The following is a 140,290-nucleotide window of genomic DNA, read 5'->3' on the forward strand; positions in this document are numbered from 1 at the left end:
CCCCAAACCCCCGTCTTTTTTCAGACTTTTTAAATATTTTTCATTCTCATCCCTGATTACTGTAAGTGTCCAGAGTGTCTTCCAAGTGTGACTTTCAACTGTCCATATGGGGCCGTCCTCCACAGGAGTGATGTGATGAGACTCCAACCAGACATAGGGCATCAGGATGGATCAAGCAGTTTCCGAGGAGCAGAAGAGGTTCAGCATCTCGATCTCAGGATTGACGTAAGTCAGAGGGACAGATTTTGGGGACATAATGAAGTTTGCTGGGTTTTACTGCAAAAATAAGAAGCAATTGTAACAAAATGTCCAGAAGACACCATCTGTGGCTGGTTCTGGAAGATCTTGAGAAGGTTCTACAGCTCATTTCCTTATAAAACTGCACTAACTGTAGCAAAAATTAGTATTTTTATAAGTAAAAGGGTCCTCACACCAAAAAGTGATTTTGCTCTTTGTGGGTTTTTTTTTAATGTAGAAACATTTAATTTCATTATTTTTGAAGGCATACTTGATCTACAATTTGTCTTATTTCATTTAAGCACATCCATAGGTCTACTATTAAAGGAGTAAATCATTAAAGCTATAGCTTTAACCAGGTGGCACGGTGGTGTAAGTGATTAGCACGGTCAACTTACAGCAAGCAGGTTCTAGGTTCAAGCCCAGTGGCTGGCAGGGGCTTTGTATGTGGAGTTTTCATGTTCTCCCCGTGTCTGCGTGGGTTTCCTCTGGGTGCTCTGGTTTCCCCCAAAGACATGGGGTTAGGTTAATATGGGACGGGCTTGAGTAAGGCTCCTAACTGCTCCCCGGGTGCTGTTAGCATGGCTGCTCTGGGTATGTGTGTGTGCTCATTGCTCACGTGTGTGTGTGTTCACTGCTTCAGATGGTTTAAATGCAGAGAGGAATTTCACAAGTGTGTGATGGATAAAGTTGTGCTTTCTTTCTAAAGGGTCATCACACCAAATAGTGACTTTGCTCTTTTGTGGTATTTTTTTTTTTTAACATAGAAACATTTAACTTCATTACTTTTGATGGTATACTTGCTCAACAATTTGTCTTATTTCATTTAAGCACATCCATAGTTCAGAATTCTACTATTAAAGGATTAAATCGTTAAAGCAATAGCTTTAACCGGACGGCACAGGAAGAAGGTTCTGGGTTCGAGCCCAGGGGCCGGCAGGGGCTTTCTGTGTGGAGTTTGCATGTTCTCCCCATGTCTGCGTGGGTTTCCTCCGGGTGCTCTGGTTTCCCCCACAGTCCAAAGACATGCAGGTTAGGTTAATATGGGACGGCCTTGGGCTGAGGTGCCCTTGAGTGAGGCACCTAACTCTTAACTGCTCCCCGGGCGCTGTTAGCATGACTGCTCTGGATATATGTGTGTGTTCACTGCTTCAGATGGGTTAAATGCAGAGAGGAATTTCACAAGTGTGTGATGAATAAAGTTGTGCTTTCTTTCTAAAGGGTCATCACACCAAATAGTGATGCTCTTTGTGTGTGGTTTTTTTTACGTAGAAACATTTAATTTCATTATTTTTGAAGGCTCAACAATTTTTGTCTTATTTCATTTAAGCACATCCATAGTTCAGAATTCTACTATTAAAGGATTAAATCGTTAAAGCTATAGCTTTAACCGGGCGGCACAGCAAGAAGGTTCTGGGTTCGAGCCCAGGGACCAGCAGGGGCTTTCTGTGTGGAGTTTGCATGTTCTCCCCGTGTCTGCATGGGTTTCCTCCGGGTGCTCTGGTTTCCCCCACAGTCCAAAGACATGCAGGTTAGGTTAATATGGGACGGCCTTGGGCTGAGGTGCCCTTGAGTGAGGCTCCTAACTCTTAACTGCTCCCCGGGCGCTGTTAGCATGACTGCTCTGGGTATGTATGTGTTCACTGCTTCAGATGGGTTAAATGCAGAGAGGAATTTCACAAGTGTGTGATGAATAAAGTTGTGCTTTCTTTCTAAAGGCTCATCACACCAAATAGTGATGCTCTTTGTGGTATTTATTTTTTTTAACGTAGAAACATTTAATTTCATTATTTTTGAAGGCTCAACAATTTTTGTCTTATTTCATTTAAGCACATCCATAGTTCAAAATTCTACTATTAAAGGATTAAATCGTTAAAGCTATAGCTTAAAAAAGAAACCAAACCAAAACACTACAGAATTTACGGTAGAGTCATAGCAACTGTTTTTACGCATTGTTCATATATTACCGTCATTACGGTACTGCCTGTTTTGATAATAAGCACTGGGGCAGTAGCTAATCATATAAAGCGGGTTTAACGTTGCCTCTGGGTATATTTATTGTTTAAAAATAGTCTTTATTATTTTTTTAAGTCATGACAGAAATATTTTCAACTCTTTTTGGCCAAAGCGACGCTCAGGCACCTCCGAGTTCCGCGTCTCTGGGTTTTGGACCGGGAAAACCGCCGCCTCCGCTCCCGCAGAGTGCAGCCCCAGTGCCGGGTCAGCTCTCAGGACAGCTCGGGGATGAAGGGCCTACAGCCCGGAAACAAGGAGTTATCAATGAACCGTTCTATTTGCTGCGAGAACTGCCTGGTAAAGTGGATGATGGTGATCTCCTGGTGTGTGAAAACATGCCGTGTTACTGTCACAGTGTACATGATTGTGCTTGTGTGTGTTTTATTTCATTCAGTTGGGAACGATTTAACTGGAAACACAAACCTGATCACACACTACAATCTGGAACATGCCTACAATAAGTTCTGTGGGAAGAAGGTGAAGGAGAAACTCAGTAACTTCTTGCCGGAATTACCAGGTGAGATGAACAAGCATGGGAAGGTGCAATGGTATAGTAGTACAGTACTTTAATTATAAGTACAGCATGCAAAGTGGCCAATTGAAGCCAGGAATAAATCTGCACTACTAATTCTTGTCGTGGTACATTAGTATATAGTGATCACTGTTACACAACTGCACAACATTATCTCTAGTATTCAAGGCCACCTTTATCGAATCCCAGACTGAGATGGGTTTTTAAAAAAATCCTTTTCAAACCACTTACAGAAGTAGTTCAGAAAAGGAAACTTTCACTTACAGAAACCACTCAGCAAGAAGGTTCTGGGTTCGAACCCAGCAGCCGGCGAGGGCCTTTCTGTGTGGAGTTTGCATGTTCTCCCCGTGTCTGCGTGGGTTTCCCCCACAGTCCAAAAGACATGCAGGTTAGGTTAATATGGGACGGCCTTGAGCGAGGCACCTAACTCCCAACTGCTCCCCGGGCGCTGTTAGCATGGCTGCCCACTGCTCTGGGTATGTGTGTGTGTTCACTGCTTCAGATGGGTTAAATGCAGAGAAGAAATTTCACAAGTGTGTGATGAATGAAGTTGTGCTTTCTTTCTTTCTTTCTTGATGATCGAAACATAGCTGCTGCTTCTTTATGTTCGGGGGTCACCACAGTGGATCTGTTCCGTGTATTCGATTTGGCATCAGTTTTACACTGGGTGCCGTTCCTGATGCAACCCACCCCAGTCCATCCAGGCTTGGGACCGGCGCTAAGTATGCACCGACTGGGTATTTTACCAAACCTGTATGTCTTTGAACACTTCACTTATTTGGGATCCAAAATGAGCAGGAATGGCGATGCAGAGGAGGAGATCAGAGCAAGAATTTCCAAAGCCAGCCAGGCCTTTGCAGCACTGAGAAGCACTCGGAGAACGAAGAACATCAGGACCACCACCAAGATCAGGCTCTTCAAAAGTAACATCCTGAGCACTCTCCTGTATGATCCTGAGCACTCTCCTGTATGGTTCAGAATCATGGAAAATGACCAAGACCATCAGCCGCAAATTGGAAGTCTTCCAGAACTGCTGCCTCAGAAGAGTTCTGAAAATCTTTTGGCCAAACACTATTTCCAACGCTGAACTGTACCGAAAAACTTTGACAAAATCCATCACACAAGAAGATCAACTGCGCTGATGGAGATGGATTGGACACGTGCTGCGCATGCTACCAGCGTCACTACAGAGAGTAGCCCTCAGATGGACTCCAGACGGCTGGCGAAACGGGGGCAGACCAAAAGCGACCTGGAGGAGGACTGTGGAAAAGGAGATGAAGGAACAGAGATGGACCTGGGGTTACTTAGAGAAGTGTGCTTCTGACAGACCATGGTGGCGAGCTCTGGTGGTGGCCTTATGCGCATCCTTGCGCAAAGAGGATTGATTAAGTAAGTAGGTCTTTGAACTGTAGGAGAAACCAGAGCACCCAAAGGAAACCCACCCAGACACAAGGAGAACATGCAAACTCCGCACAGAAAGGCCCCCGTCAGCTGTGGGATTTGTCGTGGAAAAATGACAAACTCCAACGCCAGTCTCATCCTTTTGCAAGCGAAAGAAGGTTTATTGCAGAAATGGGCACAGAGCGATGAGGGTTTGGCACACCACTCGTACCATCTCTTTGTTCTCAAAAAGGAGACACCTATTGCATTACGTGCCTGGTCACTCTCCGGGAGCGTGATCAGCTCTAAAGCTGACTGGATCTTCTCTAATCGCTGGCTTGTACGCATGTAATGAGCATGATAAGATGAGCATGTTTTGGTGCAGAATGTTCTAAGTTGTTAGTCCTTGAAGAGGCAACACTCAGGGAAAAGGAAGATTACAAAACAGTATGACACTAAAATTTATTCTACAGATTTGAACCCGGAACCTAGAAACATAGTATATCTTTTCTTTTGAGATGATAATTTTGTGCTCGTATTTGTACGATTGGTTATCATTGTCATTGTACAGTTTGGAGACAGTGGCACTGACAAAAAGACGGGACGCTGAACTGGAGGTAGCGGAGTTGAAGATACTGAGATTCTTATTGGGAGTGACAAAGTTGGACAGGATTAGAAACGAGAATATTAGGAGGACAGGACCTGTAGGATGGCTTGGAGACAAAGTAAGAGAGGTGAGATTGAGATGGTTTGGATACAAACTGAGGAGAGATCCAGGGTATATTGGGGGGAAAAATGCTGGAGATGGAGTTGCCAGGTAGAAGGAAAAGAGGAAGACCAAAGATGAGATTTATGGATGTGGTGAAGGAGGACGTGATGGTTGGTGTTACAGGAAAAAGATGCGAAGGACAGGAGGAGAGGGAGTGACCCTTAACGGGAACAGACGGAAGAAGTAGTTACCATTGCCCTTGCCCATCCTAGATGGATTTTGATATAATTAAATCAGTACCCGTTTTCTGAACAAGCTTGCTTAATCATTGATTTTGTTTTGATTGAAGTTGCTTCAGAAAAGCAAACACGTACAGTATTGTTTTGAAAGGAAGCTCGACCCGGTTGAGACCAACTAGAATGTTTGGTGAAACCATTGGCCAAGTCTTGAGTCTGGATTTCAAGTACTACAACTCTGATCTGCACTATGACAATGGTAACATTTGCACACTTTTCTTCTGCTAGTGTTGTAGTCGAGTCACTAAACGTAGAGTCTGAGGCTACATCCACACGACAACGGCAACGAGATGTTATTTAAAAATATATCGCGTCCAAATGGGCAACGATCAGTAAAATATCAGGTCCATATGGCAACGCAACGCTTGCTGAAAACGATGCAATACACATGCCACACCTCTACGGGCGCTGTAAGACGGTCCCTTCGGAGACACCAGAACAATAGAAGTAGTAAGGACGCATGCGCATAAACTATTATGCGCGAGACTTCATATTAGCCACAAAGTCAGGAAAATCTGTTCGTAAAATTACATTATAATGACCAAATACAATGAAAAGTATTTTTCCAGTCTCACCTGTGAAAGGTAATCCCATGTGATCTCGTTTGGACGGCAAACCTGTTGGTACAGTTAAACGCAGCTAATCTTTATTCTCCGCTTTGACCTATCCAATATGGCGGCGAGGATGACGTATGATTCTACGCGGAAGGCGGCGTCTTTAATGGTCCGGAATAAATTGAATGCTACACGTTGATGGATTAATTTGTTGTTTCTCACCTGTGAAAGGTAATCCCATGTGATCTCGTTTGGACGGTAAACCTGTTGGTACAGTTAAACGCAGCACATGAATCTTTATTCTCCGCTTTGACCTATCCAATATGGCGGCGAGGATGACGTATGATTCTACGCGGAAGGCGGCGTCTTTAATGGTCCAGAATAAATTGAATGCTACACGTTGATGGATTAATTTGCTCTTCTACGCCCTTTTTGAGGAATGTATTGTAGGACTAAAACCAACATCTGAAGAGGTGAGATCGCTCCTTTTTTTTCCCTATTTTTGCTGGCGGGATTGACTCTGCCCTAAGGGCAGAGTGTCTCTCTCTGTCTCACTTTGCACCATTACACAATAAATATTCACAGTGAAAATATTTTGTAAGCGCGTTTCATGAACCAAGTTATAGGATTTGTTGACAACTCGCATCGAGTTTGTTACACTTCTACCCGGCGTGAAGCACTCACAGTCATGTGGTTGTGACTTCATCGTAAACAAATCCGTTCTACTCATCCAGACGACTTCACAACGGCAACGTTGCCAGATCTTTCCACTCTGGAACCCGTTCTCAAAAAGATTGCGTTTTGGGCACCCAAAACGCCGGTGCCGTGTGGACGCCAGGCCTAAACGATAAGCAATTGTATCGGAGTCACCTGAATCCGTTGCCGTGTGGACAGGGCCTGAGTCCAGTCTCAAGTCCCCAGTGTTCAAGTCCGAGTTGTTAAAGAAAATTTCGAGTCGAGTTCGAGAACAAGGCTCCATCCACACCATTTGACAGTGGCTGTTGCTGCCTTTATGTGAAACCGTCTCTGCTACTGTGTTGGATGAACATTACTGCTTGACTGCCCCATTTTAGTTAATAGGCTACAGATTAAAAAGCTTGTTGATTGCTCAGCAAGCCCCTCCCACTATCAACAGGGCAAATAACATGAGAGGGTTAACACTAGCTAGTTCATCGCTCAGCAAGCAAGCCCCGCTATCAACAGGGCAATGAACATAGCGTGTCACTTCCTTCTCTGGATGGAGTCTTACCAAATGACAATTGAAGTTCGAGGTCGTCCCCGTCGTCTCCTCAATAGTTTTTCTACATATCTGTTTAAGCAAAGCGGACAGTCCTGGGGCGTTCTGTCCAGGCATTTTAGCACCATTAACGTTAGTTTGTTCCTGAACATGACGTATGAACAGGTGAATGTGCATTCTCTTGCACGAAATTTGGTATAAAAATTAATGTAGATATAAATATTTTGGGCCAAATTAGTATGTTATGTTACAAAAAAATAAAGAAAAAAAATCAGAGTCCTAGTCTCTGACTTACGAGTCCGAATGCAGTTAATGCACGAGTTCAAGTCCCAAGTCGAGTCACATGTCCTTAAAATTAGGGCATGAGTCGGACTCTAGTACTACAAGCCTGTCTTCTGCTAATGCGTCTCCTGTGGTGTTTTGCAGGCAGTCCTGCACTTTTTATTATTTAGTTTGTTGTTGAATGTTAAGCTGCACCAGTGAACCCGTTTACCATCAGCACTCTTTTATGTGGTGATAAAAATAAAAACTCTTGAATGTGATTGTCTGTCTTTAGGCATGATCGACAGTCCGGGAGTTCAGGATGGCAGTTCGTTGCGCTCCCTCATAGAGAAACCTCCAGTTTGTGGAAACTCATTCAGCCCACTAACTGGAGCACTGTTGACTGGTTTCAGACTACACACTGGACCGGTAAATGCACCACACACACACAGTGCCTTATGCACGATAAGATGCACAAAGAGGTCACATCCTCCGTGTGTGCACGAGTGTGTGCTGGAGTGGCACTTTTTTCCAATAGACTGTGATCACAAGTCTTTGTTTGCTTTTCAGCTCCCAGAGCAGTACAGACTGATGCACATTCAGCCTCCGAAGAAGAAAAGCAAACACAAACACAGACATCATCGACCTCAGGATCCCATACCACCAGGTGACCCACACAAACACGTACTATGTCTACACCGCAATTGATTAATATGATTAATGAGTTTACATTGGCTTTAGTAATACTGATAACGAGAGCTCCTGATTCAGTCAACAGTCTGATTTCGTTCTGCTCTACACTTGTTTGGTGACCGTTTAGTAAATCCACCAAAGAAAATTTACCAAATGTCGAATTTACGAATAATTTGAGAAACGTATTTTTAGTAAATTGCACGTAATTCTGTTCCCCTGTAAACTGTGGTGTGTACTGCACCTGATGCACCGCCAACCGGTTACATTTGTGCTAGGGCTGTCAGTCGATTTAAAGCCTAGGTCACAACCGGCCATATGTGCTCCTACGGCCGGTCTACGTGCAAAAAACGCAAGAAACGCACACAGGGCGCACATGAAACGCACGGAGGGCGCGTGTGTGACGTACTGATTTTCGAGCTGTAGACTGGCCGCAGACTGGCCACAGAGGTTCTTTGTCATGTCAAACAAACCCCAACACGTCGTCTCTTCTCCCCTCTGGACCATCAAAAAGCATGTAAAAAAAAAAAAAACACATTTTCTGTAAACAGTCACAATGCAACAATATAAGTTGATTCTGTACATAAGTGCGCTTTATCACGACTTATGCCGAACAGCTACTCACTCCGTCACTTCCTGATTTCCCAAACTCCCGTGTCCAAAAAAAAATTTGTGGCATTAAAAGGAATTTGTTTTAACCTTTTTTTTAATTAATTAATTTTTTTTTTTTTTTAAAATTGCATTAACTTCGACAGCCCTGTTTTGTGCATATATATATATATATATATATATATATATATATATATATATATATATATATATATATATAAAAAAATCAGAAGCTTGTTCTGATTTCGCGGAATATCTAATTTATTAGATAGGACCGGATCAAAATCGGACAGCAGCCTTAAGCTGATCCAAGACGTATTAATGTGCTGCTTAGATAATCTGATAACACGCACAAGGAAAATTTGTGGTTTTCTCTGAGCAGAAACGCCGTCAGACTCTGACCCCAAGAAGAAGAAGAAAAAGCGAGATGATGATCCTGAGCGCAAAAAGAAAAAGAAGGACAAGAAGAAGAAAAAGGTGGGTGGAGTTACTCAGCATGTTGGGGAAAGACTGGGAAGGGTTAATACTTTTAAAGTGTTATCGTTATTACACATGGGATTGGTTCGAATCAAAACGCCAGGGATAAAACGACGGGGCGTACTATGATTGGGGGGGAATTAGGAATGTAATCCAGCGCAGAGTTATTATTTATTACAACCCCAATTCCAAAAAAGTTGGGACGAAGTACAAATTGTAAATAAAAACGGAATGTAATAATTTACAAATCTCAGAAACTGATATTGTATTCACAATAGAACATAGACAACATATATCAAATGTCAAAAGTGAGACATTTTGACATTTCATGCCAAATATTGGCTCATTTGAAATTTCATGACAGCAACACATCTCAAAAAAGTTGGGACAGGGCCAATAAGAGGCTGGAAAAGTTAAAGGTACAAAAAAGGAACAGCTGGAGGACCAAATTGCAACTCATTAGGTCAATTGGCAATAGGTCATTAACATGACTGGGTATAAAAAGAGCATCTTGGAGTGGCAGCGGCTCTCAGAAGTAAAGATGGGAAGAGGATCACCAATCCCCCTAATTCTGCGCCGACAAATAGTGGAGCAATATCAGAAAGGAGTTCGACAGTGTAAAATTGCAAAGAGTTTGAACATATCATCTACAGTGCATAATATCATCAAAAGATTCAGAGAATCTGGAAGAATCTGTGCGTAAGGGTCAAGGCCGGAAAACCATACTGGGTGCCCGTGATCTTCGGGCCCTTAGATGACACTGCATCACATACAGGCATGCTTCTGTATTGGAAATCACAAAATGGGCTCAGGAATATTTCTAGAGAACATTATCTGTGAACACAATTCACCGTGCCATCCGCCGTTGCCAGCTAAAACTCTATAGTTCAAAGAAGAAGGCGTATCTAAACACGATCCAGAAGCGCAGACGTCTTCTCTGGGCCAAGGCTCATTTAAAATGGACTGTGGCAAAGTGGAAAACTGATCTGTGGTCAGACGAATCAAAATTTGAAGTTCTTTATGGAAATCAGGGACGCCGTGTCATTCGGACTAAAGAGGAGAAGGATGACCCAAGTTGTTATCAGCGCTCAGTTCAGAAGCCTGCATCTCTGATGGTGTGGGGTTGCATTAGTGCGTGTGGCATGGGCAGCTTACACATCTGGAAAGACACCATCAATGCTGAAAGGTATATCCAGGTTCTAGAGCAACATATGCTCCCATCCAGACGACGTCTCTTTCAGGGAAGACCTTGCATTTTCCAACATGACAATGCCAAACCACATACTGCATCAATTACAGCATCATGGCTGCGTAGAAGAAGGGTCTGGGTACTGAACTGGCCAGACTACAGTCCAGGTCTTTCACCCATAGAAAACATTTGGCGCATCATAAAATGGAAGATATGGCAAAAAAGACCCAAGACAGTTGAGCAACTAGAATCCTACATTAGACAAGAATGGGTTAACATTCCTATCCCTAAACTTGAGCAACTTGTCTCCTCAGTCCCCAGACGTTTACAGACTGTTGTAAAGAGAAAAGGGGATGTCTCACAGTGGTAAACATGGCCTTGTCCCAACTTTTTTGAGATGTGTTGTTGTCATGAAATTTAAAATCACCTAATTTTTCTCTTTAAATGATACATTTTCTCAGTTTAAACATTTGATATGTCATCTATGTTCTATTCTGAATAAAAGATGGAATTTTGAAACTTCCACATCATTGCATTCCGTTTTTATTTACAATTTGTACTTTGTCCCAACTTTTTTTTGGAATCGGGGTTATTTTTCCCATAACAGCCGGTCATGACGTTTTAATGCGACAGCAGTTTGACAACTAGGACAATTTGTGTTAATTACTGTAAATACTAATGTTGCGGGGTGTCTAAATCCATTTATCGTTACGTTTTACCTCTGTCTGTACATCCGTCCGTCTGAAACGCCCTTTTTTTTTTCAGCAACCACAAATCTTAACCACTTTGTATCAAACTTCAGCTTGGGGTTCTATATCATGTATACCGTTTTCAGGTCTGTCGCACATCAACTTCCTGTTTACCGACTGAATGTATTTACGAAACGTATAGGGTGGATTTTTGGCGCTATTTCAAGAAGCAAAATGCCAGTTTACCAGGATATTGTTTGAAATCCCTGGGGAGAGACACTGCTCTTTATTTACTTGTTTCAGGGTTAATTATTTCTTGAAGTCAACATTCATAAGTGTCCTATTCCTTTGATTGCTTGCATTCTGATCTAAACGAGAGCGTGGGCTATGTAAGTGAGCAGTAGCTCACAGTTGATCTTGTTAGTGTGTATGTTGTTCATCTGATAAGCCTTTGAAAATATTATATTTAACAATTATTCCATGAAATCAAGTCGTACGTGAGCTGATAACCGAGGAGGCACATATCTCCAAGTCAGCTACAGGGCTTTCCCCAGGAAAAAAAAAAACAGAGCAGTGCTACTGATGTGGAGCCCAGCCCATAAGGGCTGGCCTGGCCCAGAGGGCCCTGAAGGCTGCTAGGGGGTCCAGGGGCATGTTCACCTGGAAAATTTTTAACCTAGAGACTTCAAATGGTGCATTCTGGTGGCATCCAGAGCTGATTGAGGCCCAATTCAACATTATTAAATTTGCTGTTTTTATCTCGTCAATTATGCAAGGAGCAAAATTTTAAACAGCAAAATTAGATTTGAAATGAAAACACTGGAAACAGTCAATTCAGAGAAATATTTAATTTTATTGCACAAAAAAGCATAATATTGAACAATATAGGGAATTGAGGTCAAATCACGCAACAGCGCTATCTGGCAACCAGCGCCTAGAAAGTGATTGAGGGTTTTTTTTTTTTTTTTGTCTGGTTGTGAACGGCAGTCCATGCACGCAGAGAAACCCTTTATTTTCACTTCTGGGTTGAGTATCAGGATAGTATTCCAATATTTTCCTGTTTCTATAGTTATTACTCATTTTCAGAGGGGAATAGGAGATATTTTGGGTGCAGAAAGTACTCTGCATTGTTCATTTTATGGCATTTTTGGTGCTCAAGTGACTATGCGATGTTGCGCCGCGTAGCCATGCTTTGGTGAAAGCCCTGGGCTATAAGCCATGTACGACGAGATTGAGTGGAATAACTGTTTTATTCTATCCACATTCACTGAATTTTGAGAAACGGAGCATTTTGTTTTTTTGCAAATTCAATAAATAAAAACTTTACAAAACATCCAACAGTTTTCACTTGGGCAGACTTCTTTAAAAACCTATCGATGGCGGCACGAATTGACTTCAGTGTGGTGTGTGTTTTTTAAGAAAGTGCCGTCTTGTTGTCGTGCCGAGGTATAGAATAGCTTTAGACATTTTATCTAATTCTTCCTTGGACATTTCAGTTCTGTCATTTTCAAACTTTTTTGAGCTTTTGAACCAGTCTAAAAAAACAACAACAAATTTTAATGCTTAAAGATGAAGAATGTAAACAAACTGGCGAAATGAGAGTAGCAATTTGTGAAAAATGCTCTAATAATAATAATTCTTGAAAAATAAAAATGGATATGTTCTTACTTTTATTCCATGTTTTGTTGCTTTTTTTGGGGGGGGGTCTGAGGAGTTTTTTTAATTTATTTTTATTTTGTCCTTGATTGGTTCAGCAGCATACTCTGCCATTTTGTTTTTCTCTACTCACGGTATACGAGCTGGTAGCCTAGTAGTAGAGTAGCCAATCAGAGCGCACGATTGCTCCAGTGAATGTGGATAGAATGAGGATATGTTAAAGGATGTATTGCGAAACATGACTAAAACATCTGTAATGTAAATATTTCCCCCTTTTTCAAAATGAAAACGTTGTTGAGTCACGGAAGAAAAGATTAAATAGAAATTTGCAGGAATTAACAGATGCATTCGCGCCATCATCAGTCTGATGTACTATTCTGAATCACGCAAAAATGAATGATTGTCAATTAATAAAAATTTCAAGTCGTCTGCTAATTAGCATTTATTGATCTGTGTTGACATAATGTTCTCTCTCTCTCTCTCTCTCTCTCTCTCTCTCTCTGTCACAGAATCGCCACAGTCCTGATCATCCTGGTATCACTGGCTCTCAACCCAACAGCAATAGTCTAAGATAGAGACACTGTATTTTGTGTGTGTGTGTGTGTGTGTGTGAGAGAGAGAATGAATGAATGTGTGAACATGTGCTGTTTTGTAGCTGATGTTGACATGAATACTGATTACAGATCAGTTCTATTGCCAGTATTTTATTATTTTTTTGCTTCATCGTTTGATGACTTTCATAAATTTTTTGCTACTCTACTGCACAGCCTGCCTTTGTATACTTTTTTTTTTTAATTTATGGATGGATAAGAAGCGCTAGAATACTGAATGTCAGTTCTGTGATTCAATACAGCACTGATTCAAACGCAACACTAGAGGGCAGTGTGGGACAAGAAGAGGTTTGTTTCTTGGACTTGTTTGCAAAAAAAAAAAAGAACTGACTACACTTGTGCTGGTTTTCACTGTGTCCTGATAATTGTGGACAGGAAATGATGTGTTGAGTCTAATCACTCAGCACAGATGTGTTGTGTAAGCAGATTCTTCTTCTTTCAGCTGCTCCCATTTGGGGTCACCACAGTGGATCATCTGCTTCTATCTCATCCTGTCCTTGGCATCTTCCTCTGTCATGCCAACAACCTGCATGTCCTGTCTTGCCCCATCCATCATCCTCGTCTTTCTTTGGCCTTCCTCTCTCCTGGCAGCTCCACGTTCAGCATCCTTCTCCCAGTATACTCAGCATCTCTCCTCCACAAATATCCAAACCAACTCAATCTCTTCTCTCTTGCTTTGTCTCCAAACTGTCCAACTTAGGCTGTCCCAAGTACTATAACGCTTGTTCCAAATCCTGTCCATCTTCATCACTTCCAACGTAAATCTGAGCATCTTTAAAAGGTAGACTGCCTTTCAAATTTTTCAAGTGTAGGTCATTTAAAAAAAAATCCCCAACACTCCATGGTCTACTCCCTACTCTCAATGTTCTCTGTGAACATCATAGTCCATGGAGATTCCTGCCTGATCTTGTCCGTCAACTGGTCCATTGCAAACAAAAAAGGGGCTCAGAGCCGATCCTTGATGTAATCCCATCTCCACCTTGATCTCATTTCTACCACACTGCCGTCATACGTATCCTGCATCACTCATACATACACACATCTCCTCTCTTGGTATCCTGTCATATGCTTTCTTCAAGTTCACAAACACACCATGCAGCTCCTTCTGATCTTCGCGTTACTTCTCCATCAACCTTCTTCAAGCAAACGTTGCATCTGTAGTGCTCTATCCTGCTATGAAACCATACTGCTGCTCGCTAATCACCACCTCACTTCTTTAGATTCAACTTTATACCTCTGTAGTTATTACAGCTCTACACACCAGCCTTATTCATGAAATTCGGTCTCATTATACTGCTTCTCCACTCCTCAGGCATCCTCTCACTTTCCAAGAGTGTGTTAAATAATCTAGTTAAAAAGATTATTCCGTTTCTCTGAAATATCTCAATGGCAGCACACATACAGTACTGTGCAAAAGTCTTCTTTTTTTTTCTCCGTACAAACTTCGTTTTAGATTTCTATTTTATGATTTCTACATTATCAAGTTAGTACAAAAACATTTTAGAGTCCAAATGTTTGCCTTTTTTCCAGCGCAAAGTTACTTTTTATAGAAAAAAAAAGTCTGTATCTGAGCACCATATTCCATAAGAGATCACTTTTCAGATTAAAACAGAAAACATAATGAAGGCTCCTGGGTTTTGGTGCAAAATGAAGACGCGAGTGTGACAAAGTGTCCAGAAGAACTGTGGCTGGTTCTGGAAGATGCTCAGTAAAACCTACAGCTCATTTCCGCATAAAACTGCACTCTCTGTACCTGAGACTACTCTAATTTAAAAAAAATAATTTTATATATATATATATATATATATATATATATATATATATATATATATATATATATATATACACTTATGTGCAAAATAATAGCAGTCTAACATCACTAATGTGTTTTAATTTCTGATTTTGGCAGAAAAGATAATGCAACATGGGGGAAAAAAAAATAAGTGTAGCTGAGTAATGGGCAATCAACAGTCATGACATGCACTCTGCTAATTGGGTGTAATTGACTCATTTAATGAAAGAGGCGTGTTCAAATTAATAGCAGTGTGGAGTTCAATTAGTGAGGCCATTCATTCTGTGAAGAAACAGGTGTCAATTATGGCCCTTATTTAAAGAAGGAGGGCAGCTAGTTTTAGCCCTTGCTCAGTGAGTAAAATGGGTCGTTTCAGACATTGTACCGAAGGAGAAAGAACTTGGATCAAGAAGTTGATTGGAGAGGGGAAAATGTATAAAGAAGTGCAGAAAATAATTGGCTGCTCAGCTAAAATGATCTCAAATGCTTTAAGATGGTAAACAAAACCCAAAACACGTGGTAGGAAAAGAAATACTACCATCCACGTAGATCATAGAATAACAAGAATGGTAAAGAAGCATCCAATGATCAGCTCCAGAGAAATCAAAGAAGCTCTTGAGTTACCTGTGAGTACTGCAACAATCAGAAGATGCCTATGTGAAGCCAAACTATTTACAAGAAACCCTCGTAAAGTACCGTTGCTGAAAAAAAGGCGTATTGAAAAGGTTACAGTTTGCCAAAGAACACATTGACTGGCCTAAAGAGAAGTGGCGCAACATTCTATGGACAGATGACCGCAAGATTGTTCTTATTGGGTCTAAAGGCCAGAGACAATTTGTGAGACGACCCATAAATATTGAATTCAAGCCACAGTGCACTGTGAAGACTGTAAAATATGGAGGTGCAAGCATAATGGTTTGGGGATGTTTCTCATACTTTGGAGTCGGGCCCATTTATCGCATACCAGGCACCATGGACCAGTTTGAATCGATCAAAATACTGGAAGAGGTTATGTTGCCTTATGCTGAAGAAATGCCCTTCAAATGTGTGTTTCAGCAGGACAACGACCCCAAACACACCAGCAAGCGGGCAACATCCTGGTTCCAGACCAACAAGATTGACGTTATGAAGTGGCCAGCCCGATCTCCAGACCACAATCCGATTGAGAATTTGTGGAGTGACGACAAAAATGCTGTTTTTGATGCAAAACCCAAGAATGCAGAAGAACTGTGGAATGTCGTCCAGTCAGCTTGGGCTGGAATATCTCTTCGCAGGTGTCAGATGTTAGTTGACTCCATGCCACACAGATGTAAAGCACTTATCAGAAATAAAGGTTATACAACTAAATATTAGTTCAGTGATTAACAGAAAAGCTAAATCTGTAAACAAATTTCAGTTTATACTGTAAATATTTGCATTTGTAAATGAAAATGCAGACACTAATTTTTTTTTTTTGAACAGCCTATTCTTTTTTTTTTCTTCATTTTCAGTTTAAAATTGATATTTTGTTCATGTTTTCATTTGGAATTGAATGTGCAGTCCTCCCAGTGCCTTTGTGTATATGGAAATAAATGCTATTCTGAGGATTGAGCTTTTTCTCAGTTGTTTTAAACACACTGCTATTAGTTTGCACATAAGTGTATATACAGTGGTATGCAAAAGTTTGGGCACCCCTGGCCAAAATTGCTGTTACTGTGAACAGTTAAACAAGTTGAAGATGAAATGATCTCCAAAAGGCATAAAGTTAAAGATGACTCATTCCCTTTATATTTTAAGCAAAAATAATTTTTTATTTTCATCTTCTACATTTTCAAAATGACAAAAAAGGAAAAGGGCCTGATTTGGGCACCCTGCATGGTTAATACCCAGTAACACCCCCTTTGGCAAGTATCGCAGCTTGTAAAAACTTTTTGTAGCCAGCTAATAATCTTTCAGTTCTTACCTGGGGGATTTTCACACATTCGTCCTTGCAGAAGGCTTGCAGTTTTACAAGTTTTTTGGGCTGTCTTGCATGCACTGCTCTTTTTTTTTTTACAGATGGTGTGATGTTTGCTTCCAGAATTTGCTGGTATTTATTCGAATCCATGCTTCCCTCGACCAATGAAATGTGCCCTGTGCCACTGGCTGCAACACAACCCCAAAGCATGATCGATCCACACCCATGCTTCAGAGTTGGAGAGGTGTTCTTTTCCTGGAATTTGGCACCCTTTTTTCTCCAAACATACCTTTGCACATTGTGGCCAAAAAGTTCTGAGTTCATCAGTCCACAGGACTTGTTTCCAAAATGCATCAGGCTTATTTAGATGTTCATTTGCAAACTTCAGACGCTGAATTTTGTGGCTAGGACGCAGGAACGGTTTTCTTCTGATGACTCTTCCATGAAGGTCATATTTGTTCAGGTGTCGCTGCATAGTAGAACAGTGCACCACCACTCCAGGGTCTGCTAAATCTTTCTGAAGGTCTTTTGCAGTCAAACAGGGGTTTTTATTTGCCTTTCTAGCAATCCAATGAGCAGTTCTTCCAGAAAGTTTTCTTCATCTTCCAGACCTCACCTTGATCTCCACTCTTTCTGTTAACTGCCATTTCTTAACATTACAATCTGAGGAAACGGCTACCAGAAAACACTTTGCTATGTTCTTGTAGCCTTCTCCTGCTTTGTGAGCATCAATTATTTTATTATTCAGAATGCGAGGGAGTTGCTTAGAGGAGCCCATGGCTGTTGATTTTAGCGACAAGTTTGCGGAGTCAGAGAATTTATACAGCTTTGAAATCTGCATCTGACCTTTCCTAACGAAGAATTTGAACAAGCCACAGCTCAATAAGCTAATTAAGGTCTGGAACCTTGGTAAAAGTTACCTGAGAACTCAAATGTATTGGGGTGCCCAAACTTTCGCATGGTGTTCCTTTTCTTTTTTCACTCTCCAATTGTACAAAACAAAAATAATACAGAAATGTTGCAGAAAATGCTGAAAAGAAATGCCGTCTTTACCTTTATGCCTTTTGGTGATCAGTTCATCTTCTGCTCACTTAACTATTCACAGTAACAGACATTTTCAGTAAGGGTACCCAAACTTTTGCATGCCACTGTATGTCTATATTAAAGCAAAGGGAATTTTGTCTCACACCAAATATTGACTTTGTTTCATTTATTATGGCTTCCTGCTTATATATATATATATATTTTTTTTTAATTTAATGTTGAACCATTTCATTTTTTTAGCCATTTTTGGTCTACAGCATTTTATTTACTTTTACACAAACTTGTGGAGAATATTTAAGCTCGAGTGCACACTCATTAAAGCAAAAAAAAAAAAAGGGGGTGGGGGAAATACATATAGGATATTAAACGGTTATGCGAAGGAAGATATGAAGTTTATCTTCTCATATTGAAAATATTTTCACAAGTGAATGAATAAAATGTTCACTGCTTGAAGATAAACTTTATCTCTTCGCACAACTGTGTAATATCCTATATGTATTTCCCCCACCTTTTTTTTTGCTTTCATAACAGTCTGCACTCGAGCTTAACTATTCTCCACAAGTTTGTGTAAAAGTACTGATCTAGATCAAATCCATCAGCGTGTTGTATGAACACATGCTTCGGTAGAAGGAAAATCTGATCTTTTATTCAAAGGAGTTAACATGATCAATATCACAAGTTCGTTGACGTTTGAATAGTGACCAAGAAATTGTGCAAAATCTTGAGTATCGAATCATCAAAATATTGCAAATTTCCTTTATTGTTGGAGAATTTTCATGATTCTCAAACTTTAAGTGTAAGTTCATCTCCAATGAAACATCACTTCAGATCAATACGTTCCTTCAAACTGATCACCTTTATCCTACGAAGAACCATTCCTATCCTGATGGGTGTGGTCTCATTCAGGATGACTCCACCCCTGTTGACAGGGTAAGAGGACTCACTGAATGGCTCAATAAAGATAAATCATATGTTGTGACCATCACAGTGAGCTGATCTCAACCCTGTTGAACATCTCGTATTGGAGGTGTTGGTTTATCAAGATGATTTGATTTAATTCGTTGTTAGACAGCACACTCCACCAAAACACCAACTATGGGAATATCTTTTGAAAGAACAGTACAGTTCAGTTCCAGTGACTTGCAGAATCTATGTCGAAGCATTGAAGCTGCTCTCGTGGCCCAACACCTTTACCTTTCTTTTGTCTCATCTCATCTCATTATCTCTAGCCGCTTTATCCTTCTACAGGGTCGCAGGCAAGCTGGAGCCTATCCCAGCTGACTACGGGCGAAAGGCGGGGTACACCCTGGACAAGTCGCCAGGTCATCACAGGGCTGACACATAGACACAGACAACCATTCACACTCACATTCACACCTACGGTCAATTTAGAGTCACCAGTTAACCTAACCTGCATGTCTTTGGACTGTGGGGGAAACCGGAGCACCCGGAGGAAACCCACGCGGACACGGGGAGAACATGCAAACTCCACACAGAAAGGCCCTCGCCGGCCCCGGGGCTCGAACCCAGGACCTTCTTGCTGTGAGGCGACAGTGCTAACCACTACACCACCGTGCCGCCCCCTTTCTTTTGTAACGACTCAAAAAAAAAAAAAAAAGAAGCATGGAACACTGGGATGGGGAAACACTTTTTTTTATTTGGAAATTTTCCTCACATTTCTTAAAAACTACACTTACAGTATATCCCCCTTCCCATGGCTAAGCAACCGCCACAATGAGTCTAAAAAAGCTTTGCATCCATGAACCGTTCTGTACATTCAGAGACGTACAAGCAGATGATTTTATAAGGCACGTTTTCCACACAAACACTGTAGCAAAGTGAAAGTTGGCTGTAACAACAAAAGTGCTCTGAAAAGGGTAACGTCTTCATGTGACATGTCACTTTGAATTGTCCGTTGCTGATATCATACAAGGTTTACGAACAAGCGAAAGTTAAAACAAAGTATGAATATCGCCATTGCATTGCAGCACTAAAATATTAAGCATAAAATGATACAGTAGTAGCAAAGCATATGCAAAAAAAAAAAAAAATTCCCTTCCAATAGCTACAGAAATAAAAGCACAAGTTTTATTATTTCCATTCATGGGCATTCTAAATGAGAGTGAAAATATATCAGGGTATGTGCGTCACATTTTAAGCAAATCTGTGAAAATATATTTGAGATTCCTTATACTGTCTTTGGTGTTTGAAATGATAGCGTTAATTTTTTTCTTTTAATCAATTCATTTTCAATACATAAAGACAATATAATTGATGACAATATGTTGTGTATCTACAGTACACACACATATACACACACACACACACGCACGCACGCACTCACTCTTTGGTGAATCACAACACAGACAAACTGACCAAGTGGCCTATGGCTCGGTGTGACAGAGGCGACGATTGGCTGAGGTAGCTTGTCTACAGTCAAGTGAAGTAGGGGGTCTTCATGGGGGCTTTCAGCTGCTAACTTTCAAGCAACAGAATAAATACAAGGTTGTTTTTTTTTTAAGTATTGCATGATGACTAACCGTTGTTCAAAAACCGTGTAAGGGCCCGATCCTACACCACTGATAACTATAACTCCACCTCTGCCTGAATTTAGTTCCAGTCTGGAGCAGAAACACCACAACTATAATATCGCTTGGTCCTGACACTCAGGGAAATAAATACATGCAACTTAGGAATAGTCATGGAAGTTTTTTCCATGTAGTAGGATATTATTCCGGATCATACTGTCCAGCTCGGACTTCAAAACAACCCATGCGCACACTATAACACGGAGAGGTCACAGACTACGGAAATATAATAAAACGAGAAAACCTGGTCATCGCTATCCTCCACCACGAGCATTTTATGAAGACCTCTTAACACTTACGCCCTTATAAGCCCATTGCTTTAATACTGACTTATGATGTTGTAAGTGCTAGGACACGTTCATAAAACGCTACCCAGCTTTTTTCAGTAGTATGAGTGTGCAAAGTTTCATTGACGTAGTTTCTGAGAAAACCTGTTCAGGTTGAGTCCACTTCTACCAACTCCAATAACATAAATCAAGGGCCATAACTCTGAAAATAATAATTGATCGGAAATGATTTTCGAACTCAACTTCGATCATGAACGGGAATATGAGCACGCGAAGTTTCATGGATGTAGCTTCTGAGAAAACTTGTCCGGGTTGAAACGGAAGGACGGACGGACAGTCTCTACTCCGATATCCCCCTGCACACTTCACAAGTTTTCTCCGAAACTATATAAGCTACATCAGTGAAACCTTGCACGCTCATATTACTATTCGGATTGAAACGGACAGACTCCATTTCTGTATCGCCCTGTGCACTTTGTGGCAAGGGATAAAAAGGATACATAATACGGAGTAGTTACGGATTTTAACACGGATGCTAATAATTTACGGATCGGTCACGGACGCTTCAGTATATTACAGATTGGATACGGATTTCATCACGGATAAAAAATTAAGAAGTCTGGAAGTTCATAATTAAAATATCTCACCTGCATTTATATGTTTATGTTATCAATTTACTATTCACATATCCGTGAATAAAAGATCTGTGCTTTGTGTTAGATTTTTTTTTTTTTACTTTCCGTGAATCCGTATTCCGTGACTTCATGAGGCAACAAGGATGTATAAAGATGCCCAGGGAAAACAGCATGTGCTCAGAAAACGTCACATGTAAACAATTACCTGATCGATCAGATGTTTTATCGGATCAGGTCCAGGCCTGGAAAAATGGCTCCAGAAGCAATCTCACTGGTACGGATAAACCCAGGCCTGGGCTATAGGGATCGTTATCGGTCTGGTGTGAGCACCAAGCACATAACTTGTTGTAGTGATCTCATCTCATCTCATTATCTCTAGCCGCTTTATCCTGTTCTACAGGGTCGCAGGCAAGCTGGAGCCTATCCCAGCTGACTATGGGCGAAAGGCGGGGTACACCCTGGACAAGTCGCCAGGTCATCACAGGGCTGTTGTAGTGATAGTTATCGGTATTGTCAGACCGGGCCTTAAAGCTCTGAAGTCCTTATATGAAAGTTTATGGCTTTAATGAAACATTCAGCACCAACATACGGAGCCAATAACGACTAACACTAATCTGACACGCCATGTTTATGCTGAGTCTGGACTTTCTAGGCTGAAAGAAAAAAGCATTAACATTCCTGTGATTGTTCAGGCCTCCTGAGGCGCGTGTCCGTTAATGCCGTTGGCTTCTAATTGGTTGAGAGCCTGATTTTCCAAAGCAGCCTTGTCCCGTGATGCCTTCTCTCGTACCAGGTGTCGGCGGTGGTAGAACAGGTATCCCGGCAACAGAAAGCCGGCCAATGAAAAGATCAGCAGGCCGACGTTGATCTGATGGGTGGAGAAGGGAAATTTATTATTCGTTCATTTTAGTCACTTCAGGGTATCGGATTAAAAGGTTAGTAGGGTGGGCGATATAATTCTGACATCAAGGGAATGATAAACACTATATTAGCGCAATACGTTCTAGAGTTATTCATTAAAAAAATTTGTGATAATCCAGCTATCTAAAAAAAAAAAGGTCTGGATAAGCAGCAAACGTGACTGAATGGTGACCGCGTCTTTTCTTAAGATTAACCGTTCATAATCAACAATTATTCACAGATATTCACTGAGCCTGAGGTGGATAATTGTTTTAGTATAAATACACAGGTGATTATTAAAAAAAATCATATTTAAAAAAAAATTATTTCAATCTTAAATGTAATAACAGCGCAGCACAGACTTGTCACTTATCTACGCCGAGTCACGTAAAATACTTTTTGAACTCGATGAAACAAACCACAGTTCCACCTTACCTTTGAAAAGTTTTAGACCAAACTTCATAGCATCTTTAGTGCTTTTAGGAACAGCGTTTTCTTTCATCATTTCTAATTCTTCCTCACTTATTTTTTTAAAGATATTTTTTGGGGCTTTTTTCACCTTTATTATTGGATAAGACAGTGTAGAGACAGGAAATGAGTGGGAGAGAGAGAGACAGGGAGGGATCGGGAAACGACCTCAGGCTGGAATCGAACCCGGGTCCCCGGATTTATGGTGTGGCGCCTTATCCACCTGAGCCACGACGCCCCCGTTCTTCCTCACTTATGATGACAAAACGATTGGCCGCCATTTTTTCCCCGAGTCGCTCAAAGTGATTATTGAGAAATAATCCAAATTTCTTGACCAATCAGAGCGCGCAATTTCCTCTAATCACCTCCATATTGGCTAGCGTTGAGTGGTATATCAGATATATTCCATTCAGCTAGCATGATACTGAACGAGTCAAAGACAAGTAGCTGAATGGAATATATCTGATATACCACGAAAAAAGCCATTATTATTATTATTATTATTATCCAGACACATTCCTTTCAGGTGTTCAATGCATCGTTCTCTTTCAAAATTCTCTCAAAATCTTCCGTATTTGACGGAGCAAACCTTTGTTCGTTTGCAAATTGTCGAAGTGCGGAAGTTTTACATCTCCGATGTGTGACATCGTGTTGTCTTGACAACCATGCAATATCGTAAACCATATTCAACGCTCATTCTCCATTAGGTAGAGTGACGTAATACACGTAGGATAAGCGATATGCTAATGATATTGCATGCTATCGAACCAAATGAATGAAACCTGCTAGAAGGGAATAGAACACATGTTTTTATTCCATCGAAAAAGTGTCCTGTATGTATAATAATTAATAACAATTCATTGCTACTGAATAAGACGAGTTGTCGTGGTTATGGTTTATTTTGCTCTGATGCGTCGTTTTGAATAATACAGCGAGGATTCGGATCAGAGGTCTGTTTTGAACTTCTGAATAAACGAACACTTCTCTATCCAGATCAGATCCATTCGTATTTAAATATTATTTCTGGATGGTTGACTATTTTTTTCTTGACAGGGTAAATAAAATACTAAAATCAGTGAAGGTCTGCAGGATTTCCCCAGGTTTGACCACCATAAATTTAAGACTTTTTTAAGACCACTTAAATGAGAATTAAGACCTACATCGCACCCATTATGCGGTCGTAGAACACCAGATCAAATTCCCAATAATGACAAATGTTTCAAGTCAAAATACTTTTATTATAAAAGTTATATACTTAAGTCATTATGTGCATTGCTTGTCGAATCTTCACATTCAAGACAAGCAAGACCGAATTTTGTTATGCAAGATGTTTTGTTTTTTCCACAGGAGAATGTTGTAGCGACTTCCGAGTCTGGGAACACAGCCTTAAAGAGTTCGCTTATGCCCTCATTCGAGCTGTACGAATGGTGTTCCATAATTGTTTTTAAAATCCAGAGCACCTCTGCCCGAAGTGTCGGGGTTCCACCGACACCAATCATGCCACTGCTCGGCCCTTGTGTTGTTGCTAGCCTTGCCGATGATGTCTGGCTTGGCTGATGCTGCTGACGTTCGACAGTGGTGCTAGTGCCAACTCCAGGTGCATTCGGAGATTGAACCGTGCAGAACTGAGCGATGGGCTGGTGGCGGTGGAAGGCAGATGCAATGTGCTTTGAGCTCTTCATGTGAGACTCTAAAGCGAAATGACCTATAGTGGGCAACTTGAAGGTCTTTCGACAAACACAGCATCTTGCTTCAACGTCACTTCCAGGAACCTCCCTCACCCAATCACGATATCTTTCATCTGAAAGTCACTGCTGATTAAAACGACACTTCCCCATGCTGCGATTCGCAGAGTCTCCTCTCCACCACGGACTCCGACGATTGCGCCAGCACGAAAATGTACCAATATTGTTTCTTTCTTTGCGCATGCTCCAAGAAATTCACTGATGTTACGCAAAACCCACGTTTTCACATTGTAGAATAGTATGAGTAAATTTAAGACCTTTGTTTAAAAAATTAAGACTTGAGCAAAGCAATTTAAGACTTTTTAAGGCCTTAATTTTGGAATATTAAATTTAAGACTTTTTTAAGACCCCGCGGCTACCATGGTCTGACAGGTTTATATTCTAATTTATTATCATTCCCATGATAACAACTAACAGGAGACGTTTTCTGTCAAGAGACGTTTTTGGAAGGAGTTTCAACGTTTTTAACGTCAAGTGTCTTCGGAACAAAGCAGTTTACGCTTTATGGTTTCTAGGGAACATGTCAAGCTCTGTTTTTTTTTTGTCTTAATGATGGCAGGAAGAAGCTTGTTTTGTTCTTTAATTATTTTGCTGTGTATTATAAAGCATTCTCTGTGTTAGCGTCTTACCCAGTAGCCATTTCCCTTTAGTGGTCCCAACATCGCGATGAAGAGCGGCTGCTGCAACAAGGCAACCACAGCGCTGACCGTAGACTGCAGTCCAGTCAGAGTGCCAAAGTGGTTCGATGGATAGCTGAGAGAAAGAGAGCGAGAGAACGATATTATTAGCATTCTTTATTTTCCCTCACAGGTTTTTACACGCATCTAATCTCGGAATCTAATTGCTGACTGATCAGATAATCGTTAAACGTGGATGCTTTAAAAATCGTAACTTTTTCTCTCCAAGTTTGAACTATGAATTTGCAAACTGGAAATGTCCCATGTTCCCACCCCCTTCCTTTCAAGGACTGGTGTTGTCCTGCCTGTATCTGCATACTGCAATATGATTGGCTCTTAAAATTTATCATGAAATACCATCTGCCTGTTAGGTCTTAAATCGTAATTTCTAATCGTTTCCACTTGCACTTAAATAAATTCCTCAAAATGAGTTTCCTGTTACAGGATTGCACAAACTTTTCCTCAAGGCAACTTTTTTCTAAGTTTCCTCAATACATTTAACACCTAACACACACATCAGTCTGAAGGTCGGAGTCTATCTGGATACAAGTATTTAGATCAGAAATTTAAAGGTTATGCTGAGCAGAAAATATCAACAGCCATTTGATGTCATGATAAATAATGAAGGGCATATAACTGATGTACACGTGTCTCCGTTTTGTGAATGAATTCCCCCTACTATCATGGAGCATTCGTTAAATGTAGTATCAAACAAAAGCAAAACATGTCCTGGAGCGCATAAAAAGCCCGTATTAGACTGTGTGTGTGTACTTACACAGCAGCGTACAGTCCTCCACAGCAGGAATGGAAGAAACCTCGGACCATGGTATGCAAGATAAACGTCAAGATCTATACACAGAGTAAGTGACACAGCGGGAAGACAAATAGTCAGTAACTAAAACCAGATGAAGGTGAAAACAAGCAGTGCAGAGTGAGAGACAGCGGTTCTGCATCTCCTGCAAGCTCGCTCGAGAATTTCATACGTAAACAGGAAATGAGGAAACACTCCTCATCTGATGGTCTGAAGATAAGAAACTGGTGGTATTTCATTTTTCTGCTTTCATCCAGTTCCAGTGAAAGTGCAGATAGATAGATAGATAGATAGATAGATAGATAGAGCTACACACCACTGTTAAAATTGCAGGTTTTTGTGATGCAAAAAACAACCAAGATTAGACTGTACATGATCACGTCAGATATATTTCCAACTTTAATCTGATATAAACCGGTCCCAAGCCCGGATGAGAAAGGAGGAGGATTGGGCGTGGGGTTAGCTATCCCACCCCGTGTGTGTGTGTGTATTATTCTATCCACATTCACTGGATATGAGCAATCGAATGCTCTGATTGGCTACTCTACTACTAGGATATCAGCTCATATACCGTGAGTAGAGAAAAACAAAATGGCGGAGTGCATCAAGTCAGATATATCACTTTGTTATCAAGTATTTAAAAGAAACAGAAATAGATAAATAAAAGAATATAGGTCCCCCCCAATATCTCCTGTTCCACACTCCAGACCAGTCGGTGGCAGTAATGCACCTTTAAGTTGGTTTGCCAACCACCAAAAAAAGAAGAAAAGAAAATGGCAGACCGTTTTACTGAACCAACCGAGGGCGAAATAAAAACTCTACCTGAAAACAAAACCCCCCAAAATACAAAAAAGCAACAAAATATGGAATAAAAGTATTTGATGGTAAGAATTGTCTCCCTCATCTCATTATCTCTAGCCACTTTATCCTTCTACAGGGTCGCAGGCAAGCTGGAGCCTATCCCAGCTGACTATGGGCGAAAGGCGGGGTACACCCTGGACAAGTCGCCAGGTCATCACAGGGCTGACACATAGACACAGACAACCATTCACACTCACATTCACACCTACGGTCAATTTAGAGTCACCAGTTAACCTAACCTGCATGTCTTTGGACTGTGGGGGAAACCAGAACACCCGGAGGAAACCCACGCGGACACGGGGAGAACATGCAAACTCCACACAGAAAGGCCCTTGCCGGCCCCGGGGCTCGAACCCAGGACCTTCTTGCTGTGAGGCGACAGCGCTAACCACTACACCACCGTGCCGCCGGTAAGAATTGTATCTTTTTAAAAAATTTTTCAAGAATTATTATTATTATTATAGCATTTTTCACAAATTGCTCCTGTCATTTTGCCGGTTTGTTTACATTCTAAGCGGAAATGATTTTGTCGGACATTTTGCAAAAAGTCTTTTATTTACCGAATTTGTAAAAAAAAGCTCAGTTTCTCAAAATCCAGTGAATGTGGATAGAATAAAACAGTTATTCCGCTCAATTTTGCGGTGGATTTTGTCCACGTCAACTATCAGCTCACGTACAACTCGATTTCGTGGAATGGCTGTTATGGCCCGTTCTATAACTGCGGGTAGATTTCAAGTGTTGAAAGAAAACGAACAAAACAAAATTAGTCCCTGTCAACTCTGTTACCGTTAAACCGGGCGATCCATTAACAGAATCAAGGATAACGGAGTTGACACTTTCCACCATTTCTGTGCCTTGACTCCACGTGCTAACCTCAAACTAGCTACGGTACGGCATGTACAAAAACAATTTTATGGATTCTAATCGTATTATTGTTTTTTGAAAAACAAGTGAGAGATTCACTCCAATATCGCAGTAACAGATCTGACGAATAATTAATCTACTGTTGGTCAACATTTCGTTCAAATTCATGAGAGAAGAAGCCTCACATCCCTCACTGCCTTTCTGAAGTTTCCCACCAGAGGAAGTGACATCACTCGGTGCAGGTGTCATGCGTATTATTAAAAGTCTTTGTGCATTTTATACGGCTGGAGACGGATATAAAATATATTTTTTATTACCGAAATTTCACATAATACAGAAAACAGACTTTCTATGCAAGTGATTTTATAACAGGTAATAGAATAAGCTCCCAAAAAAACCTGTTCGACTGAATCACTTCATGTTTATTCAAGTTGAATGGATGAACCAGGAGTCGGAGACAGCCAATAATGTGGAGGGAGGGGTGGGAGTCATTTAGTTAATGTTTTATGGATAAATTGGGCCTAAAATGTACATTAAGCATTACTATTGGTGAAAGTTTGTCATAATTTGCATTACTGTTCAAAACTGATTCAATAAAGATTTAGTTTGTGGAAAATAGCAAAAGGTTTATCTCGGAGATGCGAAATGTACCCCGCATTCTAGAATAAGCCATATATATATATATATATATATATATATATATATATATATATATATACACAGTATATATATACACAGTGCAATGCAATAATGAGTACACCCCCCCTGAAAAACGACATTTTTCACAGTATTAAAATGAACACAAACAATATGTCCCAAACAGTTCCTTGATGATGTTTATTGCACTATGTTCTTACATTATAACTCAAGCAGAAAGGTGAAAAGATGCCTTAAATTACATATTTTTCTGTTTCCGTGAAAGTGGGGTGGAGCAAAAGTGAGTACACCCCACAACAAACTCAATTACATCCAGTACATTTAGTACTTTGTATGGCCTCCATTATTTGCAATGACAGCCCCAAGTCTCCTTGGCATGGAGTGCACAAGTTGACAACATTTGGCTACATCAATCTTTTTCCATTCTTCAAGGATGACATCTTTCAGAGCCTGGATGTTGGATGGAGAGTGATGCTCAACCTGCCTCTTCAGTATTCCCCAAAGATGCTCTATAGGGTTCAGATCAGGTGACATACTTGGCCATGGAATCACTCTCACCCTGTTCCTCTTCAGAAAGTCAGCAGTGGCCTTAGATGTGTGTTTTGGGTCATTGTCATGTTGAAAAATGGCACGACGACCAACGGCCCGAAGTGATGGAAGCATCTTAGCTTTCAGTATAGAGCAGTACATTTGAGAATTCATGATGCCATCAATGAAATGCAGTTCTCCAACACCCGCAGCACTCATGCAGCCCCACATAAGAACACTACCCCCTCCATGTTTCACTGTGGGCACCATGCATTTTTCCTTGTACTCCTCACCCTTGCGACGCCAGACTGTTTTGAAGCCATCAGTTCCAAAAAGATTGATTTTGGTCTCATCACTCCAGAGTATAGAGTCCCAGTAGCCTTCATCCTTTTCAGCATGTGCCCTGGCGAACTCTAGATGGGCTTTTTTGTGACTGGGCTTTAGGAGAGGCTTCCTTCGGGGACGACACCCATGCATGCCATTCCGCTGCACTGTACGGCATATTGTGTCACGTGACACATTCACTCCAATTTCAGTCTCTACTTCCTTAGATACCTGTTGTGCACTTGCATGCCGATTTTCCTCAACTTTTCTCATTACAAGCCGCTCCTGCCTGGGTGTTAATTTTCTTGGCCGGCCTGTACGTCTCTGTACTTTGGCTGCAGTTCCATCTGTCTTGAATTTTTGGATCACTTTTGCAACCGTGTTCTTACTGATAAGTAAGGCTTTACTGATCTTCTTGTAGCCCTCACCTCTCTTGTGTAAAGCAATAATCCGCTTTCTCAGATCCAGAGACATTTCCTGGCCATGAGGTGCCATTGCTGACAGCAGGAAATGGGAAAGGGTGGTTTGCTTTAGGTAACAGCCTTTTGTAGTCAACTGCCTAATTAACACCTGTGTAATGACTAATTAGACTCACCTGTGGTTAATCGTTTGTTCAGGTCCACATTGGTAGCCTAAAAAGTTGCTTTACTCAGAGCCCTTCAGTGGGGTGTACTCTTTTCTGCACCACACAAATTTCACTAAAACTGAAATAAAAATCATTTAAGTTATATTATTAGCCTTTGTTTTGAGTTCAAAAGCTCAACAGAACCTGTGTTTAACTTAGTCTGGGAACATTTTGGAAATATATCTTTGTGTTCCTTGTCATATTGTGTGAAATGTTACTTTTCAAAGAGGGTGTACTCATTATTGCATTGCACTGTATATATATATATATATATATATATATATATATATATATATATATATATATAAAACTTCTCAGCTACAGAAGCACCAACAAGAAAAACGTCGGACATCTCTACCCTGGGGAGAGGAGGTATGAGAGCACAGGACAGAGATGGCTGGAGAAACCTTGTCGATGGGTAAAAGGCATTAGTAAAACGTAATGTGATGATAACCACCACCAAGTGAAAAACAAATAGAACCAGAAGGGCACTTGATAGAGTGCCTACCTCCGCCAAGCCACATATTAGAATATCCACCAAAAAGAAAAAAAAAAATCCTGGATCCGCATACATACCTGGATTTGCATCAAAACCGAATCAAATGTTCTGAGCCCATGGCTCATCTTTCCTCCAAATTTCATCAAAATCCGTTCACTACTTTTTGAGTTATGTTGCGAACAAATAAACAAACAAACAAAAACATAACGTAAAAAAAAAAACTTTCAATGATCTGATTATGCAAATGCACACACCCTTTTCTAATGCCGCTTTTCCACTACAAACGCGGCTGAGTCGGGCTGAGCCGTGCCGTGCTGAGTCGGGCTGAGCGGGGCTGTTGGAGTTGCATTTCGACTACAACCGCGCTGAACCGTGCTGGCTGGAAGTGGGTGGACACATTGGGTGGAGTTAGCGAAAGTGGGTGGACGTCAGGTGATGTCGTTAGGCGGCGCAAACAGTGACATCAGTGATCTTTTAAGCGGTAGTCTCACAACCCGGAGAGTAAACAATAAACATGGAGGACATGGAGTCGTTAGTGTTGCTAGTCTTGGTGCTGTGGCTTGTTGTCACCGACAACGCCAACAGATACTGGCAAGAGCGTATAGATGAGGCGAGGCACATAAGGCTTCAGAAATTCTCGTAATTCGTAATTCTTCTTCCGGGTTTACGGTGTTTACAGATCCCAGCGTGCTCGCGGGGCGTGTGAGGACACTCCTCCTCACCAATCAGTGCACAGGGGAGTGTCTCCTCACGCCCCTAGCCTCACTCAGCTCGCTTTGGCTCTCTTCAGCCCCCCTCCAAAACCGTGCGAGTTTTGGGGGCTGAGCAGGGCTGAAGCGAGCTGAGTCGTGCTGTTCTTAGATAGTCGAAACGCGAGCCGTGTCGGGCTGAAGTGAGTTGAAGCAAGCTGAAGTGAGCTGAAAAAGGGTAGTGGAAAAGGGCCATAACAGGGCGTGTGACTGCTCAGAAATACCCATGTGATTTTTTAAATGGAATTCCAATCCATCTTCAAATGTAATTATTACTCATCTGTCCTCAATGAAACAATATTATAATTAACCTATAATTAACCTTTTAATTCAACGAAAAAAAGATCAGTCGTTTCTGTCGTATTTTCTTTACACCTTCTTGGTTTCATCTGACTGCTGAAGGCATGGACCGCAAAGAGCTTACAGAGCATGTACAAGATGCACTGTCAAAAGATCAAGGAGTTGCGGAAAACACACTTCTACTGAATCAGACGACAAAATCCGAGTCAGTGTGCAGCGTGATCTCTTTAACTACGACAGAATTTCTGATTTTATACAGTTCGGGAATATTATAGTTCACACCTATTCTGATATCATCAATAATCTCATTGGCTGACGGTTCACATCAGACGATATTTTCTATTATTCTATCCACATTCACTGGATATGAGCAATTGCGCGCTCTGATTGGCTACTCTACTACTAGAATATCAGCTCATATACCGTGAGTAGAGAAAAACTAAACGGCGGAGCGTGAACCAACCGAGGACGAAATAAAAACTCGATTCAAAAACAAAACCCCAAAAATGCAAAAAAAAAAAAAGCAAGAATGAAAGTATTTATTATCGCAATTTTCACAAATTTCTCTCGTCATTTCGCTGGTTTGTTTCCCTTCTTCATCTTTAAGCATTTTAATTTGTTGAATTTTTTTAGACTGGTTCAAAAGCTCAAAGAAGTTTGAAAATGACAGAACTGAAATGTCCGAGGAAGAATTAAATAAATGTCTAAAGATATTCTATACCTCGGTACGACAGCAAGACGACACTTTCTACAAAAAACAAACAAACAAATGTTTGGGAAGTTGCTGAAATCGCTTGAAAAGTCTGTCTTTTTTAAGCTGTAGGGGTCCAGTCGATCACATAAATATATTTTTTCTTGATATCTTGATTTTGGGGCGGCACGGTGGTGTAGTGGTTAGTGCTGTCGCCTCACAGCAAGAAGGTCCGGGTTCGAGCCCCGGGGCCGGCGAGGGCCTTTCTGTGCGGAGTTTGCATGTTCTCCCCGTGTCCGCGTGGGTTTCCTCCGGGTGCTCCGGTTTCCCCCACAGTCCAAAGACATGCAGGTTAGGTTAACTGGTGACTCTAAATTGACCGTAGGTGTGAATGGTTGTCTGTGTCAGCCCTGTGATGACCTGGCGACTTGTCCAGGGTGTACCCCGCCTTTCGCCCGTAGTCAGCTGGGATAGGCTCCAGCTTGCCTGCGACCCTGTAGAACAGGATAAAGCGGCTAGAGATAATGAGATGAGATCTTGATTTTGCTTTTGGTTCTAGTCCATTAGCAAAGTCAGATGGAGAATGTTTTCCATAACGTGACGACGGACGCTTTGATTGTTACACGTCATTTAGAAACCGGAAGTGAACCAGGAGGCAAAAAAATCACGTGATTGCAAACAAAGAAATTAGGAGCCTCTAAAGCTGTACAATTCAAGTCCTAAATCTAAATAATTATTTCTGGCCCCTGTCTCTGTGTCTGTGCTTACCTGAAGTGGCAGGTTGTCAATGAGCGATATAATGCCAAACAGGACGAGCAGCACGTTGGTAAAAGTGAAGGCTCTCATGGCATTAGTCAGTTTCTGGATCTTTCTGTCACGCTTCGGTTTGGAGGCAGAACTGCGACAGGACAAAACGATCACAAACATCTTCAAGTATACGCGTTTCATTTTCTTATTACAATTTCATATCCTTTCCCCCCTCACACTGTTCCGTCCATCCTTACAGAGTGTTTCTGTGACCATACCCATGCGTCTCACCTTTTCTCTTCCTTTGTTGGACTCTGCTCCTCCTCACACTCCTTCATCTTCCAGTCCATGATGTAGCCGATCAGAGGGCACGTGACCAGGCACAGGAGCTGCAGCGTGCCGAACAACGATGAATAAAAGGCCACTACAAAAAAACCCCCCAAAAAACCAACCACACATATCAGTACACAAATAATTCATGACAGAAAGCACAAACAGACAGGTGCATTAACTCTTTACCCCTTAAAGGAACAGTCCACCGTACTTCCATAATGAAATATGCTCTTATCTGAATTGAGACGAGCTGCTCCGTACCTCTCCGAGCTTTGCGCGGCCTCCCAGTCAGTCAGATGCAGTCAGACGCGCTGTCACTCCTGTTAGCAATGTAGCTAGGCTCAGTATGGCCAACGGTATTTTTTGGGGCTGTAGTTAGATGCGACCAAACTCTTCCACGTTTTTCCTGTTTACATAGGTTTATATGACCAGTGACATGAAACAAGTTCAGTTACACAAATTGAAAAGTAGCGATTTTCTATGCTATGGAAAGTCCGCACTATAATGACAGGCGTACTAACACCTTCTGCATTGATATCTGAGCTCCGTATCAATGCGCTGCCAAAGCGCGCAGAAGGTGTTAGTACGCCTGTCATTATAGTGCGGACTTTCCATAGCATAGAAAATCGCTACGTTTCAATTTGTGTAACTGAACTTGTTTCATATCACTGGTCATATAAACCTATGTAAACAGGAAAAACGTGGAAGAGTTTGGCCGCATCTAACTACAGCCCCAAAAAATACCATTGGCCATACTGAGCCTAGCTACATTGCTAACAGGAGTGACAGCGCGTCTGACTGCGTCTGACTGACTGGGAGGTCGCGCAAAGCTCGGAGAGGTACGGAGCAGCTCGTCTCAATTCAGATAAGAGCATATTTCATTATGGAAGTACGGTGGACTGTTCCTTTAATGACGACATATGACGACATATGACGACCCCATGTATATCCCATAATGATGACATATGATGCCTTGTCTAAAACCTTGTCAAAACCTTGTCTTTAGACTTTTTTCTTGTAAATATGTTCTCAGGGTGAATGGTATATACATATACAAGGGTGGCTGTAGCAACTGCTTTAAGGAGTAAAGAGTTAAAATGGTGTAACTACTTTACACAACCTGTCCATAAAGACTAAACAGAACAAAAATATACACGAGACTTTTCAGCATTCTGTCCTAAACGTGTACAGTAAATATGCGAGCATTCAGGAACTTGCAAGTGATCAATTAAAGGTTACAAGCACACTGTGTAATTATTATTTATGAATTTTTAATGTTGCATCTGCTAGATTTTACATTACTATTTTAAATCCTTTCTTAAACGAAGTCATAACCTTCATTTCGTCATCGGCTGTCCATCGCTAGCGATGATGACTGCTTCATTAGGATGCGCAAAAACGCCACAAGGCCTGCACCAGACTTATTCGCCTTTCCTAACAAAGTGCCTTGTGCAGTAAGGTAAGACAAACGATGTCGTGTCCCCATCGTGTTGTCTCTCTGGACCTCCAGACGTGATGCCAAGTGGTGCACAAAAGTGCCACAGACTTGACGGGTATGGAAGTTGCCCTGCAGTGACAACTGACTTGCCAAGTGACACCATCCGTTGGTCATTTGAGTGGCTCTTCTGCATACCATCAGGTGGTGTACCATTGACCCTGTTGGGTTCATCTGCCACATTGCACCAAAAAGCGCCCTGCTGCCAGCGCCTTATTGGTGATGTACAGTACTATTTAACCCACAGCCAGGTGCTACCACTCCGGGTCAGAGCGGACCTGGGAGCAATGGTGATTAAGAGGTAACTCCACTTTCCCCAATACTTAAGTCCTCCCGGACCTGAGACTCACTACCGGTTGCAGTTTAAAGTCATACCCAGGACGAACCTTCATTTAGAACTTGGATAATCAAATTGCGGACTGGGCAAACCCGATGTGGCAAAAACGCCATCGTTAGCTGTTAGACTCTAAACAAAGAGTGCTGTTACAAACACTGAAGCAATGATTGAGGTGGAAGCCATGGGCTGTTTGATACAGAAGCAGCTTTGGGACTAAAAGGTCACTGGTTCAATTCCCAGGACCAGCAGGAATGGCTGAAGTGCCCTTGAGCAAGGCACCTAACCTCCAACTGCTCCCCAGGCTGCTTTGGATATGTTGTACGTCGCTCTGGATAAGAGCGTCTGCTAAATGCCATTAATGTAATGTAATGATCGCTCTGCAATAATCTGGCCCCAAGTCCAATCCCCTGTAGAGACTGAAGTGCTGAAATCCCTATTTGAGGTCAAAATGCTGGCTTTGAAATCATGCCGTGACATCACAATACTAGCAGAACAGAGTCATCGCCTCACAGTTAAACACAGCCAAGCGAAAGTGAAAACCATCAGCTGGACTAAAATAACTGTGGTTGGAGAACATGCTCCGTTATGGTAGAGGTGAGACACCAACAACAACTAGCAACTGAAAAGTTTGTTTTGTTGTCATTAAGTTTTGCTGAGGGGCGGCACGGTGGTGTAGTGGTTAGCGCTGTCGCCTTACAGCAAGAAGGTCCGGGTTCGAGCCCCGTGGCCAGCGAGGGCCTTTCTGTGTGGAGTTTGCATGTTGTCCGTGTGGGTTTCCTCCGGGTGCTCCGGTTTCCCCCACAGTCCAAAGACATGCAGGTTAGGTTAACTGGCAACTCTAAATTGACCGTGAGTGTGAATGGTTGTCTGTGTCTATGTGTCAGCCCTGTGATGACCTGGAGACTTGTCCAGGGTGTACCCCGCCTTTCGCCCGTAGTCAGCTGGGATAGGCTCCAGCTTGCCTGCGACCCTGTAGAAGGATAAAGCGGCTAGAGATAATGAGATGAGATGAGATATTTACTATATATATTTCTATGTACTATTTTTACAATACACTATAATAATTTACTATTATAGTGCTGACCCACTCCTTACCTTGTTCTTCAGCTTCACGTTCCAGTTCCTCAGTAGCTGAAAGGGGCAAAGAAACAAATGTAAGCAATTCAACAAAACCGAGGAAATTCAACAAAATAATCAGGAGACACACTGAATCTAACCTGGAATGCAAATTTCCATTAAATCGTAGTGCGAGCATCACATTAAACAATGTCGCAACCAGATTTGTTAATTTTGATGTTTTTCTGGAAACTGTCCCCGGGTCAGTTATGTACCCTGGATGTTGTTTTGTATCCTGATGTGTGTACATATTGCATATGCATGCACACTCACGGTGAGGGTCTCCATGTGTGACCAAATACTCCAGCAATTTGTTCATGGCTCCCATATAAAAGATGACACGCAGCTGAGTCATCCCCATGGTAACCAGACTCCACAGGAAGATGGGAGAAAACACGGAGCGACGGAAAGGAACGGTGCCTGTAACAGAGAAAGAGAAAGATCACATCGACTCTATGGGCGTCTTCACAACCAGCAGTCCGGTCTGACATCATCAATAACTTTGGTTTGTTTGCTGTTTTGCACATTGAAAACAAACAAAAAGAAATTTGTCTGAATGGCGTGTAGGGCTGTCATTGTACTTGTAAAACGTTCGGACGTATCGTGACCGAAAATGGCAAATTATTGTCAAGTGCATATAGAAATCACAAAAATCGTGGTGAACAGGGAGCTGGCTGTAATGTGATGACTAGATAAATTATGCAAATATCTATAATATAACATTTATACAGGTTTGCCGTATTTTGCGCTTCATAATGCGCCAAATGTCTTCAATGAGAGACAAGGTCTGGACTGCAGGCGGGCCAGTTTAGCACCTGGACTCTTTTACTATTGAACTATGCAGTTGTAATCAGGGCTTTGAACCAGAATTTTTTTCCTATTGGTTCGTTCTGAACAGAAACGGAATTTTAACGTTTCCGTTTTTGGGTTCCACCATTAAATAGATGTTCCCGAACCGGTTAGAACAAAAAAATTTCGTTCCCGGAACGGTTAATTATGTTACCTGTCAACTGTTTAACAAATGGCTATAAAATTATGTCTCTGTTGGGGGTGTCGTGGCTAAGGCGCCATACCATAAATCCGGGGACCCGGGTTCGATTCCGACCCGAGGTCATTTCCCGATCCCTCCCCGTCTCTCTCTCCTGCTCATTTCCTGTCCTGTCTCTACACTGTCCTATTCAATAAAGGTGAAAAAAGCCCAAAAAAATATCTTTAAAAAAAAATTATGTCTCTGTCTCATCCGGCTTAAGCCAAATGTAGGCTAATTCTATTACAACCTTCATTAAATAAGACAATAATTCAAAACAATTATTTCAAATGTTGGCAATTTGGATTCTCAGTATGTCTTCCCATCTACACAAACAGAAAAAGTGCCAAAAAATGAAAGATAATTCGTTTAGTGTGTTACCAAAGGCTAGTCAGGCCCTATGCATTGATAGGCTAACAGAGGTTAACGTCATTTAATGTTCGCGAGCCTCTCATTAACGTGGACAAATATATTGATATCGTGTTTGAAATTGACGTTTTCGAATAACGATAGACTGCAATATTTACCTCTTATTTAAGATGTGGAGACGTGATAGTAGTCCACCCTCCCGCTCTCTCCATTCAGTCAGCGAACGTCACATAGGAAGTGAACCCCAGCGGGTCATAGAAACTTGTGCAGGAGAAGAATGACTTTTTTATTTGTAGGCTACGGAAACTTTGAGGAATGAAATAAAAACCGGTATTAACCGGTTACCATTATTTTTAATAAGCGTTTCTGTTCCGGAACATAAAAAATAATAAAGTTTCTGGTTTCGTTTCTGTTCCATGTGAGATAGAAAAAGTTCCCGGTTTTCGTTCCTGGAACCGGTTCAAAGCCCTGGTTGTAATATGTGCAGAATGCAGTTTGGCATTGTCTTGCTGAAATAAGTGAGGCCTTTCCCTGAAAATGATGCAATCTGGATGGCAGCATGTTGCTCCAAAATCGCTATAACGAATTCAGATTTTATTTTCTTCATTCTTTTGTCCAAATATCCAGAACACGCTGCATTTCTTCAGCGCTATTTGAGTTTTGTTCTTTTGCTCAGTTTGCATCTGGCGTCTGTTTAGCAGCTCCAATATACTGTCAAAAAAGTATTACGTGCACAAATAAATAAATAATGAATGAATTGCATCATTTTTGATTCAGGGTTGAACAGCTTCCACACTGCAAAGTGAACGCACCCTATATGACTCAGCTTAAACCTGATGGTTTCACACCTAAACTGGTTCTGACAGGACTTTCAAGACTTCCAGCGAAACGTGTTTCTGGCTCGAATTGCTGTAATGAGAATTATGGGCCGTATGCAAATCAACTCATTACGTTTAACCGACAACTTCTTGCTCGTTTTGCCAGACGGATTTTGAATGCCAAATGTGGCTGAGAGAGCATTCTGCATTCTGGATATAGATAGGTATGTACACCTGCGTAACATCTGGTTGCAGCAACTGGATTTCAATCTGCTTTAAATGAGCCTTGGGTGCCATGAAATTCAGTTCAATGCAGATAATTCATATCCAGATATAATCCCGACACCCAAGGCATTTACTGAATGAACAACCCCCAACTATTCAAATATCAGACACATCATTTCCATAACAGAACTTCCCATTCAAAAGATTTTAGTAGCTTTTGTGCTCAGACAGATTTTGATATTATACATGTATTAATATATAAGCCTGAAGGGAGGAACTGAAAATGAAAGAATAAAAGGTAACCAATAAGGTTTGGAATTCAGACAGTATTAAAGGCTGGTTTAAGTACCCAGTCTGGCTATTCAGACCCCCCTACGAGTCATATACACAGTCTGAAAAGGAGATGAGACAGACTTAAAACTGCTGTCATTGTCTCAGTCCATGAAGCGCTTTGTTCAACTGTATGAACCTGCATGACCCATGATTTGGTGATTTAAAGCTCACCGAACTGTACTTTAACCAAATCAAATGTATTACTGCACAAAGCTCGTACAATAATTCTAATTCATGTCTTTATTGCTTTGACATATTTTTACCTCTAATATAATTTACCCATTTTAGTCTGTCTGGTCAGACGTCCATTGCTGACCTAAAAACCAGCCCTCAGAACCGGGACCAAAGTCCTTGTTTGACTACAGATATTTGTGCTGATACAACTTACGCGTTGCAAAATGCGCTGCATCGGTCGGTTTGTCACTCAGGTGGTCGAGCTGATCTTGTGTTTTCTCCTCCACTGAAGTCAGAGTGTGTTTCTGAGAGTCAGCACCTGATTGCATCTTCATCCTGAATGTGAGAAACATAAATCGTACTCTGTAAATTTTATTAATAATTAAGACTGTAAATGTATGACTCGGTCTGATGCTTAAATTTTGTCACGTCAAATGTTGAATCTTTGGTTTGGATACGCTATTTACACACGGTTTGCTTACTTTAACCAGTATTAAAGGAATAGTGTGGCATTTTTCAACATAATCTCTCTCCACTGCATCTACAGAGTAAGTAATTACCATAAACAAGTTTCAACATGTTGTGAGAAAGGAATAGAAGTAGAGATTACTCAAAATTCATGTCTCAGGGCAGTTGTTGAATTCTGTTAACAGATATCGAGAATAACAAACTCAGGGATCTTTCAGTGCCGCAACTCGTGGCGTTCACTGTGGGAGCTGATCCATCATTAGGTCGTCATTTCCTCCATGACCAGGAGGGAACTTGACCAAGTTCATTTGGTGGAAGGGATGGTATCAATCAAAGTGTTACTAACCAACCGTGGATGTCTATGAGGGCAGATAGTGCTTTCCTCCAGTGTTGTCGTCGAGTCACTCAACCTCGAGTGTCATTAAAAAAAATTTCGAGTTGAGAACAAGACTCCAACCGCACCATTTGATGGTGGCTGTTTCAGCGCAATTAACATTAGTTTGTTCCTGAACATGACGTATGAACAGGTGAATGTGCTTCTCTTTTGTCAGGGAGTGCGAAGTATTCTGTCAGAGATGGTTGGGAGAGGGATGTAAGTGCAGAAGGTGTTTATTAACACAAGTGAAGACAGGTAAACAATCCAGAACGGCAGGCAAAATTGTAAAACAGTGGAACGGGCAATACTTCGAGCGAGGCAGAAACAGGCTATCATAGACTCGGCAGAATCAAAGACGAAACCAAACAAGGAAATAAGGCTCGGTAATGTGTCAGCAATGCAACTCAATACTTCGCAAAGTAAGTGCGTTTTCACAGTTTTTATATAGGTGCGCTGATTGTGGTGCGAGTCATTTACAGTGTGTGCGAGAGTCCGCTTGGTGTGCGTGTGCTGTCCGGAGCGCGCCCGAGAGTCTATCTGACGCACACGCCAAGGCGCGCAGGTGTGACACTCTTGCACGAAATTAGCACAAAAATTAATGTAAATATAAATATGCCAAATTATTATGGCACGTTACGAAAAATAAAGATAAAATCCGAGTCTCCAATTTACGAGTCCGAATGCAGTTAATGCACGAGTCCGAGTCTAAGTCCAAGTCATCAGTGCTCATGAGTCCTTAAAATTAGGACACGAGTCGGACTCGAATCTGAGTCCTGGACTTGAGTACTACAAGCCTCTGAGTCTTGATGCAAATTCAAAACTACGAAGTCAGATAAGCAGTCGCGTTTTATACATAAACATTTATTGACGATCCGGACGACTGCCCTTGGACTTGTTAAAAACGTTTCAATTCTTGTCTGTGGTAATCAGATACATGCTACGGCTTCTGTTGATAGAGTGTGTAATACACACTGAAAGAGATTAAAGACTTTATTTCTGACTTTTGAAAATGATGCGTGCAGGGCTCTACAGTGCGCACATTTCACTCGCATTTGCGAGCGAATTTTTCGGCATGCGAACGACGAAAAAAAAACCACGCACATTCGTGCGAGGGCTTCTTGCGGCCGACAATTTAGGAAAGCACTGAGCACAGACGCGACGAGTTTAACATTCTAAAATGTATCAAACGTTAAACTGCAAAGTATGTAAATCCAGCGCTGGATAGCCTACCTAATATAGTGTAACAAGTAACGGCCTGTATTGTTGTAAGTGTGTGTGTTCAGTGTTGTGTGTGTGTGTTCTGCCTGCGCCTTGCTCCCTGTCTGTAGTTGCGTGCATTGCCTCTGTCTTGCACTGCGGTGGTTCCCATGGTAGCCGGGGGGAGAGTGAAAAAGTTACATTTTTTTTGCCGTTCTGCCACATCTTTCTGTGATTGCTCCTCTTTCCCACGGTTGTATGTTGTGGGTGTGGCATTAGGTGGGAAAAGTGCTTTTTAGGGATTCATCAGATCATTCAACTGAGAGATAACTGAGAGCTGGTTCGGACCGAGCTGAGAAATATATTCGCTATGCAGAGAATAACGGCGTTTTTTAAAAGCAATGATGGTGGAAACAAGAATAAAAGAACGGACGAGGAAGAAAGTGTAGTGAAGAAAGCTAGAACGACGGGAGAAGGTGCGGGAAAATTATATAATGAGATGGAAAGCACACACCCCAGTGCAAACATTTAGATGGGAACATACAACACAGCAGAAAAACAAATAATATACAGTATATACAAATGGTACATGTCACAACACAGCAGAAAAACAAAGAATATATATACAACTGGGCGTGTTGAGGTGCAGATGTTAATTGCACATTAGTTATAGAAACCCAGTTCAGCTACAAAACTCAGGATATTGCACTGTATTTGGTATTGCATTGTATTGGGTATGGATGTAAAAGTGTAGAAATATAAATATAAAATATACAAAAGCTATAAAAACTAAAAAGTTGCTCTGTGAGGTTGCACTGTAATAAGTATTGCACTGTATCAGGTAAGTGTGAGAATATTGTCCTTTTAGGTCCTTGTTGGTGCATTGTTGCACCTGCCAAAAGTGGCATCAGTCAGTGCATGTAATTAGCCTTTTTCACATTACGTCACTTGCAGAAGAACCTCACATCCGTTTTCAGCCTTTTGAATGGAAGAAGAGGCGGCATGCTAATCTGCTGGCTAACAAGTAGCAACCATAGAAAGTCAGTAAACTTCCTCTCCAAAACAAGGCAGATAGGTGACTGGAATGGTCGCTAACAATACGTAATGATGAACAACAATGCGCAATATTATTATCAATCTTATCTGTGAATGACACAGTTTTGTTAACATATGTTGCCGCCGTATACCTCTTCTTCCATTCAAAAGGCTGAAAACGGATACGAGTTCCCCTGCAAGTGACGTAATGTGAAAAAGGCTAATTGTTCAAGGTGGTTATGGCCTGTGGGAAAAAACTGTTTTTGAGTCTGTTGGTCCTTGCTTTGATGCACCTGTAACGCCTGCCTGAGGGCAGCAAGTCAAAGAACTCAGAGCCAGGGTGGGAGCTGTCCTTGATGATGATGTTAGCTCTGCTGAGCTCTGCTCTCTGTTTAGCTACTGTTTGTTCATTCATTCAGTTGTTCGTTATTCATTTTATTCATTCATTCTCAATTGAATTTTGCGTTTTATGTGTTGGTGTGTCTAAGGTTTGCGCTGCAATAAACCTCTAAAATGAAAACCTACTTGTGCTTGTGCCCCCATTTTTTTCCCTGTGCTCCTAAAATTTTTAACTTAGGAGCATGTGTGCTCCTGAGAAAAAAGTTGGTGTAGAGCCCTGGATGCGTGGATGTTACTTGGCATGCTGAGAAGAGAAAATACTATTCATACTGACATTCTGAGTCCGAGTCTTAACAACAAAGCAGGCTTTCTCTTTCGTTACATTAGGACATAATATCAGTGTGTACATAATAAATAAATAAAGTTTTACACTGACATCTCTTCTATCTCCTCGGGTGTGCGGAACGACTCCCCTGGCCAATTCAGAAAACAGTTGATAAAGACCAGGATGGCAAGACCAGACCAAACCCACATGATCACAGAGAACGGCACTCCAGCATCATATATCAGCTATTGAGAGAGAGAGAGAGAGAGAGAGAGAGAGAGAGAGAGAGGATTAGGAAGGAACCGGTTCATGTTCAACAGATACAGATACAGTTGTTTTAAAAAAAAATAGCAGTACAAAATCAGTAACCTGATAAACCACTGTTATTAGTTGTAATGATGTTTCTGCATGGCAAATTATTTCCTTGTGGTTGTAGTAGTGTAATAGAAAACCAACAAACCCAACTGTCATGACATGGACGCTGCTTGTTCCGAGTAACGGACTCATTCATTGAAAGGAGTGTGTTCAAAAATAATAGCAGTGTGGAGTTTAATTAGAGAATTCATTCATTCTGTGAAAGAAAAAAAAAACCACACACACACACACACACACACACATACACAGGTGCCATTAAAGGGCTGATGACACGAACATGACTCTATGCAATTTCTTAAATAAACTATACAACATGGCAAACATGTTAGATTTCTGTTATAATTACGTGAAAAGAAGCTGTTGTTACGCGAATATCCAACTTTTAATTGCACAGCGCAAGAAAACTGGGTCCGTGGCTCGCGGCCATGTTGTGACGTCAGCGGAAGAACACGCTGCGGTTCACTGGCTGTTCTACTCTGGTTCTACTCAATGGAAATGGCGCATGAAAACGCCGGTGAACTCTCTAGTGCTAGCTCTTCCTCTTCTGGGAGTCTAGAATTGTGTTGATCTCTTCCGAATAGAATCTATGATAGCCTACCCTCTTTACCCTTTGCCTCTCGTTGCTAGGTGGCAGTTACATGAAAGCCGCAAGCTTTCACAAACAAATACATGACTGATATCACGCCGACTTTATGATTACATTTATGATTATCATGTAGAATCTATAGCTCTACGTACCTTTATCTTATGTCGTTTCACAACACATGTTCTGACAGGAGGACTGTCTTTGGATCCGGCATAGCTACTAGTAGACCCCCTCCGGAATACTGGCAGTGTTGCCAGATTGGGAGGTTTACCGCCCAGTTGGGCGGTTTCAAGTGCATTTTGGTGGGTTTTGAACATATTTTGGGCTGGAAAACTTCAGCAGTATCTGGCAACAGATACTGCTGACGTTTTCCAGCCCAAAATATGTTCAAAACCCACCAAAATGCACTTGAAACCGCCCAACTGGGCGGGAAAACTCCCAATCTGGCAACACTGTGTAGGCACTGCTGATGGTAGTAACACACGTTTGTGCTGAACTGAACACCCAAGAGATTCTTTTAAGCTGGGAAGGGTGTCAAAACAATCCAAATCGAAGTGTTCAGAGCACAGGACGGATTTTGGTGAGGGCTCCCACTTGTCACGAGTGCGCCTGACTTGCTTCACCCACTTCGCATGCAGCTCGGGATCTCTGGGAAACTTGAATAAACTTACCCCATCCTTGTGGGTTTTGGAGCAAAAGCCGGCAACACAATGCGAAGGCATAATAACTATATATATATATATATATATATATATATAAAATAATGTATAATAATAATACTAATAATGACAAACTGAACACCTGTCGCATCAACAACAAACTGGTAAGTTAGGAGGAAGGTTCTTTCGCTGACGTCATATAGCTCCTCCTCCTCATTCGTCTCCTGGGTGCTGCAGCCCCGTCAAATTTGCCCAAATGGCCACGTTTTTTATCATAACTTGTAAAATAGGCGCCTTCGTGAATTAATATATGGATCATCGGGAATTACTTTTTATGTTATAAAACATCGCCAAAGATGTCAAAAACGTGTCATCAGCACTTTAATTGTCCTTTATTAAGGAAGAATGGAAGCAAATGTTTCACACATTGTTATAAACTACAGTACTGTGCAAAAGTCTTAGGCACCATGTTTTTTTTTTTCATACAAACTTTGTTATAGATTTCTATTTTATGACTTCTACATTATCGAGTCATTTTAGAGTCCAATCGTTCATTTTCCGGCACAAAACTAAATGTTACAGAAAAAAAAAGTTTGTGTCTGAGCAGCATATTACATAAGAGAGCACTTTTCAGATTAAAAAAGAAAGCATAATGAAAGCTACTGGGTTTTGGTGCAAAATGAAGAAGCGAGTGTGACAGTCAAAGTGTCCAGAAGAACTGTGGCTGGTTCTGGAAGATGCTCAGTAAAACCTACAGCTCATTTCCGCATAAAACTGCACTCACTGGACCTGAGGCTTGTTTTTTTTAAAGCAAAGGGAATTTCGTCTCACACCAAATATCGACTTTGTTTCATTTATTATGGCTTACTGCTTACTGTTTGCAGTAATTTTTTAAATGTTGAAACATTTCATTTCATTATTTTTAAGCCATTTTACATAAATAAACAAACAAATATAATGGACCGTTCCAAACATTGTTTGGAGGAACAACGTAATTTGATTCAAAAGTTGATTGGAGAGGGAAAAATGTATAAAGAAGTGCAGCAAATTACAGGATGCTCAGCTAAAACAATCTCAAATGGCGACAAAACTACTGTTAAAACTCAATACTACACAAAGTAAGTATATTTTCACAGTTTTTATATAGGTGTACTGATTGCACCTTGATCCTGTCCAGGTGTGAGTCGTTTACAGCGCATGTGAGAGTCCGCTTAGCACGCGCGTGCTGTCCGGAGCGCACCCAAGAGTCTATCTGATGCACACGCCAAGGTGCGTAGGTGTGACACTCTTGCATGAAATGAACACAAAAATTAATGTAGATATAAATATTTTATGCCAAATTATTATAGCATGTTACAAAAAAAATCGGAGTCCTCGTCTCCAATTTACGAGTCTGAATGCAGTTAATGCACGAGTCCAAGTCCAGGTCCGAGTCATCGGTGCTCAAGTCCAAGTCAAGTCATGAGTCCTTAAAATTAGGGCATGAGTTGGACTTGAATCTGAGTTCTGGACTCAAGTACTACCAATCGACAAATAATCAAAATGGAAAAAGATTCAGATAATTATCACCTCCAGAAAGATCAAAGATGAGCTAAAATGACCTGTACATACTGTTACAGTCAGAAGACGTTTGATCGAAGCTCAGTTATCAGCAAGAAGCCACCGTAAAGCACCATTGGTGAAAAAGTGTGCAGAATCGGTTCAAATTTGCCAAGGAACACATCGATTGGCCCAAAGAGAAATGGCGTTAATGTTGAGAGTAAAATTGTTCTTTTTGGGTCTAGTAGTCATCGACAGTACATCAGATGACCCCGGGTACCGAGTTCAAGCCACAGTACGATGTGAAGACAGTGAAGCTTAGTGGCGCAAAAATCATGGTATGGGGATGTTTTTCATACTACAGTGTTGGGCCTATTTATCAAAAAACGGGGATCATGGAGGGGCGGCATGGTGGTGTAGTGGTTAGCGCTGTCGCCTCACAGCAAGAAGGTCCGGGTTCGAGCCCCGTGGCCGGCGAGGGCCTTTCTGTGCGGAGTTTGCATGTTCTCCCCGTGTCCGCGTGGGTTTTCTCCGGGTGCTCCGGTTTCCCCCACAGTCCAAAGACATGCAGGTTAGGTTAACTGGTGACTCTAAATTGACCGTGAGTGTGAATGGTTGTCTGTGTCTATGTGTCAGCCCTGTGATGACCTGGCGACTTGTCCAGGGTGTACCCCGCCTTTCACCCGTAGTCAGCTGGGATAGGCTCCAGCTTGCCTGCGACCCTGTAGAACAGGATAAAGCGGCTAGAGATAATGAGATGAGGGATCATGGATCAGTTTGAATGCATCAAAATACTTGAATAGATTATGTTGCTGTATCCCGAAGAAGAAATGTTCCTGAAATGGGTGTTTCAGCAAGACAGTGACCCCAAACACATGAATAAACGAGCAACATCTTGGTTCCAGACAAAAAGGATTGAGGTAACGGAGTGGCAGATCAATCCCCTGACCTCACCTCTGCTGAAAACGACAATAAAAATGCAGCTTCTGAAGCAAACCCAAATATTCACAGGAACTGTGGAATGTAGCTCGTTCACCCTCGGCTAAACTACCTATTTATCGGTGCCAGAAGTTGGTTGACTTGATGCAATGCTGATGTGTAGGAGTTATCAGAAACAAAGTGTTTGCAGCTAACTATTAGTTCCATCTGAGTTTGAAGAGAAAAATGTCAACACTGCTATCTTATTTATTTTTTGGACCAGATTAATATTCTTTTTTCTTTGCTTCCTGTAAAAAGAACAACACAAACTTGATAAAATGTGATATGGAATTGAGTGTATAATGTTTCCACTCCATCTGAAATATGGAAATAAAAAAGTGATTAAAAATATTTCACTTTATTCACGCACTGCTATGTATTTCAACACAGCTGCATAACCCAGCTCAACCTATGCATCGTTCGGCTTTGTTTCTGATGCAACAGATGTGAAGCCTTGCACTGCTTGAAGCTCCACCCCTTACCCCGTGGCATTTCACAACTGATTCTCCTCATTCTTTCCTACAACCCAGTGTTACTTGCTGTAGTACCTGGCCAAATGCCAACACCATTTTTATAATTGTTATGACTATTACAAACAAATAGTTTAAAATACAATAAGGGAATGAACTTACAAAATGGGAAGAGTTTTGCAAAATACATGAACTCACTTTGCATCATTTTGTATTAGTGCCGCTAATATCTCTGTAGTTATACATAAACTACACAGGCAACAATAATAACGTAGCTACTGGGAATGAATGCATTATTATAGGTGGCCTGCGTTATTATACTGTAGACTCAATAGTTAAGGTGCTAGTTAATAAGCTGAAGGTTATGGGTTCTGGCACTGGCAAGCTGCCAATGTTGGGCCCTTAACCTTCTCTGCTCATGTATGTCACTCTGGATAAGACTGTCTGTTAAACACCTCGAATGTAATGGACTTCAGCTTGTGTTAAGTTTCCTTGCGTATTTTAACACTTTAAAGTCGAACTTTTTCCCAATTCACACACGATATCAGTGTTGTAACATGCCAACCTGCTGGAATCACCTGCTTACTGCACAGTATTGACCCCGCCTTGAAATGTATCACATTTTTGACTGAAAAATGAAATGAACTTCATTGGGATTATTAATAAGAGTTGAGTGATACAACGTGTGTCACATTTGAAGATGAAAGCTCTGTCAAATTGCGATATATTATCAATCGGATTGACGTTTTAGTATCCTTATATCGTGACTCGTATTGGCAACTAATTGCAATTAAATATTATACTTAGCGGCCTATTCGGTTTTTAGCCATGTTGAATTTAGTTCGTTTGGTCCACGGCAGGCGTCGCTTATCCACGAGATCTTCACGAGACTTCGAAACGTCACGTGTCAGCCAGGTGTCAGTGCCGCCATTTTTCCAAACGAAATATTGCACAAAAACGAGTTTAAATGATGATTCCTGCCTACTTTTTTCAAACTTTCCTGATTGCTATCAAAACCAACAAAACTTCCGGCTTGATTACATCAGCATTCGAAAGAGGGCGCACGTGTCTTTTGACAACGTTGGCAGATGTTGGTCACTTTGATTTCCGCTGTACGTTTTACTTCCGTCCTACGATGTCTCGCACAGGTCTCGACGAATCTCGTTAACGGCCGTCGCTCTGACATATAGACTGATATGTTACAGAGCATATTTCAAACACTTATAACTTGCTACAGCAGTGACAAAATAGCGATCAAAAATGCATTCCGATATTTAATATTTTGATAATAAAAATTTTGCTTTCAGTTCTCTTTTAACACAGAGTTGGGGAATGTAGCTGAAAAATGTATCATGATAAAATGCTTCATTTCAGGTGATACCGATAATTATTCATAATTTTTAACGCACTTTTTAAGAGACTAGGAGAAAAAAGGTTGAATTTAACTACTTTATTGTGACTTAAAACACCTTACTTTAATCAATGGTTTCTTCATCGTCTGCTCAGTGTTTCCCGCATAGACTTTACTCGTGCCAGGAATATCAACGGCCGCCCAAAGTATATTTGGCGACCCATTTTAGCAAACGAGTATGAAGAATGAGAATGCTCTGATAGACGGGTGATAGACAGATAATAAAAACACCAGAGTGTCAGTGACGCAGTAGCTCACACGGACGTACTATGAGAAACCGGACTCGTTTATAATTAGCTAAGTTGTTCTTCATTAGAGCAATTTGATCTTCAAAAACAAAACAATCAGAATCAAAAACCATTGAAAACTGAGGGAGGAGTAGCGAGTTTCCTGAAAGTTTGTTAACCGGCCTAATTAGCAACTCGTTAATGAGAAATCACAAAACCAGGGAGTAACTTTTGTGCCGACTGATTAGATCAGAATCAAAATCTACTGAAAACTCAGCGAGGTCAAAAGTCAAAGTCCCTCTCACGCCAGAATTTGGTCTTCCCAGGCAGTCTCCCGTCCCAGTACTAACCAGCTCTTTGAGGCGTATGGGCGCGGCACTCGGCCTCTCGCTTATACAGCTAGGGTTACAGTGGGGGGCTAGTCCTCTGGCAACCACGAGAGTTTGACTTCCCCACTCGCATTTGTATTGCAGCGTGCCTTGCCAGACAGTAGTTTATGATGTTTTTGGTATGACCCGACCGCAAGTAGAACTTACAATCTTCCGCTCGAGAGGTGGACATGCTAACCACTAGGCCAACTCGTGGTCAAAAACTCAGGAAGGAGTAGTGATTTTAGTGAATTGTGGATGGACGCCACATGACGGCAATTAGCTCATCGGCTATGACCGGTGAACTAAGCTAATAATGTACTGTATGCCTAAAAGGAGCTGTGTTGTACTGGAACGATTGGCCAAATATCCGACCACATGAACAGAGGACTCTCCACCTTACGTCGGATCGTCAACGTTATCATGAAAACATGGTCCATGACAACCAATCAATGCTTTCAGCTTTATAGAGGATTTCGGCCTACGTCATTGTTTCTATAGCGACAATATTTATGCCGCCATTTTGACGGTCACAAATATGGCGACTACCGGTAGCGATACACTGTTGATCATGACGAAGTCTCATTGTCGAGTATTTTATCCGGCCTAGATGACGCGAGTAAGAAGCGATATCACCAGAAAATCAATGATGCTGGTGTATGTGATCCGTACACGTTACCAGGCTATCTTTTTCTGGCTTTGCAGCGCGGGTGATCTTCCTGACCTGCAGTCAGGCGTGTGGGAAATACCAGGGAAAAAACATAAAAGAAAAAGGAGCGAGATGCAGAAAACACCTTCACTATCCAGCGACGTAGGGCATTTACAGGGCGAGCAGAGGGAGAGGTATTTGCTAAAAATTGAGGTTAGCAGGCTTAGAGAACGACGTTTACCTGCTTCCACCAGGATTGTTCACTGACGTACGGAAGTACACGAAGGCCTCGTCTTTACCTGACTTCGGCCCACATGATCTGTATACCTATGTCATTAAAAACCAGGCTGGGTAACATGCCTACATCAGCGGGTCGTCCCTGGAGCCGGTGGTCGCCATCTTATTACAGCTAAGGTTTGTTCACATTTTCATTTACTTTCGGTCCTCAGGATAAACAAAATGTTATTAAATGTCATTGAAATAACTTCTTAGTCTGTTGAGACATGGCCCGTTATAAATTTGCTGTTACCAGGCAATGATCAAGAACTGTATTATTAGGGTCGGTGTAGTTGTAGCAGTGCACTAGCAGCTAGCTGTTAGCACTAGCTAATGTCAACAACATAGTAGCTGGTATGTTACTGTAGCAATGTTTACGTTCAGTCATTTGGATGACTGTTAAAACCTTTCAGCCTCAAGTTTTTCCTTTACTGTATTTACTAGTTTACTGAGCTAGCGCGCTCGCTCTCAGCCTGCCCGAGCGCGCTAGCTCAGTAAACTAGTAAATACAGTAAAGGAAAAACTTGAGGCTGAAAGGTTTTAACAGTCATCCAAATGACTGAACGTAAACATTGCTACAGTAACATACCAGCTACTATGTTGTTGACATTAGCTAGCTTGACCTTCAAAATGGCGGACACTGGGGCGTCACGTGACCTGTGACGTCACGTCGAAATCCTCTATAATACTGCTTTTTTATCCTATTTAACTGTCAGTACAGAAATTAATCGGCAGTTTTTGTTTTTAATCATCAGAAATCGCAGGTACAAAGTTTCAAAGCAACCTGTGCTTGTCAAGTCAAGTCAAGTTTATTCGTATAGCGCTTTTAACAATAGACATTGTCGCAAAGCAACTTTACAAAATTTGAATGACTTTAAACATGAGCCAATTTTATCCCTAATCTATCCCCAATGAGCAAGCCTGTGGTGACGGTGGCAAGGAAAAACTCCCTTAGACGACATGAAGAGGAAAGCTATTGTCACTGATTGATAACATCTGTGATTTACTGAACAGTACGAGTGGAGCAGCCTTCAGTGCGATCTGAAATCACATGAGGTAGAGCATTTTTTGTGCTGCAGGAAATGCAGGCTCTTTCTGCCGGCTACCATCACAAGTACAGTATATGTCGGACCTGTGCTCGTTTTCTGACCCCATGCTCTTTCTGTTGATGTCACGTGTCGGCATGTCACACGTCAGGTGCAACCGAAGAATACACCTGTTAAACGTGTGGCTGTTTGAGTGTCATTCACAACACGCTCCATTATCAACAGCTATGATGGGCTGTTTATGAGCCAGGAAGGGAGCATGCTCGGGGTTTGTTCATGCAATCAAACTTTACATATTCATGATGTGCTTTTCTGGCGGTTTGCGTTTAATACATTTAAGTGAAACTAAATCTCACAATTTTCTTATTGCTACTGATGAAGTGTCTCTCGATGATACACATCGCTATCGTTTTATTGCCCAGGCCCACTCTAACGCCTTCAGGTTCTCAGTTTTGAACCACTCCAATACAGATTTGGCAGTGTGCTTTGGGTCGTTGCCTTTTTGGAAGGAGATCTTCAGTCCCATTCTCGGGTGTCTTAGCTCCATGCATTTAGTTCTCAACCCTGACCTATTCCCAAGAAATAAAAAGCATTGCCAAAACATGATGCAACCCCCACCATGTGTCAATATCTGGATGGTGTTCACAACTTGAGCAACGCTGGGTTTCTGTCAAATGCACCCCTTTGTTCCAAGGCCAAAAAGTAAAACGTTTAGCAAAAATAGCTTTCTGTTGACCACTTTCTGTAAAGCCCAGCTTGGAGTATTCAGGCTGCGGCTGTCCTATGAATAGCTTCTCCCAGTTGCGTTTTTGGTACCTCCTTGGTTTCATGGTTACTTATCTGGTAAATGTCCTTGCTATCTGGTTGTTGACTGTCCATTGAAAACCTCCTCTAGGCAGAGTCGGGGCGTTCCACATGTACGTAGAGAAAGATGAAAAGGAAGAAGGGGCACCAATAGCAATACCAATATCTTTGCCAGTGCGGCTTCTTTGGCCTCTAATTCCGCTAGCAAAGCAAAAATAAACAAAACGTTTAGCCATATTTTGTCCAAAATGTCAGTTACTTGATATTTGTTTCTTGTTTATAGAACTGTTGGACAAAAGCAATATCCACTTGTCGTTTTGAGGTTATACTGAATATTATTCTATCCATATTCACTGGATATGAGCAATCGTGCACTCTGACTGGCTACTCTACTACTAGCCTATTAGCTCATATACAGTGAGTAGAGAAAAACAAAATGGTGGTATGTGTTGCTGAACCAACCGAGGACGAAATAAGAACTCTACTTGAAAACAAACCCCCCCAAAAATACAAAAAAAGCAACAAACTATGGAATAAAAGTATTTGATGATAAGAATGTATTTTTTTTTTCCAAAAATTATCATCATCGCATTTTTCACAAATTGCTCCTGCCTTTCGCCGGTTTGTTTACATTCTAAGTGGAAATGATTTTGTTGGACGTTTTGTATAAAGTTTTTATTTATCGAATTTGCAAAAAATAAACATAAAAAATGCTCTGTTTCTCAAAATCCAGTGAATGTGGATAGAATAAAACAGTTATTCCACAAAATCGAGTCGTACATGAGCGGCGAGGCTAAATATCTACGCATCCACGCTGTGTTATGCCTGCAAGACACCTGATGTTCTGTAACATCGATCAGTACACACTTGTTTACTTAGATGAGCCAAAACCAGCTCAAGTCAAGAGACGCAACATTGTTTTTACACTCTGACTCAAAAGGGAAGAACACAAACTCTCTGGATTTCACACAATTTTCCATGCTGCTGACTCAAAGTCAATCTGCAGATGGACCTACATAGAACTGAGATAGTAATGTGGGTAAAAATCATATAAAGTGTGAAGAAACGATGTGAGATCAAATCCTTACCTTAACTGCGGGGAAGGTGACAGCGGATGATGCGTAAGAACCAATCACCAGTGACATCACGGTGGAGCTGAGGCTCCCGAACATGTTGGGCAGCTACAAAGTCAAAGTGAAATTTATTGTCATTCAGACCATATAGCGAGCACTGTAGAGCACAGCGAAATGGCATTTCTCTTTGCTCCGTGTGCAGTGAAACATATAGCAAACATAAACAGACAAACTGAGACTGAACTGTTATTTCCAGGACTGGACTAATTGCGCAATGTGATAATAAATATAACTAGATAGAGACAAGTCACAGTGATGTGCACTAGCTGCACCCTACCGTATAGATCCGGAAGGGTAAGAGATAGATAATGATGCTTAGTGAGGAAAAGTTACGCCCTGCTGCCCTGAGCAAAATAAAAAAATAAATTTTTTTTGAAAAATAATCATAAAAATTGACAGTTAGAAGTGATTGAAAAAAAAAATCCTGTTTTTCATGGATCATTCCGGTTCGGTGATCCAGATCAGCACCAAAAGTCATAGCAACGTGATTCATCCCAGAGGTATTCTTCATGTGAAATTTGGTGATGACTGGTTGAAAACTGAGGGAGAAATAGCATCCTAAAAGAAGAAAAAGAAGAAAAATCAAAAAAGAAAAAGGAAAAGAAAAAGAAGAATAAGAAGAGGAAGAAAAAGAAGAAAAGAAAAAGGAGAAGAAGAAAAAGAAAGAAAAAAGAAGAAAGTAGAAAGATCTTGAGTAAGAAGAAGAAAGTAGAAAGATCTTGAGTGAGAAGAAGAAAAAAAGAAAAAGGAGAAAAAGAATTAAAAGAAGAAAAAGAAAAGAAATAGGAGAAGAAAAGAAAGAAAGAAGAAAAAGTAGAAATATCTTGAGTGAGAAGAAAAAGAAAAAGGAGAAGAAAGAGAAAAAAGAAGAAAAAGAAGAAGTAGAAAGATCTTCATTGAGAAGAAGAAAAAGAAAAAAGAAAAGAAAAAGGAGAAGAAAAAGAAAAAAGAAGAAAAAGAAGCAGAAAGTAGAAGGATCTCGAGTGAGAAGAAGAAAAAAAGAAAAAAAGAAGAAAAAGAAAAAAGAAAAAAGAAGAAAAAGGCTTGAGATAAGAGGTGTGTGCACGCATATGTGTATATGTGTGTGTATATATATATTTTATTTTATTTTTTTTTTTATTAAGGAAGAAGCTCCTGGACAGCCTGGCAGTCTCCCACCTCATGCCATGCTGCAGTATCATTTGCCAGAGGGCAGAAGAGTGAACAGTCCATGGGCAAGGTGGGTGGAGTCTCTGGCTCTTTTGTTAGCTTTGTTCAGGCAGCGTTCCAGGTACAGTTCTTGTATAGGTGACAGATGCCCCTTTTCCACCAAAGCAGTTCCAGGGCTGGTTCGGGGCCAGTGCTTAGTTTGGAACCGGGTTTTCTGTTTCCACTGACAAAGAACTGGCTCTGGGGCCAGAAAAACCGGTTCCAGGCTAGCACCAACTCTCTGCTGGGCCAGAGGAAAGAACCGCTTACGTCAGCGGGGGGGGGGGGGGGGGGGGGGTTTGTTAAGACCAACAACAATAACAAGACCACGAAAGATCGCCATTTTTAAGCGCCGAGAAGCAGCAGCTGTACAAACGCTAAGTCATCCATTATTATTGTTGTTGTTGCCGCTGCTGCTTCTTCCGTGTTGTTTTTGCTTTGATATTCGCGCCAAGGTTTATGTAAACGTAGCGCCGTAACTGACGTATACAGTGACGTAATGACGTGGCTCCGCTTAGCACTTAACACTTTCTATAGAATGTGGTGAGGACAGGAAGGGGAAGGTTTTCTCTTCTCGATCGTTGCAGGAAGTACACTCACTGCTGTGCACTCTTGATGAGGGAGGTGGTGTTTGCAGTCCACGTTAGCACGTCTAAGAACCTGGTGCCCTTGAGTGAATCCACAGTGTTGCCGTTGATCGTGAGCGGAGTGTGTAGTGCATGCTTCTTCCTGAAGTCAACAGTGATCTCCTTCATCGAGATCATCGACATATGCATTGAGCATAAATTAAAAAATGGAGAATGTTGGGTCCAGTAACTGCTTTAAGATGTGAACTCTTGGTGTTTGCTTTTCTTGAAGTTTGTGTTTGTGGTGTGGTTCCTTTTCTGTGGAAATCACAGCGGTGTGAGAAGGGCACAGGAACCTGGGTCAAACAATGACATGTTGATAAACTAATGGCAAGAAAGTGTGAACAAATGGGATGTTGTTGCTCCCTGTGGCTAAAGTTACACAGAGAGAGAGAGAGAGAGAGTGAGATGGTTTCCTTCTGTCATTTACTATTTACTCAGGTATGTGTCTACAAATGCTGAGACTATTTGCATGCATAGACACACTCGTTACTCTTTTGTGTTACCATGTGACACAGGTCTATTCCCTGTTAACTATGGTATGTAAACACACACACATGCACGCACGCACCAAAATATTTCCTCTCATGTGCTTCCGTAAGTAAAGAATACCTTGCTCATTGATTGAAGAGTGGATTAATTGTTAATAGTGGTGAGAAAAATAAAAATGTAATGATTACACACTACAAATAGACCCACTCATATGGAACCGTTTACTGCCAATGCAGAAAAACGAGACTGGATCAGTTTCACTTTATAACGTGAAAAGTTTATTGTTATAACAAGATATTTTCACATTATTGTGACATACAAACCTATCAGGTTATAACAAGAAATTTTTCATTATAACATAAGTTGTATTGTGTAGGTCTTAATAATGTGAAAATATCTTGTTAAAACATAAACAATGTCCTGTTATCAGAAAACATTTTTTTCATATTATTCCGTGATACTGATCTGTTTTTCTTTGTCTGGTGTGGCAGCCGTACAGTTAAGACTCACTACACTGTAAAAAAAAAAAAAAAAAAAGTTACGCCAACTTAAAAATTCAAGGCAACTTACTGCACAGGATTTTTGAGTTTATGTGACAACTAAGATTTTTAAGTTTTGAAGAAAGTTGTGCCAACTTATACTTTTGGTCTCAGATAACTTAGCCTTTATATTCACACAAACTTAAAGCGTGTCTCCCTCCCGTTGAAACTTTCTGTGTTGAAAAAGACTCATATACTGACGCCATTAAACAAATAAATACCTTCAAATGGTCTATATATATTCCAAAATAAAGAAAATGAAATAGTTTTTGGACCCCCCCAAAAAGGCGCAGTGATAGGCCTACGAACGATCGCGAAAAAATGAGGTCACAACCCGAGGTCACGTGATCGATCTGACCTCGATATATATTTAGCTGGAGCGAAAATGGCGGAACGAAAGAAGATAGGGAGGCCGGAAAAGTTCGAAACAGATAGCGTGAGGAAAAAGGCAAGAGTGGCATATAAAGCGGCAAGATATCGTATAGACATTGGACCGGTTTCAGAAGAGTGGATACGGCGAAAGGAGGAGATGGGGATGAAAACCCACGCGGATTTCGCAGCATTTCTACTGAACAGGTACTTTTTGAAGTTGAAGTTTTGTTTATATGCTCTCGAACACGAGTGTCGTTCTTTTTGTCTACATGATATAACAATCTCTGTATCCACAATATATCATCTATCTTTATTCATCAAAAATAAACTATGTGTAAATTCTGATTAAGAATTACATAATCAAAGTCGTAGCCTAGTCAGTTTCAGATTGATTGGCGACTCCGCTCATTACTGATTACAATGTGTATATATATATATATAGTCTAGTATTTACACTGACAGGCTGACTAACTCGTCATAACTAACACATTACATGTGATGTGCAGGGTGAACATATTTAGAAATGATTGTAATGTATTGTGTAGATACACTGATAGATTTGGTCAATCCATAGTATATATACTTAGATATTGTATTATATCTATTACTTGTGACTGCTGTTATGAATAGTTATAAATGTGGTCGATGTCACGGTTCCGCGACAGCACATGTGTTTGTTTATCGGCAGATAGTGACCTGGATCTTTACTAGGTCGGAAATGAGTGATTCGGCGCTATAGTACTACGCGGGCAAAAAGTAATCCCTTTATTCGAAAATTATTTTTTATTTCTAGTCGTTTATTTACGCTCACATTTGATCATTTATGATAATTTTCATACAAAAGAAAATACACGAAGTTTCAACGGTCGGGAGACTCGCTTTAATTTTTTTCAGTTTTACATGATAAGAATTCAACTTTAAGGCCCCTAATCTTTCATCCAAGTAAAAACTTCAAAATTTGAGTTCAATTTTCTTTTTATCCCACAATAAAACAAATAACAATCCCGTTCAAATAGCGTGTTTATTTTAACATGATGGTAGCAAAACTGCTATAAAACTGTAGTGGCAGTGCTTTTTTTGTTAAGTCACACATTCACTTATTTTAAGCCTGAAGCTAATTTGACAAACGAAATGTGCAAACAATTCAGTACCAGCCAATTAAAATGCTACAAATGGCATACAATGGTGTATAGACCCCTTCGCGGTAAACGTCATTCATACGTAAGCGGAAATTGCGCGCGCAGCCTGGACCCAAAAAAGACTCAGAAATGCCTAGTTGTTGTGTTGTCGGGTGTCAGAATCGTAGCAGTGATGGGGTTAAAATGTACAGAATTCCAGCAGGATCTCACCCATTCCAAAAAAATCGCCGACGTCTATGGCTACAAGCCATCAAACGTGTAGACTGGGATGAAAGCACTATTAAAAATGCGCCGGTTTGCAGCGCCCACTTCATCACAGGTAAGATCAGGCTATTTATTAAATCTTTCTTTTTTATTCTTTCTAGTCTTCGTTTATTGATGTAGCAAAATACTTTGGTAACGTTTGTCTGATTAGCTGGGTCATAGTTACACAATGTAATGAATATTGTTAGCATGTTAACTTAGCTTTGCATGCAATTTTGTTTGTAGGAGAGGTCTCGCTTGACTCAAGCAGTCCAGATTTTGTGCCATCATTATTTGTGTATGCCGAAAATCACAATTTTAAAGCAAGGATGGAAAGGTAAAATTGTGTGCCCTCACTCTAAATGCCAACTTACGTTGACTGCTCTAACCTAGCTCCCACCCCGTTCAGTTTCATTTCTGCTCTCTGCCTCTCGCTTTTTACGCAGCTCTGATTTCTCTTAGCTGCACTCTTTACGCTATCATTCCTTTCATGCCATTACCTCCTGCAAATTGCTGTTTAGTGTTGGTATTTGCTGTTGTAGCTAAAGCCACATTGCCATCACATCACTGGCATAATTTGATTAAAACAAAATGAATATGAATGTCCCACTGTTAATCAAGTTGTACATGCCCGCACATAATCATATGCGTCTAAAGACTTGTAGGCACGAAGTTTTTCGTGGGTGTACACTGAAGTCTTGTCAATAAGGTACGAGTATATATCTGGCCATTGTATACCAGGGAACTTACTAACATCGTCCGTCCACTCTTTAATTAAATGCGGATCCGGTAGGTGATGTCCACTTGTTAGAGTTAACTTATTTATGTAGCATTCTCGATCTTGTAACGACAATTGTTTTGCATAATCTGACAGCTCATAATGCCGGTCTATGGGCAGCGCCATTGTTTCTGGGTCCAGGCTGCGCGCGCATCCTGGCAACGGTCGGTTTGTTTACAAACATGCGAAGGGGTCTATAATATGCATACAATGAACATAAAGAGTGAATCTATTAAAACACATACATATTCAAAAGGTTGACAAATTGCAAACTGCACGTCATTTGCTACCATCATGTTAAAATAAACACGCTATTTGAACTGGATTGTTATTTGTTTTATTGTGGGATAAAAAGAAAATTGAACTCAAATTTTGAAGTTTTTACTTGGATGAAAGATTAGTGGCCTTAAAGTTGAATTCTTATCATGTAAAACCAAGGCAGTAACTTTGATTTTGACATTGGGGGGGGACACAAAAGTGATCCAAGGCAGAGCTTCCGAAGGCAGAGCTGTGGCCTAATGGTTAGGGAGTTTGTCTTTGGATCCCAGGGTTGCAGGTTCAAATCCCACCCTTACCTCTCCCTACATCTCCATCCATGGCTGAAGTGCCCTTGAGCAAGGCACCTAACTCAACATTGCTCCAGGGACTGTAACCAATACCCTGTACCAAAATAGTAACAGTAAGTTGCTTTGGATAAAAGCGTCAGCTAAATGTAATGAAAGTCAAGGAGGCAACTTCAGAGTTCTCAGCTTTACTCATGCAGGATGTTAAGGGCTGCAAAAGTGCAACATACTGTCAATTAACATACATCAAGAACATTGAAACACATAACTGTAACATGTAAGTACACATAAATGTTACTGATAAACATAAACACTGGTTGCTCCTATTTGAAAGAACCAATATTCGTCTGTAGGTGGCAGTAAAGGACCATGGATTTGTTGTATCTAGCCTAGCCTAGCCTAGTAGTAGTAGAAAGAGGTCTCTGTAAAACGGTGAACGCAGCAGACTCAGCGGCTGTCACGCTGTTTTTTCTGAAATGCAAGTCGCACATCTGCATGGCCATGCAGTAGCCTACATCTGACTACTTACATTCTGTAAAACCATTAGGTCTATAAATTTAACATTCATTCATCGAGGATATTATCTAACACCAAGTTACATTGCTCCAGCATTCCTTTTCTCTGCAGCTATGCAGTAGCCTAGCTCTGATGCGTCCTGTCACATTGCTAAACCTGCCTAAGGAGCCGCAGCAATACTTTTATGAAGGGTTTCCATACATCAAAAGGATTTTGTTGAGTTTTTAAAGCTCGACTTACATTCTTGACTTTGAAGAAGAATGAACCAATGTCTCGTTTCTTGGGGAGGGGGGGCGTCATCCATGATACTCACTCAAGTCAGCATGCGAGTCATAGGGCAAGCATGCATGGACATCGAAGTCCAGCTCAATTTGTAGGCTGACGGAGAGTGGGGGGTGCGTGGGGTAGGTCAGGTGTGTACGTGTGAGATACAGGGGGTTGATGGGTGGGTAGTCACGGCTGCTGTGGGAAGTGTGCTGCTTTTACAGCAGATGGCGTGACAGCTGGGATAGCCAACCATGTAAGTTAGCGAGAAACAGGTAGCTAACCAGAGAATGATATCTACGTTAGAGGGGGGATTATTAGCAGTGTCATACATTTAACCCTTTGTGTGCCATATAATCATCGCTCAGGTTAGGACATCGGTTTTATTGATCGTGATTACACAGTAACGGCTGAATATTGGTAGGGACACGTCCCTAGCGTCCCTACCCAAAATTACGCCCTACACTGTAAAATATAATAAGTTGACTTTACTTAAAAAAAATATGCAAAGTCGTTGCCTCAAAAAAAGTCATTTATGTTGATTTAGATAAATTAGATTGGGTTAACTTATTTTTTGTGAGTTTGCAGTACTCAAATTAACTTAGATTAGTTTGATTACATTAACTTATTTATTTTGAGTTTGCAGTACTCACATAAACTTATATTAATTTGATTACATTAACTTATTTATTGTGAGTTTGCAGTACTCATCTTATATAATTTTGATTACATTAACTTGTACTGTAAACTTAAAATAAATAAGTTAATGTAATCAAAATTATATAAGATGAGTACTGCAAACTCACAATAAATAAGTTAATGTAATCAAATTAATATAAGTTTATGTGAGTACTGCAAACTCAAAATAAATAAGTTAATGTAATCAAACTAATCTAAGTTAATTTGAGTACTGCAAACTCACAAAAAATAAGTTAACCCAATCTAATTTATCTAAATCAACATAAATGACTTTTTTTGAGGCAACGACTTTGCATATTTTTTTTAAGTAAAGTCAACTTATTATATTTTACAGTGTAGTGTAAAACTGAAAAAATTAAGTTTGTGTGAATATAAAGGCTAAGTTATCTGAGACCAAAAGTATAAGTTGGCACAACTTTCTTCAAAACTTAAAAATCTTAGTTGTCACATAAACTCAAAAATCCTGTGCAGTAAGTTGCCTTGAATTTTTAAGTTGGCATAACTTTTTTTTTTTACAGTGTACACATATACTGTATAAACAACACATAAATACGCAGTCATGGTGATCACTGGGTTAACATTAGCCAGCTAACTTCCAAGCAGCAGGTCGAGTTCTCTGTCGAGCCACGAGGTAACTAATAAACTATTTAACTGCGTAATGAAACTGCTTTCGTCTTAGACCGTAGAAATAGGGTTTTTTTGGAAGGGGTTGGGGGTAGATCAGAGCAAGCTGTGTCTGTTCAGACATTTAAAAACATGCGAACAGGAAGCTTACGAGGTGAAAACCAGCATTAAACATTAGCTAGTTAAATAACTAGTTAAAGACAAAAATTTTGATGATGTTGATGATGATGATAATTAATAGATCAGTAATTACATCAGCCCTGATATGAAAAGCAGTACATGCCGGTACTGTGTGAAAAATGCCAGATGGCTTGGAATCATGTTTCCCCCTGGAACAGGCTCTGACTCTACACACACACACACACACACACGCACGCACACGCACAAACAACCTGGAGTTCACTGAGGGCACGTCCTGTTTTAAGACTAAAGAAATTTCCAGTGATATACTTTAAGGTAAAATACTGAAATAATCACGAGCAAGAATGATAATGTCTGTTTTAGTTCGCACTGAGAGAGAGAGAGAGAGAGAGAGAGAGAGACAGAGAGAGACAGAGAGAGAGAGACAGAGAGCAACTGTCAGGAGACCTTCAATGGCTAAACAGCATAGTGTGATTCTGTACATGCTGGTACTAAACCCACATAGTGAGACAGACAGAGAGAACAGTGACAGAGTGAGGCAGAGAGAACAGAGAGAGACAGTGAGAGAGACAGAACAGTGAGAGAGAGACAGAGAGAGAGTGACAGAGAGAGAGAGCACAGAGAGAGTGACAGAAAGAGAGAGAACAGAGAGTGAGACAGAAAGAGAGAGAGAACAGAGAGAGAGCACGAGCACAGAGAGAGAGAGAGAGAGAGCACAGAGAGAGAGCAGAGAGACAGAGAGAGAGTGAGACAGAGAGAACACAGAGAGAGACAGAGAGAACAGAGAGGGAGACAGAGAGACAGAGTGAGAGAGAGACAGCACAAGCACAGAGAGAGAACAGAGAGAGAGAGCGCAAGCACAGAGAGCACAGAGAGAGAGCGCAAGCACAGAGAGAGCACAGAGAGAGAGAACAGAGAGACAGAGAGAATGAGTGCAAGCACAGAGAGAGAGAGAGCACAGAGAGAGAGAACAGAGACAGAGAGAATGAGTGCAAGCACAGAGAGAGAGAACAGAGAGACAGAGAGAGAGTGAGACAGAGAACACAGAGAGAGAGAGAGAACAGAGAGTGAGAGACAGAGAGAGTGAGAGAGCGCAAGCATAGAGAGAGAACAGAGAGAGAGAGCACAAAGAGAGAACAGAGAGAGAGCACAGAGAGAGAGAACAGAGAGACAAAGTGAGACAGAGAGAACAGTGAGAGAGTGAGACAGAGAGAGTGAGAGAGACAGAGAGAGTGAGAGAGAACAGAGAGTGAGAGAGAGAGAGAGCACAAGCACAGAGAGAACAGAGAGAGAGAGAACAGAGAGAGAGAACAGATTGACAGAGAGAGAGCACAGAGAGAGAACAGAGAGAGTGAGAGAGACAGAGAGCGCAAGCACACAGAGAGAGAGAGCGAGCACAGAGAGAACAGAGAGAGTGGATGAGACAGAGAAAGAGAGAGAACAGAGAGAGAGAGACAGAGAGCACGAGCACACAGAGGGAGAGAGCGAGCGAGCACAGAGAGAGAGAACAGAGACAGAGAGAGTGAGACAGAGAGAACAGAGAGAGAGAGAGACAGAGAGAACAGAGGTTGCAAGAGAGAGAGAGAGAGAGAGAGAGAGAGAGAACAGAGACAGACAGAGAGAGAGTGAGACAGAGAGAGAACAGAGAGAGAGACAGAGCAACTGTCAGGTCATAACCTTCAATGGCAAAACAGCATGGTGTGATTCTGTACATGCTGGTACTAAACCCACATAGCGAGAGAGAGAGCGAGGAGAGAGAGAGAGAGAGAGAGAGAGAGAGAGAGAGGAAAAGAGCAGGCAGGTGTTCTGGGAACTGTATGTCTAAAAAGAGAAAGACAGAGTCCTGGGATGTAAAGTACTGATTGTGATCAGAGTTGAGGACCTGGACCAAATGTTGTTCCAGCACACGTCTGAGAATGTGAAAGAGTTGACACGTGTGGAATGCATGTGTGCACACACGAGGGTGAAAGATATGGGTGTGTGTGTGTGTGCATGAGCAAATTGTTGGCACTTGATAAATATGGTCATTCTTTTACATAAGAGATCATGCGTATTCACACACTACATATAAAATGTTCAACACAACCTTTATTTTGTAACAGATCCTCCCTCACCATGGGTGGATGTTGATCAGTGTAATATCTGTAGTGTGTAGACTTATGTGAAGGCATTACAGTGCTGCGTGTGTGTGTGTGTGTGTGTGTGTGTGTGTGTGTGTGTGTGTGTGTGTGTGTGTGTGTGTGTGTGTGTGTCCTTGTCCCTTTTAGGTAAAGGGGAGTGAGTGGAAGAATTGCAGAAGGTGTGGAGGAACTTGCGTCTGTGATTGGTGGAAACGATAAACCTTTGCAAGTCATCCGTGTCCTGCCTACCTCACACCCACACACACACACTTACTGGAATTTATTACTGTCATGGCTAAATATCACGTGCTTAGTTATATATAATTCCATAACAAAACAAATCTCTGGTTAGTCTTCTTACCGTGAGAGACGTGAAGGTCAAACAGATTCCTCCGAAACCATTGAACGACAGAGCAAGAAAGATGAGGGCAGAGAGGACTGGAAAAAGAAATAAAGACATGGAATGATAAGAAACCACAAACCACAGCAAATTATGTTATAATCGATGCATTCTTGATGTTGAGCCACATCCAGTTTCATAATTAACAAATATCTATCTATGGGAGATTTAACACCCTAAACATGTATTTAATTTGGTAAATCATAAGTAAGCAACAAAGCACTATGGAATTGATTATTTTCCAATAACACATCCTGAACTGTTTTATTCCCCTTACAGCACAGCAAATTGCCAACGATTACAATTTTAGATTTATTACTGAGCAACAAATCATGCATTTTGACCTTTTTTGCTTACATTGAATGTTGTGGAATATCTGCCAGACAAATTATTTCCTGTTATCGCTTACATCGATCGGCTACAACATTAAAACCACCCGCGTAATACTGTGTAAGTCCCACTGTGCCACCACAACAGCTCCGACCCATCGATGCATGGATGCCATGAGACCTCTGAAGGTGTGCTGTGATATCTGGGACCAAGATGTTATCAGCATATCATTTAAGTTCTGTAAGTTGTGAGGTGGGGTCTCCATGGATCAGACTTGTTTGTCCAGCACGTCCCAAAGATGCTCAGTGGGATTGAGATCTGGGGAATTTGGAGGCTGAGTCAACACCTTGAACTCTTTATCTTGTTCCTCAACCCATTCCTGAAGCATTTTTTTTTGCAGTATGGCAGGGCTCATTATCCTGCTGAAAGAGGCCACTGCCATTAGGGAATACTGTTGCCATGAAGGGGTGTGCTTGGTCTGCAACAATGTTTAGGTAGGTGGTACATCCATATGAATGCCAGGACCCAAGGTTTTCCAGCAGGACATTGTCCAGAGCATCACACTGCCTCCACCAGCTTGCCTTCTTCACATAGTGCATCCTGGTGCCTTCTCGTCCCCAGGTACCGTATGCGATGCACACAAACCTGGCCATCCACATGATTCATCAGACCAGTCCACCTTCTTCCATTGCTACATGGTCCAGATCCAGTTCTGATGTTCACGTGCCCTTTGTAGGCACTTTTGGTGCTGGACAGGGTTTAGCATGGGTACTCTGACCAGTCTGCAGCTACACAATCCCACATGCAGCAAACCCCCATAGATAGCAGTGACCTTTTCAGGAATTTGTGCTACAGCAGCTCTTCCATGGTGTTGGACCAGACAGACTAGCCTTCGCACCCTATGCACATCAATGAGCCTTGGGCGCCCATGACCCTGTCACCGGTTCACCAGTTGTCCTTTCCTGGACCACTTTTGGTAACCACTGCATACCAGGAACACCCCACAAGATGTGCCATTTTGGAGATGCTCAGACCCAGTCATCTAGCCATCACCATTTGGCCCTTATCAAAGTCACTCAGATCATTACGCTTGCCCATTTTTCCTGCTTCCAACACATCAACTTCAAGAACTGACTGTTTTCTTGCTGCCTAATATATCCCAACCTCGACAGGTGTAACTCTAATCAGGTAATAAGCAATCATTAGACAAGGCTGAACAAAATACCGTGATTTGTTAGTAGCGAGCAAGCAATTATTTGCTGATTCCAAAGGCAGAGACACTAACAAATCATGATATTTTGTGAAAACTGAGTTCAATAATTGTTATATCATTCAAAATTTTTTTGAAACACTGATTCTAAAGTTCGCACGATGAGGGTTTTTTTTGTGTGTGTGTGTTTCCACTGTTTTTATTTTCAATTAAAGAAGCCAACTCATCGTTTGTCAATTTAAAGGGGTACCAAATATAATATATACAGTTGCTGATGTGACAAAGTAACGTATTCTTAAGTATTCTATCAAATTTATATACTAGAAAACAATGGAATATCTTGGTAATTGTAAATATAATACTTTATACGCTAAACCGCACAAGAGTCGCCATTTTTAAAAGACCGTGACGTCAGCGCTACCCACTGCACTAGCGGAACTCTCCGAAATAGAGGAGATAAGCGTGTAATCATGGCGTCGGGCACATCAAGTGAAAGCGACAGCTCTGTCGAATCATACGAAGAGATCCAGCAAGACACACTACAAGCAGGCTATGGCTTAGAAGGGTACCAGTTTGAACCTAGGAGAGGTACTCTCGACTCCGGTGATGAAATAAGAGAAGAAAGCTCGGATGACGGCGAGGATGAGACTGATGCTGACCATGGGCATGGCGAGCGTGGGGCAGAGCGTCTGCGTGCAGGTGACACGGCGTGGTGCTCGTGCGGAAAATGTAACGTGGAGTTGCTCACGAGTCCAGCAGAATTTATTTGCTGCAATGAGATAGGCGCCACCCGTGCACTTGCGAAATCATCGCAAGAGGCAGAAACAGGTATTTCACACGTGCTATTCCCAACCTCAATGAGCCAACACAACTGGGCACATACATACGTCATGAGTGTTACGCAGAGAAAATGAACGTGCATTCTGATTGGATAAAATTAATATCATGGCGGGCTGTTCAAACTGCGGAAATAGTTTGCTCGAGCTACTTTCAAAACACTATAACTTTCCAACCTTAGAACAAAAAACTTTTGTAAGTCTTGAATAAGGTTCGTTAATGTGTGTTTTATTGTTATATTTACTCTATATATTGCCCTCTGTTCCCCTTTAAGGAAGCAAACCACGTTGACAAAAGTGCAAACTAACTGCGTACGAGCAGAACATTATTTGTAGGCAGTTATTTGCAGTTCGCTCAGCTAATTAAAACGGTGTAAAAACTAATCTGAATGATAATCAACGTTATTCACATCACCTGTCAGTAGTTTTAATGTTATGGCTGATATGTTCGCATATAGGTTTCGGGTTTTTTTAGATACTTTATTTAGCTCCAAGAGGAATTTAGACCCCCTTGGAGCTAAATAATTTAACTCAATCAAAGCAGTGAGTGCACATACACCCCAGGAGGAAGTGAACAGTGTGAGTGCACACACATACACGAAAACAGGAAGTGGGACATTCAAAAGTTTGTGGCTGAAATGGCACTTTGCATATTTGTAAAGTTATACAAGTAGGAATGCATCAGTCCACTACTGAGTCCTGGGACTGGCCTGAAGCATTGGTGATTTACATTTACGTTTATGGCATTTGGCAGACGCCCTTATCCAGAGTGACGTACAGACGTCTCTATCAATAATTATTCTATCCACATTCAATGGATATGAGCAATCGCGCGCTCTGATTGGCTACTCTACTACTAGGATATCAGCTCATATACCATGAGTAGAGAAAAACAAAATGGCGGAGTGTTGCTGAACCAACCGAGGACGAAATAAAAACTCGACTCAAAAACAAAACCTCAAAAAATAGAAAAAAAAGCAACAAAATATGGAATAAAAGTATTTGATGGTAAGAACTTCGATATTTATTTCAAGCATTATTATTAGCGCATTTTTCACAAATTGCTCCTGTCATTTCGCCGGTTTGTTTACATTCTAAGCGGAAATTATTTTGTCGGACGTTTTGCATAAAGTTTTTATTTATCAAATTTGCAAAATGAAAATAAAAATGCTCAGTTTCTCAAAATCCAGTGAATGTGGATAGAATAAAACAGTTATTCCATTCAATCTCGTCATACATGGCTTATAGTTGATTCGGTGCTACGTGCCTCATCGGCTATCAGCTCATGTACGAATCGATTTTGTGGAGTAACTGTTAAATATGTCATAGGTCAAAAAATTCCAACCTAGGTGCTTTTTTTTTTGACCTGGGTTAAATTTTTTAACCTCGTTCATAATTTCCAACCTAAGTAAAATTTTGGATGATCTCAGATTCTTAAAAGGGATTTTCCATCACTTCTTTTGTCTCTCTTTCTTCCATCTACTTCCTTGCTGTTTACACATACCAAGTATTTCCTCTTATCTGTCTATTCCTATCTACCTAATTAGCGTTTTTAAAATATCTTTTTTCATATTTAACCAGGACTCAAACTCAGAACTTCCTGAGTCTTAACCCAACACCTGAACCACTAGACCAGCAACGATTGCAATGGCAGGACTGATATATATTTTAAATTGATTCATCAGTCTTATTACGTCATCAAGTAGTTTAAAATACAAAGTCTTCCCAAATCCTAATCCTAACCCTAACCCTAGATATACTAATGTCCCTAATACAAGTAGCAAATTATGAACTGGGTTAAAAATTCTAATCTAGGTTGAAAAATTCCACCTGACCTACAAACAAATACGTCATCATACTGGTTCGCAAGGTCAGGGATTAAGAGTGCTACCAATCTAAAAACCCTGTTAGACAGTAGTATAATATGAGAAATACAACATGAATTTCCTTTTTTAAAATTTATTTACAATGCTTTACACTTTGTTTTTCGGACACAGCACAGATGTTCCACATGAATATGCAACACGTATTGGGTTCCTGCCCGTCTCCATCACACCTGTGACATTTCTCTTCATTGTAAAGACTCAGTCGGGTTGCTGTAATTCTGTCACTATCACATGAGTATAGAATATCCCCTGTTTGCTGAATATTTGACTCACCTTCAGGCTGATATGCTGACACAGACATCATTGCACAGGAGAGAGCAAAACATGCGCTGAGGGAGACAGAGATAGAGACAGAGAGTGAATTTAACGTGACCAGACAAGGGGACTAATTACACTGTAACTGTAAGCACTTTGTATTGCTATTGAGATTTACTAGAACCATTTACGAAGAATAGATGTTTTACGCTCATTGACTCCATGATCAATAATCTATATTTTGTGTTTTCTTTTCTCTCAAATACTGTTAATTCGAAAATGTTTGGGATCATGAGGAAGAGGAAAAAATGCATTTTATTCTATCCACATTCACTAGATATGATTAATCACGTGCTCTGATTGGCTACTCGACTACTAGGATATCATCTCATATACCCCGTGAGTAGAGAAAAACAACATGGTGGAGCGTGTTGCTGAACCAACGAGGACGAAATAAAAACTCTACTCGAAAACAACCCCCCCTCCAAAAAAAGGAAAGAAAGTGTTTGATGGTAAGAACATATCTTTTTTTATTTTTCAAGAATTATTATTATTATTATTATTATCATCGCATTTTTCACAAATTGCTCCTGTCATTTCGCCGGTTTGTTTACATTCTTCATCTTTAAGCATTAAAATTTGTTGAATTTTTTTAGACTGGTTCAAAAGCTCAAAGAAGTTTGAAAATTACATAAGTGAAATGTCCAAGGAAGAATTAAATAAATGTCTAAAGCTATTCTAAACCTCGGCACGACAGCAAGACGGTACTTTCTACAAGAAAAAAAAAAAAAACAGCACTAAAGTCAATTTGTGCTGCCATCGACAGGTTTTTAAGAAGTCCGCCGAAGAGGAAATGATTTTGTCGGACGTTTTTTATAAAGTTTTTATTTATTGAATTTGCAAAAAATAAAAATGCTCTGTTTCTCAAAATACAGTGAATGTAGATAGAATAAAACAGTTATTCCACTCAATCTCGTTGTACATGGCTTATAGCTGATTTGGTGCTATACACCTTGTCGACTAACAGCTCATGTACGACTCGATTTCATGGAATAACTGTTAACTGTCACATTGCGGTGCTTATGTGAACATTAAAGGTGCTACTTATAATGCCTTTAAAGTGTTCATTGACTTTTAATACACAGATAGTTGTAGGAATACCCCCCCCCCCCCCCCCCAAAAAAAAAAAAAAAAAAACTAATAGTTTGGAATAAAGCCATGCTAATTTCTTTATTTCAAGCAAATTTTACTTTTTTTTCTGGCCCCACCCCAACTCCAATAAGAACTGATGAGCTCAGCTCTGCCCCTTTTAGGGGTGGGGTCAGTTGGCAAAAACGAAAAGCTGATGGATGTTTTCATATACTTTGTGTGTGTGTGTGTGTGTGTGTGTGTACCTCCCAACGAGGCGCACTGGTCTGGGCCCGTATCGGTCCATGAGGATGCCGAGTGGCAGCGTAGCAGCACTGAGCAGGAAGGAGCCAATGGTAAAGCCCAGATTGAGCATCTCCTCCTGCTCTACACAGCTGTGCCAATCCTCATGTGCTTCAGTACTTACATTAACCACCGCCGTCTTATTTTCTAGCAGTGAGACCAAAAAAAGAAAACTTATCAGCATATGGTTTATTCATGGCTCTCGTGTCATGGCTGAGTGATCCTGTCTGGCTGTGTCTGAGTATTTTTCCATCCTTTCTAGGGCACCTTACCTGTGCAAAGGTGCGAGTAATAGCCCTCGTTCTTCAGCATGATCAGCAGAGAACCCCAACCAAGCAGCACGGCAGAAAATCCCAGATTTTCCACCGTTGCTGTGCAGGCCATCCACCATCGTCTACGGAACGCCTGAAACAGTGAAGGAGCTAGCCATCTGAAGGAGCAAGAGAATCATCACTTTACATATCAGGAAGTGCTTTATTATTTCCACCTACAAAGTGTTGATGCTTCAACTGTAGCATACTTCTATATACGGATACAAAGAACGGGTATCTGTAAAATTCATTCGGTTCCAGAACAAAAACGAGCTCTCTTTTTACAGGCTGCTTAAAGTTAAAGAAAAGAGAAGCAAATGGAGGTAATGTTCAGAAAAGTTTGTTCAGAAAAGTCCTATTTGTTATTGACTTTTTTCATTTTTCGTAAAAGGAATATTTTAGTTAATATTTAATTTTTTTCACGGTCCGGTTTCCATCAAATCCTGCGCTCTGATTGGCTGGCGAGCGGGTCCGTATCCTACAATACAGACCCCAGTTACGGACCCCGGTTACAGACCTCTGGCGACTCACTCATTCACAATAACAACAAACATAGTAGCAATTTTTGTCAACATTTATTTTCGCATTTCTCAGGAGAATAGCATTAATTTTACATCATGGATAGTGATAACGACAGTCTTCATAGCGAAAGCGAGTTTTACTACCCTGAGGAAGAAGAAATAAAAGAAAACATTTCAGGAGAAAGCTAAAAACCTGTAACTGTTGCTAACGCTGAGCAAAAACATGGCTGAATCCTGAATGACTCAATTTTGTATAAATAGGGGACTACATAGGCGGCAAAATGTAGTTTTTTTCCTGCCATGGAAGTGCACTTGTATACCGAGGAGGAAGCCATTTGCATTACAGCCGTGAATGAGGATTCAAAATGGCGCCTCAGCTCGGTTTTCCTTTTCGGGCGCTCTCGTTTTCTGTTAGAATTTGGTAAAGAAAAAAATAAATATATTATTTAACAGCTTAAGGTCAGTCCATATGGTGAAATACCGTGACCTCGGCCTTGAATACTGACCTTGGCCCAAAGGGCCTCGCTCAGTACTTTCAAGACCTCGGTCATGGTATTTCACGATATGGACCTCCCAGCTGGTAAATAACATATATATATATTTTACGCCACCCTTTACAAATGTGTGTAAATAATTATTTTTATTAAATTAAAAAAGGTTTTTTTGTAATAAAAATTTCATTTCTTTTTTTTTTTGAAAAACATGATGGGAAAATCAAATCGTGCGCCCGATATCGTGAATCAAATCGGACGGTGAATTGAGTGGATCGTTACATGCCTAGTTGTGCGGCATCTTTTTGTTGCCGTGATAGCTTGAACAACTTAAGTTATTTTAATAGTTATTTTAAGTGAACACTGCAGAAAAGTGAAGGGTTCAGAAAATTATTGTTGGGGGAAAAAACACTTAATTGAAACACTAATCACGAAAAGCTAAATTAAACACTGCATCTGTGAACATGTGGTTCAAAAAGGAACCTGGTGCAGCTGCAAGGAGCTACATCACCAATGTTAATGCTAGCTAAAAAAAATCTTCTTAAATCATAAAAAAAAATCATGCTATTACATGTAATCATTTATTTTTTTCTATTTTCAATGTCAAATATTCTAAGCATAGACTGTATGTCAATATATATTTTTATCGTTACATTTTTATCTTTATATCATATCGTCGACTTGTTCTTGAGATTTTTTTTTTAAATTCTATTTTATGTTGTACCGTGTGCCTTTTCCTTTTCGCATGTCTCATAACTTGCTGCTGTAACAAAACAATTTCCCAGCTTCGGATCAATAAAGTAAACCTATAAATCAATAAATCAATCAATCTTTTATTTTTTAAATTTTTTAGCAAATCTATATATCCTGATACACATCATGCATCATAAAAATGCCTTGTGATATATTTTTGTCGTCCCAGCCCTGTTTTATTATTTTTTTAAAATACAAGCCAGTTCTGAAAATGGTTGGCTGGTGTCCTGGACTCGCCCTGATACTGAAGTGAGCCCTGTACAGCTCTCAGTTCTCCCTCTTGGCTGATGTGCCTTTGGGAGGGAAGGAAATGAGCAGCCAAGTAACCTGATTATCAGGCTGTACCTGAATCATCATCATACATCAGATTTATTCATAGGAACATTAATACTTTATTCAACAGCAGTGAGGTGGTAACAACGACATTTTAAACCATATAGCTTCTAAACAGTTTAATATTTTGCAATATTAATATTTTACAGTACTGCGTGCAAAAGTCTTCGGCACATCTAAAGAAATGCTGGAGACCAAAAGGCTTTAAAAAAATAATGAAATGAAATGTTTCACATTCGCTTCTTCATTTTGCACCAAAACCCAGTAGCCTTCATTATGCTTTCTTTTTTAATCTGAAAAGTGGTCTCTTGTGTAACATGCTGCTCAGATACAAACGTTTGGACTCTAAAATGTGTTTCTAATGTTTTGACTCGATAATGTTGAAAAGTCATAAAATAGAAATCTATAACAAAGTTTGCATGAAAAAAATAGGGTGCCTAAGACTTTTGCATAGTACTGTATACACACACACACTTTACTCTATCCACATTCACTGGATATGAGCAATCGTGTGCTCTGATTGACTACTCTACTACTAGGCTATCAGCTCATATACCGTGAGTAGAGAAAAACAAAATGGCGGAGCGTGTTGCTGAATGAACCGAGGACGAAATAAAAACTCTACTCGAAAACAAAACCCCAAAAATACAACAAAAAAAAAGCAACAAAATATGGAATAAAAGTATTTGATGGTAAGAATGTATTTTTTTTTCATTTTTCAAGAATGATTATTATTACAGCACTTTTCACAAATTGCTACTGTCATTTCGCCGGTTTGTTGACATTCTTCATCTTTAAGCATTAAAATTTGTTACATTTTTATACGTTTTTATTGATCGAATTTGCAAAAAGTAAAAATAAAAACGCTCTGTTTCTCAAAATACAGTGAATGTGGATAGAATAAAACAGTTATTCCACTCAAACTTGTCGTACATGGCTTATAGCCGAGTCGGTGCTATGTGCCTCGTCAGCTATCAGCTCACGTACGACTCGATTTTGTGGAATAACTATTAAATAGATTATGTTTGGATTCATGATTGCTAATTGATATGCCTTTTTTTTTAAACTGACAGCCATTTCATTGCTTAATCATGATTCAGACTTTTTCATTATTACAGGTTACTCAGTCCTTAGTCAAGCTGTATTATGATCACATGCTTGACTTTTTCCTCAGTTTGTACACAAAGAGTGAAATGTCAAATTATGTCAATACTATAAATGATACAGTACTTAACTTTTAAGATTTACAGAATAACGTGAGTACTGGATTAAAATTCAGGTAGTGAGTCTCATTACACTGTTTATACGACCACTGATAAAATCTGAAATAACGATCTTACTGGACCATATGTACATATAAACACACTGAGTTATTTGGGTGCTATATTTGGAGCACTAAACTCCACGTTAATAAGTAAACCTCGGAACAAATGCTCTCTCTGTGTGACCTTCCTCTATTTCCATTTGTGTTGTACACAAATAGTGAAAGAGGTCACTTTGGTCCTTTTGGCTACACGTTGCAGAAGGCTCATTGCCCAGCTTCACCTGTAATACCGTCATTAACCTTCACATGGAAACAGAACAGCGTGACCAGGCATAGCCAGAGAGTCAGTGAATATTTCACAACAAGGCTGACACTTGTCACGCTGAGTCGGCCTCCATTTTCACAGCAGTGTTAACATGCTCCCTTTATTCATTTACATAAAAAGCACGTGTGCGCATTATTTTACTTTCCATTGTGAAGCGAAGGCGTGAAAAAAACAAGAGAGGCGAGGCCGACATGTCACTACAGCTACAGTCATGAACAGTCAAACAGGACAAGGAATGGGGACAAAAAGAGAAAGGACAGAGGGAGGGGGGACCTTTTCACTTGACTTTAAGTGGGTAGGTCACCCATTCAGTGTGGGTTTCTTTGTGTTTAATGTGATTAGACACAGCCCACTAGGTCGCTTTGTCCTCAGCAGCTCGGCTCATAAAGGGATTTCTACTGTAATTCACACTGCCTATTAGCATACATCCTATTCTTGGGTTTCACGCGACGTCACATCCACCTCATTAGTTATTTAAAACTTTAGCTGGTGGTCTACCAAAGTTCAGTTGACAAAGCGTTTGTACGGAGAAGGTTCATTGCTTGCATGAAAAATGGCTTACGCTTGCGTTGTTTTAGGTTGTTCGAATCGATCAAACCGTGCAACTGATAAAAGTTTCTTCAGGGTTCCCTGTGAACTAATAAAACACACACAGGATTTCACAAAAGAACGTCGAAAAAGGTAGCTTTTGAACCTCTCACTGAAATCGAAGGGAGCCGAGTCGAAGCATGCTCGAGTTTGCAATGATCACTTGGTGAAAGGTTTGCATTTCCCTCTCAGCTATGGCCTTATGCCGCTTTTCCACTACAAACGCGGCTGAGTCGGGCTGAGCCGTGCCGTGCTGAGTCGAGCTGAGTGAGGCTATTGGAGTTGCATTTCGACTACAACCGTGCTGGCTGGAAGTGGGTGGACACATTGGGTGGAGTTAGTGAAAGTGGGTGGACGTCACGTGATGTCGTTAAGCAGCGCAAACAGTGACATCAGTGAGCTTTTAAGCGGTAGTCTCATGACCCGGATAGTAAACAATAAACATGGAGGACATGGAGTCGTTAGTATTGCTGGTCTTGGTGCTGTGGCTTGTTGTCACCGACAACGCCAACAGATACTGGCAAGAGCGTATAGATGAGGCGAGGCGCATAAGGCTTCAGAAATTCTCGTAATTCGTAATTATTCTCCTTCCGGGTTTACGGTGTTTACAGATCCCAGCGTGCTCGCGGGGCGTGTGTGGGCATGTGAGGACACTCCTCCTCACCAATCAGTGCACAGGGGAGTGTCTGCTCACGCCCCCAGCCTCACTCGGCTCGGTTTGGCCCACGCTTCAGCCCCACTCCAAAACGGTGCAAGTTTTAGGGGCTAAGCAGGGCTGAAGCGAGCTGAGTCGTGCTGCTTTTTGGTAGTCGAAACGCGAGCCATGTCGGGCTGAAGTGAGCTGAAGCGAGCTGAAAAAGGGTAGTGGAAAAGGGCCATTAGTGTTTTCCAAGTACTTTTCTTGCTATGTGTCGTTATTTTACGGCACTTTTTTAGTCACAACGCGCTAAAGTCCCCAACTGTTTCTTTGTTTACTCCTCACAAAGTCCGTATGCATGAAGGTCGCGACAAAATTCTTACCCAGCCGTACAGTTACAAGGCGCCGTGATCACTTCTTCTCCGTCTTGTTTAACTAAGATCCAGGTCTTTAAAAGGGTTTCTGATGATCTTTGCGAATGATTTACCTCAGAGATAAGAGCCAACACAAGTGAGAATCAAGCCAACTGTTGTTTGTTTACACTTCAACTTGCAGCGCTTCGTTGTAAAGATGCGAACGAAAAGCTTAAAAAAAACACTTACACGGGCAAAAACAATACAGGATTCATTTGGCAGCGACTTGATAGCGAGGTCCTTTACCCAGCCACATACAAAAAAGTTGCAAGCCTCCGTACTCTTCCACACTTTCATCTGTTTTGCGGTGTAGAAGGACGTCTGCAACACCAGATAGTTCGAGATGTCGGGGAACTCGACTGAAGGGTAGTTTTCGAGATCGTATGACAAATCCTTCTTTCCCAGACTGTAGGGGTCGATTCCATTGCACATAGCAATCTTCTGAATATATCTAAAGCGAGCAGTGGCTTCTAGATTACGAGTATACTCTGATACGTTATTGCTAGTTGTTTGCACTACGGCAGCCGTTTTGGTTTGCTTGACCACCACCAGTTTTACCAGAAGTGAAACTGTTAAGAAAAATCACGTGACTGAAACCCAAGAATACAACTACACACCTCATTCACTGAGTTATTGTGTTATTTATGTATAGTATATTGTTGTAAGTAGTACAGTCTGTATTATTGCTATTCATTACAATGCATTATTGTATGTACATGCTATGAAATAGCTTCCTGAAAGAGTCAGGGGCAAGTCCAGGAAAATGGGTGGGGGGGTGGGGGTGGGGGGTCAACCCAGTAAAGCTGGGGGTCTGGGGGCTTCAAGATTACGAGCATACTCTGAAAAGTTATCACTAGTTGTTTGCACTACGGCAGCTGTTTTGGTTTGCTTGACCACCAGCAGTTTACCAGAAGTGAAATCGCTAAGAAAAGTCACGTGACTGAAACCCAAGAACACTCTCACACACATACACTAGTCCCACTAAAAAAGTTAGAACATGGCCCATCTGAGTGTCCCACCAATTTGACTGGTGAATAAACTGTGTATGGGGTTTCTCTGTATAAAGTTTTCTTTTTACTACATACATCTGAAACGTGTCCAATTCTGCAAATGTTTCGACACATAACTGTCTAGACGACGCTACTAATGTGAATATGAAGGGTGAGTGAGGAAACAAAAAGTGGAAATTTTAATACATTAGCACTCGTGTTGCAAAACGTACCACCAGTCCAACACTACAGTGTAGCAATGTTTCAATATCCTAACTGTCAGTAATTTCACATCTTTCTTTACACAGTTCATGGTTAAAGCACTATGTAACTCGAATGGTAGCACCACACTGTAAACCCGAATAAGTTGAGTTTACTTAAAAAAATTGAGGAAAGTGGTTGCCTTAAAAAAAATAAGTAATTATTAATGATTGAATTGAGTACCTTAAACTTACAATCTTCTGGTAAGTTTAAGGTACTCAATTCAATCATTAATAATTACTTATTTTTTTTAAGGCAACCACTTTCCTCAATTTTTTTAAGTAAACTCAACTTATTCGGGTTTACAGTGCATTAGACAATCATAGTGCTATCAATTCTTTCTGTGTCTTGGTTGGGAGACTGGAAATGCTACAAGTTTAACCCTGACCAATCATCGTTCACGTCTTTGCGTGTTGTTGGGGAGGAGGGTCAAGGAATTGTCAATCATGGCTATCAGGGAACATGTTTTAGGAGTTGTCTAACTAACCTGTGTGAAGTTGGCACGCCACATGATGAGCGTGAATAAAAGTATTCTGATTCGTTTGTGTATGCAAAAACTAAAAATTTGTGCTCATGCAGGTTTATGGAAATTAACCATTAAATGTTTTAATCACATGATGTCACTCAGCACCAACTAAATGAGTCCAAAATAGTCTTATTCATTTGTGTATGCCAAACACATATATGTGCTTCATTATTTCTTAAGTTTTTAAACATTGTTTTAATAAGAATGTATTTAGACGTTAATTTATTTTTTTTTAATAAACGTACCCGCCTTGAGACCTGATAAACTGGATCGTAATCTGAATCCATGTTCTTGTGGGGACTCAGAATTGGGTGGTGGTCATCTTCACTGTTCAGATTTTAATCAAGAAGATAGACGGCTGAAATTTCCCTTCCAATATCCTCTTAAAGTCAATCTTTGACAGGTAAAACCGTGCTCCAGACCAGCACATTCTTGTACGTTTGTGTTAAACAATGAAATTAGTTTAGCCATATCTAAAACACATCTGTTTAAAATGATACTTGTCTTACAGGTGAGGTTTTTCAGTAACATTATAATGTATACAGTTTGTTGTGGTCTCAACTCTTACATATGGTAACTACAGAACTACGAGTGTGTAGTTTATTGTTCAAATTTGCTTTATGGAAAAAGTAATCCATGCAATACAACAACAACAACAACAATAATAATAATAATAATAATAGGTTTAACTTATATAGCGCCTTTTCAGGGCTCTACAGTGCGCACATTTCACTCGCATTTGCAAGCAAATTTTTCGGCATGCGAACGACGAAAAAAAAACACGCGCATTCATGCGAGGGCTTCTTGCGGCCGACAATTTAGGAAAGCACTGAGCACAGACGCGACGAGTTTAACATTCTAAAATGTATCAAACATTAAACTGCAAAGTATGTAAATCCAGCACTGGATAGCCTACCTAATATAGTGTAACAAGTAACGGCCTGTATTGTTGTAAGTGTGTGTGTTCAGTGTTGTGTACATGCGTGCGTGTGTGTGTGTGTTCTGCCTGCGCCTTGCTCCCTGTCTGTAGTTGCGTGCATTGCCTCTGTCTTGCACTGCGGTGGTTCCCACGGTAGCTGGGGGGGTGAAAAAGTTAAATTTTTTTTGCCGTTCTGCCATGCTAGTGCGTTTTACCGGGACATGAGATTTCAGCATTTTTATTCTTCTCGGTCTAATCTTATCTGTGAATGACACAGTTTTGTTAACATATGTTGCCGCCGTATACCTCTTCTTCCATTCAAAAGGCTGAAAACGGATGAGTTCCCCTGCAAGTGACATAATGTGAAAAAGGCTAATTGTTCAAGGTGGTTATGGCCTGTGGGAAAAAACTGTTTTTGAGTCTGTTGGTCCTTGCTTTGATGCACCTGTAACGCCTGCCTGAGGGCAGCAAGTCAAATAACTCACAGCCAGGGTGGGAGCTGTCCTTGATGATGTTGTTAGCTCTGCTGAGCTCTGCTCTCTGTTTAGCTACTGTCTGTTCATTCATTCAGTTGTTCGTTATTCATTTGTTTGTTCATTCATTCATTCGTTCATTCATTCATTCTCGATTGAATTTTGCGTTTTATGTGTTGGTGTGTCTAAGGTTTGCGCTGCAGTAAACCTTTAAAATGAAAACCTACTTGTGCTTGTGCCCCCATTTTTTTCCCTATGCTCCTAAAATTTTTTACTTAGGAGCACATGTGCTCCTGAAAAAAAAAGTTAGTGTAGAGCCCTGGCGCCTTTTACAGACCCAAGGTTGCTTTACAGGAAAGAAAACAATTTTTTGCTAGACTGAACAAAGGATGAGGAAGAGAGGTAAGTATTCATGGAAAAGAAAAGTATCTAAACCAAATTTGAAGTTTGAGAAAGAAGAGCAAAGCTTGGGGGCCATGGCACTGAAGGACCTGCCTCCCAAAGTGGATAGTCTGGTGCATGGGATAATAAGTAAGTTGGATTACATTAATAGAATTTCACAGACACTCTTATCCAGAGCAACATACAACAAACCCAGAGCAGCAGTGTCTTGCTCAAGGACACTACAGACATTCTTGCTGGTGCAGGGAATCAACCCAGCAACCTTTTGGTCCCAAAGCTGCTTCTCTAACCTTTAGGCCATGGCTTCCATTTAGTTGCAAGAAGAGGACCCAAGAGAACGAGAGTACCTGCTACATACTGAGGACCGAAATGCATTTTTTACCAACAGACCGAGGACATTTTTGGGAAGTGAGGACATTTTGGCTGGTCCTCACTTTTTTCAAAGGGCTGTTTGAGGGTTAAGACTCAGTTTTAGGGTTCAGGTTTGAATGAGGTTTAGGTTAGGGTAAAGGTTGGGGTTCGACATTGAGTTGTGATGGTTTAGGTCAGGGTAAGGAAATAGGTTTTGTATTATATCCATGAGTCCCTACAAAGATAGAAGTAAAAGAATGTGTCAAGTCAAGATAAGACAAGTTTATCTGTATAGCGCGTTTAACAACAATGTTGCAAAGCAGCTTTACAGAAAATGAAAGGCTTTAAACATGAGCTAATTTTATGCCTAATAAACGTATCCTTGATGAGAAAGCCTGTGGTGACGGTGGCAAAGGAAAACTCCCTGAGAAGTCATGAGGAAGCAACTTTGAGAGGAATCAGATGCAAAACGGAACCCAGCATCATTTGGGTGATAACAGATAGTGTGATCACCCTTACTTAAACCTCGTTCTAACCTGAACCCTAATACTAAGTCTTAACCCTTTGAAACAAGCAGCCCTTTGGGAAAAAAAACAAAAAACAAACAAAAAAAAACCCCGAGGACCAGCCAAAATGTCCTCGGTCTGTTGGTAAAAAGCGTAGTCTGGTCCTCAGTATGTAGCAGGTACTCTCATTCTCTTGGGTCATCTTCATGCAACTAAAAGGAAGCCTACAGGTTAGAGAAGCACCTTTGGGACCAAAAGGTTGCCGGGTTGATTCCCTGCACCAGCAAAAATGGCTGTAGTGTCCTTGAGCAAGGAACCTAACCCCTAACTGCTCCCCAGGCTGCTCTGGATAAGACCGTCTGCGAAGTGTGTGAGAAAGAGAGAGAGCGAAAGAGAGAGAGACATTTCCTTCACTGAGACGCCATCTGTGTTTCTTGTCGTCTTTTCTTGTCCGCTCACGTGTAAAAGCACGCGCCCGCGCCCGAATGACATAAAGAAAGGTGTGTAAGAAGGTTATAAAGTGGATCTTTAAGTGACCAGTTGCATTATGGTTTATTATGGTTGGTTTGTTGCATCTGTGCTTAATAAACACAATCTGGTTGGTCCCGTGTGTCAAGTTACTGTAAGTGCCACGTGTGTAAACTGTCCCCCCCCCCACACACACACACTCACTCACACAAAATTTCAACTTACTTCATGGTCGGTGTGTTTTCTCAACAGCTGCACACGTGTTTTGATCAAATCCCTTCGTCTTCAAATCAACTGTGAGGGGAAAAAAAATAACGAAGCTCTAAATAATAACAGTGTAATAACAAATTAAATGCTGTTTTCCAGATGTTAATTTCGACAAGTCAGTTTATACTAAGTATCTAAAACAGACTATGTTTCAGAGTTTCTCTCTTTGCTCTAGTAAACTACTGAAAAATGCCGGAGAAGTTGTGCTGGTTGATGATATTTAAGTCCCTCTTCTTGTCCCTCCCTGCTGCCTAAATGGCCGCTCATATAGCTCTCTCACTCTCTCTCTCTCCACTCCATGAATGGAGAGATTATAGTAAGCGCACAAAGCCGAATGAATCTTTTCTAAGATTCAAAAAAGAGTCAAAAGGCAATTTGATTCACTCGGAAAATGACTCACAATTACCAAACAAAGCGTAGAGTAGAGTAGAGTAGAGTAGAGTAGAGTAGAGTAGAGTAGAGTAACTTTATTGATCCCTAGAGGGAAATTAAAGTGTCAAGTAGCTTATACAAAAATACAAAAAAAAAAAATATTAAGATACAGAGAGGGAAGAAATTACACTAGATCAACATTACACTAAATTACACTAAATCAACACTAAATTACTCTAATTCAACAAAGAGCAAAAACTTCTAGTATGGTGCAAAGAGAGATATTAAAGTAAAACATTAAGTGAACAAATAACAAGTAAACAAATAGCAAGTGTCAGCCATGATAGAGGGGATGCTTCTCAATTGTAACAGTAAAAAGTCCAGTGAAGAAAGTATTGCACAGTCAAAAAACCCACCCACACACATCACACACACACACACACACACACACACACACACACACACACACACACACACACACACACAGGGATTACAGTGAACAAGAACAGACTTATCAGTTTTCACAGTGAGAAATCCAGTGAGTTGTTGGATTCTCGACTCTGATTGGTCAGATCATGTTGACTGTACTACAACAGCTATTTCTTTAGCACCAACTCTACATAATCTAACTTTTCCTAGACAGGTTTATCACAGGGGCGGCACGGTGGTGTAGTGGTTACACTCTAAAAAATAAAGGTGCTTCAGTGGTTCTTCAAATCTCTGGATGGTTCCATGGAGAGTCAAAACTCTGTAATGAACCACTGCATTATGCGAAAGGTTCTTCACATTGGAAATGGTTCTTCAGAGCCTGGCATTCTCTTACCATTTGCTGGTCAATGCACATAGGCTATGTTTACACAAATCTGTCTTCACTGCTCAAACAAATGGTTTAAATGGTTCTTTAAAGAACTGTTGCATGAACGGTTCTTTGAAGCCCTGAAAAAGGTTCTTCTATGGCATCGCCCTGAAGAACCGGTACTGGCCCCATTATTCTTTAGAGTGTAGCGCTGTTGCCTCACAGCAAGAAGGTCCGGGTTCGAGTTCACATGTTCTCCCCGTGTCCGCGTGGGTTTCCTCCAGGTGCTCCAGTTTCCCCCACAGTCCAAAGACATGCAGGTTAGGTTAACTGGTGACTCTAAATTGACCGTAGGTGTGAATGTGAGTGTGAATGGTTGTCTGTGTCTATGTGTCAGCCCTGTGATGATCCGGCGACTTGTCCAGGGTGTACACCACCTTTCGCCCGTAGTCAGCTGGGATAGGCTCCAGCTTGCCTGCAACCCTGTAGAACAGGATAGAGCGGCTAGAGATAATGAGATGAGATGAGATGAGAATGAGGTTTATGACATGGGGAATTTCAATGTGCTTTAACCCTTGTGTTTGTAGGTCTAGTGCAGCCTTTCTCAACCGGCTTCATTAGGGGTGCCGTCAAAAAAATTATATATTCTAACATTGAAATAACTTGTCCAGGGTGTACCCCGCCTTTCGCCCATAGTCAGCTGGGATAGGCTCCAGCTTGCCTGCAACCCTGTAGAACAGGATAAAGTGGCTAGAGATAATGAGATGAGATTAATTAAAATTCCAAAAAATGATAGTTACACTAATGCCGCCTCATGCATCATCAACATTTGTTTCACGGCCCCCTTTCCCATGTCACAATGTCACTGCCGGGGTCAGCGTATGGTCAGCGTGACTGCGTATATTTTATATGGGGGTGCCTTGAGAATTTGCATACTTCTGAAGGGTGCCATGACTGAAAAAAGGTTGAGAAACACTGGTCTAGTGGACCTGCTGCATTTTGGTGCTTTAAATTCAACACAGATGTTTACTTCACTCCAATTAGAAGAAGAAGAAACCTTTATTTGTCACATGCACACTTCAAGTACAGTGAAATTCATCCTCCGCATTTAACCCATATGAAGGAGTGAACATAGTTGCACACACCCAGAGCAGTGGGCAGCCACACCAGAGTGCCCGGGGAGCAGTCAGGGGTTAGGTACCTTGCTCAAGGGCACTTCAGCCCAAGGCCGCCCCACATTAACCTAACTGCATGTCTTTGGACTGTGGGGGAAACCAGAGCACCCAGAGGAAGCCCACGTGGACAACATGCAAACTCCACACAGAAAGGCCCTCGCCGGCCACTGGGCTCGAACCCAGGACCTTCTTGCTATGAGGCGACCATGCTAACCACTACACCACCGTGCCGCCCAAGCAACAAGCAACATAAACAGCATATATGGTTAATATTTGCCTTTGTTACCTTTGTTAGATTACATTTATTTATTTATTTATTTATTTATTTATTCATTTTTAAAAAAGTGCTACGCCGCAAGCGGCCTCGACGGGCCCTCGCGCCAGCGGCCAAGGGGGGCGGGGGCATGCGTCCCCGCGAAATACCTTCCACAGCTTCTTTGGCAAGAGACATTACTCCCACAATGGTGACAAAGCACAGAATTGGACACAGAGTACACGGTGCGCTGAGATGTTGTCATGGACAGAACATTTTATGCCATGGCCTCCCAACCAAATTAATGTATTTACCTCATCAGTCACCAAGCTATAGCTACATAGGATTGTCTTCTGTTAGACATCTATTAGTCTGTATGTAACGCTACAACACTTGCTCCCGACTGCCTACCCATTCCCCACAAGTCATGTGTGTTTAAGGCAACCAAAACAACATACTCCTGGTGCCTCATGATTGTAAACACCTCTCCTGCAACTGCTACAGTGCAATGAGCGCCCCCAGTGGTCCACAAGTCATGTGTGTTTAAGGCAACCAAAACAACATACTCCTGGTGCCTCATGATTGTAAACCCCTCTCCTGCAACTGCTACAGCGCAATGAGCGCCCCCAGTGGTGAAAGTTCACCAAATTTGGTATACATGTCAAGGGACCTATGAAGAGTTGTTTTGTAAAGTTTGATCAAGTTTGACCAATCAGAAGCCGAGATATAAATTCTTGCCTGAAAACAGCGCCCCCAGTGGCAAAAGTTCACAAAATTTGGCACATATGTCAGCTGACCTGTTAAGAGTGTGCGTATCAAGTTTGATCAAGATTGAGAAAATAGAAGATGAGATATTGATTTTTGAAGAATAAATTTTTTGGTTTCTCCCATGTCAGTAGGTGGCGCTATGCTACAACACTTGCTCCCGACTGCCTACCCATTCCCCACAAGTCATGTGTGTTTAAGGCAACCAAAACAACATACTCCTGGTGCCTCATGATTGTAAACACCTCTCCTGCAACTGCTACAGCGCAATGAGCGCCCCCAGTGGTGAAAGTTCACCAAATTTGGTATACATGTCAAGGGACCTATGAAGAGTTCTTTTGTAAAGTTTGATCAAGTTTGACCAATCAAAAGCCGAGATATAAATTGTTGCCTGAAAACAGCGCCCCCAGTGGCAAAAGTTCACAAAATTTGGCACATATGTCAGGTGACCTGTTAAGAGTGTGCGTATCAAGTTTGATCAAGATTGAGAAAATAGAAGATGAGATATTGATTTTTGAAGATATAGCGCCCCCAGTGGCGAAATATCACAGAAATTGGGTAACATGTCAGATGCCCAATGAGTGATTTGCGTGTGAAGTATGAGCAGTTTTGAGCAATTTGAAGATATGTTATGAATTTTTAAGCATGTAAAATTTTGCATTGAAAATTGATTGACGTATAACTTCTGAACGGTTTATTTTACGTGAAACGTATTTAGGATCTTTTGTCAGCCATGTCTGTAGATGATGTGTATCAATTTTGGTGACATTCCTATGAACGGTCTAGGAGGAGTTGCGCCGTTTTCGTGGCCATGCATTTCGCACAAAAGTGAAATTACCTTACTTCCTGTTGGGCGTGGCTAATGCATTGGCATTAGATTTTTGTCCGGCTTAGTGAGATACATATGCGTACCAAATGGCATGCCACTACTACAAACTACATGGCAACCAGGCACCTTAATGCGGGAGGCCAAAATCACAATGAGTTAGGGGGCGCTATAGAGGCCCTGAGGCCCGCCTGGATCTGGGCTTCTGGTTCTCAGTAGCGGTGGGAGTCTAAGAAAAAGGAGCCAAATCTCGTGCGATGTTGACCATGGCAAGCGCCCCAAAAAGGGTCTTGTAAAGAGTTTGCTTGCCAAGTTTGACAAATCAGAAGCTGCAATATCATTTCTGCCATAACCCACATTCCCCAGGGGCGAAAGTGCACAAAATTTGGCGTACATGTCAGGTGAGCTATGAAGAGTTTGCGTATGAAGTTTGATGACAATTGAGTAAACAGAAGATGAGATATAGATTTTTGAAGAATAAATTTTTTGGTTTTTCCCATGTCAGTAGGTGGCGCTATGCTGTACATGAGTGATTATGAGATGGAAAAATAAGGGTCCACAACAGCAACGCACTATCACAAGGAAGTGGTGTAAAGGAAAAGCATTATGGAATAATTTAGCAAAAACCCGTTTTGGAGAAATTGCGTCGGCCAAAAACAGCGCCCCCCATGGACGAAAATTCCCAAAATGTGGTATACATGACATGGGAGGTAGTAAGAGGGTGGCCGTGAAGTTTGACCAAATTTGAGGAAAGATTGGATTTTTTGCCCAAAAATAGCGCCCCCAGTGGCGAAATATCACAGAAATTGGGTAACATGTCAGAAGCCCAATGAGTGATTAGCGTGTGAAGTATGAGCAGTGTTGAGCAATTAGAAGATTTGTTATGAATTTTTTAGCATGTAAAATTTTGAAGTGAAAATTGATTGACGTATAACTTCTGAACGGTTTATCCTACGTGAAACGTATTTAGTAACTTTTGTCAGCCATGTCTGTAGATGATGTGTATCAATTTTGGTGACATTCCTATGAACGGTCTAGGAGGAGTTGCGCCGTCTTCGTGGCCATGCATTTCACACAAAAGTGAAATTACCTCACTTCCTGTTGGGCGTGGCTAATGCATTGGCATTACATTTTTGTCCGGCTTAGTGAGATACATATGCATACCAAATAGCATGCCACTACTACAAACTATATGGCAACCAGGCACCTTAATGCGGGAGGCCAAAATCACAACGACTTAGGGGGCGCTATAGAGGCCCTGAGCCCCGGCCAAGTGTGGGCTTTTGGTTCTGAGTAGCGGTGGCAATTCTCGGAAGTGGCGCCAAATTTCGCGCGTTTTCGCCCATGGCAAGCGCCCCGAAAATGGCCCAACAGCGGAGAAAAATAAAGAAGAATAATAATAGTGAACTCTTACAAGAACAATAGGGCCTTCGCCCTATAGGGCTCGGGCCCTAATAATAGTGAACTCTTACAAGAACAATAGGGCCTTCGCCCTATAGGGCTCGGGCCCTAATTAGAGTCAAGATATGAGTGGAAAAAAAAGATGTTTGTCTTCAAATTTACAAATGAAGCAAGGTTTTTCATAACAACTGATTTTTATTTCTTTGAATTTCATTAGAAATTTAACCCATTCAGTTCACAAGCTGAACACATACAGTAACCATGTCAGTCTATACAACACATCATCCCCATGCTCATCTTCGTTTCGGAACTGGCTGATGCTCCATTTCATCCTCTTCTTCCTCCAAGTCACTGTCAGACTCTGAATTTTCAGAAATGTGATCCTCACGTTCTGAAACGTCTTCCTCTACATCATCATCAAAAGCTTCTCTCTCTTCCAAAATCATTTGCAAGGCCATCTGAGCAGAGAATCTTTTGGCCACCTTGATCAGTTGTGATAAGGAGCCACATTGGAAAAGCTATATTTATTGTGTCCCGCCCCCAATTTATGGGAAATTTTGTCTTGGTTCCCGCAAGACGGAGTGTAAAATGTGTAGGAATGTGAGAGCAGACAGGTTTCGGTGCTTGAACGGCAGGGGCAGAACCACAAAACTCACACACACACACACACACACACACACACACACACACACACACACACACTAACAGCAGGCCCAGACAGAAGGAAGACAGAGTGAAGGTACACACTTTTATTAGCTCCGGGTCCAATGGACCCGAACATCCTGTATGTAATATAAATGTGTGTGTGTGTGTGTGTGTGTGGGGGGGGGGGGGGGGGGGGGGGTGTACAGTGTGTGGTCATCGAAAATGTGTTGTGATATATGTTCTTCACAGAAAATGAGCCAAGACCAATGAGTCTGAGGCCCACTTTACACGGGGACGGTATAAAACAAAAACGCAAAAGTCCGTTTTCGTTCTCACTTTTTTCCGTGTCTACACGACCATTTTCAAGGAGGAAATCTGCGTCTATACGGTGACGCATAAATGTCTCCGCTATGTCTGCACGCATGCGCAACGTCTTCTGTCTTGTCTGATCTGCACATCTGCGCTGCTGTTCTGTCAAGTTATCCTACCAAGCCTACTACGCATGCGCGAAATCCAGGAGGGTAGGAAAATTCAACAGTAGTTTTGTCCCACCGATCAGCTGGGCTGATAGAAAATCGGTGAGAATTTCACGCATTTGCCGATTTTTATGTTTTGTGCGTATTGGTCGAGTCTTTGGCCGAGTCAAATAATTTGTAATGACTTGTTTTGAATAATAAAACGGTCTGTATGAGAACTTGCTAGGATAACTTTACAGAACACCGGTCCGGCTGAGGTACTGTAGTGCTCGAGGGAGGAGCAGGAGCAAACCGAAACTCTTTTAATCTACCTTTATTAAGTAACACTCACTCTTGTTTCGGTGAAGAAGAGAAAAGGCAGTGTCCATCTCAGCAAAATAAATCCGTTCGGCTGCTAGTTTTGTTTTCAGTCTCGGGTTTATTTTTATTTTTTATTTTTTTTGTTTATTTAGTAAACCAATGTATATACATGATATAATAAATACAATATGGAAAATATACACTAGTTGTACATGGATAACGCAAGAAAGTTTAAAACTTATTTCCATTGCGGTCCATATGAATGATGACATGATGGCGGGTAAATACTAATTATACATTAATCACATATAATTATCACATATACATATTAAATTAATTAATACTGAGTATGTATGAAAATGTATTTTTTTAAAAATGGTTTCACGAGCGACTTGAATAGGCGGCACGCGCGTGCACGCACACGCGTGTGCGTGTGTGTGTAACTTGGCGACACCAAACTGAGGAGCTCCAGCTGGGCGGGTGAGCAGGAAAACACATCTACTGCATTAAAACACAGAGCAGCTTGAAGGTCCGTTGGATCGATGTAATCAGACATGCTCTTACTTTTTTACTTACTTTCTTACTTCCCGGGCTGGCATGTACAGTATATGACATATGTATGACGTAAATGCGTACCTGACGTGAGCAGATCCGAGCAGTGTTTCGCGTATTGGGTAGTTTAGACGGATATGCAACGGGGGCCGTTTTTAACTTATCCACTCTGGAAGGCGTTTTCAATTTTATCCGTTTTTCAGCCTCGGAAACGCCGTCCTCGTGTAAACGAAAGGCACTTCTGATAAAATATTTAATCGTTTTTACCCGACAGCGTCCTCGTGTAAACGGGCCCTGAGTTTGAAAAAATAATTAATCATATCATTGTTCCTTTGATAAAAAATGAAAACGGGTCCCACAGACCCGAACACCATACAAGGGTTAAGTGTACACATGATAAAGTTGTTGTTCTTCTGTCAGCTCATATACTATGAACAGAGAAAAACAAAATGGCGGAGTGTGTTGCTGAACAAACCAAAGATAAAATCAAAATTCATTTTGAAAACAAAATCCCAAAAATTGTTATCAAGTATTTAAAAGAAACAGAAATGGCAAAAATAATATAGTTTTTTTCCCCTTCCCACACTCCAGCCCAGTTGGTGGCGGTAATGCACCTTTAAGTTCGTTTGCCAACCGTCACAAACCCAAAAAATGCAAAAAAAGCAACAAAATATGGAATAAAAGTAGTTGATGGCAAGAACATATATTGTTATTGTTATTATTATTATTATGATAGCATTTTTCACAAATTGCTCTTGTCATTTCACTGGTTTGTTTACATTCTAAGTGGAAATGATTTTGTCGGGCGTTTTGCACAAAATTTTTATTTATCGAATTTGCAAAAAATAAAAATAAAAATGCTCTGTTTCTCAAAATCCAGTGAATGTGGAGAGAATAAAACAGTTATTCCACTCAATCTCATCGTCCATGGATTATAGTCAACTCGGCGCTACGCGCCTCATCGGCTATCAGCTCATGTACGATTCGAGTTCGTGGAATAACTGTTAAATTTGGGTACTTATTGTTTGTGAATGTGTCTATATAATAAAAAGAAAATCACACGTTGGCTTGAAGATATGAAGTTTATCTTCTCTTGTTGAAAAACTCATTTTTTCAGACGAAATACATCACAGATCTGAGTGACATGGAATAATTATTTTATTATAACCACATTCACTGTATTTTGAGAAACAGGGCATTTTTATTTTTTGTAAATTCGATACATAAAAACTTTATACAAAACGTCCAACAAACGTCCATCATTTCCGCTTAGACGGATTTCTTAAAAACCTATCGATGGCTACACGAATTGACTTTAGTGTTGTTTTTTGAAGAAAGTGCCGTCTTGCTGTCGTGCCGAGGTATAGAATAGCTTTAGACATTTATTTAATTCTTCCTTGGTGTCACACGGAGCTCTTGATGCACCAGCGTGAGACGCTATAAAATGCACTACACACATACATACTGATACATTTCATGTTGCTATCGCTAATTTCAGCCATCTGTGCACACACAAGTTATTTGTAGTGATAGTTTCCTGTAACAAAAGTATCTCGTAGCTATTGTAAATGACAACATACACACAGAAATGCATTTAACATTTTTTAGTTAATTATTTTAGCGTGGGGCAGCACGGTGGTGTAGTGGTTAGCGCTGTCGCCTCACAGCAAGAAGGTCTGGGTTCGAGCCCCGTGACCGGCGAGGGCCTTTCTGTGCGGAGTTTGCATGTTCTCCCTGTGTCCGCGTGGGTTTCCTCCGGGTGCTCTGGTTTCCCCCACAGTCCAAAGACATGCAGGTTAGGTTAACTGGTGACTCTAAATTGACCGTAGGTGTGAGTGTGAATGGTTGTCTGTGTCTATGGCCAAGTTTACATTAGACCGTATCTGTCTCGTTTTCTTCGCGGATGCACTGTCCGTTTACATTAAACCGCCTGGAAACACCGGGAAACGGGAATCTGCCAGGGTCCACGTATTCAATCCAGATCGTGTCTGATCCGGTGCTGTGTAAACATTGAGATACGCGGATACGCTGTGCTGAGCTCTAGCTGGCGTCGTCATTGGACAACGTCACTGTGACATCCACCTTCCTGATTTGCTGGCGTTGGTCATGTGACGCGACTGCTGAAAAACGGCGCGGACTTCCGCCTTGTATCACCTTTCATTAAAGAGTATAAAAGTATGAAAATACTGATGCAAATACTGCCCATTGTGTAGTTATGATTGTCTTTAGGCTTGCCATCCTTCCACTTGCAAGTGGTAAGTGATATGCGCTGGGATCACACACACAGCGGCTCAGTCCCGAATCACAGCTTGTGCACTTCACTCGCGTGCTCTGTGAGCTGCGCAAGGCCGGAGTGCGCACCATCCAGAGGGTACTCGCTGTTCAGGGCGGAGTGATTTGGAGCGCAGGATGCCTGCGGAGCTGAGCGTATCCGTGTATTGGTGTTGCTGTGTGCACGCAAATCGTGTATTGGTGTTGCTGTGTGCACACTAATTGTTTTAAAAACATTAATCTGATGATCCACTGATACGGTCTAATGTAAACATGGGCTGTGTGTCAGCCCTGTGATGACCTGGCGACTTGTCCAGGGTGTACCCCGCCTTTCGCCCGTAGTCAGCTGGGATAGGCTCCAGCTTGCCTGCGACCCTGTAGAACAGGATAAAGCGGCTAGAGATAATGAGATGAGATTTTAGCGTGGTGAGTCGGAGCCTCGCGTTGTTGTCTCTCTGTTCCATCCTGCAGTATTTCCTGGTTGCAAAGGACCCGAACATTGGAGACCGGGCTGGCTTTGTAGTGCCAGTCTCGTCAATGACCACAAGATTGTGCTGATGGTCTAATGGGTTCCTCCAATTACCATCAGTTAACGGAAAAATGAATTGTTGTGAATACATAATGCTGTTGTATAGACCTCTTGCAGTCACGTGACCGGAATGTAAACAGCCGCCATCTTGTCGGTAAAAAACACAGCGAAATATTGCTGCACTCGTGTACAAAATGGATCAATTTCAACCGACGGACTACACGGCTCATTTTTCTAATGAACAGATAACTAGATATATGTCTAAAATGAACGACCTACAGATTAGTGACCCTTATCGATTACCGGACGTAGTTTTCACGACCGTGTCGGTGGATATTGAACTGCCAGCGGAATACCCAGATGTGTATAATTACCTCATAAACTTTCCCTCGCTGTTCAGTGGTGAAGCACTGCATGCTTATAAATCTCTGGACAGTTATCTTTACAGAAATTCAGGATTTGTCAGCCCCCCTCAGAGGTGGCATCTTGTAAACAAGAAAATAACAATCCTCATTGGACGGGTAAGTCACTTAAGTATTGAGACCCCGCTGGTCTCGCTATCTCGTCCGGAATGTTGTGCATGCGATGGAAATCGCTACAAACCGTAATTTTCTGCTGGAAACCAATGTCCAGTAAGTCCATACGGTTGTAGTGGATATTGAAGTCCGGTACAGATGAACAACACGCAAAAATACACACAAAAAACTTAAAAAACGTGCACAGGTAGGGAGAGCTTGTAGTAGCAGCATCCCCATCATGCGCCGCCATATCCACTATTATGCTTGAATATTTTATATTATCAGTTAGATCAAGCATCAGTAGTCTATCACTATTACTGTATATATGGTATACCTGATAGCAGCAATCCATTTTGCACGCCTGTCAGGGTCCCGTGGCAGCCTACTGTCAAGTGTATGTGAGCATCATGGGTTTCCCACACTTGAAAGGGAAGGACTCGGACACAGGATTCCACTCGTCTTATGTTTTATTGATTTTCAGTGGAGTTGACGTTGTAGTAGAATTGTATATAGTAGGGTTTTCCAGAAGAAAAGGTAGAAGTAGAAGTAGAAGGCGGAAATATGGCGTTTGACCGACAAGGTGGCGTCTGTTTACAATCTGGATCGGATGTGACGTCACATGCAAGTGCTCCATTGGGAACGGATGTGTTGGATGATAATTATGTAACATTTGTAGTTTGTGAAACCTGACATTGTATGTAAATGGTGGTAAATGGGTTTTTTGTCTGTGTAAGACCGGCTTGGTTTATTTTAGGGAGTGGGACTGGGGACTATTGCCGCTTTTCCACTACAAACGCGGCTGAGTCGGGCTGAGCCGTGCCGTGCTGAGTCGGGCTGAGCGGGGCTGTTGGAGTTGCATTTCGACTACAACCGCGCTGAACCGTGCTGGCTGGAAGTGGGTGGACACATTGGGTGGAGTTAGCGAAAGTGGGTGGACGTCACGTGATGTCGTTAAGCAGCGCAAACAGTGACATCAGTGAGCTTTTAAGCGGTAGTCTCACAACCCGAATAGTAAACAATAAACATGGAGGACATGGAGTCGTTAGTGTTGCTGGTCTTGGTGCTGTGGCTTGTTGTCACCGACAACGGCAACAGATACTGGCAAGAGCGTATAGATGAGGTGAGGCGCATAAGGCTTCAGAAATTCTCATAATTCGTAATTCTTCTTCTTCCGGGTTTACGGTGTTTACAGATCCCAGCGCGCTCGCGGGGCGTGTGTGGGCATGTGAGGACACTCCTCCTCACCAATCAGTGCACAGGGGAGTGTCTGCTCACGCCCCCAGCCTCACTCGGCACGGCTTGGCTCGCTTCAGCCCCACTCCAAAACGGTGCGAGTTTTAGGGGCTAAGCAGGGCTGAAGCGAGCTGAGTCGTGCTGGTTTTTGGTAGTTGAAACGCGAGCCGTGTCGGGCTGAAGTGAGCTGAAGCGAGCTGAAGTGAGCTGAAAAATGGTAGTGGAAAAGGGCCATATTTAAGCCCTCTGAAGAGAGGTAATCTGTCTGTTTTTTTCTGGCATTCAGTCTGGTTTGTAGCCCTGTCCTGTGCTGTGTAAGCTCTTCAGACTGGAATTATTTTTCTGCTTTTCTTGTAAATACACTTTTTTTTTTTATTTTGTGAAATTCATAGGCCAATTTTATTTTGTTTAAAAGTTTGAACACTATTTTTCCCATTTGTATTACTTTATTTTTGTTCACTTTGGGGAAAAACGGACTGAAAATAAACACCATTTTCTGCACCGAAGTTGCACTCCTTGGCTGTGTCATCATTTTGTCATAGAACCCATGTGACACTTGGATATTTCAGTTCTTTAATTTTCAAACTTGTTTGAGCTTTTGAACCAGTCTAAAAAATTCAACAATTTTTAATGCTTAAAGATGAAGCATGTAAACAAACTGGCGAAATGACAGGAGCAAGTTGTGAAAAATGCGATAATAATAATAATAATAATAATAATAATAATTCTTGAAAAATAAAAAAGATACGTTCTTACCTTCAAATACTTTCATTCCATATTTTGTTGCTTTTTTTATTTTTTAGGGTTTTGTTTTTAAGTAGCATTTTTATTTCGTCCTCAGTTGGTTCAGCAACACGCTCCGCCATTTTGTTTTTCTCTACTCATGGTATATGACCTGATAGCCTAGTAGTAGAGTAGCCAATCAGAGCACGTGACTGCTCATATCCAGTGAATGTGGATAGAACAATTAAATAATATTGTCTGGCTTTTTTTCATGGTATATCAGATATATTCCATTCAGCTAGCATGATACTGAACTCATCTTTGACTCATTCAATATCATGCTAGCTGAATGGAATATATCTGATATACCATGAAAAATAGTCAGTTAATATTATTATTATTATATATACACATTCCTTTCGGGTATTCAACTCATCTTTCTCTTTCAAAATTCTCTCAAAATCTTCCATATTTAATGAAGTAAACCTGGCGGCCATGCTTGTTTATAAATTGTCCCAGTCACTCACTATCATGGAAGTTTTACGTCTCCAACGTGTGATGTCATACTGTCTTGACAACCATGCAATATTGTAAACCATATTCAGCGCTCATTCTCTGTTGGGTAGAGTGACATAATACATATAGGATAAGCGATATGCTAACAATATTGCATGCTATCAAACCAAATGAATGAAACTCGCTAGAAGGGAATAGAATACTTGTTTTTATTCCATCGAAAAAGTGTCCTCTGTGTATAATAATAACATTTATGCAAGGAGTCTCCAGTGATTTGCACCATGGGAAAGTCTGCAGGACAGACGACTTTATACTTGTAGGTGACGTGACAAGCTGATTTTTTGTCTTATTAATGGGGGGGGGGGGGGGGGGGTGAAAGAATTACTGTTTATCGCTACTTTATACACAGTTAGTTCCAGTCCACTAATTTGTTTGGATAAGCAGTGTTCCAGGAGTGCTGATATTTAGTAGAACATCACTGGTACATTTCACTCATTGTATCACTCAGTTTATCTGTTTTCAATACATAAAATTACAATTCTAGCAATAGTTCTTTACATTAATACCATTACTACGTACACTTACTACTGGCTGTCAGTCCATCTGTCCAACTGTGACTTATTTGGGAGCTATTTTCATTGTTGGGACAAATAAAAACAAAATACACTCACCGGCCACTTGATTAGGATATCTGGATGGTGTGGTGTGATCTGTCAAAGCTGAGTTACTGTAAGTAGATTATTTTTCAGATGACAAGTTTTTTATTCTTCTTGTACCACAGCAGTTTCCTATGTAGTTACATTTAATGTTATGTAACGTCCACAAGACAGTTCCTGTTATCACTTATGTTATTCAAGCCCTATCGCATGAGCAAGAATGCTGTTATACTGAATACAGCTGCAGGTAATCATAGCTGTGCTGATATTCAGTAACAATTATGAGTTACTTTTATATAACAGTTTTATAAACAAGAAACCAATATCCAGTAACTGATATTTTAGACACAATATGGCCAAATATACCTACTGGCCACATTGTTCTTGATTCTAAGATCCCTGTTCTTGGCTGGCAGGAGTGGAACCCAATGTGCTCTTCTGCTGTTGCATGCTGAGATGCTTTTCTACTCACCACGGTTGTAAAGAGTTGCTATGAGTTGCGATATCCTTCCTGGCAAAAAAGATCGAACCAATTTGTCCATTTTCTTCTGAACTCTCTTATCAACAAGGCGTTTGTTTCCACCCACAGAACTGTTGCTCACTCAGTTCAATGTTTTTTGTTTTTGGCACCATTCTGTGTAAACTCTAGAGACTGTTGTGTGTGAAAACCCCAGGAGATCAGCAGTTTCTTGCTGAAATACTCAAACCAGTCCATCTGGCTCATACCAACACCCATGCCCCAGTGAAAGAAAGTCACACTTTGAGATCACAGTTTTTCCCATTCTGATGTTTGGCGTGAAGTGAACATTAACTGAAGCTCTTGATTTGCATCTGCATGATTTGATGCATTGTGCTGCTGTCAAGGGATCGGCTGATTAGAGAACTGCATCAAACAACAGGTGTATGTGTGGGTATACCTAATAAAGTGGCCAGTGAGTGTATGTTTTGTGAAAAGCCTGGGGTGGTACTAACTTCAGGGCTGGACAAAATATAACCACGAGCTTTAAATGGAGAAGCTAGTCACATTCATTGCTGAGCAATATTGGGAAACATAGATTTTGAATGATAGAGTGAATGATAGTAACAATATTCATTAAACCACAGAAATTTCTTTATTTTTCTCACCATAGATTGGCTGCCTATGTTTCAATATCAATAAACAGAAAAAAAAATAATAATAATGTAGACTGTAGACATGTCTCCCCCATTTTTAATGAATCACTAAAAATTTAGAGCCTGAACTATTTAATAATTTCCCAGTGCTGGTGGAAGCAGACTTTAATTGGCCACCAGGTAAGAAAGGAAATTAGAAACTGGTTCTTTTTTCCCCCCTCCACTGCACAGTTGGATAAAACATAAGTCGTTTTTCTCTTTAAAAAAAATCTTCAAAGGACCTTAGAAATGTAGTGAGTTACACACACAAAAAAAGGCCTTAAGCTCCATCGAGCTTAAGGTTTATTAAAATTTCTCTTTCCCTCATAAAACCTCTGCCATTTTCAGTGGAATGCTTAAGAAAATCAACCAATGGACAGCCAAAGATCGTTTAACCTGACGGTTGTTTCAAGAATAACTTGATAACCCAAGAAAAGTGTTCGAGAGCAGAGAAAACTCCTCAGGTCAGGCCAGTTTAATAAAAATAAAAATAAATAAAAATAAAAAAATAAAACCCACAACCTAATCTGTATGCATTTTCAACAAAGGGACATTTGTGATTTAAAGAAATCCCATGACAAAACAAATTTACACAATAAAGCAAATATCTATTTTAGAATATCTTTATAAAATAAACAATAAATCATTTCTTTTCACACTTTTTTTTTTTTGCTTTACTCTGTGACATACCAAAGGCAAGCAAGTATACATGAGAAAATTGCTTTTAATTTCACTGCTTTTCAGGAGGAATAAAACATTGTTTCAATGAGCTGTAAGGGTACCAACAAATTTGTCCAAATCTGTAGCAATCTTAATTGATTGATCGATTGAGTCATTCATTCATTCGTTTCTGCACATTTGTCATCACTGTTAAAGTATAAAGGCACTAGACAGAAAAATTTGATTATTAGATTAAATGCGGGCAGCATGGTGGTGTAGTGGTTAGCGCTGTTGCCTCATAGCAAGAAGGTCCTGGGTTCGAGCCCCGGGGCCGGTGAGGGCCTTTCTGTGTGGAGTTTGCATGTTCTCCCCGTGTCCGCGTGGGTTTCCTCCGGGTGCTCTGGTTTCCCCCACAGTCCGAAGACATGCAGGTTAGGTTAACTGGTGACTCTAAATTGACTGTAGGTGTGAATGAGAGTGTGAATGGTTGTCTGTGTCTATGTGTCAGCCCTGCGATGACCTGGCGACTTGTCCAGGGTGTACCCCGCCTCTCGCCCGTAGTCAGCGACCCTGTAGGACAGGATAAGTTGCTACATATAATGGATGGATGGATAGATTAAATGCCCTTTAACACAAAGGAGTGTAGGAAATGATGCTTGTATAACCCAACTATTTTTTATCGTTGAGATAAATCAGAAAAATCAGAAAAATTTGGGACAGTATGGAAAATGCAAATAAAAAAAGCAGTGATTTCTAAATTTACTTTGATTTGTATTTCATTGTAGACAGTTTGAAACCAAGATATTTTATGTTTTGTCTGGTCAACTTCATTCAATTTGTTAATATACATCCATTTCTGTGTTTCAGGCCTGCAACACATTCCAAAAAAGTTGGGACGGGGGCAGTTTAGAGCTAGTAATGGGGTAAAATAATTAAATAATGATGTGATTTGAAACAGGTGACTGTAATCATGATTTGGTACAAAATCAGTATCCAGGAAAGGCCTGACCTTTGAGGAGCAAAGATGGGCCGAGGATCTCCAGTTTGCCAACAAATGCATGAAATTTGTTTTCAAGTGTTTGAAAACAATGTTCCTCAAAGAAAGATAGGAAGGGATTTGGATAGTTCACCCTCTACGGTGCACAATATCATTAAATGATCAAAGGAATCTGGAGGAATTTTGATGCGTAAAGGGCAAGGGCACAAGCCTAAGCTGAACACCCGTGATCTCTGATCCCTCAGACGACCCTGCATCAAGAACCATCATTCATCTATAGCTGATAGAACCACATGGGCTCGGGATTACTTTGGCAAACCTTTGTCAAGCACTACAATACAGAGTTACATCCACAAATATCAGTTAAAACTTTACTGTGCAAAAAGGAAGCCTTTTGATAACTGTGTCCAGAAGCATCGTCGACTTCTCTGGGCTTGGAAGCATCTGGGCTGGACCATCACACAGTGGAAACATGCATTGTGGGCAGACAAATCAGTATTCCGGGTCTTTATTGGAATAACTAGGTGCTGTGTGTTCTGGACCAAAGACAAAAAGGACCATCCAGACATTACCAGGAACAAGTCCAAAAGCCAGGGTGTGTCATGGTATGGGGTTGTGTCAGTGCCCTTGGCAAAGGTAACTTACACTTCTGTGATGGAGCATTAATACAGAAAAGTAAATTGAAATGCTGGAGCAACATATTCTGCTTTCAAGACGACTTCTTTTCCAGGGATATTTCAACAAGACGATGCAAAACCACATTCTGCACACATTACAAAGGCATGGATGTAGAAGGAGAAGGTGTGTCCCCTCTGTCTCCAGTAGGGAATGTGTGGAGAATTTTGAAACAAAAAACATGATATCAATGACCCAGTATTGTTGTACACCTCAAGACCAGTTTGCAGAAAGAATGGGACAAAATAACACCTGAAACACTTCATCACTTGGTGTCATCAGTCCCTAAACACCTTTTAAGTGTTGTAAGAAGGAATGGAAATATTATAAAGTAGTAAATGCTTTACTGTCCAAACTTCTTTTTGAAATATGTTCCAAGAATCAAAATTGAAATAAGCATTTTTATTTTTTTCGCGGTCCGGTTTCCATCAAATCCTGCGCTCCTCGGCCTTGAATACTGACCTCGGTCATGGTATTTCACGATACGGACCTCCCAGCTGGTAAATAACATATATACAGTGAGAGTAAAAAGTATTTGATCCCTTGCTGATTTTGTTGGTTTGCCCACTAATAAAGACATGATCATTCTATACTTTTAATGGTAGATGTATTCTAACATGGAGAGACAGAATATCAAAACAAAAATCCAGAAAATAACTTTAAAGAATATATTTTAATTGATTTGTATTTCATTGAGGGAAATAAGTATTTGATCCCTCTAGCCAAAAGCACTTAATACTTGGTGGCAAAGCCTTTGTTTGCAAGCACAGCGGACAGACGTTTGTTGTAGTTAACCACAAGGTTAGCACACATATCAGGGGGAATTTTGGCCCACTCTTCTTTGCAGATCCTCTCTAAATCATTAAGGTTAGTGGGCTGTTGCTTGGCAACTCGGACCTTCAGCTCCCTCCATAGATTTTCGATTGGATTGATGTCCGGAGACTGGCTGGGCCACTCCATGACCTTAATGTGGTTCTTCTTGAGCCACTCCTTTGTTGCCTTTGCTGTATGCTTCGGGTCGTTGTCGTGTTGGAAGACCCAACCACGGCCCATTTTCAACTTCCTGGCAGAGGGGAGGAGGTTGTCCCTCAGGACTGCACGGTACATGGCTCCATCCATCTTCCCACTGATGCGGTGAAGTAGCCCTGTGCCCTTGGCAGAGAAACACCCCCAAAACATAATGCTTCCACCTCCATGCTTGACGGTGGGCACAGTGTTCCTGGGGTCATAGGCAGCATTTTTCTTCCTCCACACATGACGAGTAGAGTTTAGGCCAAATAGTTCAATTTTGGTCTCGTCTGACCAGAGAACCTTCTCCCAATCACTTTGTACATCTTTGAGGTGATCATTGGCATACTTTAGGTGGGCCTCCACATGTGCCTTCTTAAGCAGGGGTATCTTTCGGGCACTGCAGGATTTTAATCCATTGCGGCGCAAAGTGTTGCCAATTGTTTTCCTGGTGACTGTGGTCCCAGCTGCTTTGAGATCATTCACTAACTCCCGCTGTGTGGTTGCAGGCCGATTTCTCACAGTTCTCATGATCATTGCCACCCCACAAGGTGAAATCTTCTGTAGAGCACCAGACCGAGGTCTATTGATGGTCATGTTATACTTCTTAAATTTTCTCACAATTGCACCAGTGGTTGTTACTTTAATACCCAGCATCTTGCTAATGTTTTTGTAGCCCATTCCAGATTTGTGCAGGTCAACAATCCTGTCTCTGAGGTCCTGAGAGAGTTCTTTGGTCTTACCCATGTTGGAGAGTTTGGAATCTGTCTGATTGTCTGATTCTGTGAACAGGTGTCTTTCATACAGGTGATTAGTTAGAACAGGTGTCTTCAATTCAGGTAACAAGTTGATTGGGAGTGTCTAACTGGTCTGTGAAAGCCAGAACTCCTAATGCATACTAGGGGATCAAATACTTATTTCCCTCAATGAAATACAAATCAATTAATATATATTCTTTAAAGTTATTTTCTGGATTTTCTTTTTGATATTCTGTCTCTCCATGTTAGAATACATTTACCATTAAAAGTATAGAATGACCACGTCTTTATTAGTGGGCAAACCAACAAAATTAGCAAGGGATCAAATACTTTTTACTCTCACTGTATATTTTGGGGGAAAAAAAAAGCAACAATAAAATTCACGAGATAAAATATCGGATAATGTGCTGTTGTCTTGTTTTGAGTGCAATACAAGTCAAAGATTATTTATACATTGTTTTCAGTTTGAATTTCGATTTCAACATACCATCCCAACTTTTTCTGATTTGAGGTTGTAAATTATTTACACTTATTTATTTTCCATAATAAATTCACCTTCACCATTTATAAAGAAAAATAAATAAATAAATTAGGCAATTTTTAAAAATTCTGTGTTTGTCTGACATCTGCTGGCAGTATAGATAAGTGTTGCGACTGAAAATCACTGACTTAATCATTGCCAAAGTTTTAACTGCTTCTTCATTGGCAGCTTTCTTCAGTCATCCAATTTTTAGCATTAATATCAGTGTGAAAGTGTTTCTGACTAAGAGTGGATAGGCCATTCCCAAACCATTCCCAAAGTATATGCATTTAATTGAAATTGTAATTCTTGGTTTTCACGTGACGTCACATCCGCCTCATTAGTTATTCAAAACTTTAGCTGGTGGTCTACCAAAGCTCAGTTGACAAAGCGTTTGTACGGAGAAAGTTCATTGCTTGCATGAAAAATGCCTTACGCTTGCATTATTTTAGGCGGTTTGAATCGATCAAACCATGAAACTGATAAAAGTTTCTTCAGGGTTCTCCATGAACTAATAAAAAAAGGTGAACGAACACAGGATTTCACAAAAAGACGTCAAGAAAGGTGGCTTTTGAACCTCTCACTGAAATCGAAGGGAGCCGAGTCGAAGCATGCTCGAGTTTGCAGTGATCACTTGGTGGTTTGTATTTCCCTCTCAGCTATGGCCTTAGTGTTTTCCAAGTACTTTTCTTGCTATGTGTTGTTATTTTATGGTCCTTTTTTTTAGTCATGAAGTGCTAAAGTCTCCAGCTGTTTCTATATTTACTCCTCACTCGATGGCCGCCATACTGAAAACAACACGTGTCTCGCTTTCTTTAACAGGATGTCCTAGCGGTCTTTTCAATGAGTCTTTCAGCAAATGCACGTGATCAAAAAAACACGAATAATAAAGTCTATATGCATGAAGGTCGCGACAAAATTCTTCCCCAGCCATACAGTTACAATGCGCCGTGATCACTTCTTCTCCGTCTTGTTTAACTAAGATCCAGGTCTTTAAAGGGGTTTCTGATGATCTTTGTGAATGATTTACCTGAGAAATCAGAGCCAACACAAGTGAGAATCCAGCGAACTGCTGTTTGTTTACACTTCAACTTGCAGCGCTTCGTTGTAAAGACGCGAACGAAAAGCTTAAAAAAAACAACATACTTACACGGGCAAAACCAATACAGGATTCATTTGGCAGCGACTTGATAGCGAGATCCTTTACCCAGCCACATACAAAAAAGTTGTAAGCCTCCATACTCTTCCATGCCTTCATCTGTTTTGTGGTGTAGAAGGATGTCTGAAACACCAGATAGTTCGAGATGTCGGGGAACTCGACTGAAGGGTAGTTTTCGAGATCGTATGACAAACCCTTCTTTCCCAGACTGTAGGGGTCGATTCCATTGCACATAGCAATCTTCTGAATATATCCAAAGCAAGCAGTGGCTTCTAGATTACGAGCATATTCTGATACGTTATCGCTAGTTGCTTGCACTATAGCAGCTGATTTGGTTTGCTTGACCACCACCAGTTTTACCAGAAGTGAAATTGCTAAGAAAAGTCACATGACTGAAACCCAAGAATACAACTACACACCTCACTCGCTGAGTTATTGTGTTATTTATGTATAGTATATTGTCCTAAGTAGTACAGTCTGTATTATTGCACATCATTACAATGCATTATTGTATGTACATGCTATGAAATACCTTCCTGAAAGAGTCAGGGGCAAATCCAGAAAAATGGGCAGGGGGTCAACCCAGTAAAGCTGGGGGTCTGGGGGCCGCCAGAGGCCCCTGGAAGCTCTGCAGTTTTTAAATGCCCGGAGATGCATTTTGAGCTGACAAAGACATGTTGTAAATTAAATCTCTTAAAGAAAATTACTATATCAAAATAGGTTTTAAAAGTAGGAACTTTCAAAGCCATTTTATTAGTCACTGAAAGTGATATTGTCAGAGTTGCAGGTATATGCGTCAAACATAATTACAACTTATATATGGTCATATTTATGAAAGTCGCATTGTCATATAATGCATTACCACATGACACACTACAGTGTAGTACACTGACCACAAAATTCCTTATATCAAGAAATTATTACTATTTTAGCAACTGCAATCTGAGCTCCTGCTCAGGAGATTCAATGTACAAATAAGGCCGTGAATATACCCAGGGGAGCTGAGGGAATGTAAGTGGCCACTTAAGATGGAGCTTAATACTGAGATAACTATAAACAAAGACTGTCTGTAATACAAAGTCAGTAACTGCAATCTGAGCTCCTGAGTCTAATAGACGAAGATAACAATACAATGATTGTGTGAGTTGCATGTGAACAAGTCCTATAATAAGTCTTAGTTCCCAAGACTCAGTGGATTTCAAGCAGATTTTCTTCAGAGCCGTTGCAAAAATCAACATCTCTCACGGACCTATCCAGTCACTGTCGTAAAAATCAAAGTGAGGCTCATCCCCAAAACGGCACGTGTCCCATGTACATGCACAGGGTATAGTGAGTACAGAGATACCCTATTAATGAATACGAGCAGTAGCCAGACAGCAGACACATGTGTGTGTGTGTGTGTGTGTGTGTGTGTGTGTGTGTGTGTGTGTGTGTGTGTGTGTGTAAGCAGTAAATCTGCTGCAGCATCTTATCATTTTGGCTTGTGAGCATGCATGTTAACAATACCATAAACATAAAAGGATGGCGCACACCCTTTACATGTATGCATGTTATGCTGTCATAGTTAGTTTTGCTGAAGTCCCCGCTTGTACTCAGCGCAAAATGTATACTGTTCCAACAACCCCGATTCCAAAAAAGTTGGGACAAAGTACAAATTGTAAATAAAAACAGAATGCAATAATTTACAAATCTCAAAAACTGATATTGTATTCACAATAGAACATAGACAACATATCAAATGTCGAAAGTGAGACATTTTGAAATTTCATGCCAAATATTGGCTCATTTGAAATTTCATGACAGCAACACATCTCAAAAAAGTTGGGACAGGGGCAATAAGAGGCTGGAAAAGTTAAAGGTACAAAAAAGGAACAGCTGGAGGACCAAATTGCAACTCATTAGGTCAATTGGCAATAGGTCATTAACATGACTGGGTATAAAAAGAGCATCTTGGAGTGGCAGCGGCTCTCAGAAGTAAAGATGGGAAGAGGATCACCAATCCCCCTAATTCTGCGCCGACAAATAGTGGAGCAATATCAGAAAGGAGTTCGACAGTGTAAAATTGCAAAGAGTTTGAACATATCATCATCTACAGTGCATAATATCATCAAAAGATTCAGAGAATCTGGAAGAATCTCTGTGCGTAAGGGTCAAGGCCGGAAAACCATACTGGGTGCCCGTGATCTTCGGGCCCTTAGACGGCACTGCATCACATACAGGCATGCTTCTGTATTGGAAATCACAAAATGGGCTCAGGAATATTTCCAGAGAACATTATCTGTGAACACAATTCACGGTGCCATCCGCCGTTGCCAGCTAAAACTCTATAGTTCAAAGAAGAAGCCGTATCTAAACATGATCCAGAAGCGCAGACGTCTTCTCTGGGCCAAGGCTCATTTAAAATGGACTGCGGCAAAGTGGAAAACTGTTCTGTGGTCAGATGAATCAAAATTTGAAGTTCTTTATGGAAATCAGGGACGCCGTGTCATTCGGACTAAAGAGGAGAAGGATGACCCAAGTTGTTATCAGCGCTCAGTTCAGAAGCCTGCATCTCTGATGGTATGGGGTTGCATTAGTGCGTGTGGCATGGGCAGCTTACACATCTGGAAAGACCCCATCAATGCTGAAAGGTATATCCAGGTTCTAGAGCAACATGTGCTCCCATCCAGACGACGTCTCTTTCAAGGAAGACCTTGCATTTTCCAACATGACAATGCCAAACCACATACTGCATCAATTACAGCATCATGGCTGCGTAGAAGAAGGGTCCGGGTACTGAACTGGCCAGCCTGCAGTCCAGATCTTTCACCCATCGAAAACATTTGGCGCATCATAAAACGGAAGATACGACAAAAAAGATCTAAGACAGTTGAGCAACTTGAATCCTACATTAGACAAGAATGGGTTAACATTCCTATCCCTAAACTTGAGCAACTTGTCTCCTCAGTCCCCAGACATTTACAGACTGTTGTAAAGAGAAAAGGGGATGTCTCACAGTGGGAAACATGGTCTTATCCCAACTTTTTTGAGATGTGTTGTTGTCATGAAACTTAAAATCACCTAATTTTTCTCTTTAAATGATACATTTTCTCAGTTTAAACATTTGATATGTCATCTATGTTCTATTCTGAATAAAAGATGGAATTTTGAAATTTCCACATCATTGCATTCCGTTTTTATTTACAATTTGTACTTTGTCCCAACTTTTTTGGAATTGGGGTTGTACTTATTCAGGTGACATTGGGCATACCTAACAACCTGTGTCCCCCCCCCATCTGTCCCTCTGAGTTACACATCAATCCTGAGATCGAGATGCTGACCTCTTCTGCTCCTCGGACCTGCCTGATCCATACTGATACCCTATGTCTGGTCGGAGTCTCATCACATCACTCCTGTGGAGGATGGCTCCATATGGACAGTTGAAAGTCACATTTGGAAGATGCTCTGGACCCTTACAGTAATGCTTTTATGGCTGAGGACTACAGTTGACTTGCTAACTTTAGGACTGCAGTTGTCATGAACAGTTTTGCACTCAAGTTTCCATCAATGAAGAGTTATAACATCAATAAAAACAGTTAAAACTGTTAATGTTATAGTCATGTTGTCTGTTGCTGCTCATTGTTTTGGGGGACTTTAACAGAGCAAACCTCAGCCACGAACTGCCAAAATATAAACAGCACATTAAGTGTCCCACCAGGGACACTAACACTCTGGACCACTGTTACACTGTTTTAAAGGACTCATACCACTCTGTCCCCCGTGCAGCCTTGGGACTATCTGATCACTGTATGGTTCATCTTATCCTGTCCTACAGGCAGAAGCTGAAATCTGCTAAGCCTGTAGTTAAGACGGTGAGGAGATGGTCTGATGAGGCCAAAGTGGAACTACAAGCCTGCTTTGACTGCACTGATTGGAGTGTTTTTGAGACTGCAGCTTCAGACCTGCATGAACTGACTGATATTGTGACATCTTACATCAGTCAAGTCAAGTCAAGTCAAGTTTATTTGTATAGCGCTTTTAACAATAAACATTGTCACAAAGCAGCTTTACAGAATTTGAACGACTTAAAACATGAGCTAATTTTGTCCCTAATCTATCCCCAGTGAGCAAGCCTGTGGTGACGGTGGCAAGGAAAAACTCCCTCAGACGACATGAGGAAGAAATCTCGAGAGGAATCAGACTCAAAAGGGAACCCATCCTCATTTGGGCAACAACAGACAGCATGACTATAACATTAACAGTTTTAACATGAAGACAGTTTCGTTGATGTTGTAACTCTTCATTGATGGAAACTTGAGTGCAAAACTGTTCATGACAATTGCAGTCCTAAAGTTAGCAAGTCAACTGTAGTCCTCAGCCATAAAAGCATTACTGTAAGAGTCCAGAGCATCCTCCAGGTGTAACCCTCAACTGTCCTCATGGGGCCGTCCTTCACAGGAGCGATGCAATAAAACTCCGACCAGACACAGGGCACCAGGATGGATCAAGCAGGTCCGAGGGGCAGAAGAGGCCAGTATCTCAATCCCAGGACCAACATGTAACTCAGAGGGACAGATTGGGGGGGGGGGGGGGGGGAAACACAGGTTGTTAGGTATGCCCTAAAAATGACACAAGTATTAAATCTGTGTGGTAGGCTCGCAGAGACGAGAGTCTTGACATCAGGCATAATACACAACAATGGCATGTTAATATGGTTAAAAAATATCATGACCTGCTCTGGCTGGATGGTTGATTGGGTGATGGGAGCACACTCCTCAGCAATGATGAGATGCAGATGGGACCCTTAGGGCTGGCCAAGACAATTCAGTTACATTTCACCGGGTCTGGGACATGCGACAGAATGTCTGACAGCCAATTCCCTGCAGGCTACAATAGCCAGTCGAGGTCTCCACCCTCTCCACCAAAAGATTTCCTGTTGACTCCATGTAACTCAGAGGGACAGATTTTTTTTGGGGGGGGAGGGAAAGAAAACACGGGTTGTTAGGTATGCCCAATGTCACCTGAATAAGTAGGAACAGTATACATATTGCATTGAGTACAAGCAGGGACTCCGGCAACTAACTATGACAGCATAACTAAAAGGGGAGAGCCAGAAGGTAACACAGGCATGAGGGAGCCCCGGGACATAAAGCAGCCAGCCACTACAGCATCAACAAACTTGAGTGAGCAAGCGAGTGGGGACTGACAGCATCCATACATCCCAGTTTACCAAAACACTCTATGTCTGAGGACCCTCTAGATCTACACCTTTACCTCATAAACACCATTAACAAAAGGCTTGACTAAACAGATATGTTTTCAGCCTAGACTTAAATGCTGAGACTGTGTCTGATTCCTGAACATTACTTGGAAGGCTGTTCCATAACCGTGGACCTTTGTAAGAAAAGGCTCTGCCCCCTGATGTAGCCTTCACTATATGAGGTACCAGCAGATAGCCTGCACCTTTTGATCTAAGTAGGCGTGGCGGGTCATAGAGGAGCAGAAGTTCACTCAGGTACTGTGGTGCGAGACCATTTAGTGCTTTAAAGGTCAATAGTAGTATTTTATAATCAATACGAAATTTGATTGGGAGCCAATGCAGTGTGGATAAGACAGGCATGATGTGGTCATATTTTCTAGTTCTAGTAAGGACTCTTGCTGCTGTATTTTGAACTAACTGGAGCTTGTTTATGCACTTATTGGAACATCCAGACAGTAAGGCATTACAATAATTCAACCTGGAGGTAACGAAAGCATGGACTAGTTTTTCCGCGCCATGTAATGACATTAAATTTCTTATCTTAGCAATATTTCTGAGATGAAAGAAAGCTATCCGGGTGATGTTATCAATGTGAGTTTTGAATGAAAGACTGGGGTCAATAATCACTCCAAGGTCTTTTACTGCTGCACGTGAAGAAACAGAAAGGCCATCCAGAGTCACTGTGTAATCAGAAAACTTACTTCTAGCTGTATGTGGTCCTAGTACAAGTACTTCAGTCTTGTCAGAGTTAAGCAGAAGGAAATTAATAAGCATCCAGTGTCTAATGTCCTTAACACATTCCTCAATTCTATAAAGCTGGTGTCTCTCATCAGGTTTTGCAGAGACATACAACTGTGTGTCATCAGCATAACAGTGGAAACTAATACAATGTTTACGAATAATATCACCCAGAGGGAACATATATAGAGAAAAAAGCAGTGGACCCAAGACAGAACCTTGTGGAACACCAAACTTTACCTCAGTACGTCTAGACATATCACCATTTATATCAACATACTGATAATGATCAGTTAAATAAGACCTGAGCCAGGAGAGGGCCGTTCCCTTAACTCCCACAACATTTTCTAGTCTATCCAGAAGAATGGAATGATCAATGATATCAAATGCTGCACTAAGGTCAAGCAACACAAGTAGCGAGACACAGCCTTGATCAGACGCCAACAGTAGGTCATTTACTACTTTAACCAGTGCTGTCTCTGTGCTATGATGAGGTCTAAATCCTGACTGATACATTTCATGGATGTTATTCCTATGTAAATATGACCATAACTGTTGTGACACAGCTTTTTCAAGGCTCTTGGAGATAAAGGGGATGTTTGATATTGGCCGATAATTGGACAGCTGACAGGGATCAAGGTCAGGTTTTTTAATCAGGGGTTTGATAACTGCTAGTTTAAAGGATTTGGGTACATAGCCAATCATAAGAGAAGAATTTATTATTTTTAAAAGTGGTTCAATTACTTCAGGTATTATCTGTTTGAATAGATGTGTAGGTAAGGGATCTAGTACGCAAGTTGAGGCTTTTGATGCCGAGATTAATGAAAGTAATTCAGTTTCTTTAAGGGGAGTAAAACATTCTAACTGATGATCTGATACAGTTATATAGTTAACTACAAGGTCACTTTCATTGTCTGACCTTAAATTAGTAGTTTGAATTTTTTGTCGAATATTCTCAATTTTGTCATTAAAAAAATTCATGAAGTCGTTGCTACTACATACTGCAGGTGTGCATGTGTCTATAGTGGGCTTATTCCTGGTTAATTTTGCTACAGTATTAAATAGGAATCTAGGATTATTTTTGTTATCTTCTATTAGGGAGGAGAGATATGTTGATCTCGCAGCACTAAGAGCTTTTCTATACTTCAGGAAGCTCTCCTTCCACGCTAATTTGAACACTACCAATTTTGTTTGATGCCATTTACGTTCCAATTTTCGAGTGGTCTGTTTTAATGTGCGAGTGTCACCATTATACCAGGGTGCTAATTTTTTGTCTCTGACCATTCTCCTTTTTAGAGGAGCTACATTATCTAAGGTATGGCAGAATGTTGACTCTAAGCATTCAGTTGCCTGATCAAGTTCTGCAGGGGCTGACAGTGACCCAATCAAAGTTGATAACTCTGGGAGATCATTTATAAAGCTCTGTGCAGTAGTTGACGTGAATGTACGTTTAATACAGTAGCGTGGTGAGGTGCATATATTATTACTCAGACATAGTTTGAATGAGATGAGATAATGATCTGAGATAACTTCAGACTGTGGAAGTATGACTATATTGTCTACGTTTAACCTGAATGTTAGTATTAGATCAAGGGTGTGACCACCATTATGGGTCGGTCCTATGACATTCTGATTAATCCCTACTGAATCTAAAATGGACACAAATGCTGTTTTTAAAGGGTCTTCTGGGTTATCGAAGTGAATATTAAAATCTCCGACAACTAAAGCTTTGTCTAAGGAAATAACCAGATCTGAGATAAAATCTGCAAATTCAGAAAGAAACTCAGAATATGGCCCCGGGGGCCTGTAAATAATAAGCAATGGGATTAACTGGGTAGACTTATTTTTCGAGGCTACATACATTATATGAGTATGAAGAACTTCAAATGTATTAAATTTATAACCAGGTTTTTGTGTTACACCTAGATAATCATTATAAATAACCGTAACACCTCCTCCTCTGCCAGTTTGACGAGGCTGGTGTATATAACTGTATCCAGGAGGACTCGCTTCATTTAATGCTATATATTCATTTGGCTTAATCCATGTTTCAGTTAAACAAAGTACATTAAACTCCTGATCAGTAATGAGTTCATTAACCATTAGCGCTTTAGATGTAAGAGATCTAATATTTAATAGCCCCACCTTTAGATCAAAGGTGCTGGCAGCAGCTGTACAGTCAGTATGATCTAATTTTATATTGATTAGGTTACTGGAGCAAACTCTCTGAAAATTTCTACCTTTTTGTTGAGCTCGGGGAACAGACACAGTCTTGATGTAGTGGACCCTGAGTGACGACTCTGTGCAGCTAGCAGACAGTCGGTTTAGCCTGTTCGTCTGCTCCCTGGCCTTGGCTCTGGATTGTCAGGAATTAACTAGGCCTGTTCTGAGACTATGACCTATGCTACAGGAAATGAGAGCAGCACCTTCCCGAGTGGGATGGATACCGTCCCGCCCTAACAGGCCAGCAGTGCCCTCAAAATTAGCCCAATTATCTATAAAGCCCACACTGTTTTCAGAGCACCACCTGGACAGCCAGCAGTTCAGCGACCATAACCTGCTGTAAGCTACATCGCCACGCCGCATTGGGATGGGGCCAGAGCATACTACAGCATCGGACATCACCTTCACTAATTTAAACACCTCTACAAAGTTACTCTTAGTAACCTCAGACTGAGGAAGGCGTATATCATTAGCTCCTGCATGGATAACTATCTTTGAGAACCTGTGCTTGCCTAGGACCCTAAGATTACCTGCTATGTCCGGCACCCTGGCTCCCGGTATACACCTGACTAAAGCTGCTGGTGCCCCTAAAGGCTGAGCTAATTTCACGTGCCGTATGATAGAGTCCCCTATAACCAGAGCTCTTTCAGGTTTCTCAGTGGGTGCGCCACTAAGGAGAGCAAACCTGTTCGACACATGACGCGGAGAGGAGTGGTGCTCCTGTGGGCGAGCCTCAGCAGTAGCTTTGGCTCTACGCTTATGCCGCTGAGCCGTCACCCATTCGCCCTGCTGTAAGGGCTCTAGTGCCGGAGTTGGGGGATTACTAACTCCACCTAGGGCATCCAGACTTTCCCCTACAGAAACTATACTGTTCTCATGCTTACTGACCTTCTCTAAAGCCTGGATACGCGCTTCTAACACTGTAATCTTCTCCGTCAGAGAGCTAACTAATCTGCACTTATCACAAATAAAGCTAATAAAGCTGTCACTAGTGATGGAGGAAGAATGACTAAACATCCTGCACTCAGCACACTGAACAGGCTGAAGGTGTGCCATGATGAAAAGATTCACGTACCTTAATCGAAGATCTGTTTATATTAAAGCAGATCCGACGTGGATGGCCTCCGCTTGTGGTCTTTACACAGGAGGAGAGAAAAAGAAAGCTTCCGGTCTTGGCGTTCTTCTGAAAAAAGAGAGAGAGAGAAAGAAAAAAAATGGAAAAAGGAAAGCGAAAGTGAAAAGTACAAAAAGGAAAGTGACAGTACAATAAAAATGAAGAGGATACTGGAAAATTATTTGTAGAAAAAAGTTAAAAAAGGATTAGTAATTAACGCCAGCACTCGTGGGAAAAAAGGACTCGGCGCAAACAACTCAGGAACCAGGAAGTGCGTAGCCAACCAGGAAGTCCAACCTATGCACACAGCAACAAAGTTGCTGACGACTCAAACATCAGTTTTTGTGAGGATATGTGTGTGCCCACCAAGACCTTCCGCACATACAATAACAACAAACCCTGGTTCACCGCAAAACTCAGACAGCTTCGCCAGGCCAAGGAGGAGGCCTACAGAAGTGGGGACAGAGTCCTGTACAAACAGGCCAGAAACACACTGACTACGTTTACATGCACATCCAAATCGAGCTGCTGTCGGTAATCGAGCTGAAGGTCCCAGCAGGGTGCCAGAGAAATCCAATCCTACATGCACACAATGAAATCGGGCTATTGTGTGAGGTGCATTGTGCACCCGAGCCACAGGTGGCGCAACACGCCCCATCGTGTTGGTACACTTCCGGTTGTCGTCATGAAGAAGAGCTATTCAAGAGTGTAAACAAAGTTATCAGTTCCGTATTCTCCATTGCGCGTTTTTCTCCCGTCCATGAATTTTAATATATTCAACTCCTTAAGCTGAATGAGCATGAACTCTGTCTCCTCATTGCTCCAGAAGTGCACGTTTCTGCTTGCCTGTGGCAGTGGGGGCGTGGTCAAGCGCCGGTCTGTGACAGGAGGGCGGAGCCAGGGAAGGTGAGTGGCAGAATTAACCTGTGTTTGTGTGTCTTCCCAGTAACCGCGCCCTATTTAAGGAGGCACAGGGAGAGCAGAGGGGAAAGCTCATCCTGGGACTAGAACACAGCGCGCGCGTGCGTGTGTGTGTGTGTGTGTGTGTGTGTGTGTGTGTGTGTGTGTGTTTCTCTCAAGAATAAAAGTAGGCTGTTAAACTGAAAAGTCTGACAATAAAAAGCCTATTAGTACCAGAAGCTTTGTCCTACCGTCCTCTGTGCTCCACCCACACTTCAGAGAGCTCTACATCGCCATTTTCTCTTCTTCGTTTGTTCCTCCTGACCTCTTCTGCTGCTCGCTACTACTGTTGTCATGCCGACCGAGGCTGTTGTGTTTCCCGCTTGTGGTTTCGTCACTTCCAGAAGTAGCTCGATAGGGTATACATGCACAAAGTAGCTCGGCAGAAATCGCATAAACTAGGTCGTGTAGCTCGATTCCGAGAAATCAAGTTCGGTTCAATTTCAGCCGAATTAAGGTGTATACATGGCATTTTGAACTTCGATTTCAGTCGAGCAACGGCAGAAATTTGATTCTCTCTATGTGCATGTAAACGTAGTGACTGATGAAAGAGGTGAAATCAGCTAAGAGGAGCTACACTGAAAGGATCAAAAACAGCCTTTCAGCCAACGATCCGGCATCAGTGTGGACAGGCCTGAAGAATATCACTAACTACAGGAGATCATCCCCCTACACTGCAATGAACCATCAACTGGCTGATGAGTTGAATGCGTTCTACTCCAGATTCGACAAATTCACACCTCTCCCCCCCCAGACATTAAAGACACATTTACACCCCCTGCTATTCTGCCTCCTCTCGCCTCTGACCCCACACCAGGACTCAAGATCTGTGAAGAGGATGTTTGTCAGCTTTTTTGCAGACAGAAGATCAGGAAGGCACTTGGCCCAGATGGTGTGTCACCCTCCTGTCTGAAGGTCTGTGCTGATCAGCTGGCTCCCATCTTCACCCAGATCTTCAATAGATCCCTAGAGCTGTGTGAAGTCCCCTCATGCTTCAAATGCTCCACAATAATCCTGGTTCCCAAGAAAACCACCATCACAGGACTGAATGACTACAAGCCTGTAGCTCTCACATCTGTAGTCATGAAGTCCTTCGAGAGACTGGTGTTGTCACACCTGAAGGACATCACAGACCCCCTGCTGGACCCCCTGCAGTTTGCCTACCGGGCAAACAGGTCAGCGGATGATGCAATCAATATGGGACTGCACTACATCCTGCAACACCTTGACTCTGCAGGGACGTACGCCAGGATTCTGTTCATGGACTTCAGTTCGGCATTCAACACCATTGTTCCAGACATCCTCCACACCAAGCTCACCCAGCTCACTGTGCCCTCCTCCACCTGTCAGTGGATTACAAACTTCCTGACTGATAGGAAGCAGCAGGTGAGGATGGGGAGCATCATAACCAGCACTTGGACTATCAGCACTGGTGCCCCCCAAGGGTGTGTGCTCTCCCCACTGCTCTTCTCCCTTTATACCAACGACTGCACCTCAAGAGACCTGTCTGTTAAACTCCTGAAATTTGCAGATGATACAACGGTCATCGGCCTCATCCGGGACGGTGACGAGTCTGCATACAGATGGGAGGTTGAACAGCTGGTCTGGTGGTGCGGTCAGAACAATCTGGAGCTGAACATGCTCAAAACTGTGGAGATGACAGTGGACTTTAGGAGGAGCCCCCCCCCTCTGCTGCCCATCACCATCACCAACAACACTGTGACTGCCGTTGAAAGCTTCAGGTTTCTGGGTTCCACAATCTCTCAGGACTTGAAGTGGGAGACAAACACAGTCACTATCATCAAAAAGGCTCAGCAGAGGTTGTACTTTCTGCGCCAGCTCAGGAAGCTCAACCTGCCTAAGGAGCTGCTGACACAATTCTACTCTGCCATCATTCAGTCTGTTCTTTGCTCTTCCATCACTGTTTGGTTTGGATCGGTCACCAAACAGGAGAAGAACAGACTGCAATGGACAATAAGGTCTGCAGAGAAAATTATTGGTGTCAACCTGCCCTCCATCCAAGACTTATACTTGTCCAGAGTCAGGAAATGGGCAGGTAACATCTCTATGGACCCATCACACCCTGGTCACAATCTGTTTAATCTTCTCCCCTCAAGGAGGCAATATAGATCACTGTATGCAAAAACAACCAGACACAAGAACAGTTTCTTCCCTCAGGCTGTCTCTGTGATGAACAGCTAAAATCCAGATCCATATATCAGTAATATCACTTGCAAAATATCTGCACACTCATACTGTCATTCTGTGCTCACTGTTACTTATATCATATTTATACTTGTTTAAATTTACTATTCATCTTTGCACTATGCACCATATTGCACCAAAAGGGAAATCCTTTCTGTGATGAACAGCTAAAATCCAGATTAATATATCAGTAATATCACTTGTAAAATATCTGAACACTTATACCGTCATTCTGTGCACACTGTATACTTTATATTTATTTAACTATTCCATACTTGACTTACCTGGATTACTTTGCACTATGCACCTATTTTTGTTGTTGTTGTTGTTGTTTGCTTGTTTGTTTGTTTGTTTTGTGTATACGCTTTTTTATCTGTTTTGTACTATGAGAGCTAAGTGAGCCGGAGTCAAATTCCTCGTGTGTGTCCACATACCTGGCAATAAAAGTGATTCTGATTCTGATTCTGTTGCCCAAATGAGGATGGGTTCCCTTTTGAGTCTGGTTCCTCTTGAGGTTTCTTCCTCATGTCGTCTGAGGGAGTTTTTCCTTGCGACCGTCGCCACAGGTTTGCTCACTGGGGATAGAGTAGGGATAAAATTAGCTCATGTTTTAAGTCATTCAAATTCTGTAAAGGTGCTTTCCGACAATGTTTATTGTTAAAAGCGCTACACAAATAAACTTGACTTGACTTGACATGTAGTCTACAGTGCAGTCCGGGAATACAGTATGTTATTATGTCAATGCACAAAGCTCCCGCGCCCTGTTAAAATCCAACAGGACTCGCCCAGCTTGCTTTTCACTACATTCATGTCACGAGCATTAGGACCTACTGTTAAATATACATTTTTACCATAAACTCTTCAGCTCAATCCCACATAAATATTTATTTTGTTTATTTTTAAACCTTATTAATAAAAAAAAACTGCGGGCATATCTCGGTATCTGCAATACAATCAAGTCACAATTCCAAGTAGCCATGTACTAAAACTTTTTTATTTTGGATGGGGGGATCAGAAATTGCTGATCTCCTGGGGTTTTCACACACAACAGTCTCTAGAGTTTACACAGAATGGTGCCAAAAACAAAAAACATTGAATGAGGGACAGTTCTGTGGGTGGAAATAAACGCCTTGTTGATTAGAGAGGTCAGAGGAAAATGGCCAGATTGGTTTGAGCTGCCAGGAAGGATATAGTAACTCATATAATCACTCTTTACAACCGTGGTGAGGAGAAAAGCATCTCAGCATGCAACAGAAAACAGAAGACCACATTGGGTTTGGGTTCCACTCCTGCCAGCCAAGAAGAGGAATCTTAGACTCAAGAACAAGTTCCTATTAAAGTGGCCGGTGAGTGCATAGTATGGTAAAGTAATCCAGTTGATTCATGTTTTTTCAAAAGAAGAGTTGGAGTATCATACTAATATTTATTGTTTTTTTTTAATAAAATATAATTTATGCATGTTTAGAAAATAGCATGCTCATCAAACTACAGTTATTCAAAATGTTTCCATGATTTGGAGGATTTTCCTGTTTTGCACTAAACTAGACTAGCTTTACAACTGTCTTGTCAGCAGTTACAGTCATGAGAAAAAGAAAGTACACCCTCGTTCAAGTCTAGGTTTTAAGTGTCAGGACATAATAAAAAATCACCTGGTCCTTACCAGGTCTTAAAATTAGGCAAATACAACCTCAGATGACCAATAACACATGGCATATTCACTCGGTCATTATTTATTTAACACTAAGTAAGCCAAAAATGCAGTAGCAGTGTGTGAAAAATTAAGTACACCCTTACTGCTTCCATAGAAATTATGAAGGCAATTAGCAGCCAGGTGTTGCTGATCAAATGAATTTGATTAATTGATCATCAGCAAGTGTGGCCACCTCTTAAAAAGCAGAAGTTTTGGTAGTTTGCTGGTCTGGAGCACTCAGGTGTATGTTCATACAATGCCAAAGAAGAAAGACATCAGCAATGATCTTAGGGAAGCAATTGTTGCTGCACATCAGCCTGGGAAGGGTTATAAGGCCATTTCCAAACAATTTGAAATTCATCATTCTACTGGGGCAGCACGGTGGTGTAGTGGTTAGCGCTGTTGCCTCACAGCAAGAAGGTCCAGGTTCAAGCCCCATGGCCGGCGAGGGCCTTTCTGTGCGGAGTTTGCACGTTCTCCCCGTGTCCGCGTGGGTTTCCTCCGGGTGCTCCGGTTTGCCCCACAGTCCAAAGACATGCAGGTTAGGTTAACTGGTGACTCTAAATTGAGCGTAGGTGTGAATGTGAGTGTGAATGGTTGTCTGTGTCTATGTGTCAGCCCTGTGATGACCTGGCGACTTGTCCAGGGTGTACCCCGCCTTTCGCCCGTAGTCAGCTGGGATAGGCTCCAGCTTGCCTGCGACCCTGTAGAACAGGATAAAGCGGCTAGAGATAATGAGATGAGATAAGATGAGATGAGATGAGATCATTCTACTGTGAGAAAGATTATTCAGACATAGAAAACATTCAAGACAGTTGCCAATCTTCCCAGGAGTGGACGTCCCAGCAAATTTACTCCAAGGTCAGACCGTGCAATGCTCAGAGAAATTGCAAAAACCCCAAGAACTACATCTAGGACTCTACAGGCCACAGTTAGCATGTTAAATGTTAAAGTTCATGACAGTACAATTAGAAAAAGACCATACAAGTATGGCTTGTTTGGAAGGGTTGCCTGAAGAAAGCCTCTTCTATCTAAAAAGAACATGGCAGCATGGCTTAGGTTTGCAAAGCTGCATCTGAACAAGCCACAAGCCTTCTGGAACAATGTCCTTTGGACAGATGAGACCAAAGTGGAAATGTTTGGCCATAATGCACAGCGCCATGTTTGGCAAAAACCAAACACTGTATATCAGCACAAACACCTCGTACCAACCATCAAGCACGGTGGTGGAGGGGTGATGATTTTGGGCTTGTTTTGCAGCCACAGGGCCTGGGCACCTTGCAGTCATTGAGCCAACAATGAACTCCTCTGTATACCAAAGTATTCTAGAGGCAAATGTGAGGCCATCTGTCCAACAGCTAAAGCTTGGCCACAACTGGGTCATGCAACAGGACAATGATCCCAAGCACACCAGCAAATCTACAACAGAATGGCTGAAAAAGAAAAGAATCAAGGTGTTGGAATGGCCAAGTCAAAGTCCAGACCTCAACCCAAGTGAAATGCTGTCGTGGGACCTTAAAGTGCATATTCTGGACCAATTTCGTTTTTTTTTAAATATGAAAGTATGTCCCTTTATACACTCATCCAGAAGGGTAATTTTGCACAAGGCCATCTGTCTACAGCAGAAAAAAATAAAATAACAAAACGTGTCTGGAAAAATCCCAAGGGAGACTGGAGCCAGATTCATGACGTCACCTGCGGAAGCGCCATCAGGCTGCGCGAGCTTGCACAGTTTCAGTACACAGCCTGTGTAGACCAAGCGCTCCCATTTCTTTCTCATTATCTGGTCTTTTGGAAAACAATGAGTACTAATCCCATCAAGACTGGTGTTGCTACACCCTCCTACGATACATCTGTTAACCATTTTAATAATTACGTGATAACGTTGAAGAAATTTGCAGAAAACCACCAGGTCGTTTTCTCATAAACAAACCAGCGCTGACGTAGGATTCAGAGAGAGGCGTCCCGCACGTGACGTCACAAAATCAATGTTTCCCAGGAAATCCAAATGCCAAGTTTTTTCAAAGGCGGACCAATTCGCCTCAAATGGCTTGATTTCAACTGAATTTTTCTGGTATTGCGCAAGGTAAAAAAATTGCACAAAATGCAAAATATGACAGATATTTGACCAAAATTTAATATAAAATAGGAGAATTACATTGATCTTGCTCCTCAATTTACCCGTGATATGCACTTTAAGAGAGCTGTGCATAAACAAATGCCCTCAAACATGAATGAACTGAAGCAATGCCGTAAAGAAGAGTGGGCCAAAATTCCTCCATAACGATGTGAGAGACTGAAAAATCATACAGAAAACGACTGCTTCAAGTTATTGCTGCAAAAGGTGGTTCTACAAGCTATTGAATCATGGGGTGTACTTACTTTTTCACACATTCTGCATTTTCACTTATTTTTTGTTTAATAAATAATGACACAATGGAACCTGTTGTGTGTTGCTTTACACCTGAGGTTAGATTTGCATAATTTTAGGACCTGGTAAGGATCAGATGATTTTTTTGTTATGTCTTGATTGGTAAAACCATGAGTTTGCATGTTCTCCCCGTGTCCGCGTGGGTTTCCTCCGGGTGTTCCGGTTTCCCCCACAGTCCAAAGACATGCAGGTTAAGTTAATTGGTGGCTCTAAATTGACCGTAGGTGTGAATGTGAGTGTGAATGGTTGTTTGTCTCTGTGTCAGCCCTGTGATGATCTGGCGACTTGTCCAGGGTGTACCCCGCCTCTCACCCATAGTCAGCTGGGATAGGCTCCAGCTTGCCTGTGACCCTGTAGAACAGGATAAGCGGCTACAGATAATGGATGGATGGATGGATGGATGGTAAAACCATGTAACTGGAAAAGGATGTACTTTCTTTTTCACATGACTGTATATGTCTGAAATACCCCTTAATGAAATCTTTTCCTGTATTCGTTCATGTCCTTTGGTCAGACTGTGCAAGATCCATCAATGCTAATCATTTAAAAACCAACATTTTTAGCTGTAATCTTGAACTAATCTCAAGATGACTCTTTCCTCTCTCTGACTTTCAACTAGTGCATCACTGTGATCTTCACAGATGGGATAAAAAACTATAAACCAGTAAGGACATGCCAAGAGGTCCACTTTTCATAAAGCATTCAATCCCACAAATCCAAGTACATGTATTCTGTTCCAATTTGTCATATTGTGTAAAAAAAAGTATTAAAATGTATGTTTCATGTTGTAATTTAATGAAGCAGAATCAGTTAAGCAGGCCCTGATGATGATCCAGAGTCTTGAATGTGTCTCTAAATATGAAATATAAGAGTACATTTATTTCATTATTGTGTTTATGTGATATCTAGCAATATTAACTTCCACTTAATTACATATTGTTTCTTTAAATTACATTTCTAAGGTGTCATTACTCAACACCACTCTTTTGCACACTTGTACTCACTTTTCAGGAAATACTGCAGGACAAGAAAAATCAAACTAAAGAGTCGTCGGACTGGAATTGTATTATTTTTCCATTACATCGGCTATTTCAGTCGAAGTAATAATATTATCTTCACATACTGTATGATAAGACTGGTTGTTGGGATTAAATTACTGTCTGGCAGTTCATCTGATTTGCTGTATAGTGAGCATTTGTGCATTTAATGTGACACATACACTCACTGGCCACTTTATTAGGAACACCCTTCCATCCACCTGCTGTTTGATGCAGTTCTCTAATCAGCAGATCCCTTGACAGCAGCACAATGCATAAAATCATGCAGATACAAATCAAGAGCTTCAGTTAATGTTCACTTCAAACATCAGAATGGGAAAAACTGTGATCTCAAAGTGTGTCTTTCTTTCACTGGGGCATGGGTGTTGGTTTGAGCCAGATGGACTGGTTTGAGTATTTCATTGAGAAACTGCTGATCTCCTGGGGTTTTCACACACAACAGTCTCTAGAGTTGACACAGAATGGTGCGAATAACAAAAAACATCGTGTGAGTGAGCGATAGTTCTGTGGGTGGAAACAAATGCCATGTTGATTAGAGAGATCAGAGGAAAATGGCTAGATTGGTTTGAGCTGCCAGGAAGGATATCGCAACTCATAGCAACTCTTTACAACCGTGGTGAGCAGAAAAGCATCTCAGCATGCAACAGCAGAAGATTACATTGGGTTCCAGTCCTGCAGCCAAGAACAGGAACCTTAGAATCAAGAACAAGTTCCTATTTAAGTGGCTGGTGAGTGTGTTAGATCAGCGTTTCTCAACCTTTTTTCAGTCACGGCACCCTTCAGAAGTATGCAAATTCTCAAGGCACCCTCATATAAAATATACGCAGTCACGCTGACCATACGCTGACTCCAGCAGTGACGTTGTGACATGGGAAAGGGGGCCGTGAGACAAATTTTGATGCATGAGGCGGCGATGATCTGCATTAGTGTAACTATCGTTTTTTGGAATTTTAATTCATTTTATTTATTTCAATGTTAGAATATATAATTTTTTGACGCCGGTTGAGAAAGGCTGTGTTAGATGTTTACTATCACTTGTGCGATGCTGCTTTTGGAGTCTAATTTACAGTACATACCGTAACTAAGCTAAGCTTTAAAATATTAACCGCTAGTTTATGTGTCAGAAACATTTCATAGTACTTTACACTTCTCACATAGAATTCTATCTAAAAAAAAAAAAAGTTCTGGAAAAAGGGACGGGTTAGGGTTAGGGTTATGTGGGTGTTACACCCACATCATCACATCGCTCCTGTGGAGGATGGCCGCATATAGACAGTTGAAAGTCACACTTGGAAGTGTTACATTCTGACTCAAACAAATAACCCCAAACCCAAAATAAGGCACTCAAAAACAGAAAATCATGCTCTTTACTGGAATTCATACAATTTTAACAAATACAAATTACCAAACCCATGGCCAACGTGAAGCCTAACGCTCACGGCCCCATCACACACAAACAAAGTCCTATTAATAGGCCCAGGTGAAGGCTTCGCAGCTGGCGACATTCAGCACAATCAACTTCCAGCTCCGCGCTGTCAACAGAGGCACCGCCCCCAAAACACTCGCAGGCGTCACAGAAGACACTCTGGACACTTATGGCCTTTTTCCACTACCCTTTTTCAGCTCACTTCAGCTCGCTTCAGCTCACTTCAGCCCGACACGGCTCGCGTTTCGACTACCAAAAAACAGCACGACTCAGCTCGCTTCAGCCCTGCTTAGCCCCTAAAACTCGCACCGTTTTGGAGTGGGGCTGAAGCGAGCCAAACCGTGCCGAGTGAGGCTGGGGGCGTGAGCAGACACTCCCCTGTGCACTGATTGGTGAGGAGGAGTGTCCTCACATGCCCACACACGCCCCGCGAGCACGCTGGGATCTGTAAACACTGCAAACCCGGAAGGAGAATAATTACGAATTACGAGAATTTCTGAAGCCTTATGCGCCTCGCCTCATCTATACGCTCTTGCCAGTATCTGTCCGCATTGTCGGTGACAACAAGCCACAGCACCAAGACCAGCAACACTAACGACTCCATGTTTATTGTTTACTATTCGGGTCGTGAGACTACCGCTTAAAAGATCACTGATGTCACTGTTTGCGCTGCTTAACGACATCACGTGACGTCCACCCACTTTCGCTAACTCCACCCAATGTGTCCACCCACTTCCAGCCAGCACGGTTCAGCGCAATTGTAGTCAAAATGCAACTCCAACAGCCCCGCTCAGCTCGACTCAGCCCAACTCAGCACGGCACGGCTCAGCCGCGTTTGTAGTGGAAAAGCGGCATTACAGTAATGCTCTTATGGCTGAGGACTACAGTTGGCTTGCTAACTTTGGGACTGCGGTTGTCATGAACAGTTTTGCACTCAAGTTTCGAATAATGAAGAGTTATAACATCAACGAAATTGACTTCATGTTAAAACTGTTAATGCTATAGTCATGTTGTCTGTTGTTGTCCAGGTGAGGATGGGTTCCCTTTTGAGTCTGGTTCCTCTCGAGGTTTCTTCCTCGTGTCATCTGGGGGAGTTTTTCCTTGCCATCGTCGCCACAGGCTTGCTCATTGGGATAGATTAGGGATAAAATTAGCTCATGTCTTGGGTCATTCAGATTCTGTAAAGCTGCTTTGGGACAATGTCTATTGTTAAAAGCGCTATACAAACAAACTTGACATCATTTTTTTTGTGTCAAACACAGTGACGTGCTTCATTTCCAGTTTTCCTTGTTTTTATGATTCGGTTTTCATCAGTCCTGCAATCTTTCTGACACCTTAAAAGAGGCGGGGCCCAACTTGATAATGTCTGTACTACACATTTTAGGATGCATGTTCAGTCATAGCCATGCTTTCAATTCAGTTTTATTATCACGAAGACACTGCTGTCAAATATCAGGACATTTGGCACAGTGAAAAATCCCAAGGCTTTACTAACCATCAAATAAGATTTATTTGTATTTGAACCATGAACAGAGTTCAGAGTCAAAATGTGAATTAATAAAACTACCACTTTATGGAATAATAACAAGAGCACTTCCTTTTTCATTGAAGAAATATCAGCAGTCGCTGCGTCCCAGTTATTATTTCTGTACAATCGAGAAGGTAGAAAAACTCCAACAGTGGAGTATTTCATTATTTATTGATGACGTCTATGTTTAACAAACCACCAGCTGCTTGCTTTAATATTAGAATATTTAATTAATGCAAATATTTTCTTAAGAACAGCAAGGAGTCGGTTTGTTTTATGAATCAATTTTCCTTGAAAAAATTTTTTTTTTTTTTAGTGTGTAAGAAACGTCACTCACTTTAACCACCAGTGTAACACTATTAGTGTGTCTTTGGCTTCATAAACAGAAATATGAGCATGCTCATATTTGGAAGTCCATATATGGAAAGAAGAGCAGATCTGATTGTGTGCGTTTAAGTCCATATATGGACGTATGAAGGCGGTGACTGAGTTTCATTCAGTACATGCACAATATTATAATTTCCACAGAATTTGTTAGCTGCTAGCTATCAGGACTTCTAAGCGGAATTTAAATCATATTCATAATTTTCTGTAATCTTAACTGGGAACATTAGCCAGATAGCTAACCTGTCAGGACTTTTAAAAGGATTGAAGTCATATTCATAAATGTTTATAATCTTAACTTTACATAAAGCTAACACGAGCTAACCTGACAGGATTAGCTCCTCTCAGAAATCCTGTCAGGTCAGCTAATGATAGCTAATTGATTAGCTGACAGTGAAAACTGTTAGAGCTAGTCATTAATGTCTAACATTTTCACTGTTAGCGCTAGTCAATTAGCTAGCATTAGCTGACCTGACAGGATTTCTGAGAGGATTTGTAATTCATATTAATATATGTTAATCTTTTTTGTGTGTGCAGTGTTTACACGTTCTCCTTGTGCCTGTATGGGTTTCCTCCAGATGCTCTGGTTTCCTCCACAAGTCCAAAGACATGTGGATTAGTTTGACTGGCTAATCTAACTTACCCATAGGTGTGAATGTGAGCGTGAATGGCTGTCTGTCTCTCTGTGTTAGCCCCGCGATAGACTGGTGACCTGTCCAGGATGTGCCCCACCTCTCGCCCAGAAATACAGTGGTGCTTGAAAGTTTGTGAACCCTTTCAAATTTTCTATACTTCTGCATAAATATGACCTAAAACATCATCAGATTTTCACACAAGCCCTAAAAGTAGATAAAGAGAATGCAGTTAAACAAATGAGACAAAAATATTATACTTGGTCATTTATTTATTGAGGAAAATGATCCAATATTACATATCTGTGAGTGGCAAAAGTATGTGACCCTTTGCTTTCAGTATCTGGTGTGACCCCCTTGTGCAGCAATAACTGCAACCGGTAACTGTTGATCAGTCCTGCACACCGGCTTGGAGGAATTTTAGCCCATTCCTTTGTACAGAACAGCTTCAACTCTGGGATGTTGGTGGGTTTCCTCACATGAACTGCTCGCTTCAGGTCCTTCCACAACATTTCGGTTGGATTAAGGTCCAAACTTTGACTTGGCCATTCCAAAACATTAACTTTATTCTTCTTTAACCATTCTTTGGTAGAATGACTTGTGTGCTTAGGGTCGTTGTCTTGCTGCATGACCCACCTTCTCTTGAGATTCAGTTCATGGACAGATGTCCTGACATTTTCCTTTAGAATTCACTGGTATAATTCAGAATTCATTGTTCCATCAATGATGGCAAGCCGTCCTGGCCCAGATGCAGCAAAACAGGCCCAAACCATGATACTATCACCACCATGTTTCACAGATGGGATAAGGTTCTTATGCTGGAATGCAGTGTTTTCCTTTCTCCAAACATAACACTTCTCATTTAAACCAAAAAGTTCTATTTTGGTCTCATCCGTCCACAAAACATTTTTCCAATAGCCTTCTGGCTTGTCCACATAATCTTTAGCAAACTGCAGATGAGCAGCAATGTTCTTTTTGGAGAGCAGTGGCTTTCTCCTTGCAACCCTGCCATGCACACCATTGTTGTTCAGTGTTCTCCTGATGGTGGACTCATGAACATTAACATTAGCCAATGTGAGAGAGGTCTTCAGTTGCTTAGAAGTTACCCTGGGGTCCTTTGTGACCTCGCTGACTATTACACGCCTTGCTCTTGGAGTGATCTTTGTTGGTGGACCACTCCTGGGGAGGGTAACAATGGTCTTGAATTTCCTCCATTTGTACACAATCTGTCTGACTGTGGATTGGTGGAGTCCAAACTCTTTAGAGATGGTTTTGTAACCTTTTCCAGCCTGATGAGCATCAACAACGCTTTTTCTGAGGTCCTCAGAAATCTCCTTTGTTCGTGCCATGATACACTTCCACAAACATGTGTTGTGAAGATCAGACTTTGATAGATCCCTGTTCTTTAAATAAAACAGGGTGCCCACTCACACCTGATTGTCATCCCACTGATTGAAAACACCTGACTCTAATTTCACCTTCAAATTAACTGCTAATCCTAGATGTTCACATACTTTTGCCACCCACACATGTAATATTGGATCATTTTCCTCAATAAACAAATGACCAAGTACAATATTTTTGCCTCATTTGTTTAACTGGGTTCTCTTTATCTACTTTTAGGACTTGTGTGAAAATCTGAGGATGTTTTAGGTCATATTTATGCGGAAATATAGAAAATTCTAAAGGGTTCACAAACTTTCAAGCACCACTGTAGAAAAAGACAATTTTATATTTCCTTGCTTTTTGCATCTGTTGTAGATAATAGTAATAACTGGTTAATAATTACCTTTTTTTAACACAAATAAAACATTGCACATTTCTAAACATTAATATAAGTCAAACAAATTGAATGAATTCTGGTAATAGCTACATTCTACAGAATAGCAGAAGAAGAACAACAATGATAACTTTATTCATCACATGTACACTTGTGAAATTCCTCTCTGCATTTAATCCAACTGAAACAGTGAACACATACATGCGAGCAATGAGCACACACCCATACATACCCAGAGCAGTGGGCAGCCATGCTAACCGTGCTCAGGGAGCAATTGAGGTTAGGTGCCTCACTCAAGGGCACCTCAGCCCAAGGCCATCCCATGTTAACTTAACCGCATGTTTTTGAACCATGGGGGAAACTGGAGCACTCGGAGGAAACCCACACAGACATGTGGAGAACATGCAAACTCCACACGGAAAGGCCCCCGTCGGCTGCTGGGCTTGAACCCAGAACCTTCTTGCTGTGAGGTGACAGTGCTAACCACTACACCACCATGCTGCCCAATGTACATAATGTACAAGCCAATAGATAGATAGATAGATAGATCGATAAGACTGCATAGCACGTACTGTCCAAAGGTACATGAAACTACTTTTCCCATTGTTGATCATTTATACCAGCCAAGAAGAGAGGTTCTGAAAAAAAAGACACTCATTCCCAAATTTAATTTAGTACATATTTTAATGCTTATATTCACACCTTGGATGTAACCGAATACTTATCCAGAAAGAACAGATAATGCACTCTAACTGGATCTACTAGTAAATATGGGTATGAAGAGAAGGGACACTATTCGGTTTTTGAGTCGTCCCCCCCCCCCCCCCCCCCCCCCCCCCACAGGGCATCTTGCAGAGACCAGCTATCAACTTGAGTGATGCAGCTAAGGTTGAGGAACTGTAAAAGTTCAGAAGTTGAATAGTAATAGTTGAAATAATATCTATTTGTATAAATATGCTGGTGATTATAGAAAATCATGTGCTGATTGGTCGAGACTATTTCTTGATAATCACCTCGAGCAAAATGGCGGCCAATCGCTTCGTCACCGGAAGTGAGGAAGAATTACAAATGATGAAAGAAAATGCTGTTCCTAAAAGCACTAAAGATGCTACCAAGTTTAGTCTAAAACTATTCAAAAGTAAGGTGGAATTGTGATTTATTTTGCTGATGTCAAAACAAAGTATTTTATGTGACTCCTCATAGATAAGTGACACGAGTCTGCGCCGCACCGTTATACATTTGCATGCCACTTTTGAAGCTTGAAATAATTTTTAATATATTTTTTTATATAATCACCTCTGTATTTATACTAAAACAATTATCCGCCTCAGGCTCAGTGAATATCGGTGACTAATAACCGAGACGAAGCCTTCGGTGAATAATTGTTAATTAGTTGTTATAATTTGTGAATGAAAAATGACATTTTTCTTGCATCCCTTGGTGTTTCTGAAAGCGCAGTGCTAACGTTTACATAAAATGTCCACATACAGTATAGGCTACACCACACCCACTTCAAGTTTAATTCCCAATACAGATACAGATATTTTGCACACTAAACAAATAGTCTTACAGATAGTGGTATTGTATTATACTAATAATTTATATATATATATGCAATAATATACAGACATAAAAAAGGTAGGAGTTCTGCAGAAGTTCAAAAAAATAGCAAAACAAAAGTAGATATAACACTCTTGTGGTTTGTGGGAACAGTAGATTTTTCCCTTTGTGGTCTCTGTTTTGCAAAGTAATCATTTTGGATGATAACGTGGCTCTAATTCTACTTCCTGAAACTGTTTATGAGGAAATGGTACTACATTTAGACAAGTGTGTGATGATTTATACGTGCAGTTTACATATAAGCTTCTTTACTTACTTCATAACTGCGGTTTGAAATTAAAGAAGAAATTTTTGGACACTACACACGTCTTGGCTGATCGACAACACTTGAGGTTAGGGGATAACTGTGTGCGTTTCGTTTTTGCCTGAATGTTTCTTTTCCACAGCAGGAGCCCTGACAAAGGGCGGAATAATTTGACTGTATTCAGGACACTTCATTTGTATGTAGAAAACCACAATTCAATAATCCTCCATCTATTTTGTAGAAGACAAACATTGCCAAACTGTGGCCTTAATATTCATTTGCGTTTTGTAAATCTGCCACTCTGTGTCCTTCTTTCCCACAGTTTTTCTGTGTACAGCCATGCAGCTGTATAAATATATCTAAAGCCCCAATCAGGATGATTTGAGTATCGATTTGTTTCAAGGCTTTTAAAATGTCCTAGGCAAGACGGTTTGCCATTTTTCATGGTGGATTAATTGTATATGCAAAGAGCTTAAAGCATACTCTTCTGGTTACTCCATGGTGTAAGCGGCACCATTTCTGATTTGTTTGTAGTCATTGCACCTCGAGAATTTCTTTTGGCTGATAGCATGAGCTACATGTTTACAATCCGGTTGAAAGTTATTAAAATATTACAGAATAGAAAAGGAGTTTATAAAACTCCTCAACAGTGATGTCATCATCTCTGTCTCAGGAGTAGTTTGAGTGGATCGACCATCATCAACATCTCAGGAGTCATCAGCAGCTCCACACTTTGCGAAACACTATTTTCATCTTATTAACTTAATAAAGAGAAACAGAAAGGCTGCTGAGGGAACAACTTTTTATCGATGATGTAACGCAAGTGACAATGGGAACCTTTTTCATAGACATAGACATTCCACATTCCATTGAATGTACTGTACAACCCCGATTCCAAAAAAGTTGGGACAAAGTACAAATTGTAAATAAAAACGGAATGCAATAATTTACAAATCTCAAAAACTGATATTGTATTCACAATAGAACAGACAACATATCAAATGTCAAAAGTGAGACATTTTGAAATTTCATGCCAAATATTGGCTCATTTGAAATTTCATGACAGCAACACATCTCAAAAAAGTTGGGACAGGGGTAATAAGAGGCTGGAAAAGTTAAAGGTACAAAAAAGGGACAGCTGGAGGACCAAATTGCAACTCATTAGGTCAATTGGCAATAGGTCATTAACATGACTGGGTATAAAAAGAGCATCTTGGAATGGTAGCGGCTCTCAGAAGTAAAGATGGGAAGAGGATCACCAATCCCCCTAATTCTGCGCCGACAAATAGTGGAGCAATATCAGAAAGGAGTTCGACAGTGTAAAATTGCAAAGAGTTTGAACATATCATCATCTACAGTGCATAATATCATCAAAAGATTCAGAGAATCTGGAAGAATCTCTGTGCGTAAGGGTCAAGGCCGGAAAACCATACTGGGTGCCCGTGATCTTCGGGCCCTTAGACGGCACTGCGTCACATACAGGCATGCTTCTGTATTGGAAATCACAAAATGGGCTCAGGAATATTTCCAGAGAACATTATCTGTGAACACAATTCACCGTGCCATCCGCCGTTGCCAGCTAAAACTCTATAGTTCAAAGAAGAAGCCGTATCTAAACATGATCCAGAAGCACAAACATCTTCTCTGGGCCAAGGCTCATTTAAAATGGACTGTGGCAAAGTGGAAAACTGTTCTGTGGTCAGATGAATCAAAATTTGAAGTTCTTTATGGAAATCAGGGACGCCGTGTCATTCGGACTAAAGAGGAGAAGGACGACCCAAGTTGTTATCAGCGCTCAGTTCAGAAGCCTGCATCTCTGATGCTATGGGGTTGCACTAGTGCGTGTGGCATGGGCAGCTTACACATCTGGAAAGACACCATCAATGCTGAAAGGTATATCCAGGTTCTAGAGCAACATATGCTCCCATCCAGACGATGTCTCTTTCAGGGAAGACCTTGCATTTTCCAACATGACAATGCCAAACCACATACTGCATCAATTACAGCATCATGGCTGCGTAGAAGAAGGGTCCGGGTACTGAACTGGCCAGCCTGCAGTCCAGATCTTTCACCCATAGAAAACATTTGGCGCATCATAAAACAGAAGATAAGACAAAAAAGACCTAAGACAGTTGAGCAACTAGAATCCTACATTAGACAAGAATGGGTTAACATTCCTATCCCTAAACTTGAGCAACTTGTCTCCTCAGTCCCCAGACGTTTACAGACTGTTGTGAAGAGAAAAGGGGATGTCTCACAGTGGTAAACATGGCCTTGTCCCAACTTTTTTGAGATGTGTTGTTGTCATGAAATTTAAAATCACCTAATTTTTCTCTTTAAATGATGCATTTTCTCAGTTTAAACATTTGATATGTCATCTATGTTCTATTCTGAATAAAAGATGGAATTTTGAAACTTCCACATCATTGCATTCCGTTTTTATTTACAATTTGTACTTTGTCCCAACTTTTTTGGAATCGGGGTTGTACAACTCGATTTTGTGGAGTAACTGTTAAATATGTCATAGGTCAAAAAATTTCAACCTAGGTGCTTTTTTTTTGACCTGGGTTAAATTTTTTAACCTCGTTCATAAGTCAAGTCACGAGTCCTTAAAATTAGGGCATGAGTCGGATTCGAGTACTTCAAGCCTGAACAGCAGACCTTATTGTGTTTATTCCAAAAATACTAAATAATAGGCTACACTGGGAGGTTAAAGGGTTTATAAGGTTAGCAATCAGCTAATCGTGAGCTAACCTTAATTTATCATTCTAATTATTAAAATTGTTTATATTTATAGCAATATTATATTTACACAGTAACACTGAAGCCAGTAGGATTGTACGATTACTGTGATAAACATCCACATTTTTACTTTCTCCAAAAAAGACACAGAACAAAGCATCAAATTTGGAATTATATTATATGAGCGAAATTACTGTACAGATAAAAAAATATATTTTCTGTTTAGCATTATATACTTTACATGTATATCCAGGGGGCAGCACGGTGGTGTAGTGGTTAGCGCTGTCGCCTCACAGAAAGAAGGTCCGGGTTCGAGCCCTGTGGCCGGCGAGGGCCTTTCTGTGCGGAGTTTGCATGTTCTCCCCATGTCCACGTGGGTTTCCTCCGGGTGCTCCGGTTTCCCCCACAGTCCGAAGACATGCAGGTTAGGTTAACTGGTGACTCTAAATTGACCGTAGGTGTGAATGTGAGTGTGAATGGTTGTCTGTGTCTATGTGTCAGCCCTGCGATGACCTGGCAATTTGTCCAGGGTGTACCCCGCCTTTCGCCCGTAGTCAGCTGGGATAGGCTCCAGCTTGCCTGCGACCCTGTAGAACAGGATAAAGCGGCTAGAGATGATGAGATGAGATGAGATGAGACTTCTTCATTAGGGCGGCACGGTGGTGCAGTGGTTAGCGCTGTCGCCTCACAGCAAGAAGGTCCGGGTTCGAGCCCCATGGCCGGCGAGGGCCTTTCTGTGCGGAGTTTGCATGTTCTCCCCGTGTCCGCGTGGGTTTCCTCCAGGTGCTCCGGTTTCCCCCACAGTCCAAAGACATGCAGGTTAGGTTAACTGGTGACTCTAAATTGACCGTAGGTGTGAATGTGAGTGTGAATGGTTGTGTGTCTATGTGTCAGCCCTGTGATGACCTGGCGACTTGTCCAGGGTGTACCCCGCCTTTCGCCCGTAGTCAGCTGGGATAGGCTCCAGCTTGCCTGCGACCCTGTAGAACAGGATAAAGCAGCTAGAGATAATGAGATGAGATGAGAAAAATAAAAGTTTGTATCTGAGCAGCATGTTCCATAAGAGAGCACTTTTCAGATTAAAAAAGAAGGCTACTGGCCAAATTTTGGTGCAAAATGAAGAAGCGAGCGTGACGGTCAAAGTGTCCAGAAGAACATGTTCTGGAAGATGCTCATTAAAACCTACAGTTCATTTCCGCATAAAACTGCACTCACTGTACCCGAGACTACTATTTTTTTTTTAAAGCAAAGGGAATTTCGTCTCACACCAAATATTGACTTTGTTTAATTTATTATGGCTTACTGCTTACTATTTATAGTATTTTTAAAAATATCGAAATATTTACTTCATTATTTTTAAGCCATTTTTGGTCTACAGCATTTCTTTACATGTTCTAAGACTTTTTGCACAGTACCGTAGTGTTGATTTTAAAAAAGATGGAGTAATTTGGTTTACTTTCCTTGTTTATCTGTGGTCTGTTCACACGGTTTGAATTAAAGTGATTATCTGGGAATTGTTTACTTCAGTCTATTTTGTGTCAGTAGTCAGTTAGCATCCCACAGGGTCTGATCAGAGTGGAAATCAGTTCAATTTAGATCTCATTATCATTCCTCAATTTGTCTCCAGATAATTGCACTGCAATCAGAATGAACACATAAACAGACATCTCTCTCTCTCTCTCTCTCTCTCTCTCTCTCTCTCTCTCTCTCTCCCTCTCTCTCTCTCACACACACACACACACACACACACACACACACACTTAATCCCTTGCTCTCTCATGTGGTTTTAATTTTCATCATCAAGCAGTGGTTGGAGCTTGACTGAGCTGAGCTTAGGTTTCATCCTGAATCTGGAGGGATTCCACCTCCAAATCCTTCATTTTATTGTTCTTTCCTCAGCTGGAGGGTGTGTTGAAGATGTAAAGGGACATTAATAGAAAGGAAAGTCCATAAGAAAGCAAGTGCACCAACTCCAGCTGTCATACAAACAGTGACCACAAGGGGGAAGCAGTGCACTGAAAATTTGTGGACTTGCACATTGTAAAGTTAAAGAAATGCATTTGTCAAAACTATACACACACATTTTGCAATTCTTTAAATATATATTGTGAGAAAAATGAAATTATGGTTCCAAAGCAACTACATAAAGCGAAAGACCTCATATAAACTCTTGCACATTGTCGCCGAGCTACTTTTCATGTTTTCACGTGAAAAAAAGAACAAATTTGTACATTGCCACATAACAGGCCTATATACACCAATATGATGAATAAATTAATGATTAATTAATCATGAATAATTAATTAAGGGAACATAAAATTAAAGAATTAAGCGCGCCAAGAAAAAACTTTCCGCTTGTTGATCCAAAAAGATGATCATTTTCTTGCATTGTGATAAATGCTTATTACATCACATCTCAATTTTCTCAATGTTAGAAAAATTATTTTGGCTGTCTTGAAGTCACGGTCACCTAGTGCTACCTGAATTTCATTTCTATTCTTTCAGAAAAAAAATGGTAAATTTAAAACGGTTAAAAACGTGTACATCCAGGGAAAACTTTTAAAGTTCTATGTGTCTCTAGAACCTGTTTATTCATCTTCAGTAACTGATTTATCCTGGTTACAGATGTGTGGATCTGGAGTCTATCCCTGAAACTATGGGACTGAGGCGGAAATACTTGGCAATCCGTAAGTGGGTACCATGAGAACACAGATTCACAGGCAGTTTTAGGGGGAAGCCATGGCCTCATGGTTAGAGAAGCAGCTTTGGGACCAAAAGGTTACTAGTTTGATACCCTGAACCAGCAGGAATGGCTGAAGTGCCCTTGAGAAAGGCGCCTAACCCTAGCTGCTCACCGGGCAGCTCTGGGTACGTTGTACTTTGCTCTGGATAAGAGCATCTGCTAAATGCCATTAGTGTAATGTAACATAGCATAATCAATTCAGGTACATGGACCTTTTTGGAGTTTGGGAGGGAGGGAACTCAGAGGAAACCTATGTAAAAATGGAGAGAATGTTAAACTCCATACAGACAAGAGAAACCCAGGAGCTGTGATATGGGAATGATACCTGAACGATCCTATGTGAAGAAAGAAATTTTAAAAAAATGAACATAGATTGTTACTCTGTAGAAAAATCATTATGGTCAACATCAATTTGTTTTATTAAATTATCACCAAATAAAATAAGAAACAAAATTATGGTGCAACAGAGCTGGGCCCCAATTAAAGTGTGCCTTATATAGAAACATAATATAATATGTGGTTAGTACTGTCGCCTCACAGCAAGAAGGTTCTGGGTTTGAGCTCAGCGGCCAAAGGGGGCCTTTCTGTGTGGAGTTTGCATGTTCTCCCCATGTCTACGTGGGTTTCCTCCGGTTTCCCCCACAGTCCAAAGACTTTCGGTGTCTCTAAATTGACCGTAGGTGTGAATGTGAGTGTGAATGGTAGTTTGTCTCTCTGTGTCAGTCCTGCGATGATCTGGTGACTTGTCCAGGGTGTACCCCGCCTCTCACCCATAGTCAGCTGGGACAGGCTCCAGCTTGCCCGAAACCCTGTACAGGATAAGCGGTTACAGATAATGGATGGATATGCAGTATATATACACACATATATACACCCTAAAAGCAGCTATTAAACACATATCTGCAGTATATAGAAAATGATACCTAGATATACTCAATAACAGCAAGCATTAGTCATTAAACTATTATGAGATGAACAGCACTTAAGGCAAGTGTTAAAAGTATTAATATCAGAGACATTGTTAAGAGCATTAGTATAATGACCAGTTAGCTGAGATTTAAATTGAGCTACAAGAGCGTAAAGGAACAGGAAGATTATTCCAGAGCTTCGGCAATGGATTAAAGAAGCTAATTTGAAAGAGAAAATGTTCTCAAATAATGTTGGAAAAATGACTTTGCCTCTGTCTGACCGATGACACGATGCAGGCTGAATTTCCTTTAAGGACTTTTATTGTTTATTGTCTCAGAAAAAAAGGACAAATCTTTGGAACTATTTAAAAGTTTCAACATCAAAAAGTTTCCTTATTGGAAAGGGTTCTGAGTAAATCCATTGTTTAGAGGATAGGAACTTGTAACCATCTAAAGTACCGAAACTATCTAAACGTCTTACTTGTCCCTTATCTATACCTCCACCTCGAGCTCAGTCTTCTTTCTCGCCAACTCCTGTTTCTTGTTTTCGTCCCATTTAACAGTCGATGACAGGTGTGATTGATTCACACTTGAACATAAACACTTTCATAGAAATGCAGGGCCATCTCTGCCTTTTGGTATAATAATTAAACATGACAATGAGACCACTTTTTCTTTTCCAATACAGATCCCGATACTGAAACTTTGAGTATCTAAAAATCAATGCTGACCTGATAGTATTTCTTTAACAACTAGGAATCATCATCATCACCATTATCATCATCATTTTTCCCTTGTGAAGTTCTCCACTCCTTAAGATGCTTCCATGAGGATTCTATCCAGCAGTAGCTTAAAGTCTGATTTTGACGTCATTATACGCCGTATCTGCTGGGCATCTAATCCCAGCAAGTTCTCAAACCTAGTTCATTTTGGTGACCTTGTGTCAAACAGAAGTTGTTTCTGCAGTTCCCCATTATCCATGCGACAAATGTGTGCCATGTATCTTAGCTGTTGTTCATAGCAAAATAGCTTTATCGTTGGAGTCTCAGTTATCTCGTGCAGGCCTACGTTTAATATCTTGAAACTCCAATCCAGTTCCCCCTTGACATAAGCACATGTAAAGTAAAGTAATAACATAAATTAAGCTTTAAAATGGTTTAAAAAACTGAATCATTTAAAAATATATATAGCTAGAAACATTAGTTATGCAAGACTGCAGCTTTTGGACAAAAAATACGTCGACATTTAAAGAAAAAAAAATTCCAAACACAATTCTGATCTTTTCCATTTGCTTCTATTTGTTACAGGACCTTTTTTTTTTTTTTCATATTTTGGCTCAATACCAAGTCCCATGCTGGTCCTTGGTATTGAACCAGTGGCATTTTAAATTATAATATTCACATAAAATCACACTTTGGTGTCACTTTGAAAGAAAAAGTTTCAAAACCACTGGTTTGTTCCACTGATGGAAGCTTTGACGGTTCTCTGTAAATAGAAAACTGGAACAAAAGGTTTTTTTTCACACATTCACACAGTGTTCCAAGTCAAATCTGTTTCAAAAGCAAAGAACGCTCAAGAGACTCTGTGTCCAGAGTGTCCAGATGTATCAGTGTAGCGAGACATTCTGTCGTGTTTGTCTTGTTTTCATTTTTGAAAATATGAACCAAGCGATTCGGAAGAAATTTGTCTTTAGGACGAGTTGGAAAAAAACCCAAAAACATGCAAGGAGTTTCTAATGAAAACAAATTTTCAGTAAAATGCATGTGTTTTGCTTCAAACGCTTAAGTAAAAGACAGATGAGCCTTAGTTGTTAAGAATCATGTGTCAGTGTGTATTAAGAGTGTGAGCAAGTGTTCATGAAAAACTGTATTGTGTGCCTTTTATGTGTAAAGAAGTCCATTCACAGATGTGTCTGCTGTTTCTTTTTGCATTAGCTTGCTTACAGAAAGTGACGTTTTTATTCAGAAGTGTACAAAGAAGCCCATTAGTGTTTGTCTGGCTCACTTTTTTTTCCCCGAGACATGTTTCAGGGAGTGTGTTTTAGCACTGAACTTCAGTAAACTGTGTTTAAACGTTAGTACTTGTGGTTAAAAGTAAGTTAAAACCGGTGTTTATGTGCGTAAGTGTGTGAAAAACAAACAGTAAGTGAGAAAGAAATTCAATTTTCAGAAAATTCAAAGCATTCATCCCAACTTTTTTTTTTTACACAACTTTTGAGAATTGTGACGACTCAGCTCTTTCGAGAGCACTTGAGCGTCGATACCGAAACACCCTCTGAGTGTGTGTGTGGGTGTATATGACTAGGCGTGTTCCCTTTTGCTGTTCTGTTATGTGCTGATGTGATTGATGATGCTTGGGTGATTATTATCCAGCTTTCCACTGCAGGTTAACCGTCTCCTCTTGTACAATTGTCCGTTTAATAGTGTGATTGCTTTGAATTGGATTCAGTCTCACATGGAAAATGCTTTGGAGGTAAATGGATAAATAGATAAATGGATAAACGTTGATATTAAATTTTTACTTGTTACGCTGTTTGACTTTTATGCTGTAAGCCAGCCTTAGCAATCGTCTGTTGTAGGCCAGTAATTCCCAGCTTGGTCCACTACACTGGCTGTTTTATTTCTGGTTCTAATTACCGTCTGGTTTTACTGACAAGCTCTCCTATTTAATAAGAAAGAGAACAGACAGAGTTAGAACAAACACCTCTAGACACTGTAGAGGCCTCGAGGGAATTTGGAGTTAAGTCTCCGACAATAAAAGCGGGATAACTTCAGGATTGTGGAGGTTTCAGTGTCAAAAAAAAAAACATTAAGGTCCTTAGAATGATGTGAGTCTTAAGGAGAAAATGACTTAGGACCTCCGGCGATGAAGATGATTGATGACTACAAAAGAAAAAGGGAAGAAACTGATTTTAAGGTTAAATTAGACAAAACAGTTATGTTCAATGGCTTAAGTAAGGAATGAACCACGTGTGTGTGTGTGTGTGTGTGTGTGTGTATGTGTGTGTGTGTGTGCTGTTATATAAAAATTCAGCCTGATTACTGGACTATTACCACCCTGAAGTTGATTATTTTACTAGCTCTGAAATGTATTAGTCGTCTTGTACTATAGCAATTTGCCAACGAGTGCAATTTCTTATGTTGGACAAAATATCAGACATTTTAACCATTTATAGATATATTTCAGGTGAAAAAATCAAATTCCTGTTAGCACTTATATTATCAAATCAAATCAAAGTCCTTCCCACGTCATGTGGCACATAGAGTGGCACTGATCTCCGTTTCCATAGCCCTCGGCCTCTCGCCTATTACATTGCTAGGGTTACAGTGGGGGGCTAGTCCTCTGGTAACCGCGAGAGTTTGACTCCCCACTCGCATCTGTAATGTAGCGTGCCTTGCCAAACGGCAGTAGGTACCATTTTTATGTTGGTCTTTGGTATGACCCAACTGTGAGTAGAACTTGCGATCGAGAGCCGGACATGCTAACCACTAGGCCAACTCACGGTACGCTTATATTATAGCAGCTATAAAAAATTTTCCTTCACCAGTCTACAGAAAACAAAAAGCAACAATGACAACAACACGAACATAGCTTGTCATGCTACTTGGAAACCGGAAAGCATAAACTTCTCCCTGAAGACTTTCCTGTGGTGGAAAAACTCAAACACACTGTAGACTCCTTCAATAAATAAATAAATAAATAAATAAATAAAATTTCCTTTCAGAAAGATCACCATAACAACAATCCTAGATTTTATTTGTTAACAAAACATTTTTTAATGACATGACGTCACATTACACTACATGGTGTTTAGCAGACGCTCTTATCCAGAGCGACGTACGACGAGTGCAAAAGTCAGGTATACGAAGGGCTGAACTTCTAGACAAGAACGTTCTAGTGCCAAATGAACAAGTGACAGCAAGACCTAGTGTGATATTTTGTTGGAGTACCAACAATCAGCAAACAGCCAAACAAACAAACCAACCATATAAAGTACAACTAAACAGAGAACTCAAAACGACTAACCCCAGGCGAGACCGTACACAGCCTGGGTTGGTCTAGACCCATATGCAGTTACTCAGTGGGCAGGGAAGCAGGGGAGAGGTGCAGCTTGAAAATACGAGTCTTCAGTTTGCGCTTGAAGGTGGTCAGGAGTCTGCAATTCTGACCCCAATGGGAAGGTCATTCCACCAACGGGGGACCAGGACAGACAGTAGTCCTGAGCGGGCTGGGCAGGAGTGGAGAGGAGAGGAGGAGGTGCCAGGTGATCAGTAGTAGCTGAGCGTAAGGACCTGACTGGTGTGTAGGGGCAGATCAGACTCTGGAAGCATGCTGACCCCTTGAGAGCCTGGTCAGCTAGCACCAACGTCTTAAATTTGATGCAAGCTGCGATAGGTAGCCAGTGCAGGTCGGCAAGCAGAGGGGTGACATGGGTTTATTATTATGTATGACTTAAAGTATGTCGGGCGTCCACTCTACAAGTCTACATGAGTCAGCTGTTACCATAGAAACTATAATGCATGAGATCATGTGCATTAATATAAACATGGTAGTTTAACTACATCAGAGCAACTGTTATAGAAAGTTCATCAACTGCTATCTTAATCATAATAAAAAAATGTATTATACAGGGTGTTTCAAAAAAATTTATATAATTTCACAGTCTAATAACTTTGCCAATTCTTGTTCAATCGACCTCAAATTTTAACAGCGTGTGTGGAAACAGGTCAAAATTTTATGTTTAATGTTTTTTGTTTTTTATCTTTTTAGGTATAGAAATGCCATTCACTGGAAAAGAAAAGGCATTTTGTGTGTTCGAGTCCCGTGTCTCATGGAATCCACATACCTTTGAATTTCTCATTCAAATTTTGAGGAATAAATCTTATATTGCTCAACATTAAGCCTGTTCAGTTTCATTTGCCTTGACTATGTAGTTTCTGGGATATTTACATCTCAAATAATATCAAATTTTTTGAAACACCCTGTATATCTTGGGTGGAAATTCTGGTATAAAGAAACCTGCATGGACTATGAAATGCCCTATGTGTGCACGTTTCAGCTTCATTTTTACTGTTTTTTAAAAACCTTTCCAACAAATGAGTCAACCAGAAAAGGTTCACGTGATGAAGGTTTTCTAGCAGTTCAACAAACATCTGGGACATTCAGCAAGATACACAGCAAAGCAGCTCTGATAAATGCTTGACAGTTATATGTAAAGATTTTGTGTGTGTGGAGTAATACAGTTGTTTATACATTAAAAAAGTCTGGAATCACTTTGAAAATCTGGGAATTTTTTTCATTGATAATCAGAAAAATAAGCAGTTTTTTTGAAAATTTGAAATATTTAAAATGAAGAAGTTAAATGTTGGCGGCACGGTGGTGTAGTGGTTAGTGCTGTCGCCTCACAGCAAGAAGGTCCGGGTTCGAGCCCCATGGCCGGCGAGGGCCTTTCTGTGCGGAGTTTGCATGTTCTCCCCGTGTCCGCGTGGGTTTCCTCCGGGTGCTCCGGTTTCCCCCACAGTCCAAAGACATGCAGGTTAGGCTAACTGGTGACTCTAAATTGACCGTAGGTGTGAATGTGAGTGTGAATGGTTGTCTGTGTCTATGTGTCAGCCCTGTGATGACCTGGCGACTTGTCCAGGGTGTACCCCGCCTTTCGCCCGTAGTCAGCTGGGATAGGCTCCAGCTTGCCTGCGACCCTGTAGAAGGATAAAGCGGCTAGAGATAATGAGATGAGATGAATTAATAATCAAGATTCTGCACTATTTCCAGGTCTCTATTTAAATGTTTTGTTTTGTACAAAAGGTCAAACTTTCATGTCTAATCTCTTCTATTGAAGCACGTCTTCAGACGACACTAATGGATTTGATCTAAAATGGATCATAACAAACTTTTGGAGTCCATGTGAGCTCAAATGCATACTGTCATTAAAGCAAAAAAAAAAAAGGGGGGATACATAGTAGATATTACACAGTGGTGTGAAGATATCAAGTTTAAACTTCATATCTTTGCGCCACAGTGTAATTGTTCTTTATATGATACGGATACATCTACACACACACACACACACACACACACACGTTAATCAAAGAATTTGAATTTTGAACCAGTTCTCCATTTTGACAACACACATCCAGTCAGCAGGAAAACACTGGGAGTGACATCATCGAAGTGAAATATCAGGAAAGATCCGCGATGTATCCGCAATGTATTTTGTATGAAAAATACAAGTTTTTCAACAAGAGAAGATAAACTTCATATCTTCAAGCCAACGTGTGATTTTCTTTTTATTATATTGACACATTCACAAACAAAAAGTACCCAAATTTATCAAAACAATTCATCGATTTCCTTACAAGTGACATATAGAGATTTATCCCATGGTTTTGGTTCTCCATGTCCCGGATGGAGCTCGTATGAAAAATACACAAGTGGTGTATTTCCCAGTAAAACACTGGTGTCCATGTTATATAAAATACTACAAAACTCTGAAATTCATGTAAATATTTCAAAGATTCTACGTAGTTTTCACTCACGTTGCTCTGAATGATATAATTTGGAATGAAAATCGTATTAATTAAAAAAACCCAACAATGCAAAACAGAAGCATTTTCATAGACTTTTGGACCCAACTGTAGGGTTATCGTGATTAAGTCAGGAAAAAAGCAAAAGAAAAAGCTCTTTTAATATTAAAAAAAAGTGAAAAAAATTAGGACTCCTCAAACTCATACTGTAGTTTGAAATGTATAACAATATTCACATTCACGTTCAGAATTTCTATGCTTAATGTTCTATCATAATCATTCCGTCACATATACAGTACTGTGCAAAAGTCTTGGCCCCTTATTTTTTCTTTCATACAAACTTTGTTATAGATTTC

General features: G+C 41.0%; 2 protein-coding genes across 2 annotated transcripts; one reads left to right on the forward strand and one right to left on the reverse strand.

The window, feature by feature from the left end:
* Positions 1-2,218: 2,218 nt before the first annotated feature.
* On the forward strand, positions 2,219-13,291 carry med19a (mediator complex subunit 19a). Its single transcript, XM_060927317.1, has 6 exons — positions 2,219-2,550; positions 2,648-2,770; positions 7,518-7,651; positions 7,793-7,889; positions 8,904-8,998; positions 13,042-13,291. The coding sequence occupies exons 1-6, from the start codon at positions 2,331-2,333 to the stop codon at positions 13,105-13,107; spliced, it is 735 nt and encodes a 244-aa protein (XP_060783300.1). The 5' UTR covers positions 2,219-2,330; the 3' UTR covers positions 13,108-13,291.
* Positions 13,292-19,552: 6,261 nt separating this feature from the next.
* Positions 19,553-81,123, reverse strand: slc43a1a (solute carrier family 43 member 1a). The gene is made up of 15 exons (XM_060927318.1): positions 80,768-81,123; positions 70,284-70,441; positions 69,975-70,158; positions 68,599-68,654; positions 64,025-64,101; positions 53,315-53,407; positions 42,950-43,083; positions 39,313-39,434; positions 36,426-36,572; positions 36,132-36,167; positions 33,163-33,295; positions 32,893-33,022; positions 25,991-26,064; positions 25,168-25,291; positions 19,553-22,293 (listed from the first exon to the last, which is right to left on the reverse strand). Exons 1-15 carry the CDS (start codon positions 80,770-80,772, stop codon positions 22,114-22,116), a joined length of 1,653 nt encoding a protein of 550 aa, XP_060783301.1. The 5' UTR covers positions 80,773-81,123; the 3' UTR covers positions 19,553-22,113.
* Positions 81,124-140,290: the final 59,167 nt, after the last annotated feature.

This window comes from Neoarius graeffei, chromosome 8 (genome assembly GCF_027579695.1).
Source record: "Neoarius graeffei isolate fNeoGra1 chromosome 8, fNeoGra1.pri, whole genome shotgun sequence".
NCBI lineage: Eukaryota > Metazoa > Chordata > Actinopteri > Siluriformes > Ariidae > Neoarius > Neoarius graeffei.

Excerpts from the sequence above, each read along its gene's own strand:
- med19a (XM_060927317.1), top strand. The coding sequence starts at position 2,331 with ATGACAGAAATATTTTCAACTCTTTTTGGCCAAAGCGACGCTCAGGCA. Across the intron at positions 7,652-7,792 it reads TCAGACTACACACTGGACCG|CTCCCAGAGCAGTACAGACT; the intron begins GTAAATGCACCA and ends TTTGCTTTTCAG. Across the intron at positions 7,890-8,903 it reads TCAGGATCCCATACCACCAG|AAACGCCGTCAGACTCTGAC; the intron begins GTGACCCACACA and ends TTCTCTGAGCAG.
- slc43a1a (XM_060927318.1), bottom strand. Across the intron at positions 64,102-68,598 it reads GTCAGCATATCAGCCTGAAG|TCCTCTCTGCCCTCATCTTT; the intron begins GTGAGTCAAATA and ends TTCTTTTTCCAG. Across the intron at positions 43,084-53,314 it reads TCACCTTCCCCGCAGTTAAG|CTGATATATGATGCTGGAGT; the intron begins GTAAGGATTTGA and ends CTCTCTCAATAG.